Source organism: Coturnix japonica, chromosome 1, assembly GCF_001577835.2.
Source record: "Coturnix japonica isolate 7356 chromosome 1, Coturnix japonica 2.1, whole genome shotgun sequence".
NCBI lineage: Eukaryota > Metazoa > Chordata > Aves > Galliformes > Phasianidae > Coturnix > Coturnix japonica.
Genome location: NC_029516.1, coordinates 157,849,928 through 157,971,823, shown reverse-complemented (window position 1 = coordinate 157,971,823; position 121,896 = coordinate 157,849,928). Strand labels below are relative to the sequence as shown.

The 121,896-nt window shown below is 41.2% G+C and overlaps 2 protein-coding genes and 1 long non-coding RNA gene across 10 annotated transcripts; 1 reads left to right on the top strand and 2 right to left on the bottom strand.

The window, feature by feature from the left end:
* Positions 1 to 11,189: 11,189 nt before the first annotated feature.
* On the top strand, positions 11,190 to 70,953 carry WASF3 (WASP family member 3). 7 transcript variants are annotated; one of them, XM_015852125.1, is made up of 12 exons: positions 11,915 to 11,996; positions 19,917 to 20,029; positions 25,815 to 25,939; positions 27,292 to 27,384; positions 46,052 to 46,194; positions 50,509 to 50,643; positions 53,215 to 53,368; positions 54,976 to 55,093; positions 62,671 to 62,846; positions 65,385 to 65,648; positions 67,243 to 67,613; positions 68,318 to 70,953. In XM_015852125.1, exons 5-12 carry the CDS (start codon positions 46,062 to 46,064, stop codon positions 68,473 to 68,475), a joined length of 1,509 nt encoding a protein of 502 aa, XP_015707611.1. In that variant the 5' UTR covers positions 11,915 to 11,996; positions 19,917 to 20,029; positions 25,815 to 25,939; positions 27,292 to 27,384; positions 46,052 to 46,061; the 3' UTR covers positions 68,476 to 70,953. The 7 variants fall into 7 exon arrangements, with proteins under 7 accessions (XP_015707610.1, XP_015707611.1, XP_015707617.1 ...); XM_015852124.2 differs by lacking the exons at positions 11,915 to 11,996; positions 25,815 to 25,939 and adding an exon at positions 11,190 to 11,295; XM_015852131.1 differs by lacking the exons at positions 25,815 to 25,939; positions 62,671 to 62,846 and adding an exon at positions 64,519 to 64,685.
* A 3,042-nt stretch (positions 70,954 to 73,995) lies between these two features.
* On the bottom strand, positions 73,996 to 80,481 carry LOC116652773. The gene is made up of 2 exons (XR_004305971.1): positions 79,575 to 80,481; positions 73,996 to 78,228 (listed from the first exon to the last, which is right to left on the bottom strand). It is a non-coding gene; the product is annotated as an uncharacterized LOC116652773 (long non-coding RNA).
* Positions 80,482 to 88,682: 8,201 nt separating this feature from the next.
* GPR12 (G protein-coupled receptor 12) lies at positions 88,683 to 100,050 on the bottom strand. 2 transcript variants are annotated; one of them, XM_015852132.2, is made up of 2 exons: positions 99,891 to 100,050; positions 88,683 to 99,481 (listed from the first exon to the last, which is right to left on the bottom strand). In XM_015852132.2, exon 2 carries the CDS (start codon positions 99,466 to 99,468, stop codon positions 98,470 to 98,472), a length of 999 nt encoding a protein of 332 aa, XP_015707618.1. In that variant the 5' UTR covers positions 99,469 to 99,481; positions 99,891 to 100,050; the 3' UTR covers positions 88,683 to 98,469. The 2 variants fall into 2 exon arrangements, with proteins under 2 accessions (XP_015707618.1, XP_032298050.1); XM_032442159.1 differs by having other exon boundaries at positions 88,683 to 99,478; positions 99,891 to 100,049.
* Positions 100,051 to 121,896: the final 21,846 nt, after the last annotated feature.

The window sequence follows — 121,896 nt, the reverse complement described above, 5'->3', positions numbered from 1 at the left end:
AAAGTCACAAGAAAGTAATTATTATTTTAAATAAAGGAAATTACCTAAACTGTCATCAGACTGCCATGCTTCAATGCCATTTTCATTTGGATGCGGAAACTTTACTTCAGTCGAGGAGAATTGCTCTTTCTGAGGAATAAATCCTAAGTTGTAGCTATTAAAAGGGCTGCAGATCTTCAGAAACCACAGTTCAGCTGTGTTCCTCAAATATTTTCATGCACAGCTGTCTAAAGGGTCAAATCTCCCCTGCTTTACTAATTGAAATCTCCCTTCATGTATTATAAAGAAATGTGTGTTTATATGGCCTTGTGTAATAAATAATAAATAGCCAGCTGCAAATGGCATTGCTATTTTATATTCAGAACCATCCAAATTGTGTGGAGATTCTGAAAGGTGCATTAAGAGGAGATTAGGGTGTTTTCCCTCTTTCCTGTCTGCTTTTGGATTTTATGACACCGCAGAATAAAAACGATTTAGGAGCCAGTGTCTACTATTTTGGCTTTCAAAAAGGTTTCCTAAAGAGCTCAGTCGCTAAAAGTCATTAAAGCATTTTGTGTTAGAGTAGGAAAATTGTATATTTATACATAATTCAATATGAAGAAAGGGTTTTATAGAGTCCTCTGTCATCCACATAAAAAAATATAATGCAGCTCTGTATACATCTGCATTTCCATAGAATAAGGTCACCTCAATAGATAAATACATCAGCTATTTAGGGATGCAAAGTGACAAGGCACAAAGTTCAGAAGTGGAAGTGAAAACACTGTTACTGGAAGAAATTTTAGAAGGAATTCATTGTAGCATTGATCACCCAGCTGAATGGAGTTCTATGATTTATATTTATGCCTGTGTAAAATGCTTTCAGATTATTAATAACCAGCTCACTTGTTTATAATAATAACGCTTCTGGCAGAGCACAAAGCACTATAATGATCTGTCACTCCAGTTATTGTGTTATTGGCTATATAAGATCTGCTGCATTAGGCTTGCTTGGAGACTTGTGGCTAGTGAGCAGGCAGACGCAAGTCCATTACTATTTACATCATGGTATTACCAGAGATCTAATGAGGGATTGGAGCCCTGGTGAGCTAGATGCTGAACAGTACTTAAAATGGAGGACATCTTTCCCTTTCAGAGTTCATAATTTAATTTTATCATAGGGGGAAAAATTAGATGGAGCAGAAATGGAAGGCTATATTGTAAGAGTTGTGACAGTTCATATAGTAAACAACAACCAGAGTCCATCATCTGCCTATACCTTTCACAAGACCACTACTTGATGGAAATAAAATTATCTTGTGTATATATTGAAGACAAGACAAATTCTTTGCTTTTGTCCTGCTGAGATTCTACCACTCAGAGTCTGGATGCCCAATGAGTTGCAGTCAAGATAAGTAAAACATAAGAGACTCTGAAAATATAACATAGGATGCGATGGCTTTCACCATGGTTTGACTCTCTGATTTTTTGAAAGAAGTGAGGCAGTGAGGAAAGCGCAGGCATGCTTTAACATTTTTCATTCCTGATTTATTAAATTAAGAATTTCTTTACGGTGAGGGTGACGGAGCACTGGAACAGGCTGCCCAGGGAGGTGGTGGAGTCTCCTTCTCTGGAGATATTCAAGACCCGACCTGTGTAACATGGTGTAGAGAACCTGCTTTGGCAGGGGGGTTGGACTCGATAATCTCTAGAGGTCCCTTCCAACCCCTACAGTTCTGTGATTTAATGCTTGTGCACAACTACTAAGAAGAATAATGACATGAGAAAGATGATATATATAGAAGTGAGGACAGAGTAGGGGAGAATGAGGCAGAGACTGATATAAGGAGAGTAAGACCAAGATGAAGGTTTTGAAGGGACTTGTGAAAGGCCTATGAGCAAATATGGAGGGTGTCCCAAGGGAAATTAGCAATTCACTGATGCCTAATGTCTGATAGTCTTTGGAGACTGTTTCTTGCATTTGTTTAAGCCAGTTTTGTCACTGTCTTGAGCCTGAGGATGGCAGTTCCCATGCCACAAAACAGGATTTGATGTTTACATGCAGATTAGATTGTTTCTTAAAAGAGTGATACTGTATTCAGAACAGTGAAATAAACCATTATTTGCCAATTAAAGGAAAAAATGCAGTGAAAAATAAGGTGGGAAAGAAAATGTAAAACTTAAAATTTGGTTTAAAGTCAGGCTCAAACTTGACTTCTTTGGCACTGATGTAGATCTGGAAAAAAGAAGCCAGTGATGGTGAGAAAGATGCCTGGATATACAGAAGTGTAACAAAGAGAAAAAATTGACTGATCCTCTTGGAAAGACAGTCGTTTTTAGAAACTGGTTGCTTTGTATGGTCCGGAATTGGTTTTATTTTGTGCATGAGATTGGCTGAGGCTTCATATCTTGACAGGGTGTACACTCCTCTATCTGTTTCTCTTTTGATTTACTTTCACTCACGCTGAGGTCTCCTCTGTCTTCCCCCTTTGAAAACTGCCAGGCTGCAAGATATGCAGCCTTAAAGAAAAGAGAAAAAACAAAACACAACCATTTTCATACTGACCTTTTCAAAGGGCATAACAAGATATGGAAAATAAAACAGAACCTTAGCCATAAAACAAATGCATTCAATAAAGCAGTGTCATAAAACCCGCTGCCCTTCACGGCTCACTCTGACGCAGCCTGAGCGCCCTGGTTGGCAGCGGGGGGAGGTGAGGCAGCGGGGTCTACCTGGCCCAGGCCTCGACGTTATGGTTCGGAAAGCTTTCACTTAACAAATGCCCCCCATCCAACCGTGGCAGCGTCTCCCTCGGGGACTGTCGGGGCTCCGCTGTGCCTGGGCCGCTCTTCTGCCCTCCCCGTCCTGGGTGTTGTGCCCTGTCCATGGTGCTGAGCGGCGGCAGCTGTAGATCAGAGCGGGCGGGAGCGAGCTGGCAGCGCCCTTGTGGCCGGTCCCATGATGGGATTTGTCGTCAGCAGAGGAATATCGAGAGGAGTGTTTTCCTTCAGGTTGCGTACGCACAAACCCTGAATCATTGCTGTGCGCACTGCGCAACAGATGTTTGCCAGCCTGGATTTTCCTCTTTTAGCCACTCTAAGAAGCCAGGGAGATTAATTAAAGCCAGAGTTGCCGTAGGTGAATTGCTCTTCACATGTTTACAAGGGCTATATCACTGCGTCTGTTTATATCTTCATCAGTTGTTTACATGGGATGGATGATTAAATCAACACTCTGAAAATGGCTTCTGCTTTCATCTGTTTACATTTACTTTTAATTTTTAGGATAACGGCAGAAATAATGAGAAACAGCGGGGAACAGGAAACCGGTTGAGATTGATCGTTTTGTGCATTCAGCTTGTGATGACCTTTGGGGAAAGTGGGTATTTAATTTTTACTGATGTTGTAAAGGCACAGACAAAGTCCTGACCTTTCTGATCCAGGGTGACCACTATGAGCATCCCACTGAGAATTAATTACAACTGCCTGGAGCTGCTCCAGAAAGCCTTTATTAGAGTACTATAAATGCGGTAAAAGTGATCAGTATGTCTGTGAGAAGCTATTCCATGTGCCTGCTGTGATATCTAAAAGAAGCTCAGACTTGTCAGCTCGTTGTTTTGTTTTGCTGTTCATTAACAAGACTGAAACTGGAAAGACAGCATTAGAACTCCAGGGCAAGTGTTTCCTATCATTCTACTCTTCACACAGATACTTTTGTATTAGATTAAAGCACAATAGATAAAAATAGGCAGTATAAAAATCAAATATCCCCCCAAGAGACAAGACAGAGTGCAGCTCTCTATTGTACAAAGCAGAATACAGCAGCTTCTTCTACTAGCTTCCTAGCAATGAAAAGTGGAAGTGAACTGAGAGTGCCACACAAAACTCTGAACAAGGAAGTGTTTAAATTCAAGATATGCTACAACGCTATTGTATTTCAACAACCAGCAGAAAGCCGGGGCTATTAGTCACATGGGAATTTGCATTCCTTTCCCCAGAGATCAATCTAAAAATGGAAAATCAGACACTCATAGAAACTTTAGGAAGAAGTATATCATACAGGATAAAATGATTTTCTCAGATACTTTGCCAAAAGGATTGGAATTCAATAAGAAGGTTTAAACAAAAATTGTAAAACCATCTACATTTGTTTTGGAGGAGGATTTAATTGGGAATGATGATGAAAAACCCAGAAGTAGATTAACCTAAAATGGAAAGGGCAGCCAAGTTACAGCAGATGTCTTTTTATTGTACTTATAATAAGGAAAATATGCTATGTAATCACAGTTGTTTCTAAACTGCCTTTTTGGGGGGGAGAGGAAGTGGAGGGTTGGAGGGTAGAAGGAGGGAGGGATGAGGTTTCCAATGAGGTATTGGTTGAAAAAACAGAATCAAAAAGACATAGCTGCAGACAGTCTGTATTGAACTGTTTTTATTACAGAGTTCCGGAGTTTGGTTTGATGTATGGTAGGAAAGACAGCTGCCTCTGATTCCAGCTAAAATCCAATGAGCAAACAGCCTCTATTTCTCCCCTTCCGCCTTGCCTTCTCAAGCATCTACATTTCATAAGGGCTCTGTCACTCCCTCTCTCACAGAGCTTTGCAGTAACCCTTACTGTGGGTTCACTGAGATTTCTTTATTCTGACAGGTTTTTGTTCTAACTTGCTGTGATTGCTTTTCTTCCTCTCCTGTATCAGCGAAGAAATCCACCTCTAGTGCTGTTATCCATACAAAAGATTTTCCTACGGATGAAAAGCTGCTGTTAAGATTTACCTAAAATTTCCCCTTCATTCCATTAAAAATATCTTCCACCCAAAATGGGGCAGAGGGGGGAGGGAGTGAAGGATAGTAGAAGAGACAGGCTATTCTATAAGGAATATGCTCAATTTCCCAGCAAGGCTTAATTACCACTGGAAGTTTGCACTCCTGTTCTCTTTGACAAACTGAGCACTCACAGTGCAGTGCAATGCTCTTGCCTGCTACAGTTTGTGTGCACACAGATAAGATCTACTTGTGTATTAGGGCAACTGTACATTAATTGTGCATGAGAACGGAGACTGTAGATTTCTCCTCTGAAGACTGTAAGCACATATGCACATTCCAGGCAGACTGAAGAACCAAAGAAAATGCTCATTTTCACACTCTTTTAATACAGGTTTAGTCCTGCCAGTAATTAAGCTTACTGAACCAGGAGGTACAGGCAGAACTTCTAAATTTACGCATTGCTGAGCCAAAAGGCCCTAAGATAACACTAGGACAAGAGATTTTTCCTATCGGCAGTACCAGATGTATGACTGATATTTGAGGAGACTCACACCTTCTGCTCTGTGGGTACACGAGTTAAACTGACAGCGAGAGGCTTCAGATATAACATGCAAGATGGAGACTTAACACGGTGTCTTCTTTTGAGCTCTGCCTAATGGAATGTGCCATTGTGATCTGAGAATTATTTTCCTCACTTTCTAGCATAAAGAGTACCTGAAGCTACCAGTTCAACCAAAGGACAAAATAAAACCTACAGAATTTAAATGCTGAAACTATATGCGTAAGGACAATTACAGAATAAGTGTAATAAAACACATCCAAGAAATGTGACTCTTTTGAATTTCATTACAAAGAAATATTGCTGTTTTAAAGATTAAAAACATCTCTGCTTGTGAAAATAAGCCTTTCTTCCCTGTTTTCAAGCTCTACATTTTAGGCTATCTGCTGCATCTTAGCTTTAGCTAATTTCAGTAACATTCCACACCATTAGGTAAGTTTATTGAAGGAGAAGAAGCACAAACAAGTTGTTTAAATGTTGTGATAATTAAACAGTTTAGTCTTACAAAGAAAACCCCAAAAACCTCCATTGACGTATTAATTATGCATAAAGCTTTGCCTTGTAAATAAAGTTGGTTGGTTTTCAAATACCTGTCTCATCTCTATTTTTAGAAAGCTCCTCTTCCAAACTGACAGCATTTCAACTGTTTTAATACTTTGTCAGAGATCTATATCTCTCTATGATTATTTTTTCAGTATACTTAGAGCAGTCCAGCTCTTTGAGGGGAGTAGGGTAACTATCAAAACCTCCTGAAGACCGCTAATGCTGCAGTCTATCACAATAAATATAACTGGCCAGTCTTTGCAGTGACAATATCATATTCCTGATGTCGACTAATTCATTGCTCACCTTCAGGCTAACATTTTCAAGGAATGCAACATTGCCAGATTTGTTACTGAGTGATGCTAAGAAAGCCTAGGGAAGTCATATTTTGCAGTATTAGAGATAAAAGGAGGCATTTCACTTAGAGTAAAAGTGATACAGGCCTTCAGTCATGCAATCAAACACTCAAAGACAAATTTCTTACTGCATGCTCATAATCTAAGAATCTTATGATCTGACACGTGCCGCTTTTGCCTGCTGGTGTCCAGGATGACCAGCTTTCACTGACAGTTCTGAAACACCATTTTGTGTCTCTTAAACAAAAGTGTTGTACACTAGATACAAGAGATACTTTCTCAGGATACGTTCTCAGTTTGGTAATGTTTTATATTTTCATCAGTGTCCTGGATGGTGGAATAGAAAGAATGCTTACCATATTTGCAAATGTCTCAAATCTGGTGGCAATCTAAGTGATTCTGATAAATGGAACAGCTGGTCCAAAAGACAGGACGAACTTCAAAAAAGAAAATGCAAGGTCTGCATTTAATCTGGAAAAGTTGAGTGTGTTAACACAAGATGAGAAACAGCTGACTAGGTAAAAGTTTTGCTGAAAAATAAGTTGAGGTTGCAGTGACTCATAAGTTGAACATGTATCAACAGTGTCATACTATTTCAGCAAAAGCAAACATGCGGCATTGGTATTGAGTGATGCATCCCTAGTTCTGCACAGAGAACTTCAGCAAATGTGGAGGCAATCCAAAAGAAAGAAAGAGACCTGAGAACTAGAAAACGTGTCCTATGTAGCAGAGCTGAAAGGAGCTAGGGATTTAATTTATTGAATGAATGACTGGAGAGACATGAGAAGCCTTCAAATAATCAAAGGTTGTCATTTGTTGTCAGAGCCTACTGTGAATAGAACAAGAAAAGAATGTGCTATAATTATATCAGGGAAAATTCATGGTAGACATTACTAAAAACTTTCTGTCTATAAACAGCAGGCAAGAAGGCAGGAGGAAATTGTGAAATCTGCTCTTTAGTTTAAATACTTCAGTCATGTCACAGGAGGGTGGATCAAGATGTCATTTTGCTCCACTTTCTGTGCCTGTATCACCAAACTCCCTGCTTAATTTAATTGTGAACTTTATTATTTGTAGTTAATTTATACATATTTTTGAATTTCATTGTCTCAATGAAAACCCATCTCATCCTGTTAAGAACAACGCATTTGATTTTCTTCTGGTATTCCCCTATTGTTACCTCCATAACTCAACTGTTTTTATCTATCTCATCTTCTTCCACTTTGGAACCCCAGATATTAAGTTAGCTGGACAAGGGGAGCTGAAGAATGCATGCCAACTGGAAGAGCCCCTTGGGAAGGCACTGGGAGGAAAGGAGCAGGGCTAACTGCAACCTTGTTTCACTCCTCTGCAGTATAACAGAAAATAATACATACTACAGTGCACATGTCATAGGGCCCTGTTGGGCTGGGGAAACGTTTAGTAGTGTTTTGTGCTAGCTGTTGTGCAGACTTCTACACACATTTGGCCCTTGTCATGAAAAGAAGGTAATCTAAGAGTGGGTTTATAAATGGCTGTGCTTGTTTTGAATTTGATTTCTATGAGGTCAGTAATGAAAGCACTACCACAATGGTTTGCTTTTGTTTGTTTGATTTTCTGTCAAGTTAAGCATACTTGCATGGTTGAAAGACTGGCATTGTATTTAATCTTTCATCTTTTTGCATCTGTAATTACAGCTATGAAGTTTCAAGTTCTTGAACAGGGGAGACTCAGGATCTGAAGTTCTGTTGGATAAACCAAGGTATTCCTAACAGTGTAGTTCCCAACTGCACCTTTCCATGGCTCTTGTTCTGACCCACTAAACAAGGTAATGCTGTAGTTCCTGAGTCCCTTGACTGATAATTTCATTAGCACTATCAACTCCAAAGCCTTAAGCACGAAAGAGAAAAAAAAAAAAGAAATTAAGATAAATGTAAACCTTGTGATGAGATAGCTCTCTGTATGCATCAAGAGAGTTGCTATGCGTGCTGTATGGAAAATAAGGAACAAAAGAGTACTTCAAAACTTGACTATTTTGATGGGGTCAGTTTCCATGTGTCACACCTCCGCATCAGAAGCAATTCACAAAGGTTCAGATACAGGCCAAAGACAAACGATGGTCAGATAGCTTATGCTTATGCTCTGGCTGTGTCTAACTGTCCCTCTGATTTTGTCAAAGAGAAAGATGTTGGCAGAGTATAACGCTGACTGATGCCCTGACTCATTTGTGTGCTTCTGTGAACTAGAAGAGAGATTTCTAAAGGCACATAGGGGAGTTAGACGAGAAAATCTCACTGAAAGTAAGTGTAAAATGAATGATTGCAGACTCTGTTGGTAAATTTTACCCATGATACTACAAGAAAAACAAATCAGATGGAGTGAGGCTACTAACACCTATTGGACATCAGGCCGGGAGCAATCAAACATAGTTGTCATAAATCCTTCAATATCCATTTCTATTTTATGGGATCGATAGAGTGAGAAAGCAGCCACGGACTTCCCAAAACCCTGCTGCATAAATCCTCTGACACCAGGCAACACGCAGCTATTCCTTACACTTTCATTTGTTATCTGGAAGAGCTGATTTTTACCCAGTAAGAGAGGTTTTTTTTGCCTTTGATGCTATGCCTCCATTATGATTGGTGATCATAATACAACAACTTCAGGGAAAGATGGCTGGGTCTGTAAAAAGCAAACATCAATAGTGAATCCAGACAGGAAAAACAGAATTTAGTTCATACTTAGCTGTTGAAAAAGTGTTCTGTACAGCACGCTTTGAAACACCTACTTAGAGATTTGTGAACTTACTTTCCCTTCTCCCATTTCAGTTTGGATATTCACATTTTTTGTTTCTTAGTTTCACCTCATTAGTCCTAACTGCATCTTGCATAGCACAGAAGCTAAATCAACAGCCTATTACTAGTTACATCTTTTTGTATTTCATTTTTCAATCTCCAAAGAACTTGGGACCGAGTCTTTTGGGGGCTTATTTTTTAAAAGGGAGCTTATTCAACTGACAGTGCCATAAAACCATTAAGAGACTGTGTCCACTGCTGCTTCACAGGGTATCCTAATCCACTGCCATACCAAAATGTCAGAGCCAGCAAAGAAAAATAAGCATTTTGCATCGCAAACAGTTGGTAGGACTTAAAGTTAGTGGACCACGCTATTAGTTGGCAGAATTACATCTTCTGTTTGGTTGATGAAAGTAGCTGTCTTGAAAAGTTACTGGCCTCCCTTTTGTTTTCCTGTGTTTTTTCCCCCCCCCCACAAAATTGATTATACACAGTGTCTCTTTGAACTGAGGTGGAATGTTTCCTTTGAGGATCTTTGAGAATGAATGTAATAATGAGTATATGAGTAGCATAACACTCACACAGACTTATCAAGGTGAAATAGTTTTGCGTTAATGGAAAAGAAACTCCATTAAGAGAGACATAGTAACTCAGGAAGCACCTTCTGTTGCACAGTGCACATATATCCTCTGGCTGTCCTAAATCAATTGGCTCATTCACAACTTGGAGGCCCTTTCTGGAGGGTGGGACTGTGGCTGGAGGCAAAGCAATTTATTGCAAGAGCTGATTCAGCAAGAAACTCTTCAGGGGCCTATCAACGTCCCATTAATAATCAGAGATGCTGCAATGATTATTGGTGGCACCATAAATCATTTGCATAACACCATTTATTTTAACATTACTCAGCAACTCGGTGTTTCCTGAAAGACAGTAGGATTTCTCAATCACAGTCTTTGGCAGGAAGCAACAAGAAGTATAGAACTTTCTAAAGGTTGTTTCTTCACATGCTGTGCATTTTTTGAGTGAAACCAACCACACAAGAAAAGGAAGTCCTTACAAATCTGATCTAAGCCAGTGTAAGCACTGTTAGGAAAATTTCATGCCCACTTCCGCTAACCCAGCTTGATTTTGGTCTCCAGTAACTCTGCCTTTTCATTACTCCCTGAAGCCTCATTCTGCCTTCAAATGAAATTAACAGCAGAACGATCAATCCTGGACATTGCTCGATGCATCAGTCCGAACTTGAATCTATTGGCTTCACGGGGCTTTTCTGCAGCATCATTTTACCTGAAAATATTAACAGATAGACAAAAGCTGATAGAATCATTTCTTGCAGATAATTTTACCACTTTTTCCTTTTATTTTTTGGTCTCATAATGAAAACTTAGTGCAGATTAAATGCGAATAGATCCGCCTTATTTGCAGATTCCAAGGCAAGGGCAAAATTGCATTAATAAAGCTATGCCTGAGTTCTATTTTCACAAGATTTAGATATTATTAAAAATAGCTACGGGTGCTGAAACGTCATGAATACAGAGAAGGAAAATGAAAGCTGAGAAGAAATCCAAGGGGCTGGAACACGGGTGGAACAGAACAAACACTCTTTGATACCTTCCATCACACGGGACAATTGCTTGTGTTGATGGAGCAGGAAAAAACCAACCGGTAGCAACAGGTCTGTTTGAAATCAGTATTTTTTTCAACCTCAGGAGCTCATTTTCAATATGGCAAAATGTGCCACTGAATGAGCATTAATGCAGCAGCGCTTTAACAATGCAAGGTCACTTAACATAACTTTTATTCTGCGGTCTCTGAAGAGTTTAAGGGAAAACAACCTCCTTTCTAACACATCGACTTTTATCTCCTTATGACTGTGTGCAGGCGAGCCCTTACACTGAAGAATAAGACCGTAGCTCCTTTAGCATTTTGTTACTCGGTGACTCCTCTGTGTTTGCTTTGCCCGCGATCTTAACGCCGTCACCATCTGCACTACAAAGCACAAGTAAAGCCGCACGGCTTAATGCTTTTGCCATATAACCTTCTGTGATTACATCAGTGCTTCTCAAGCTGCCGCTTCTCACCACGGCTGATTGCGGCGATTTGGGATCATTTTTCCCCCCCTCCAGCGCCGCGTGCTCCCAGGAGCTGCCCGTGAGCCCGATGGACGCTCCGGAGTTGAGCAAACTTTGCTCTGCCCCTCCCGGTTGACTCGGGGCGGCTCCGACCATCCCGCTTCCAGCCGGGGTCATTCATCGGCTCGCCCGGAGCCGTTTGAAGTCCGGAGGCGATTGTTCCGCGCCCCCTGAAGCTCATTCACATGGTAACGTCGGGCTTTTTTTTTTTTTTCTCTTTTCTGAAAGCTTCGAGGCGACCGACAAAAGCCCCGCTCCTGGGATCGCCACAAAGGACGGAGCGGGGACATTGTCTGCGCCGCGTCGCAGCTGCGGCTCGCACGGCCCCGGCCCCCAGCGCAGGCCCCAGGCCTCGGAGCGGGTGGGCGCAGGCCCGGCTGGGGCCCGCACTTGGGATTCGCTGGGAAGTGGGTCAGCAGGGCGGGCGGAGGGCGAGGGCACGGCCACGGGGTGCCCGCAGCCAGCGGGAGGGGAGGAAGGGGCTGAGGGACAGCCGGGATCACAGCCGGGATCACAGCCGGGATCGCCGAGGCCGGGCTGTGGGGCGCGGGTCCCGCTCCGCCTCCCCGTGCGTGTGAGGAGCCGACCGACAGCCAGCAACCCACCGACAGCTCTCCTGCCAGCCCCAGGTAGGGGCCGCTGATTGACAGCTCGGCTCTCCCTCCCGGCGTTCCCATTGGATGCTTTTGACGCCAATCAACAATGTGCGCGGCGAGAGAATGGCCGTTAAGCGTCGCCCTCGTCCCGCCCCTCTTGGCACGGGCCAAAGGGGGAGGCGAGGGGGCGGGGCTTTGAGCCGAGGGGCGGGGCGGAGCGGGGGCTCAGCCCGGGAAGGGTCCGCGCGGCGGCGGCGGTGGCGGCGGCTAGAGGGGACGGAGCGCGGCGGCAGGTGGGTCCCGATGGGCCGCAGTGAGACGGACGGGAACTTGGGGGCACTCGGGGGGCTGCGCTTCGTTGTCGTGCCGGGCTGTGCTGGTCATTTTGCCTTTAAAGCTTAACGTGGGGGATCCCAAAGCTTTGTGTTGGCGTGGGGTAGAGGTGCTGTTGTGACTTGGCCTGAGCCGGTGCTTCCCCTGGTAGTGCAGTGCTGCCTGGAGGAGCGGATGGAGGCATGGAGTAACGATACGGCTGTAGTTGTTCATCCCGCTGCCCGCATGTCGGGAGCGGAGCCACCCGGCTGCTGGTACATGGAGCAGTGTGAGGTAGGGCTGGTAGTTAGACCCATAGCCGGAGTTGTATCCGTTAAGCATGAAGTGACAAGTTGCAGCGCATACAAACTTAAGTTTCCAAAGGATTAAACCCTGGGATTAAACCCTGTATTTGAGCTGTGGAAATGCGCTTTGTTAGGTGTTGTGCTCAGTCAGTGCTAACTTAGTTTAAAGAGCATTTAAAGAGACAACAGACAAACGTGGAAGGACCGTCACTTGGCTGCACTGAAATAAAGGCCCCAAGTCGTTCTTGCTCTGTGAATGTGGCTTTATCCTGCCAGAAGGATGCTTTATCAGCAGCTGTTCAGCCTGTCACCGGGACTGGGTTATATTCCTGCTGAGCATCATAGAAGTGAGATCTGTTTCCAGGAGCATCCCGAGGTTGTGTTGTGCTAAGCAAACTCTTCTTCCTGCTGGCTGAAGGGTGACTTCAGTGGGGTTCATTGCTGTTTGTACCTCTTGTGGAAGTGGGAACGTAGTTACTGGGCAGTGAATGGGGAGGTTTTGTTGTACGTGAAAGAATCGAGTCGGTCCTTTATCTTCTCCTTTTCCACAGCTATTTTCTTCATATAAAGCAGATTAGAAAACACTTCTTAATCGGATGCTGAAACAATAGTCTTGATTATACACAATAGTTACGGAAGTTGTGTGGTCTTTGCTAATCTTTTTGTTTGTGGAAGTCATTAAAAATGACTTGATTTCAGAATTAGAATTGCTCGTGTTTTAAAAAGAGACTTTCATAGCAGGAGTAAGTTAACCAGGCTTCAGGTTTCAGTTTAAATTCTACATCTCATACTGTTCTCTATAGTTAATGGCAGCATAGACCTGCTCTGTTTTAAGAACATGCCCTGTCTGTACGATGTACCTTAAGTAAACAGTGATAATGATTTTAGGAGAGCTAACAAGAACTTCTTATGCTTCTGGTTGCTCTTTGTTGACTAGATTAGCTCATATGTATATGGTTTGTTCTTCAGTGAGAGGAAATGTACCGTGTATTTATATGAAACAATAAGTGTCTGCAGGCAATATTCCTCTGCAGAGGAAAGTGAAAGAAAAGCCACGGGTGTGACAGATGATAGTAATGTTAGCTCAAAGCTCCTTGTATGTAGTGATTAGTAGGGCACTATTGGTTAAAAAAAGACAAACCCCAGAAGATAGTGCAGAGAATTACAGAAGAGCTAATAGCAGATGAGCATGTAAGTCTCTGTGTCGGTGTCACCTGGACAGTGGATTAGCTCTTGTGCTTGTGCAGGTATTCCCATGTTGTCTGAACTTCCTGTGTAGACAGTTCAGTCTTGGTAGAAAGAAGGGCGAATGGAGTAGTGAGGACTGCTGGAGGGAACTGCTTATTTTGTACAATGTAGATGTGGCTCTTAGGGATGTGGTTTGGTTGATGTGGTGATGGGTTGACAGCTGGACTACATGATCTTAAATTTCTTTTCCAGTCTTAAATGTTCTGTGATTCTGAAATAAATGTATGCAATTAAATCTTAGTTCTTTTGAACCCTCCCACAGCACCATCTTCCAAAGCACTTGACAGCAAGAAATGGATGAAAAAGAATTGTACCAGTGAAGTCTGTTCTTATGGATTTGTATTTAGTTGTTGTGTGCTTGCAGTACAGTCTCATAACTGAGTTTGAAATAGGTTTTGTAACACAGCACTTCCTGATCTCTTTCATTCAAAGTTCTATCGGTATCTCTCCTAATCCATGGGTGGCAACAGTTAAGTTTTGGACTTCTTGTGGTTGATACTATGAACTTGCTGACAGTGTGGATGGGGAGATGGTGTTTTCACCTGGCTAATGTTGTAGGATCATAGAATTGCTCAGGCTGGAAATGACCTTCATCAAGTCCAACCACAACCCAAACACAGTACAATAACTAACAACTCACTGATAAATCATGTCCCTGAGCACCACATCCAAACAGTTTTTAAACACAGCCAGGGATGGTGACTCAACCACCTCCCTGGGCAGCCTATTCCAGTGCTTAACAACCCTTTCTGTAAAGAAGTTTTTCCTGATATCCAACATAAAGATGTTAACTAGAAGCAGCTCCAGTTCTGAGCCTTGGGGGACACCACTCATGACCGGCCACCAACTGGATTTAACTACATTGACTGCAACTCTTTTTGCCTGGCCATCCAACCAGTTCTTCACCCAGCAGAGCGTACACCCATCCAAACCATGGGCAGCCAGCTTCTTCACGAGGATGTTGTGGGGGACGTTGTCAAAGGCCTTACTGAAGTCCAGGTAGACCACATCGACATCCTTACCTTCATCCACAAAGCGGATCACCTTGTCATAGAATTAAATCAGGTTTGTCAGGCAGGATCTACCATACGTAAACCCATGCTGACTGGGCTTGATCCCCCGGTTGACCTTTAAGTGGTCCACGATGGCTCCCGTGATTATCCTTTCTATAACCTTCCCAGACACTGAGGTGAGACTGATAGGTCTGTAGCTACCAGGATCGTCTTTCCAGCCCTTTCTGAAGATGGTGCTACTGATTTCTTCCCCTGAAAGGAGAAACAAAATGTTTGGGAAGAAATAGAGAAATATGTGAGTAGGAGCAGCTGAAGTTCAGAAGGGTAGTCGTTGTGGTCGCTTAAAGCAGTGAAATCGGAGTTTATCTTGTTCAACTTCTTTATTTGTTGTCAGATGAAACGACTGGAGAATTTTGGTGAAGGCTTATTAGTATGGTAAGCATGTATTAGGTTTGTTTGTGCTTTGGAAGACAAATCCAATTTCATTTGTGGCAGGGATTTACAGGGATTCTTAAACACTTGGCAAATCAGTTTTCCACTGAAATGTTCAACCATTAAACTAATGGAGTTTTCCGGGTCTATGGTCAAACACATTTATTTATTTATTTATTCATAGTAGAGTTCTCTATTGAGCAGCATTCTGATCACTCACTTTCAAGATCTTGGAGCAGCTTCCTACCTGTTGAGTACAGGTGTGATGTGACCTGCTTGTTCTCTTACAGGTTTGACAGCCCAGTGTGTTTGTAGGGATCAAGACTTGGGGACAACATGCGATTCTTGAAGGTGTGGATTATCTGCCCTATGAGGAGAGGCTAAGGAAGCTGGGGCTGTTTAGTCTGGGGAAAAGGAGGCTGAAGGCAGACCTTATTGCCCTCTTCCAGTACCTGAAAGGTGCTTACAGTGAGAGTGAGGCAGGTCTCTTCTCATTAGTGACAAGTGACAGGATGAGGGGAAATGGCCTCAAGTTGTGCCAGGGCAAGTTTAGGTTGGATATTAGGAAGAACTTCCTTATAGAAAGGGTAGTTAAGTACTGGAATAGGCTGCCCAGGGAGGTGGTTGAATCGCCATCCCTGGATGTGTTTAAGAGCCGTTTGGATGTGGTGCTCAGGGATATGAGTTAGCAGAGGGTTGTTAGAGTTAAGGTACTGGTTAGGCTGTGGTTGGACTTGATGATCTTCAAGGTCTTTTCCAACCTGGGTAATTCTATGATTCTATGATCTTTATGCCATATTAATTTTATTTTTGAGTTATCCCTACTGGTGCTAGTCTGAATTAATTATCTCTTGTTTTAAAAGCAGAAAAGTTACTCAGATAGAACTTGATTAATGCTGTTTTAAACACGGAAGTCAGCCAAAAGCAAAAATCATTTCCACAGCATTTGCATACTATCAAGCAGACTATATTTTAAATATGTTGGTTCTCTCCTAATCATTCATAATCTCAAGTTGTCTGGCAAGAGGTGGCTGTTTTGTTGCTTTTTTAATTGTTTATTTGAAGTTCTGGAAAGAACTGGCATGAAAACTTGAGTGTGGAGTAACAGAATTGACTAAGGATTAGTGAACATAGTAACGTAACTGAAGTAAACATCTTGGATATGTGGTCAGCATACAAGTATTTTGGCTTTAGCTATTGAATTAATTCTGCATTCTGTAAATAGTTAGATTTTTGTAATAGTCTTCACAATGTGATGCAACCTTTAAAGGCCTGGTGAGTTACATAAACTGCATACAGATATTGATAGTAATTTGAATCTGCCCTGGGTTCATATTTTCTGGTCATTATAATTGATGTAAATAGGAGTAATCTGTCTGATGCAGTCCTAACTTCCAATGAATCTGTCAGAAACAGCATTTTAGGTTGACTTAAATTCATTTTATTTCTTGTCCTGGAATAAAAATATTCTGGTGCACAGAGTTATGGCCTGACTTGTTTTCTTCCTAGTTCCATAAATCAGAACTGCTTTCCTGTTTCTTTGGCATGGCATTTTACTGCACATCCCTGTTGTTGAAGTTGGCCCTACACAGAAACAATAAAATGATTTCTTGTGGTAAGACTCTATCGAGCATCATTTATTTGCACAGCAGTATGCACAGATAAACTGACATTAATTGAATATATTTATCACCATTAAGTTCAAGTGTCAGAGGTTTTCTTGGAGGCTCATGCAGTAATCGCTTCCTCCTGTGCAGCTGTAAAAGTATAGTTTGACAGTTGTAAACAGCATGACTACGTTCTGGGGGTGCTTTTTGGTCTCTGAATATGCACTTTGTTTAGAATGATGTATGTATCATGTTTTTTGTGTCCTCTCAGTCTTACATTGCTTGACAGAACTTCGAAACTGAAAAGGAAAGTTCATATTGTCAATAGTGGAAATGCTATTTCATGCATCATCTAAATGCAGTTGATAGATATGTTTCTTCAACTTCATGGCAGCTGCTACTAATAGTTATAATTGATTAGGTATTTAAAATTTTACACAAGCTTGTTACTTGGTATTCTCAGGTAGGCAAAAGGATACATGTTTTTTTTTCCCTATCTAACACAATACTGCCCTGCTGTTAACGTGCCAGAGATTCTTGGTTCTGGGAACACTTTTGTCTGCTTGTTGGGAATTGAGCGATGTTGGATTTTTTTAGGACGCTCAACTTTGTTACTTCTCATATTTTTCAATGTTCTCCTTCAGTAGCTTGTTCTTTAGGCTGCCAAGTAAACGGATAACAGCGTGCAGTGATATTATGGATTAAATGTGCATGCTTACTTCCTGGTTTATGAAACCTATCAGGCCATCTTATTGTTCTGGTAGGTTATGTAGGCAGAGGTCATCGATGGCACAAACATACCAGCAGCGGAAATGCAACGTGACAGTGTAATAGTGTTTTGGAGGCCGGACTTCCACAGACTACTTACAAGACAGCACATGCAATGTGTGTGTTGATATGAGAGCCTGGAAGTCGGACATTTCTAAGCTATGACATGTTAGAAATATTTCCTTCGCATTAACAATCTCAGTGGAGTTTTTCTCTATGGCAGGAGGCCCTGCTTGCTTGTTGCCTGAGCTAAGAGTTGAAGCTCAGTGTTCTGGGTTGATAGCACCTCACCAAAGAGTGATTTGCAGGGCACGAGCTGTACGGACATAATGTACTGGACAGAAGATGATACGGTTTTCTTAAACACTGTAGTTCCAGCTGTCCTTTATGTGCTGCGTATGAGGAGACTCATTTATTTAAAGACCGAGTATAGATAGTCAAATAATTTGCTGTCTGCTATGGCTGGTAGATGCTTGTGGCTCTGTATCCTTGGGTAGATTAGATCATCAAAGCAGAACTGCGTGCTAATGTAACAAAACTTAATCTGTCTGTATTCTGAAAGGACAAAAATATTTCCTTTTATTGTCAGGAATTCATAGAAACTGAAGCTGAACAAAGAACCACATCAGTGAAGACTGAGAAGCTTGTATAATCTCATCAAAAATGTTTTATGCAAGTCTGGCTGCTAATGCAAAAAGGACCTAATGTTAATTAAGACTGCGTGTGAAGGACAATGAGCATAAGTTGGGAATTACTGGAACTCTGCCATATTTATAGTAGAGAACATAAGATAAACTGTAACCATCGGGACTGTCTTCCTTGGACACATTAACCCTTCGCCTGCTCCTCGCTTGCTGCAGGGGGGCTCTTTGTAGCAACTGGAATCTGAGGGTGAAGTTTATTCTGATCCTGGTTATTGTAATGGCCTGCTGGAGTTTGACTGTCCCTTTATTTACACATATGGTTATAGTTTTTGTCCGCAGCTGTTGCTCATACATCCTTCTCCAGTAGCTTTTTTCTTGCTGTTTGAAACTGTGTTGCAATGCCTTCATTTGAAGGCTGAGAAAGGCTAAACTGTCTTTTGTCTTGTGTTTGTAACCTCCTGTAAGGTAAGGAGGTAAGGACCTTGCCTTTGTGTTACTGTTGTGCAGCTGAATGGAGAGTCCTGGTAAAGCAAGTGAACAGCATAGAGCCCTTCTATCCAGAACTCCCTTCATTTAAAAAGGAAAAACAAGCAAGCAAACAAAAAAACCCATAAAAAAAATAAAGGCTGGTAAAGGTGCGGATTTTCATCTGCATTCACATGACTTGGAAAATTAATTATCATTATTATATGTAGTTTGCTCTTAGCCTGAGCCTTAAAGGGTAGTTAGGTACCAGGGAGGTGGTTGAATCGCCATCCTTGGATGTGTTTAAGAGCTGTTTGGATGTGGTGCTCAGGGATATGATTTAGCAGAGGGTTTTTAGAGTTAGAGTACTATGGTTAGGCTGTGGTTGGGCTTGATGATCTTCAAGGTCTTTTCCAACCTGGGTAATTCTATGATTCTATGATGATTCAGTTCTTTAGTAACCCGGAGTTCTTGTACATCTCTATAGTGACAGTCATTTTCTTAGTAATAAGCAGTAGTTGGAGAACTTGTATTAGTGATGGGTGCCAAACATACAATGCTCACATATGTTAACTATATTCCAGCAAATATTGGATTTGTTGGAATCTTTGCATTGGAATCCTATGGTGGGAAAGGTCATTATTCCATAAAAAAAGCTCGATCGAATAAAAAAAGCTCATAGAGCAAAGCTGCTTGATGTTTTCCTATCAGGGCAGCAAGCAGCTCTAGGGACTCTTGGGCTACAAGACGAAGCCTGGGAGCTTGTTTTATTTAGAACCTTTAAGCGGTTCTAAATACTTTGGAAACACTTTGAGAAGCTTTCCTACATATCATCACATGTGAATGAAGAAAGGAAGAGTTTGAGCCTCTGAATTAGAACTCCCATCAGCATAGGTTCATTGCAGAATTATTTCCTGGGAAAGTACTGTTTTTCTTCTAAAGGCTGACTGCTGCTCTGAATGCTTAAACAGATGTAAACACGGAGGAGATAGCACATCACTTCAAATAAAGCCTGCATTTGATTATTTCAACTTCTGTGCTGGATTTCAAGATGCTCACATGTATTACTGTTTTTTTGCACATGGCTTGAATATTGAAATTCCTTCTAGCCTTCACGTGCCAACTTAAAGCTGGAAGGGGGCTGCAGTTAACCCTAAAATAGATTTTAAGCAGGTTGTCTTGGTTCAGTAGTAAAAATGGCTTACTGTTAGTTCTAGGTTATCTGTATAGTAGGAGGGTGCTTATCAGGCTGTGCTGAACAAACAGACCTGCAGGTATACAGAAAGCATCTTGCTTTGCCCACTGTCCTTTTTACAGGGAGAAGCAGGCACAAGAGTTTCTTTCAGCATTCAACACCTGTCTTTATTTTCTACATGCTGGAATCGTCTCCTTTGGCTCAACCACTTTGTTTCATTGCAGGCTCTCCATTCTGCAGACCCATCTTGCTCATCTCCACTGAAGCAATTGCTTTTCATTTATAGCAAGTAAAGAGTTGGAGACTTTATCGCCTTCATATTGTGAAATGTACAGAAGTAAGTCTTTAAGAAGTTTTTAGTATTTCTACTGCTTTCTCCGTCTCTTAATCTGAAATGACTTCAGCAGCAGTGAAATAACCGCCTTTGAAGGGCAAGTTCTGGTGGTTTGGTTTGTCCTTCTGCCCATGGCAGCAGTAGCTGAAAACCTCCCATTTTAATCTTTTCTTCTCTGTCCTATATTTTAAGATGAATCTGCCAACGCTTTTGTTGCGTGCCACTTCCTCATGTGAATTTTCTGTTCCCCTTCCTCATGCTGCAGATTCTCTCCTAAGCATTTCTTCTGATTTCTTCTGAATTCTTCTTTTACTTCCCTCTGTCATTCTTTTATAACCTAGTATTCCCCTTAAGAGAGAACTGCTTTGTGGTAAACTTCTGCTTCATGCCATTTCTGGTTAAAAAAAATCCCCACAGCCCACAGATGCTTTTTCTTTCTTCTGAGCCAACTGCCTACTATCAAATATCTTTAAACCACAGAATGTTGTTTTTGGCGGGGACATCAGAAAGAGTGTTCTCTCTTCTAAACAGTTGTTGTTTGGAAAACAAGCATATGTCTGGCATCATCATGGATCTTTAAATGAGGAAAAAGTGATTTTATTTTCAAAACGTGGTATAACAGTGTTTTCAGTGGAATCAAATGTTAAATGGTTTTTGGAAGCTTAAACGTAATGGTGTGTCATTACAGTTGATTGTTGAGGTTGAAACAACAAGGGCAGCTAGCCCTTGAACTGCTAAGTGTTAATCATAGCCTGGCAAGGTTTTTGCTCAGCGCAGTTACTGGGCTCCAGAGGAACATACAGCCGAAAACAAGGCATCTTTTTGGAACTTTGAAGCTGAAATTAAATGTTGAGGCTCAGCTTATTGACAGCTTATCTATTTGTGACTATAAAGTTAACTTAACCTGTGGCTATAAATGTGCCACTTGAGCATCTCTCTTCTTATTTGTCTTTGGCTAGAGCTATTGCTGTTAATGAAGCAATAGAAAATACAATGAAGTAAGCTTTATGTACTTAAGGGATGACAGCCTACAGGGTGAAAAGCTTTCATTTGTTGGTAAAAGATAACTTTATGCTGTGCTACATGTGAATTAATACAATGTATAGCAGTCCCAGATACCCAAAGAGGTTACTTTAGGCACATTAAATTACAGGGAGAAGGTAAGAATGGAGAAAAATAATATGCTGTGGCACTGAGTGGGGAACACTGGGAGATTTAATTGTGAGGGCTGGAAAAATGGGTGTTGAACATGGAGGAGGAAAACCAGGCAGTGTAAAATTGATGCTTATTTTAAGTGGTCATATTCCCTTTGAGATGTTCAAACTCCCTGTAAAATGTATGTGGGAAGCCTTGAAACTAAAACTTGATTGAAATACAGACCCCGAAGGACCAGAGTTCCTTTGTTAGAAGTGTGTTTTTGAGTCTTCTAAATCAACTTTGAACAAAACATGAATGTTACTGCAGGAAAGACAAGATTTGTAGAAGTAATTTCAATCTATTATGGATTAATTTGCATGATATTACTAGTATTTCATCAAAAAATCTTGGTTTAGGTTTATGATATGGTGTTGATTTTCTGTTTTGTAAGCATGCAGGACTTGCTGATTTAAATGCAATTCTTAAAGAGCATTGAAAGAAGAAAAGAATTGATCAAAGTGGGGAAATTGCATGTTATGGTTTTTCTGGAGGCATGAAACAACTTCTAGTGAGTTTTTGAATGTAAGAAAGTGTGACCTATTGAATTGCTGGTCCTTAAGGGTGAAGTAGTTGAGGGGAAAGCAGAGGCAGACATATATTTTTGCAGCAGCAGGGTTGTATCTGGAAGGTTATAGTGATCCACATTGTGAAGTCTTAAACCTCAGTCTTCAGTGAACCACATTAAGGCAAGGGTTGTTGTATACCCTGCAACTGTATTTGTCTCCCCCCCCCCAAAAAAAAAAAAAAAAAAACAACCCAAAAAAAAAGCAACAACTCAAACCAACAGGGTGTGTTAGTTAACCATTTTGTGTAAGATAGAGATGTGTAGCGATTTTATCCAAGAACGGTTACTGATACAGGCTAAGAAGAAAGTGAAGAGTGGTTCCTTATTAATTCATAGGGTCTGCCAAAGAGATTATTTGTAGTCAGAAGGAGACTTCATGTATCAGTCATCTGGTCTAGTAATAGTATTCACCCACTCTTTACTTATTTTGAATAGCTTTTGTTGCTAATGCATGAGTAAATCTCTCCAGAGCTGTTTGTGCTTGGGGTTGATAGTGCATTATCTCTTCCAGCCGTTAAATCAATGTTCTCATCTCAGAAAGCGGTGGCAAAGTTGTGAACGGGTGTGAAATCTGGAAATGTTTTTAGTGTAGTCTTGCATACTTTTGCTTGAAGTCTGACTAATCCCTCTTATTTTACTTCCTGTTTTTTTTCACAAGTGCATCTCCTATGAGATTACCAGTGGTGTATCACTGCTAGTTGATGCTGGGCTCTTTGTTCTACTTGCTTTTCTGCTTAGGGAAGGACATGTATTTCTGTAGCAGCAAGGTTGTATCTGGAAGGTTATAGTGATCCAAGCTGTAAAGTCTTAAACCTCAGACTTCAGTGAACCACATCAAGGCAAGGATTGTTGTATTGATGCTGGTTGTTATTCTGGCTCTCTACTGGGAAGATTCCCTCCCTCCATGACTGTTTAATTGGTTTCAGTTCTTATACATGAAGCTCACGGCTGTCCTAACAACAACTTATCTACTTTGAAGCTGCAAGAGAACCTTTTAAAGTAGTGGTTTAAGTCCAGATCTCTTAAATATTTGCATGCTAATCTGATAATACACCACTCTTAAACAGAAGCCTTTCTGGCATTCCTGCAGTGTTCTTGAAAAACTGTAGCCTATGGGATCAGGTGATACTTTAAAGTGGTTCTTCATAAAAGAGCTTTTAACGAAAAGATTCCGTATCTTCTCAGACTGCTTTAATTCATTGTGCTTGATGCAGAATTTTCGGGAATTCTGTGATATGTGATAATGTATATGGTCAGCTCAGGTGAATACGGTGCTAATACCACCATCACAATGAATTTTAGTCGCAAACTTGACCTATGTAAATGCTACTTGAGCAGTTCAGTCACTTACAATGGAAGAACAAAGATTTGATCAAGCATCGAATTCTCAGTCTGGTGTGCCTTTGCTTGCTGGCTTTCCTAAAGCCGTAACACACATGCTTGTGTTTTTGAGCAAACACATAATGCACTTAACACCAGCAGTTCTCAGACTTTTAACAGAACCTCCCTTCTCTGTAACAGCTTGTTTATATGCTGCTCCTCCGCTAACCCCAAGCAGCTGTGAGGAAAGAAGGGGGAAGCGCTGTCACAGCTGTGCTGCTCAGTCTCTGTCCTTTGGGATATGGAGCTGGAGCCCCAAAGCACTGTGTGTTCCTGTGTGGCGATGGGGAAGATTTGGATCTGAACCTTTGCCAGATTCTCTGCTGTCCTTTCTCTTCTTCCTGTTCTTCAATAGAATGGTCAGTAATAACCAAAAGACCCGATTGCTTCCACTGTCAAGCATAAGCCACACTCTTATTTTGGACTTTCCTCAGCAGACATGACATCATGTTAGACATGTGGCCTGCTTTCTTTCCCTTTCTGCTCTTAGAATGAAAAAAATTAATACAAACTTATTGATGGCTTCTGCCTTCAGCAAACAGTTATCTCTTCTTCAAGACTTCTAAGATTTTTATTTTTATTTTTTCCCCAAGGTTAAGGTATTTTGCATCTAACTTAAATTCCACTTGCAGTTAAACCTTACAAGGAAGGTCAAGGGCAAGAAAGGCTTCCTTGAGTATGTCAGTAGCAAATGGAAGACTAGGGAAAATGTGAGTTTGCTGCTGAGTGAAGTGGGTGCCTTGGTAATGTAGGAAGCTTGAGAAGGTGGACTTACTGAACTCTTTCTTTGCTTCAGTCTAAACTGCTAGAACTGCCCCTCAGGAAAGCCAGATCTTGGAGATAAGAAAGAATCTGAAAAGAAAAACTCTCCCTTGGTCAAGGAGAATCTGGTCAGAGTAGCCAACATGGATTCACCAAGAGGAAATTATGCTTGACTGGTCTGGTAGCCTTCTGTGGTGTTGTGGTTGGCTGGGTAGATGAGGAGAGAGCAGCACAGCTAAGTATCTTGACTTCAGCAAGGCTTTTGAGGCTGGCTCCCATAATATCTTCATGGGTAAGTTTTGGAGATGTGGGATAGATGAGGTGGATTGTGAACTGATTGTCTGGAGGTAATCAAAATCCATCTGGATGCTTTCCTGAGTAGCCCTTTTCTGTATAACCTGCTCTAGGGAATCTGCTTTAGCTGAGGAGTTGGACTGGGTGATTTCCAGAGGTCCCTTTCAACAATTACAATTCCATAGTTCTCTGTAACTTGTGAAATGACATACATTATTTGTGACTTTCAGACTCTTCAGTAGAGGTGTGCTATGGAGTCAGTGGAAGTGTGGTTGGATTGGATATTATTATGGTTTTTGGAAGACTGAAGGAAGATCATAAGCAAGAAACTGAGTGAGAAAATGTTGGCATACTTGCAGTCATCTTAATGTGAATTGCGCCCAATGGCATGTAGAAGTATTTCATTCAAACCACTTGTTGATGTGTGGTTCTGCTCCTCAGAGACCCCAGAAACTCTTTGGGTTTTCCAGGTGACTTCTACAGAGCTTCAGTATTTTGCAAGATTTTAGTTGTGTGCTTTTGAGTACAGGAAATCATAAAGGCAAATCGATACTGAAAATTTTAAACACTGCCTTTTCTGTGTATAACAGCTGCTGCTTTAATTCAAGCTACAGTAGTAAGTCTTGGATGTTCATGTATGAAACCATGCTTTAAAAACCCTTCCCCCCATCCTTCACCGTAAAATCCTTTTTTTTCCACCATTTTGATGATGACCTACTGTTCGAATACTTTTAATCCTCAATCTGTATAAAAGTTATGTTTTGCATTAAATCCTTTTCCTCTGTGGATTTTTGAGGTAATCCCTTGTATGCCATATAGCTTGTTCTTTAAATTGCTTGCATACTAAGAGTTCTGTTTAGAAAGTTTTAAAACAGTGATTTTAAACACAAGTCAGCTGTGTATATATTTCCATCCAGAACTCAGTGTTATACATTTTGTATCTCTAACGTTGTATCCTATTGAAACTGTTGAGTTCTTTCCTGTAATTTGATCAGTCATTGTAAATCAAATGTGGTGCTTGGCAGGGGGGTCACTGATGTGCTAGATGATGTGTGCATTGTTTTTTATTTAAATGACTTCTGTTGGGATTTCTTTCCTCTCTGAGATCTTATGGAAAAGAGACTCCATTCAAAAGGAAGCTGTATTGTGCTAGGAGATGGAGATTTGGACTATTAAGGGTGTATTGAAAGGTATCTTCCTTTATCTCATACTGCATGCATCTGCAGTATATTTTTCATCATAGTTATCTGTTTTAAATACATAAGGAGAAGTTATGGACTTTCTCATTGTGTTCCATTCCATTCCTGTGTTCTCTGTTGGTTTTTGTTAAATATTTTAGTTAAAAATAAATCAGAAAAATGTCAGTCAAAGAGTAGAGACACAAAACATCCCGGTGTAGGCCGTGTCCCAGTGTAGGCCTTGTCCCGGTGTAGGCCATGTCCCGGTGTTTTTGTTTAATGGTGTAAGGATTTATACTGTCTGCTGGAATAAATGCCCAGATATTTGGTATCATTTGACCATGAAAAATCTGCAAGATTCTCATCCTCACCATCCATGCGGTAATTCTTGGCATTCTTCCCTTCACTGTAGGTCGTAGATGTTGCTGACCTGAGCAGAGAGTTCATTCATCAGAGGGTGGACTTAGTGATTCTCTTTATATAGTGCAGCCTTACAGACTGTTGCATTGAAGAAACTGATGGGAGCAGTGGTCTGCAGTAAGTAGCTAGTGTGGGGAGGCTACTACAGATTCATAAGGCTACTTTTCCTGCAAAGATTAATGTGATGTAAATATATCCTCAGCCATCCTAATAATATGGTACTAGAGGGTTTAAGTTCTTTATGAAGTTCCAGTCACCTTGAACTAGGCTAATTCTCTAAAGACACATGTTTTGTAGTTTTTTTTCAGTTTAGCTCTAAAGCAGTTCTGCTGTTTCTCAAGCTATGAGCGTAACTGAATAAATAATTGTAACTTGTGTGCTCAGGAAATCACTGGGGTGATTTTTCAGCTTCAGTTGCAGGAGAGGTTGCCAGGTTTCTGTGTTTCCCTTGCTCAGTCAGATACAGGAGTTGATAGAAAGGGAGGTAAGCTTGTGAAAGACTGCAAAAACTAAACTACGCTATAGGTGTAGTTTAGTTGGCATGGTGCTGCTGGTTGGACTAGGTGTTCTTAGTGGTCTCTTCCAACATTTATGATACTATTATTCAGTTCAAATGATTGGTGTTAACAGGGTACTTTGTGACATAATTTTAGTCACGTATGCAGCTCACAGTTTGAAGGCTTCTCTTCCCCATGTAGTGCACAAATCCTTGTGATAAGATGGTAAGGCCTGTGGGTAAGAATGAATTAATACATATGAGCATTTTATTATGTGTAAGTAGCTTCAGAACAGTTCCTTCTGAAAGCATACGAACACTTCAGTGAGGATCTAGATCTTGGTCAACTAGCAGGTGTTGGTAGTGAACTAACTGGAGGAGGAACATTGTTTGCAATAGGTGTCCACTGCATCATTGCTTATTGGAATTGAGAAGGGCAGCATACTGTTAAAGCTCTGATACTTTGAGGGAGGATAAAGGAAATTTAGGGGGAGTGGTGGACTATTCTCTTGGAGCTAAAATCCGTAATTCTTTTGTGGAGACAATACTTCATTTTTGCAAGAGCTGCTCATTACATTTTTAGTTGGTTTGTTTTAGCAAGTATGTATGTAAGTAATATTTAATCTACTTAGAATTGTCTCAGTGGGACTCAAACCTGTGTTTTATTATGCTTGACAATAAGCCATTATCTTCCATTTTCCCATCCCTGTCTTTAAGTGGGTCAGTCTTACTTCCTCTTTAGATATTCCTTGTTAGAAACAGTGGCCTTAATTATGAAATAGCCGAGCATTTTTCTGACCGTTAAGAATATAATTAAGCTCCAGCATGATGTTAGTGTTTAGCTCAGTAGTGTCTCTAGAAACTCACATTTTTAGTATTTTAATTGATCAGTGAGCCTGGTTTTTAATGTATATATTCAGTTTGTCATTGTGATACTGAGAAATTACTGACAAATGTGTCTTTCTGATTGCAGATAAAGCCACCTGAGAGTGCTAGCAAGTTACAGAACAACCATCTTTTCAAACGAGTAAATAGAAAAGATATTCTCTGCTCCCCTTTTTAAATGGTGAGTTGGTCAATGGAGCTCTTATTGAACACACCTTGTCATGTATGACTCTATTATGTAAAGTTGTTTAAAGTTATTTAAAGTTCTTATACTGAGGACCAATGCTGAAGTTTGGAAACTGTCTGGGAGGTTTTGAATTACGATTGTGAATCAGGCTTATAGTTCTCTCAAGTTAAAGACTGGGCTGTAGTAGGCAATGAAACAAATGGCAAAACACACTGATTGCCCAGGGGACTGTTATTATTTAAATACTAATCTCGTGTAGAAAACAGAAATAAATTTATTGTATTTGTGGATGCTCAGGAAATACCGGGTTTTAAATTTGCATCCATTAATTATTTTTACTCTCTGTAATCTGTACTTTGCTGATGTGCTGTCATAGAGATTTAAACCAAATCTGCTGGGGTTATATATTCGACTACTTTCCTCAAAAAGTGCAATGGATAGTAAAAGATTTCTATTTATTGATGTTAAACTAGCTTCCCGTGGAAGAGACCCCTTTACCCAGTTAGTCTTGGTTGGGATGCTCACATACACCCAACACTTCTGGATGCAGAACATCTTTTCTGATTGTGGGAAAGCAAGAAAAAGCTGTGTAGCATCTGCTTGACTGTGTGATGGGAGATATGGGCTGTGCTGCTTGATGCTAAATTTAGGCAGTTTTGTTAGTGTGAGTAAAGATGTACTGATTTGAAGAGACTGCAGCTTTTCTACATCTGTAATGGGAAGCAGAGAAACCTAAAACCTGGGGGACAGGTTTAGTGTTCTTCCTTCTGAGAAGATGAAGAGGTTGAAAGTAGTATTTAGCTGTTTGTGGGAGAGACCCCTTTCTTCCAGAGTTTATGAAATAAGCCTGTTTCGCATGTATAGCGAGGTGTTTTTGAGTCATTCTTATCCTTGCTTGGATAATCGTTGTACCTTGTCTCTTCTTGCTTCTCTGGGTTTCCTAGTGTGTTTTGCTAATACAAACAGCCCAATAGTTGTAAGCTGCTCAAAATAAAATACAACTGTTAAGTATTTGTGGAAGGTACTGATTCCTTAACATGCCATCTTTTTGCTGTCTGAGTAGTCCAAACTTCTGCTGTTCTCCTGAAGCCTATTTCTTTCTGCCCAACTGTAGTAAACTAATGAAAAACACTGACTCAGTCAGCAAAAAGCTGAAGTTCATTAATTATATAGCAGTTTTGGGAGAGAGATGCAGGGACAGTGATTCTCAATTGAGTGCCCTGTGGAGGTGGGGGAATGCCCTTTGACAGGAGACAGTGTCCTGAAATCTTTGCATTACAAGTGGGTAAAGTCAAGTTGTCGTGGATCTATTTTTGAGTAGATCCGACTTAAAAATCAAAGAAATGTGATCACAGATTCTGATCTTAATTGAGAGATGCGTGCACTGTTCATGAGCTTCTGATGTTTTCTGATCTTGATTTTAAAGGAGACTTAGTATTTGGGCTTAACTCTTGCGTGTACTGGCTTTGGATTCTATGCAGTGTGCTTTTATTTATCATTGGGACTTATAGAATCATTGAATCCTTAGAGTTGGAAGAGACTTCTGAAGGCCATCCAGTCCAACTCCCTTGCAATGAATAGGGGCACTACAGCTAGATCAGGTTGTCCATGACTTTATTCAGCCTCGCCTTGAAAGTCTCCAGGGATGGGGCATCAACCACATCTCTGGGTAACCTGTTCCAGGGCCTCACTACCCTCACTAAAAGATCTTTTCCTTACATCTAAACTAAATCTGCCCTCTTTGAGCTTGAAACTGTTTGTTTTGTCACCTCTGCTAAAGGGTCTGTCTCCTTTTCTGTAGCTCTCCTTTAGATACTTGACTGATGCTTGGAGTAGAAGTGCTTTATTTTTGAATTGTAGCCTGGCAAAATGGATTTGATGGTCATGTGCAAAGTGAAGTAATTTGATAAAAGCAGCATCTGTGCAGTGAGAGACCTAAGTATGCCCATCCTGTTCAGGGCAGTGGTTTGAACACATTCTTTATGATGACTGTCTATATGAGCAGTTCAATGCCATATCTGTACTACAAATGGGTGCAGTTTCTGGATTCTTCCTTGAACTGTTTTTGTGATAGGCATCACAGTAACTCCCCTTCAGAATTATACAGCTAGTATGTGGGAATCTGCTTGAAGATGAGGTTCAAATCTCAGTTGTCTGTGCACTGATTTAACTGAATCAGTTTCTAAATTTAAACTGATGTGGTTAAATTGCTTTTTGAACTGTGTGTCGATTAGTCTCTGATGGCTTGATTTTTTCCATATATGCAGCTTGTCTCTGTAGATTACATTGACTATTTAAAGTGTAGTTGAAAGCAATGTAAGAATTGATTAGTTACATAACTTGGTGTGTGAAAGGACGATGTAATCTTCAGGAGACCGTATTGCTCTCTACAGCCTGAAAGGAGGTTGTGATGAGATGGGGGTTGGCCTCTTCTCTTAGGGAACTCTGGTAGGACAAGAGGGAATAGCCTTAAGACATACCAGGGGTGATTCGGGTTGGTTATTAGGAAGAATTTTTTCTCAGGAAGAGTGGTGAGGCATTGGAACAGGCTGTCCAGGGAAGTGGCAGACTCATCATCCCTGGAGCTGTTTAAGGAAAAGGTAGATGCAGTACCTGAGGACATGGTTTAGGTGAGCAATATTGGTGATAGGTGAATGGTTGGACTAGGTGATCCTACATCTTTTCCAGCCTTTATGATTCTTAGATGACTTGAATGATACTTCTTGAGAATTGGCATCAGTGTCTTTGTACCTAATGTTAACTTGGTCATCTACAGAACCTCTGGTCTCCGATGCAGTTGTACAAATTTTGCTCATTTTGTTGTGATTCTCAAACAGCCTTAGGCAGGGTGCTGACAACCGCCTCAACGCAGAGCTGGTGAGAGCAGTTCTCATGCACAGTGGCCAGCTGCTTGCAGCCATGGTCAAAAAGCCCTCTCCTTTTGGATTGTGAGGTCTTACCAGCTCAGTGGGATTTAAACTAATAATTGCATTTCCCAAGATAGTGTTGTACTCACAAGGATAACAGCAGCACCGGTGCTGGGATGGTGACATACTTCCTAGCTTGTTGAGGCTGTGAAGCTGAGAATGTAGTGTTTGAGGGGAAGGAGGAGGACCTGATCCCACTGTCTGATGAGTGGAGAGGGGGTCCTGGCTTCTGACTTTCCTCATAGAACTGTTCACATTTCCTTTTTAAAACAGCGGTATGTTCAGATAGAAGTACAGAAATAGCCCTGAAAAATGGAGATCCTATTTAGAGGTTTGCAACACGGACATGATGGTTTTAGATGAGAGAACACTGGGGGAAGTGAGCACTGATGCATGATGCAGTTGGGAACTGATGATTATCATCTCTGACTTGGTGTACAAAACAAAAGATGATAATTATTATGTTACGTCATCTTTGCAAAACTTCTTGTTTCTGAAAGGCATGCATTTCACTTAAGGGAAAACTCTCAGCACCTTCATTACAAATCTTCTGTGACAGGCTATATGTAGAGACCAAAGGCATAAGGAGAGTCTTTGAGTATTCTTTGCATCCCCTGGATGATTTCTGTCTAGGTCAGCTGAGAAAAGGAGGGGATGAGAGACAGCGGGCACAGACCAGAACACAGGAAGTTCCCACTGAATGCGATGAAAAGCTTCTTTACTTTGAGGGAGACAAAGCACTGGAACAAACTACCCCAAGAGGTTGTGGAGTCTCCTTCCACCTTTCAGAGTACTGTATCTTTGTTGAAACAAGTATAAAAACCTTTAAATACTTCATGCCTTTTAAATTAGGATTTGTAGTGTATGCAGGAGAAATGTCATGTAGCACAGTCCTTACAACGCTTCAGATGCTTCTGTGAGTCTTGGGAATAAATATATAAGAAATGCCTATTTTCTTCTGTTCAGTAAGATTTTGTTGGTCTGGGAACAGAATCTCTTACTGGGCCTCCAAAGTGACTTTTGGGAGATGGGGCAACTGAGGGTGACAGAAAATTGCAACAACTCTGAGCTGTTTACCGTAATTTTATATTCCTAGCAACAAGAATGACAAGATTTAAGTCTTCCTCCAGTGATAGTATTGATGCTGGTTGTTGAAAAAGCTGGTATTAATCACCCAGGCCAATATATCTTTCAGGTCTAGTTTTGACATGAAGTAATCACTTCTGTTTAGCTTGCTATTCACCTGCACAACTAGACATAGCTGATCTTTTCAATGTCTCTGTTCTGTTTCTGTATGAGAGATTAACTTGAATCACTAGCTGTCTGTCTTTCTGTCTGTCTTTCTGTCTGTCTTTCTGTCTGTCTTTCTGTCTGTCTTTCTGTCTGTCTNCTTTCTTTCTTTCTGTCTGTCTTTCTGTCTGTCTTTCTGTCTGTCTTTCTGTCTGTCTTTCTGTCTGTCTCTCTTTGTACCAAAGCAGATTGAGTGCTCTCACTATCACTTACGTAGTCTTGGCTATAAGGGCAGTAATTCCATAAACTGATTTGGCTTCTTTCCTTTGGATTATGTTTCTGTTTGCTTACGTCTCATTCCAGCCTGCAAGTAGCTCAGCCAGGAGCAGCAACTACGATAGCAGAGAGGTTGAAACAGGGAATGGGGAAAATAATCCGTTTAATTAAATCGTGGAGTAGTTGGTTCACAGCTGTCTTAAAAAGCACAAGTTTAAGTGGAGTGGGTCCTAAGGCAATAGCTGGGTTTTGCTTCTGAGGAAACATAACTCACCTTGTAGTTGAAGCATTTATTGCACAGTACTGGTGTGATCTATGCCCAGTTTCCAGTCCTTCTACAGTCCCTGAGAGCCCGTAAGCATAATCAAATAGCTTTGTCTTTCTCAACTTTTTAGCTGAGATGCTGCTTGCTTTTCTCAGCTTTGGAGAGTAAATACAATGTCTAAGTATCCAGATACTGTAGTAACACAGGTACCACACAACCTTACTGTAACAGGCTTTCTGGTGCTCTTTTGCAGTAGTAACCATGCCAAACTCAGGCAGTCCTTTTCTTTAGTGTTTTTTTTTCATTGGCCTTACTGCCAAGGCTTTGGTATGTTGTTTGCTGCCAGCAGGATGGCTGCCAGCTAGTGGGAAGATGAGGTCCTTCCCCAGGCGTTTGGTGGCTGAGTGTGTTGGAGGGAAAGAGGTAGATAAAGCCGTGAATTTTGCTCATAAAGTGTCTTCATTCCCTTATTTCCCATGAAACCTTCCTTCACTGAAACTGGGGTGAGACATAATTCAGAGCTACTATGTGGTAGGTTTTCAGCCTTGGGTTGATAGTTTTTGGTTTTGTTTTTTTTCCCCCAAGTGTTTTCCCTTCCCTATTCACCTTGTCCCCAAAAAAGCAAAATAAATTTAGTTCTTTTTTGACCTTTACGTAGTGAATAGGCTTCTTAGCCTATAGCAATATGCTGTCGTTTTGGTTTGGATCCTCTTGGACATCTGAGGACACCTGGTGTACAGTAACACAAGTAGAATTCAGTTTGGGTGTTTGATCATAGTGAGAGAACACTGGGGCAGCATCTCCCCATCTGCTCTCCTGCTGTCTCCCAAGTGATTGTAGAGTCCTGGGGGAATAAAGCCTGACCTCTAAAATCTTAAGTATTAGTAATTCTAGCACCACAATCAGGCATACCTTTATGATGCAAATCGCCCCAGCTGTGGGGTGTATGAGTGATTTTCTTTTTTGAGTATTATAAAACTGTAAGGTGCTCCCTAGGAGCATATGTAGTGGTGATCAGAATCTAATGGGTTGTGATGCTGGGAGAGCTTGTTTGGAACAAAAATCCCACTTCTTTTTCCAAAAAATGAGTATAATGCAGGCACAGGATCATCAGCACCCCCCAGTCAGCCCCTGTTGTACCACACAACTTGCTAATGTCATCTCTGGCTGTAGTTTCCTGTGGCATATTTCCTAATTCCTTTTGAAGTCTTTGAACACCCTTGGAGGTCTGCAAGTGGAAAACCACTAGTGGGTGGTGCCACTCTTCCATGTGAACTCCATTCATTTAGTTCAGGTCTGCTTTTACTCTACTACTGTATTATGCTATTCTATAATATGCACAGTATAATAGTGCAGTATTATACTGCTTTATTTTCCTCCCAACTCTTCAACACTTGATATTGACTAAAAGCAGAACTGGAGATAGATGGAGTCAGCACGATGCTCCCAAATGCTCAATATTAGGTTCTGAAATTTAGTACTCTTAAAAAACAGTATTAACATTTTCCAAACTGATACATATGTAAATTTATATATCTATATAATGTATATAAATATATATGGCATGTGAATATACAAAGAAAAGAAAATAGATTCTACCTATGTAGTTAAAATAGGTTCCGCAAAGCATGTTTATGTGCACTGATTTGAAACACTGGGAGAAAGCAGACTTTAAAAACAATTTAGCGTTATCACTGGGATTATCTGTAACCCCAGCAGTCTTAGCTAAGATTTGATGACTGTAACTGGAAAAAGTTGCTTAAGCCTCTAAGTGATTGATTATATATAGTGAGAATGTTCTTTTTTTTTCCTTGAAGCTGGTTTCTGAGCACTCCTGCCCTGCCAGCTCCATGGAGATCTGTTGATGCAATGCCAGATTTCATGGAACACAGCTTTTCAGCCTCCCAGGTCTTGAAAGAGGATTTTTAGAGAAGGTTAACTGCTGTATTTGGTCTGAGACTCATGATGGTTTAATAGTAGCTTATTTATCTCACAGTGGGTGTTACTGTAAGCGTAGTGAGGAAATCTCTTAAGTGCTGCAAATAAGGTTGTGTATTACTGCGTGTTACATTTAGTAATGCTTGACACTCAGGTTAGGCTTCATTTAAAAAGAAAACAAAACAAACGAAACAAGGATAATAGATTGAATTATTAGGGAGCTAATACAGGGCAGAACTTGGACATACAAGTTTGGGATGCTGGTAGAAGGGAGAATATATTACAAAAGGGCCAGCTTGAGAAAATGTTTTGTGTTTGGGGAGATCTTTGTATATTATGTGCTTCATGCATTAATGAGATAGTAGATGTATTACATATATTCAGATATTTGGTTTTTTTTATTATATTGCTTTTTTCCCCCCCTGCATTATTCTGTTCTTGGTGAAGGACGTAAGTTGGTACCTGTCCAGGTAACTTCATTTTCTGAAAGATGTTTTCAGCACTGATGAGGTAGGAAAGGGATATGGTCCATTTTTATTTCTGCAAGACCCTGTTTGCTATTTGATTGTAACGCAACTGTAGGTGTATACGGAGCTTCTGTGCCTTTAATAGCTGAATGTTCTGCTGTGCTGTCTGTAACCATTACTATTTTATGTTATGATCTGGAAAATTACAAATTGCTAACTTCTTGTTTCAAAGATGAATGATTTTTGTGGTGATTTGAAGACGGTAATGACATGGAAGGCAGAGAGGAGGAAGGTTACTTGATAGGGAGGAACTGCATAATTAGTGCTCAAGTTTATGAACACTGGCAGATAACTTGTAGGAAAGCTATGAAGAGTATTCCTGCTCTGGGAAACCTCTAACCAGAGCTCAGCCCTCTTTAGGAAAAACAGCCACATAGAGCTGCAGAATCACAGAATGGCTGGGTTGGGAGGGACCTTTAAGATCATTCAGTTTCAACCTCCCTGCTATAGGCAGGGACACCTCCCTCTAGACCAGGTTGCTCACAGCCCCATCCAGCCTGGCCTTCAATGTTTCCAGGGAGGGGACATTCACAGCCTCACTGGGCATCCTGTTCCAGTCTCTCACTAGCCTCACAGTAAAGAATTTCTTCCTTGTATCGAGTCTAAATTTACCCTTTTCCAATTTATACCTGGCTGTGTTAGTCCTGGTGCTTAGTAAGACTGTGTGTAGTTTGTGGTGAATGTGGGTTTGGGGGATTTTTTTTGCCACTGTTGTGATGCCCTTTTGTCACTTATAGCATCTCTCTTGATCACACGACACCCTTTGATATTCTCTGGTCCATCTTGTGGTGACTGGCATGCTTTGTTGGAGCAGATGGCATGCTTGGCTCAGGATGAAAATAGTTGGGAATTCTTATGTTGCTTTCTTTAGACTCAGCTGTTAATAACAGAATCTAAATACAATATTTTGTTAAGTTTTTCCTTAAAATGAGCCCAAATAAATGTGTTTTCCCCACATAGCCGTAACTGTTCTTTCTAGATTTCTGATACATAGGGAAAGTAAAATACTGATTGCTTCACAATCAGAAGGATTGGGAAAATCTGGAGTTTAGAGCTGAAATCATACAATCATGGGATGACTTGGGTTGTAAAGGACCTTAAAGATCATTGAGCTTCAACTCCCTGCCACAGGCTGAGTTGCTGAGCACTAGACCTGTCTGCCCAGGGCCCCATCCATCCCGACCTTGAGCACCTGCAGGGATGGGGCAGCCACAGCTTCCCTGGGCAATGGGTGCCTGTGCCTCACTGCTCTGTGAGTAAAGAATGTTTTCTTTGGTAGGAGTGGATGGGAAGCTCTGCCTTGGGGAATTGTAGCTTAAATTTTCATGATCTCTCTGTGCACTGGAGGCGTATTCTGGGAAACTTGTGCTCACAGACCTTGGTTGTTCAAGTGGACATTGAAGTTACCTGCAAGACATTTCAGGTATTGTGATATATACTGTGGTGGCCTGGTCAAACATCACTGCAGCTGCTTTCCAGTGGAAAAGTCTGTCCTGCATGGTGAGAACTGGGGTTCCAGGAGGCGCATCAGGAGCTGAGGTAGACTAAGACTGATGCTTAACTGTCAGGAAACAAAGTGTTCTTTCTCATGCAGTTTGACCTGTGTAATTGCTCTCAACCATCATCCTAGAGTTCCATGTGCATAACAGCTGTGTATATGTGCATATATATCAAATACATGTATGCACACTGTATGCATATACATACAACAAAAAACATGTGTATGCGTGCATGATTTTTTAAAGGAAGAACAACCATGGAAACTTAACACATCCCCCTGACCTTTTAGATTAACTGCTGAGGGGAAGAAGTTGAAGAACAGCATATTTTTTCTGAAAAATGCTGTTCTGGAAGTATTCTCTTGGTAATAATTATTAGACCTGTCAGGGAGGTAGGGAACACAATGTATTGCCATATAAATGGGTATTATTGGGTACAAAGTGGATTCTTCGTCGCTTCTGTACTTTCCCCTGTAATTTAAGGTTAATTGGAATCCCGAGAAGCAAATTACTGAATTTGCTTCTGGTTTAGCTTAAGGTGATTTGAGGATTTGAACTGCATGTTCTCACCACATGCTGGATCCTGGAGGTCTTAACGTTCAGCCTTCATCACGTGGGCTGTGACCCAGACAGGTATTTCGAGCACTTTAAATCCAGCAAGGCTCTGCTAAATGGCGTCAGGCTAATCCAGCAAGGCCTAACTGCCATCTACATTTTCTTCAGATAATCATGGAATTAGCTTCTGATAACACTTGCTGCTTGTGAAGGAGGAAGGCTGGTACAAGTGTGTTCTAAATGGGCTCTGAGAACTGTTTGTGCATTATTGTGGTTTAAATGTGTGAGGAAAAAACACATTTTTAGTGCAATTTTTTAATATTTCGTTACAGAATTTGTTCCAGTGTCAAATTGTCTGAAGTAGCATAACATACCATGCAGTCATGTAGTCATAGTGCTGCTGGTGTTCATATGTGACAAAATTATTGCATTTCTGTAACCTAGATGAAATGTAACTTTCCATAATTTAAACTACAGTGAGAATATGTATTAGGGTGATTGCTTTGACTGGTTTGGATGCTTGATAGTCATTCATCCAGGAGGCCCTACTGGAAAAATCCCAGTTACTGTTGTCAACATATAGCAGCCACTCTGTGCTCTCAGTTTCACGAGAGGGAATTGGTGTTTATAATGCTTTTTGGACTGCAGTCCTATCAGATCCTCCAATGGGCAGATGCTGAGCAAAGCAAACTTCCTCCAGATGGGTAGGAAACATCTTAGTATGCTTGACTTAGCTAAATAATAGTATTTGTTGAATAGCAGTTTTTTTGTCAGGTCTTGATTTTTATTACCCCATTGTCCTAAGAGAAACAGTATGTGCTAGAAAAATGTAGTGGTACTGGATAGGTGGGTATCATTAGTATTTTAAGTGTACTGTGAAGTATTTGAACCCTGATGTGCTTTGAGGCTAGGAATGCTTCTGCTGTATAAGAATGACCTGAGAATGACACATAGGCACTTTTCTAGCTAGCTGGGCTATTGACTTTGGTTAAAGAGTGTGAACTGTGTGGCTCTCTCTCCATAATTAACTCCATAGTCAAACTTGATGAGATCCATGGAGATGACATCTGGAAAGAATTTTGAACCGGTATTGGAGGACTGTGCCGCACTGAATGAGCTTGGTGTTATAACTAGCTCTCTGCTGCTCTATGACTTTGCTCCTTTTGACCTCATACAGCTTATACTCCTCATTAAATGTTATCATTTAGGTCACAAAGGTGAAAACAAAATGAGATTTGGCAAGATGCTGTTTTTCCGATCAGCCTTGTTGTCAGTTCTTGCATGTTTTCATTTGTGTAACCATTGTTTTTCCCATGTAGAAAGAGCAGAATAAATTTAGCAGCCCTATGGTTTACACGTGCAGAGGCAGGACCTGAGGATTATCAGTCTGAAGTCTCCTTTCTGTGCTGTAGGACAAAGTGCTGCTTCCGCTTTCTTAACATAGTGCGGAGTTCCTTCTTCTGGCTGAGTGCTTCTTTTCAAGCAGTGGTATTTTTAAAGCATCAACATTACTTGAGAGGTGGACTGTGGTAGGTACAATAAAGTAGCTCTGCATTCATTTCTTTCACCTCTGCTTGAAGAAAAGAGCTGCCACATTTTTTTGTATACGCCCAAGGAAAATATTTTCGAGTTGATGTGCAGAACTATTGAGACAGAACTTAAACTCCGACAAATGCATTCTGTGTATCTTTCCAGTGAAGTCAAACAGAAATAAAACTAGAAATAAAGGGAAACAAATGGTGACTCAGTTCAGTTCTGTTTGTTTGAATAGGAGAAGAGACGATAATAAATTCCTGGAGCATGATACAGATTTCAAGAAAGGTCATATGAAAGAAAAATGTTTTCAGTGCAGTATAAGTAGTTATTGGGACAAGTCCATTCTTAAGATAGCAAATAACAATCAAATACTCTTGCATGATTTGAAAAGCTGTGTACACTTGTAACATTTACAGTGCATTTGGTGCTAACATGGTATTTGGTTGGAACAGTAAAATTAATGGTGGCAGTAAGTTTTTCTCTTGTTTTTTAATGCGTGAAGGCAGCTGAACAGATGTTCAGAATGGTATGGAATATTCCGTCTTCCCCATCCCACCATCACATGGAGCCATCTGGAGGGGGCTTGTGCAGGACGAGCAGCCGTCACACTAATAGCAAGATTAATGTCTCAGCATCTTTTGTTGATACTTTAAACTGGGCACTGTTTGTTTAAGGGGAAGGCAAGAATGTGAGTTGTCGTCATTGTGTGTGTGGTTAATTATCCACGTGCATATGGAGAGAAGATGAGTAATTGTGCTTTCTGCTGAACAATAAAATACATTTATGGTGGCCATTCCAGGCTTGGACCCATACAGGCACAGTTCAACTTTTTTTCCATGGCGGTGATGTGACTGACCACCTTTTACCCTTAAGCACAGTGTGAGGTGTTACATTAGATTTAAATTTACCTGTTTTGGTTCAGCAAAGGCTTCTGTCTTTGTTTTCCCAGAGTGTTCCAGTCCACGCTCTTGGTATGGTATTTTTTTCAGCCCAGTGTTGTTAGTGGTGTGCATTTTGTTTTTTCTTTAGCAACAAGTATAGCTGGTAGATGCCTCCCAGTTTAATTAGCTTGATTTCTTGAGTGCCATTACTTTATCTGGGAGACAGAGATCAGTGTTTTGATGTAATGAACAGGGTTTCGGTTAGGAAAAGAACAGCTGATGAGAGGCTCTAGTCAAGTGTGAAGGTGTCCTGGATCATCTGTTTTCTGATAATACAGGATGAGTACAAAGGAGTGAATGGAACTGATACTGGCAGGGTGATTGAATTCAGGTCAGCAATCTATTGTATTGTGCAATCTGTGAACCTCTATTGAATTTCAGATATGCAGTTTTTTTCCCTCTAAATAGTTATCTTAGTAGCACTGATACATTTTTATCTTCCTTACTAAGCTCAATGAATGAGAATCTTATTTCAAAACTTACAAAATGGTTTCAGTGGGACTGCCTTGGTTTTCTTTCATTGCTTTGTGTTCCATTTTGTGAAAAGAATTTCAAAGAATGGGAACCCAATATCATACTGAAGAATGCAACTTGGATTGAGGTGTTTAAAGCCTGAAACTCCTCCTGCCCCAATGTAGTAAGCTGCTGTAACTGAGAATGTGAATCGTAAGGAGGATACAGCCAAAAATTATTTCAGATGGCTTTTGGGGAAAGATGACCATAGGGAGAAGAGGAAAGGTTAAATCTACCTGAGAAATATTTTATAGTCAATTAATTTGGATGATAAGAAATTAGTACAAGAAAAAAATATATTCTTTAGATAATTTCCTAAAGCTGTAGTGGAATTCTGCAGAAACGAAGATAAAAATGCAGCAACCTTGGTTATGCTGATGATTGTCTGTATGCTTGCTTAATTTATAGGGAGCATGAAATATAGAATCATAGAATCCTAGAATCACCAAGGTTGGAAAAGACCTAAAAGATCATCCAGTCCAACCGTTTAGCTATTACCAATAGCTCCCACTAAATATCTTTATTTCTTTAATAGTGGTTAGGCTACTTAAAGGATCATATACATCTCATACTTACTTTGGAGTAGAAGATGAAACTTTATCACAATCTATCAAAATGACACAGCTTTTTTTCTCCTGGAAATTGATGGGGAAGAGCACTGTGATGGAGATAAGTTAGTGTTGGGTTTGTAGTTTTCAAATGTTTTCTTTCCATTCAAAAGGAAGAATTTAAAGTAGTAACATCTCTCAGTCTTGTTCTTTGTGCCATGCTTCCTAGATAGTGGACTGTAGAGCTTTATTAAAGAAACAAAATTGTTTGGGGAATCTCAGTGCTAATTTCATCAACACTACCAGGTTGGTGTGACAAGAAGATCAGAAGTGGTGGTCTGGTGCTGTGAAGACAAGAAATTCTTGTTCCAGCCTTGGATGCCAATGACTTTTTCAGGTAGATTTGGCAGCCAGAAGGAAGATTTCTGGAAATGATGTTGGCAGACAGTTGCTTGTATAATAAATTTCACTTATTCTTTTTGAGGTGGGTATTTTCTAGGCATTTGGCTTTATCTGTAATGTCTTGTCAAAAGATCTAGTTTACTAAGGGTAAGAGGAATTGTTCTTGCTCTTTAGTTACCTTGAGGAGGAAGATCCTATCAGACATTCTGTGTACTTCTGACAAATGCCTGCCAGTATCAAAATCAAGGATTTTATTAAGAATAAAGAAAACAAGAAAAAAAAATCTGCTTTTACTAATAAGAAAATAATATACTTGGTCTCTTAAGTAAAAGTATAGAAGTAAAGCGCTTATAGCACTTATGACTTACAATCATGGTGTTTAGTCAAAATACTTCATTTGGATTCTTTGAGACAGTAATTGCGTGCTTGATGGATTTTCTACTTATTCACAGTTCTTTTACAAACTTGGCAATTGCAGGTAATCTTATTATTCTGGGCCATTTAAACAATGGCACACAGTAATGGATGGCCATGTATTTTACGTACTTTTGCAGCATACAAAATGCTGACTAAAAGCTTGGTTGGAATGAACTTAGTTTTATTAATAATAAAGAAAACAACACAACAAAAACCCACATTGCTTTGTTTTTTTATTAGAAAGAATAGATTAATGACATCCAGATTGTGAACTTAAAATGATGATTTCCACGCTATCTGCTAGTTCTCATTTTCTTGTCATTACAGAGAAGTAAATGAAATTCACAAGTGAGCAGGAAAAATTCCCAAAGCTTGATTTCCCAGTTGTTGTCATCTTTTTTTTTGGATAAAGAAAAACACAATGGAATGTATGTAAAGGGATGTATGTTCCTTTCTTTCCCTTGAGATAAGAGAACTGGAGTATATTATCCATCTAGCTCCTTCTCTGCATCTTCGGTGAAGGATGAAGTGTTTTTGGTGAGGTGATATTCAGTTCTAGGGTTTAGGTGCTTAAATTTAGGTGGCTGCATAGCAGAGCTGATGGATGAGTTATTTCATCTCTCCTCATTTTGCTTGTACCTGCCTATTGATAGATGCAACAAATAAGTTGTCCTCTTGGCTTCTGTGGACCTCTCATGAGGAATGTGGACACTGAATACATTCATGTAATATCAAACTCCATTGCTTTCAACAAGCTGCTTATTCAGTCCATCTCTTTCTTCTCTATGGAAGGAGAATTATGGTAGTTCCTCTTTGTAGTTTTTTTTAAGGGGGTAGTGAGATTCGTCAGTTCTAAAACCTAGAAGTTATATACTCAGAGAGAATTAGGGTGAATGTATGGAAGGTATGTTTTGAGTGTAAATGACAGTGCCTTTTTGGGGGTGTGGAAGGGTCAAGGCAGATTGTAGGAGCAGCTGTTGGTTTGTGTTTTTGCCAGTTGGTCAAATGCTTGAAAACTCAGCTTGCTGTTTATAATAGCCACGCTCTGCTGTTGTTTAGAAAGATTGTAAGTTGTGTTTGTCTTCTTTCATCTTTGTTACTGTACATCTGCTTTCTACTTGGTTTTTAAATCTGACTTGCCAAGGCGATGTCAAGCTCCCTGCATGCAGTTCAACAGCTGCTGGGTGCAGGAAGGTGGTCAGAAGTGACCTGGGGGGGAGGGGGTGCTTTGCAAGAGCAGGAAAAGCCTAATAAGAGAAGCACCAATTCCTTAGTTATCTCTGTCTGTAGGTAGATCTTTACCTGCTTACTTCTAAGGCAGCAGCTGTTGCTAAGTGCCTTCTAATTTTAAAACGCAAGGCAGTTAAGCACATTATTATGAGCAAGGGGAAAAAAAAGGAAGTGAGAGAACTGAGGGAATGTATCTAATGCTAATTTTTAATGGACTGATCTAAGCGAACTCAAGTTTCTTTTGTGCTGTTCTTTTCAAATATGCATGGAAATAAAGTTAACTGTGCTTGCTGTTGTCTGTAGGGTTTGAGCAGTATCTGTGCTTGGGTCAGTTTGGCCCTGTGAGATGTTATTTCTGATCAGCATCAAACAGAAGGATTTAGGGAGATGTTCAGTGACATCCAACCTTATGTTTCCTTTCTCACCTATTGACTTCTGTTCCTGTTCTTCATGTCTGGCGTTTGTGTCTCATACTTCCTGGTGCAACCTCAGAATTGCTTTCTGAGCCCTTCATCTCTGGTGCCAGATGCAGAGGGTGGGCTCATGCCATGGCTCAACGTGGAAGCTGATCCCTATTTTGCTTGAAGCAGAGGAGTGCATCTGTGTTCAGTGTGGCTAATGGTGTGAGCACTATGCAGACAGGCTTCTGGATCAGGAGCTGTGTGATGCCCAGCTAAGGCTTGGTCCCATTCATCCTAGGTGCAAGTCTCTGATTGTGGTATCTACTTAGCTAAAGTAAAACAATCTTCTGTGATTGGTCCCAACCTTCTGAACTGGTGTAAGTCTTGAAATTAATAACAACTCTTTGTTTTGTTTTCTGTTTATCTGTGTGGTGGATGGGAAGAGAAGCTATATTAAAACTATATTAAAATCCAAATATGGTCTATCACATATCTGATTCAATATGTTTAATGTAGTGGCAGATAATCAGGATGAGTTTCTCTGCTAGAAATAAACTGGGGCTGAAGAATAACCTGAGATAACAGAGGAACATGGAGCTCAGTGGAACACCGTTGCAGTAACACTGTGCTCAACACAAACCTGGGAATCATAGACTGATATCATAGAATCATACAATGGCTTAGGCTGGAAAGGACCTTAAAGCCCATGTAGTTTCAACCCCACTCCTGTGGACCAAGTTGTCAACCACTGGATCAGGCTGTCCAAGGTCCCATCCAACCCAGCCTTGAACTCTTCCAAGGGGCATCCACAACTTTTCTGGGCAACCTGTGCCAGCACCTCAGCACTCAGAGTATAGATTTTTTTCCTAACATCTAACCTAAATCTCCCCTTTTTAATTTAAAGCTATTCCCCTTGTCCTATTGCTATCAGAATGTGTAAGAAGTCACTCTCCCTCCTGTTTAAAAGCTCCCTTCCAGTACTGGGAGGTCACAGTGTGGCCTCCTCATAGCCTTCTCTTTTCCAAGCTAAACAAGCCCAGCTCCCTCAGCCTTTCTTCATAAGAGAGTTGCTCTCAGCCCTCTGATCATTTCTGTGGCCTTCCTCTGGACCATCTCCCAGTTACACATCTTTCTTGTACTTAGAGCCCCAGGCCTGAGCTAAATGCATTATCTTTGCCCTTGGTCTTGTGAAACCTCTTTAGATTCACATGGGCCCACTTTTCAGGCCTGTTCAGGTCACTTTGGATGGCATTCCTTCATTTTATTGTGCCAACTGCACCAGTCAGCTCAGTGCCCTCTGCAAACTTGCTGAGGATGCACTCAATCCCGCTGTCCAGGTCATTAATAAAGGTGTTGAAGAGCACCAGTCCAATGCCTATAGCCATTGACTATAACCATCCTACCAATTATTTATCTGTAGGATAGTCAGGCCTTCAAATCTATATTTCTCTAATTCAGAGATAAGGGTGTGGTGTGGGACCATGTCAAAGGCTTTGCACAAATCCAAGTAGATGGTTTCAGTTGTCCTTCCCTTGTTCACTGATGCCATCACCCATCATAGCAGGCCACCAGATTGGTCAGGCACAATCTGCCTTTGGTGAAGCTGTGCTGGTTGTCTTGGATCACTTCCTCATCTTGCGTGTGTCTGAACATAACTTCTGAGAGGTTTTTATGATCTTTCCAGGTACAGAGGTGAGGCTCACCAGCCTGTTGCTTCCATGATCTTCCTTTCTTGTAAATGGGAGTGATGTTTCCCTTTTCCCAGTTGCCAGTGATTTTGCTTGACAGTAGTAACTTCTTGAATATGTTGGAGAATGAGTTGGCAACCATACTAACACGTTCCTTCAGGACCTTGGGATGCATGTTGTCTGCCTCCAGTCTTAGTCTCTTTCATGGTCTTCTCCTTATTGGTGAGTGCCAGGTCCAGTAACACTCTACCTCTGGTTGGTCTGTTAAATAATTAGATCTGGAAGTTATACTGGATGGACTCCAGGAATCTCCTGGATTGCTTTAGGCTTCCATGTTATTTTCTTGGCAGAAATCCAGGTGTTTGTAATCCCCTGTCAGGATGAGAGCCTGGGAGCATGGTGCTCCTTTTAGCTGAAGTAAGAAGACCTTGTCAGCAGTCTGTCATTGATCAGAAATCCTGTGGTAAACCCCAACCATCAGATGTCCTGTATTGCCCTAATTTTAACCCATGAGCTCTCAATTTTATTGTTGCTGTTTCTCAGAGGCAACTTTCAAGGAACCTTTATTTAATTCCTTGATGTTTTTTTATAATGAGTGGTTTCAGTTTCTTTGGAAAATACAGCATCGTAGCCTACATAATTACTCTTAATGCATAAATTAATCAGAATGGAATAAACTTGCTGCTGTTTCTTTCAGGCACAGAGACAAGTTCAGTTCCTTGTAACAAGCAGTCCTTGTTCTGGAAGGCTGGAAACAGCAATAGAAAATACAATTAAAGAAAATGTCTTACATCTGAAAGTCCATCTCTGCATGGTTTTCATCTGGGAATGGTTCTGTAGAACTTAGGCAAAAAAAGTGCTCATTAAAGAATTGAGCATTTTGCATTCACTAATTGGTCAGCTGATTCCTTAAATGCATCTTAACTCTTTTTCTGTTTCCCTCCATGCTGGCTAAGCCTAATGAAGTATTCAGTTCCACTAGTTTTCCCTAGTCTATACTACGTCTATGTATGTTTGTTTTTTGTCCCCTAGATGAACAATTCTAATAGCTTTTGTTCTCTCAGAAAAAAATGTCTTCTCTTATCTGGCACGTGTCCAGACTGTGGTAAATACATTTTATTGCCTCATTCAGAATGACATCCAACAATACTAATGGAAAACAATCTTTCTCATCACATAGAACTTCTATTCTCACCCAGCCTGTTTCTGTTCAGGTGTTGTGCCCTTATCTGTCAGATGAGTTCATTGTTTTGATAGAAAACCTGTTGGGATGAGGGTTGGTCAGCATCTGACGCAGTTATGGGGCTGCAGTGCGTGGATGACCAGTCTGTGGCCTGCTGGGCAAATGCTCTGTGCCAAGGCAGTGGGCCTGCTCACTGCAGACAGCATTCATTCCTGTGAGTCCAGGGGGAACTGCCAGTTTTTAAAATGCAAATGCCTGCTGAAGTCCAATGATTCCGCGAAGCACTGGCACACTGTAGCACTGGTCTGCATAGCAGTAAATAGCGTACTTCTTGCCTTGGAATTGGTGCGTGTTGTCTATGTCAGCTGTGTGCTCTGTGTTCTTGTCACATTCTGACTTGAGCACGTGACTCCTTTGCCTTTATAGAAGTGGTACAGCATCTTACAAGGGGAAGACTGAAGCAAGTGCTTTAAAAGAAGGAAGGTAAAGTATGTTTTTCGGAAGAAGCTGAATGTGTGCTGAATAAATTCATAGCTCTTATTTCCACTGTTGTAAACACAATCTCTGTTTTTCTGTAAATTCCAGGTTGTAAGCCATGCCTTTGGTGAAAAGAAACATTGAACCGAGGCATCTCTGCCGAGGAGCTCTACCAGAGGGAATTACTAGTGAGCTGGAATGTGTGACAAATAGTACCCTTGCTGCTATCATACGCCAGCTAAGCAGCTTGAGTAAGTATCTGCAGCTTCTTTTATGTTTCAGCTTCCTGATGAAAAACTGAACAAATGGAAGGCTCTAAAATAGCTTTTTGTAATAGTAAAACTGATTTGGGTCATTGCCACCTATGTAATACAATGGTATTATGCTACTTCATTGCTTTTATGCTCTTCTGTATTTTAAATTTTTATGTAGGAAGAGCCTCACTGATGTTTTTAACTATGAGGAAGAAACAGCTACGTCATAGTCAAGTAGGAACTTTTTCTTAGATGTGAGAAATTGGTGCTAGGTATGGAACTAGCACTTGAGTAGTTCTTGGCTTGCAATTGTCCCAGATGAAGACAGCAAACTTCTACCTCCTGGCATTAAATAACAGATCTGACTGACATTTCAGTTTATTTAAGGTCTTATTATTTCTTAGGCCTTTTTTTTGTTGTTGTTGTTGTTTTTAATGTGTTTTATCAAATTATATGAATGAAATTAAACATTCTGAAAGAATGGAATTTGCCATAAACGAATCTACAGGCTGCTCCACAGTGAACATCCTGCACGCTACACCTCTCAGCTGACACCACATCTAGCAGTTCTAGCATGTCTGGAGTGGAGTACTTGCAAGATGAATAAGGCTTCTTAATAATGAGAAATCTGCCTTCTTCAGAAAGCATCTAACAGCCGGCAGCTGTTGTTTGTGCTGATAATTCTGGTCCTAGGAAAGAAACAATCAGTTCATCAGTTTTTTTTCACTTTGCAGATGTAAATGGTTTGGTAAAGCCTGCGTGGTTTGGTTGTGGATTCCATTAGATGGATGTTCAGTTTGTGATGATATTAAATAGCCTCTGCTTAGGGAGAGAGTACCATATACACGTTGCGTTCTCCTTTCCAGCGGTCAGTGATTTAGAGATTTTCTGAGCTGGAGGTTTATCTGAATCATCCTATGTAGCAAGCTTTTGTAAACCTATCTATCATCTCTGGAATTGTTTAGATGTGCTCAAAAAGAATTGTGCATTTTTCATGCACAATGACCTGTGGCAAAACGTCCCACGATAGAAATTGTTCCCTTTCTTCCTTTTGATACTTGTGAAACATAATGGAAAATGGTTATCTTCCATGTTTTTCTGTTATTAGCTGTGATTTTTAAGTCATTATTATCTTCCTGGTGATATGTTGTGAGTTGGCATGCCCTGTTAACATTTTTTTTTTTTTTGGAGTGAGATCATTTTGTAATTCAGTAGGTATTTATTTCTGTCTGGGAGATTGAAGTTAGAGGGGTTTTTTAAATGTAGAGTTGCACTGTAATCCAAACAGTGTCACAGTGACTTTCTGCCATTAATTCCCTGAAAGTTCAAGGATTGCTGGTTTTTAACTGCTGCTGGACTTTTGAGTTGACATTTTCAGGGGAGTATCTAAGTGGTTGTCAAATATTTGTTTGTTTTTGAGCAGTAGCTGCTAATTTGCAGCTTGAAGTTATTTACAGTTAATGTGCATTTGCGTTTACTATTACCTTCAATTGCTGTTTCGTTTGGCCGTTGCTCTGTATCGAGTTTCAGAAAGTGGAGAAGAACATTTGATGTTTCCTGATGACATTCAGGGGTATCTGACCTCATTTTGGAGTTATACAGTGATTGCCAGAATGTGGGTAATAGTTCCTTAACATCTCTGCCTTATTGAATCTTGCTCGGAATGTCTAGCTTCCAATTCTCCATGTAAAGTATTTGGTCTAATTCATCTGCTGCCATGTGTATTCACATCCTCTTAGGACAGCTGCTGAGGAACTAGCTGAGAAACAATTTATATCCGCTGCTTAGCAGGTTTCTCAGGTCATTTGAAGTCCGTTCAGACAGCCCTGATGTACTTTATTAGGGTCCAGTTAAAGATCTATGTGGATAAGTGATGCGTCATTTGTTTGAACAGATGAATGTGATTTTTAATGAGTGAGGTCTTACAACCAGGTTTATCCACAGTATAACAGGAAAATCCATCATGTTTGCAGAGCGTTTTTTTTCAGACAACATTGGGTTTGTGGGGGTTTTTTTTTGGCTTGTTTCAAGCCAACTGGGAGCAAGGAAATGATCATAGAAAAATATTGTGCGGTGCTAATGCAGTATGTCTTGCTGACAGTATCAGAGCTTTTGGCTATTCCCACAGCATGAAGCATGGAGAGAGCAAGTGCAAGTCCATCTTGCAGTCATACTGTGTTTTAATGTTTCACTGTAAGCCCGCTATAGATTCTAAAAACTGGCAGATTTGAGCTGTTGCTTACAAATTTGGCTTGCTTCTGCTCTTTTCAGGAGACATGAACAAGCTCTTATCCAAAGGGAATGTGATCTCAATGGAGCTTTTTTTTTCTATTATGACTTCAGATTTGGGTTTGTTTGCAGCCAGCTGGCTTGGAGAACAGGCAGAATAAGCAGAGTTTTATGTGAAACTGCACTTCTTACATAAGGCAAAAGCTTGACTGGGGGATTCACCTCCACTTGGAGGAAGAGAATCTACTGTGTAGGACTTGTGAGGACCTGCAGCCTGTCTTTAAGAGTATGATGCTTGCTTCATAGGGTAAAACACAAAGGAAAGACCTTGAAGAAACACCATCCACAAATACTCTGTAACTTTTGGCTCTGGAGTTTGGACTGATGGCAGTAGGGCTCTTGCCAATTAAAAAAATTGGTCTCTGCAACAGGATCTGTTGCACTGTTGTTTTGTTACTGACTTAAGGTTACGTGTAAGAAATAATGGCACCTGATTACTTTTGAAGACTAAGTATTAAAGCCATAAATATACTTCTGTATCGAACACTTCCTAATTAGATCTTATCCTGTACATTAACTTACTTGCTATTTCAAATTGGCATTGATCACAAGGCCATTCTCTGTAATGTTTGGAGTCGTGGCAACTAGGAGATGTGTGCATCTGGAGGAAAGCAAGTATCTGGCCTGTTTTCAGCTAGGCAAGAAGGAGGAGCCATAAACCTACAAACTGCTAAGAGGGTCGATGGTGTTTTAGCTGCATTAGGCAAAGCATGTCCAGCAGCTTGAGGGAGGTGATCCTTCCCCTCATCTCAGCCCTGGTGAGGATGTACCTGGTGTTCTGGGTCCAGTTCTGAATACTCCCAGTACAAGAGAGCCATGGACACATTGGAGAGAGCCCAACATAAGGTCATGAAGGCACAGAAGTGACTGGAGCTCCACTGCTATGTGAGGGACTAACAGAGCATAGAAGTCTTGAGATACTGGATACGTAAATAGTTGGTGGAATTATAATTTAATATCAACAATGTCTTTGTAGAGTAGTAATGGTAATAGTCTCGTGCGGGTTGGAAGGGACCTTAGAGATAGAAGGGGGGGGAGAGGTAGAAGGGGGGACTGAGACGTAAGTAGGTGCAGTACTGTCAGTTTAGTGGGCAGGTGGAATCTGAAATTTGTAGAGGAATTTCTGGTGCAGAGGGGATATTAAAAATGGAGCTGAGAGAATGACTGGGGCAGGAGGTGAATGAAATGGATGCGGGTGTCTGGTACTTTGGGAGAAGAAAGGTCTAGGGATGGGATGGGCAAACACAATGTTGGTTTTGTCATGTGGCACTTGTATCCACTGTAGCACATTTAATTAAAATGGGATTTATGGCTACAGATCTAGACTGCTATATGATCTATGCTGTTATAGTGGTTAAGAAAACATGACAGCTGAAAGGGAGGCTGAAAAGACGGTAGATTCCTCTTTTGTACTCTGTCCAGTTCAGACAAACCATGCTCAATGTGGGCACTGTCATCTCAGTCTCACAGAAGGCTTCAGTGACAGAGCGACATAGAGGGTAAGCATAAAGCTGAGCAAACCACATTGTTTGAGGAACCTGCTTCAGTTTGCTTCACTTTGCCTTTGTTTTAACATTGTGCTTGTGTCTGTAATTAAATAAATGTTAATGATTATAGGTTACTAGATCCTAGTATTCCAGATGTACTTCAGCAGCTTTTAGAGCAATAATTTTAAGTCATCTTTTACACTGTGGAGGCAGATTTAATGAGCAGCCTTATGATGCTTGGCAGTCTGCGTGCATTTCTTTGTGTGTGTACGTGGGATTTGTTGGTTGGGTTTTCTTTTTTTTCTGTTATTTTAAGCAGATGGCCAAGCTGGATGTCCAGAATAGACTTCTCACAGCATTTAGTGTGTTTGGAGACTTTGTCCAATTCTATTGCCCAGAACTTTGCTAAATGAAAAACTATGTTGTTACAATCTTGCAGATAGTGTTGTATTATAACTGCAAGATATCAAAGCCATTTGTCTTGTATTTTGTGTCTCTCTAGCAAAGAGATTTCCTTGCCTGTTTTCTTATACAGGTAAACATGCTGAAGACATATTTGGTGAATTGTTTAATGAGGCTAACAGCTTCTACATCAGAGCAAATTCCCTTCAAGACAGAATCGATCGCCTTGCTGTCAAAGTCACCCAGCTGGATTCAACGGTAGAAGAAGGTAAGTAATTGTGTGAAGGCGTTGAGCCAGGAGTGATGTTGACAAGGCCACTGTATTTAATTACATAACAGTCTCTCTCTTTTCAAAGTAATCTTGAACCAATATTTCATCTTGATTTTTCCCAGCTTGCACTACTAAGAAAACTTGTTAGAAGAGCAAGGGGAAAAATAATCTCAGGTCATATAACTGTCTTCATTTTTGACTTAGTATTACTTGATGAAACGCCTGAAGTAATGGAACTATTAAGCTGCATTTGTCATGGGGAGAACTTTAGTCCATGAATTAAAAAAAAAAAATTGTAAGTGAGTAAGTCTGAGCCTTACTGGAAATAAATGAGTGCATTTGGAAAAGTTCAGGGCTGTAGATCTGTTCATTTCAGGATGGAGTGGTAACAGACTGTTCTACTGAAGTGGGTTCAGGATCACTGGCTACAGTTACCAAAGATCTTAAAGCACTTCTTTAGGAATCCCGGATGTCTGCTTTGCCTAGCTCTCTAGGAGGTCCTAGTCATTTAAAACAGCAGTTTCTGCTGCTGTGTCCTCACTTGCTGAAACATTTGGTTATTAACATCATAAATTATGGGATCATGGAATCTTCAGAGTTGTAAGGGACCTTTAAAGGTCATCTAGTCCAACTCCCTGCCAGGGAAGAGGGGCACCACAGCTCGATCAGACTATTCAGAGCCTCGTTCAACCTCCTCTGAAATGTCTGCAAAGAACGGGGCAGCTACCACCTCTCTGGGCAATGTGTTCCAAAAGTTATGAAATATTAAAACATATATACACAGTAATATCATAAATAAACAGTGAAGATGAAGAATTTGAGCCATCTCATTACATTGTTTGAAAGCACTTCCTTCATCAAAGTGAGCAGAACATGCTTCTATCTGGGCCTGAAAGCTCTAATATGTGTGTTTGCTTTCGTGTTCAGTTACCTGTCTGAGCCAGCCACTGCATGTATGTCTTGCTTGAATCACTTCTGTTTTCCAGAAAATTAGAATTTCTGACATATAGTAAAATGTGAAATCCTATTACATCAGGACAACAATGTAAGTAGTATCCATTTATCAATGGATACTACTTTAAATACATTTAATAGTACTCTTTATAAAGCTTGTATGTTATATTGAACGTTACTGCTAATGTTAAATGGTGCCATTAATATTGAATAGTATAATATTTAGCTTTCCACTGCCAGCTGGCTGGCGATTGGAAATTATTGCATGATGCATATTTTTTGTGCTTTGAAAAACGTTAACTGGAAGTGAGGTTATGAGCTACATTGGAACATAAGCTCCGCTCCTATTGAGCCATTAGTCAGCTTAGATTTTGAGGCATGTCGTAGCGGTAATACGAGCAAACTAGAAGAGCAAAATATATGAGCAAAGTATTTGTAGAGTGTACTAATTCCATGGGTTATGGGTTATGCCAAACTTCATGACTTTCAAGTACATTATTTTTGGAAATGCTGTTTTTGTGTATGTGTGTGGTTTTGTTTCCTTTTTCTAAGGTCTCATTTGTATTGCAGGATACCTTCCCATTAGTTTCAAGAGTTCTGAGAGTTACTGAAAAGAGTGCTGAAAAGGAAAACTAGTGAATGGACTGAGATTATAATCAGATCTTATTTTAAACTGCCTTCAGTTTATACTTTTGCTGTCACCTTCATGGTAATAAGCTGAATGCATATGAATATGCATTTTGTTACATACAATAAGTTCCAGAAATAATATCATTGTAAATAAGCCAGTGAAGACTTCAGTTCTATGTCTGACAGTCAAACACAGCACTCTCCCCTTCCCACCAAACATCAGGTTGCCTAAGAATAGAAGATAACGTAGCTTACTGTCAGGTTTAAATTGTGATTGGCATTATCTGGAGCTTTTCAGCAAAGGACACTCCATCTCAGGGAAATATATATTAAGCACAAAAGAAAGCCTAGCTAGACTGACAGGTCTGTGTACCAGCAAAGATGCAATAAAAGTATGTTATTGGAATGTGCAAACCTATTTCTCTCTGTAGAGAGATGATGAAGACTTAAGATTGAAAGACATTATTGGTTGTATGGGAACACTGGGAATTGAAAGATAGTAGAAGTCGTGGAATGCTCTCACAGGAATTCCAGGGGCTGTAATTGAATCATTAGAGTGGGATTGAATGCTGATGGATAGCAGATGTAATTATAAACCATGCTGTGACAGAGGAATATCAAACTTTGTGTTCCATGGCTGAAGCCAGACTTTCTGCTATTAGAAATCCAGGCTGAACCCTGCATAAAAGGGGGAATCATTGCGCATCTACATATGACAGGATTACATCATCAACTACCAAGACATATGGTTCGTGTTCCTGTTATTTCAAGTGAACTTCTGGACCAAGTGGGATGTAAATTTGATTTGCTACATCAGTTTTTATGTGCCTGTATACATATATATCGTGATTGCTCCTGAAAAGTACAGACAAATCTTTCTGTTTTCCATGTTTTTCTACAGATATTTTAGTTTAATTTAATTTAATTTTAAATTCACTTAAGTTAATTTCAGATATATGTTAAATGTGTTTTTGTTTTTAACAGTATCACTACAGGACATCAACATGAAAAAAGCGTTCAAGAGTTCAACAATTCAAGATCAGCAGGTAGTTTCAAAGAACAGCATTCCTAACCCAGTGGCTGATATTTATAATCAGAGTGATAAACCACCTCCTCTGAATATTCTTTCACCTTACAGGTATGGAAACACTGAGTGCTTGCATTCTTATGTTTATATATAGAGAGTGATTACAGTGGATGGGGAAACCTTTGTTGGTTATTGAGGTTTGTTTTTGTTGAAGACTTCTCTGTTCATGAAAACAAAAATAGCTGTTACCACACTGAAAATCATAGGTTGTATCTGACACAAAAATCATTGTATTTCAGCGTAACAGTGTTACGTGGCAGCATGGCATCAGGGGGCAAGTGCCATTCATCATGTAAAAAGTGAAAAGAAAATTAATGATGCAGGGAACAATGCTTTCTTTGGTTTATTTATCTAGAAATTTGGTTTTGTTGCTTTTGCTTTCCCTGCCGTCTCCTGATATGTATGTATGTGTGCGCTCTCACACTGTATTTTTTTCTCCTGATTTCACGTGTTAACGAAATTAGCATCACCTGAAGGGTTGTGGGCAAACACATTTTTACTTACTTCATCCTTTAACTTTTGATAGGTACTGGATTACAAGATTTGTGAGGTCTACCTAAGGCAGGAACTCAAGCTCTGTGGTAGCTTATTTGAATATATATTTTTGTTTAGGAACGACATAAAACATTTACATTGTTGGGTTAGTTTCATTTTTTTTTTTTTTTTTTTTGTAGTTTTTACTTGGAAGATAAAATTATTCAATTTATAGCTGGTGTACAGTGTTTTGCTCACTGCTACAGACATCTGTGTTCCATATTTATGGGCATCCAGTGAGTGTTATATCAAACAAGTGTACTGCAAAGCTGTGGTCCAGTTTGTATCAGGATAGTACTACCAGTGAGCTTTATTGCATTCTTCCTTTTGTATTAGGAATGCATTAGTGAAATTTACTTTTTTAGAGTCTTTTACTGCCCCTGGTTTTAAATTATTTTTATTTGCTTTGGATAAGGTTTATACTAACTTCAGTTTGTAGTCTGATCAAAGATGAAGGGATGGAAGAATGGCCCCACTACTCCCTTTAATAAGTTAGATCTTAGTAATGAGGAGATTTAGCACACAGAAAGTAAGGATTTAGCCACTGTAGGACCAGATAGTGTGTAAGATCTTCTCTCTATACCCTGATCCAACAGTCTCAGTGATCGTGGGTGCTGCTGCCAATTCATACTACCAAGCCCCTGTCAGCTCTGTCTCAAACCCTCCTAGAAGAGTTTGGCAGAACTCAACCCTCAGTTGGTACCACCTTCCTAGTTCTTCTGCCCTTCAGAGTACTGATGTGCTTCCTTGTCTGGATTGGACCAAATATTCCCTTTCCAGTTATTTTGAGTCAGCTGTTTTCCATGCATAACTTAGGCTTCTTTGTCCCCTACACATCCTATTTTGGCACTGATCATCTTGTAGGACCAGGGAATTTCACACTAGCTGTCAGTTAGGAGCGAGCCTCCAGAAGGGCTGTGGATTTCACCCCATTTCCCCGAGATTCTTGGCATGAGTCAAGCCAACTGCAAGTTGCAATTGCCAGGAGTGGCACTTCACACACTTGACTTCCTGTCATGTCATGATGCAGAGAAAATTAATTTGGAAGACCTTGGAAGGTAAGGTTTGTTAGTTCAAAAATGCTGCTTCATATTTTCTTAGCTTCTCTTCTACTGTGTTTGCAGGGATGATAAGAAAGATGGATTGAAGTTCTATACTGATCCTTCGTACTTCTTTGACCTTTGGAAGGAAAAAATGTTACAGGATACTGAGGACAAACGAAAAGAAAAGAGGAGACAAAAGGTAAAACTGAAACATAATAAGATATAAATATATTAAAATTTTGTGTACACTCGTCTAGACGTAAGAATTGCAGAATTACTTCGTTTGTGTGCGTGGAAGGATTTTTCCACTTAATGAGTAACCACTCCTGAAGACTCTGAGTCATTTCTGTTTTTATAGTTCACAATGCCTGTTTTAAGTTGGCAAATTGAATGTTAGGAGAACTGTAGTTGTCTTCCAGCATGCTTTCTTTAATCGTTTGCCAGTACTGGATATTAATACTCAGTGAAATAGACCTGTTGTGCTTTATGGAAAAAAAAAGACCCTGTGATTTAGGGGGGGAAAATGAATTAGAAATTGTGGTGCTATTTTCTTAGTTCTTTATCCAGCTGCATCATCTCCTGTAGCAAAACATGGGCTTATTCAGAAGTATATACTCTGTTTTTCAGTTCCTTGGTAGTAACCCTTCAATTTTCTACACATAACAAGATAGTAAAATGACGATACATGGCCTAATGATGAGTTTTAGTACCAAGAGTAGGCCTGTTTTAGGCACAATATTCCTTTCTTCCTCAAAGTTCAAAAACAACAACAAAATAGCTTTTTCTTAGAGAATTATCTTCAGTCCTGGATTCCTTTCAGCAGTTTGATTGAGGTGTATTTGAAGTAATCAAAATTTCTTCTTTTCATGGTTTTTAGCTTTGAATGATGAGTTACGCTGCTTTGAGCGCCATAACATTACTGAGGACAGTTTCTTTTTCCTTTAAGTGTTAAGTATTGACTGCCCATCTGACAGCAGGTGCTCTTCTAGATAAGTTCAATGAGAGAGAGGTAAAGGATTTGAATTAAGATGTGACAGGTGCACAGGCTTCAGAGGAAATAGAAGGAAATTTCTTAGTTTTCAGTACACAGTTATATACAAACATCATAGATATTGATGTCTGTATAGGAATGTAAGTATAAGTAGGTACTGTATATCAGACAGCTGGATACGTGCTAGTGTGTATGATACTAGCATACATACACCTGGATGTTTGCTAGTGTGTATGATACCTGCTTAGAAATATGTGTATAGGACACAACTACAGGGGAGTTTTACTATTGTGATTTTATAATATGGCATTTATTCCTTGTTCCTGTGGCTGGACAAAGAATCATAGAATTACTCAGGTTGGAAAAGACCTTAATGATCATCAAGTCCAGCCTCAGCCTAACCATAGTACCCTAACTCTAACAACCCTCTGCTAAATCATATCCTCGAGCACCACATCCAAACGGCTCTTAAACACATCCAGGGATGGTGACTCAACCACCTCCCTGGGCAGCCTATTCCAGTACTTAACAACCCTTTCTGTAAAGAAGTGTTTCCTAATGTCCATCCCAAACTTACCTTGGTGCAACTTGAGGCCATCTCCCTTCGTCCTGTCACCTCTCCACTTCCAACCCCACTCTCGCTGTGAGCACCTTTCAGATACTGGAATAGAGCAATAAGGTCTGCCCTCAGCCTCTTCCCCAGACTAAACAGCCTCAGTTCCTTCTGCCTCTCCTCATAGGGTTGATTCTCCAAGCCCTTCACAAGCCTTGTTGCCCTTCTCTGGACCTGCTCCAGCACCTCCATGTACTTTATGTACTGAGCTGCTCAAAATTGAACACAGTACTTGAGGTGAGGCCTCACCAATGCCGAGTTCAGGGGCAGGATGACTTCCCTAGTCCTGCTCACAACACCATTCCTGATACAAGCCAGGATGCCGTTGGCCTTCTTGGCCACCTGGGCACACTGCTGGCTCATATTCAGCCACCTGTCCATCCACCAAGGTCGCATCCACCAAGGTCGCTTTCCATCAGGCAGCTTTCCAGCCACTGCTGCCCAAGCCTGTAGGATTGACTGGGGTTTTTGTGAACAAAATGCAGGACCTGTTACTTGGCCCTATTGAAACTCATACCGTTAACCTTGGCCCATCAATCCAGTCTATCCACGTCCCTCTGTAGTGCCCTTCTTCCCTCTGGCAGATCAACACTCCCTGCCAGTGTGGTGTCATCTGCAAACTTACTAAGGATGCCCTCAATCCCCTCATCAAGATCATCAATGAAGATGTTAACTAGAAGCAGCCCCAGCACCAAGCCCTGGGGGACACCACTCATGACCAGCTGCCAACTGGATTTAACTCCATTGACTACAACTCTCTGGGTCTGTCCATTTAGCTGGTGCTTCACGCAGTGTATACCCATCCAAACCATAGGCAGCCAGCTTATCCACAAGAATATTGTGGGGGACAGTGTCAAAGGCTTTACTGAAGTCCAGGTAGATCACAATGACAGCCTTACCCTCATTTACTAAGCGGGTCACCTTGTCATAGAATTAAATCAGGTTTGTCAGACAGATCTATCATTCATAAACCCATGCTAACTGGGTCTGATCCCCTCGTTGATCTTTAATTTGTCCATGATGGTTCCTGAGATTATCTGTTCCATGACCTTCCCAGACACCGAGGTGAGACCGATAGGTCTGTAGCTACCAGAATCATCTTTCCAGCCCTTTTTGAAGATGGGCGTCACATTTACCAGCCTCCAGACTGCTGGGACATCCCTGGTTAGCCAGGACTGCCAAAAAATGATGGAGAGTGGTTTGGCAACCACATCCGCCAACTCCCTCAGCACTCTAGGGTGCAATCCATCTGGCCCCATGGACTTGTAAGCATTCAGCTTTCAGAGCAGGACCAAAACTATCTCATCATGGATCATCATGTAGCTTTCTGACTACAACATTTTAAAACAGAACATGAAAACATAGTTAACTACTTGAATTCAGCGGCTGTTTTAATTTATGATTCTAATTTTGGAAACAAATAATCAGATCTTCCTGTTAGGAGTACCAGTCAAAAGTGTTTTGTTTTGAAAGGTAGCACAATATAAAATAGCAGTGAAAAAAAGCTAAGTAAATGTTTTCAGAACAAGATAGCATCCAGTGTAACATACTTGAAAATATTCATTTGTTTATGTGTCTAATTGCATAAAAACTTATATGCAGTGTTGTAATTCTACTGTGTCCTCCTTATGATAAATGATAGAATTGACTGAGAGATGGGAAACAATTATAGCAGCTTTTGTTTTCCAATATTTTTTGTGGAAAAATAATATATAGGGTTAATTAGAACCTCTGAGGTTCTTTCCTTCCAGCCCTCTTTTCCCCCTTCAAATTTAGGGTTTTTCATTAGAGAAAGGGATAAAATATCAACTGTTAAATTTTCTGTTCTGATTTGTTATTAAAAAAGGGAAAATACAGAGGCCTTTTTCAAGTTTATAACATGATACCACTTGAAAATGTTTTGATACCTTCAGAGATTTTTACAGAACCTTTTATATCAAGATCTTGCTGTCAGACTATTTTAGGCAACACGTCTCACTTATTTCCACCCAGGGTATGTTTTTTGTGGATTTTAATTGCCGTATTACAGTCTACAAACAAGATGCAAAATACACTCTGTTCCAATCATGGAAAAGTATAGCCGTGCATCTCAGAAACATGAATTCTATCTGGAGTGCTATTTGATTTGATTGCACATACAACGAGATCAGCTAAGAAGAAAGCAACACAGGTGGAAATTTGCATAGAAAGATGTGACTTTGACAAGTAAAAGTCAGGGTTTTCTAGCATTCCAGAAGTCAATGTGCAAATCAGCATAGCATCTTCTGGAATCTGTGGAGGGCTGCATGGTTGGGTTGAGATGTTCATTCCACAGGTTGCTTGAGACTACCATTTCTTTTTCTTTGTTCCTAAATGGCTGAGGATGAATCCAGGGCATCTTCTAACAATCTCATGGTTGAAGTTACACTTTGGATCACTTAACTGAGAATTTTGCCAGCAATTTATACTTTACAGAAGCATAAAGTATTTAACCTGTTGAGAGACTGTGAGACAAGAAATAGATTTACTGCTTAACATATTAATAACACTATGCAGTCCTACTACACTGACCAAATGTAGCTAGTTTTTAGCCTCAACATTTCAGATGGTCAACAAAGATTAAGAACTCTGCACCAAAGGGTGTATTTTCCAATACTGTGTTGGTAATGTGCCTTAAATGTATGAACAGCAGAAATTTGGTGGTGTTTCATTTTCCCACCTTCAAATATCTCAGTTCTTCTTTCAGCTTAACTGCGGAGAATTGTAGCACAGAATTCCGTTGATCTTCTCTTTCAGCTCCATATGAAGCTGTCGTAGAATCATATAATTATAAAATCACCAAGGTTGCAAAAGACCTAAAAGATCATCTAGTCCAACTGTTCACCTATTGCTGTTACTGACCAGGGTCATCTCCTTTACAGGTTTAAAATCCACTGCATGCTCCCTATTTGTTTGGGGTTTTTTGTTTGTTTGCTTGTGATTTGTATTTTTATTTGTGGATTGTTTTTTTAAAACTCTTGAGCTTTCAGTAGATTAGTGCATAAGAGTACAGTAAGTTTGGCTTTCATATAGCAGTAATCTGAATGTGCAACTGTATGCCAGTTATTAATCATTTGGTTTGCCAGAGGAAGTTTGTTCTACTTTACTTTTTATTGTTCCCCAGCTTTTCGTTAGGAATAATTTGTGTCAACAAAGTACAGTTGGAAAGAGTACTGTAGTGAGATAACAAAGGAACAGAGAAGGAATGCTCACCCATATCCAGAGATTTAGGCTCACAATGAGAAGCTCCACAAAGGAGTGATTTCCGTAAAGAGATCCTACCCCAGTGGCAGTCAGCCCTTACATGGGGTCTAAGTGAGGTGCAGCCAGGCTCCACTCCTTCCAGTCACACAGCTGAATTGCCTTCACCTGTGCTCCCAGGGCTGACCCAGTGCTTGCCTCAGGTGATTAATCAGTGGTTCAGTCCATGATTCAGCAGTTCCCATACAATCAGTTATACAGATAATTATAAAACTCTAAATTTGGGGAGGTTTGTCTGCTTGCATTTTAGAAATCACTGATGATTTGTGATGGATGTGATCCTGTAAGTTTTATGAAGTCAGGAAAATACGCCAGGCTCAACAATTTGTTTTTTTCTTTTCAGTATTTTCAGTTACAGGCTGTTATTCCTTACGTAGATGCTTCAAATATCATTTGCTAACTCTTGATGCAAATATCAAACTTGAAATTAATTTAACTCTGAAAGCTGTAATGCACTTTGCTGTATGACTAAAATCACTTCCTGCCAACAGATGAATGATGTAATTGCTTGCCAGCTTAACCTACAGCGTTCCTTTGTCTATCACAGCTTCAATTACACTTAACTAAGAGGAAGTAACTCTTCTTAATAATGCTTAATTTTCATTAAAAAAATGTTTCTAACTGTAGCTATTTTTTAAGCCTTCATGTCCCCTAAAACTGTTTCATGCATTAATCCCAGAACTATCGTTCACCTTTCAGGACGTGAAAGTATTTCCACGGTGTGTAAGAGCTAATAAAATCATCCTCTGCTCCTGGGACAGCATAGAGCTGCTCTACCAGAGTTATATGAGGTTTTGTCTGCTTCTGCTATTTGTCTGCCCCACTGTTATCGAAAAAATTAAATGTTTTAGAGATGCCTCTAGATGATAATTGAGAAATCAGTACAAGTAGTGCTTAGTACAGCTTGAGTATTTATTGCTTTAGCATACTTACAGATGGTGGTCTGGAACAACCTATCCAAGTCAAAATCAAACGAAGGCTTGGGTGTACGTTGTTGTTTATTAACACACACACCTGTTTGCCATTTTTCATTAAAACATGGTGACTTCCTAAAATTAAAGAAAATAAAAAAAGCTATTAAATAGGTGATGATGTGTAAGCAGTCGTGTAAGCTCCCTTGTTCATGCAGGAACTGTATTGGAATGATTATCTTCCAGGGAGTGTTGTGCATGGTTCAGGAGGCTGACATTTACTTTAGAAACTTAAAGGAAATGGATGGTAGTGACCCTCATAGGATGGAATTACTTTTCTGTGAGGAGAAAACACGAAAGCAGGTTTTCAGTTAACCTGGAGGCCTGCTTGTACTTCTCAAATACGTGATGAGTCGGAAACGAAAGTTAAGGAAATGGATCAGGATGGAAGATCAAAATTAAACCCAATGAAATTTTGCAGTGATCAGATGAAAAAGACAGGCGTGAAACATTCAACAAGTGTGGGGAACAGCAGAACTTTATATCTTTAAAATAAAGCACGATTGAACCTGTCACCTCCAATTCCCACATTAGAAAATGTTGACGTAAGGAAATGGCATTAAAAGAGAAGGTAAAGTGTTGCATAATCTGAATACATAAGGGAGTGGTGCTAAAAAGATTGGGGGGAAAAAACTAAAAAGAATTCATAGGCAGGAAAAAAAAAAAAAGAACCGAAGTGGTAATCTTTGCTTAACATGAATCAAAGTAAAAAAGTTACACACTGCAGGGGCCAGGAATGAGCAAGTGTTGTCAAGAACATTTGATAAAGGATTTTCTGTCGTTGTTAATGCTAGGAAATGTGGCTCAGCAGCTCTGTGATACAGACATGCATGAGCAAGCCAGTGATCCGAAACAAGGGCAAGCAAATATTTGTTATTTTTCAGTTGCATGATGCCAAGTAAATTGTTTCAGAATTATTTAGTTTTTGCTGTTTGACAGCCTTGGGAATTTCTGCTCATCTGTGAGATAACCTTTTTTCTTTTCCTTTTTGGTGGGACTCTGACTTTCCAGCTATCCCCTGTACTTCAGAGGTAGATCCTCAAGAATAGAATGCTTGCCCATCAGCATTTTACATCACTCCTGTCTAAATACTGTTGATTACGCTTGTATTAGTGAGAATTTTTCTAACAGCCAAAAGATTAATACCAAATTATAAATAAATAGGTTAAAGAGGTTCCCTGTCTATGCATTAGTATTGTAAAATGTGGATTCTTGAGCTTATTAAAAATAATAATAATCCAGTGCCCTTGTAAATATTGAGGAAAAGAGTAGCACGTATGTACTTCTTTCAGTTTGGATTGTTCAGTCTTCCTTATTTTCATAACAAAGCACCAGTATGATTTTGTATTCAAAAGGTGGCAGATGGAGAAGTGCCAGATTTGGGAAAGCATGGAGTCCCACTGCTGGGAGATCTGATAGATAACTATCACTGACATTGACTGGGCCTGAAGTGATGCTGAAAGATTTCAAAAGCTAAACCAACTGAAGTAATCAAGCTGTAATGTATCACTGGCCTGAGTATTACTGGCACACTGCAGAGAGCATTAGTGTCATTTGATCATTTTTATACAGAATAATCAGAAGCAAGGATGGAGCACAACTAGGAGGAATTCTGGTGACTTACCAGATGTATGAAGGGAGGGCATGTTAAACGATAAAAACAGTAGATAAAAAAAGTAGGTCCATATCGCACTGGGATGTGCATCCTACACAAGGAAGGGCAGAATGACATTTTTCTGCTAATGGGGTTCATAGCTTAAAGAATTCTTGGCATTTTCAGTGCAGAGAAATTTTATGAAGACTTGGCTTCATCTGTAAATCTGGTCTTATTTTCATGCACTCTAACTGCATTTTAACCTGCTTTTTTCCTTTCCCTTTTTTTTCTCTCTTTGCGTGCTTTATTTCTTTTGTTTGAACATCAGGAGCAAAAGCGTATAGATGGCACCACCCGTGAGGTGAAAAAGGTTAGAAAAGCCAGGAACAGACGCCAGGAGTGGAATATGATGGCATATGACAAAGAGCTTAGACCTGACAACAGGTTGTCTCAGAGTGTGTACCATGGAGCATCTTCCGAGGGATCACTGTCCCCAGATACTAGGTCTGTTTACAACCAAGCTGTTTTTTATGCCATAGTTGTATGTTCCCAAACACTGAGTAGAATTAGATGTTTGTACAGGCTGGGGGTAGTTAGAATAGACAAAATGTACCGTGTGTGCTTTAAAGCTCTTATAGATAATAACATTAATTCTGTAATTAATTATATTTTTCTTCCTTAGCGTCGGATGATCATTTTGTCATCATAATTAATTTTGTATTGGAATGAAATAAGCGTTTGCTTTATGCTTTGTATTTGATCTTAAGTGGTTGTAGTTGCAAAAGCAGTTCAATTGCATTCTACCAGGTCACGGCGGTACTTCTTTCTTCATGTCTAGCTTGTTTACAAAACCAACTGCAATACCAAATGTAACAGTATTGCTTGAAATAGATCTCTCTGAAGAAAAATCTCTGCTTTAGGATACACAGCAGAGCTCATTTTCATTGTGCGAGATTCCCTTTGAGCTCAGTGGGAGTCACCTTCTCCTGTTGTGCACAGAAGTCTGAGTTTGTTCACTAAGCTGGTTTCACAAAAAAGATTTTCTCCCATTTTGTTTCTGTCACGGTTAATTGGTAGCGGTAGTGCTGGGGATGAATGGAACGCATTTGTTGAGTAGCCAGGATGGGGAAACAACCAGCACTGCAGAAGTGTGCACTGTGATACCTTCAGTTTGCCATCCAGCTGAAATAAACATCCACACATCCACACTGCTCAGCACTTCATACTTTCAACCTTAGTGAGCATCAATAATAACAAAACAATAACAAAAATAATAAAATTAAGTAACAGGATACGTAAAGAAAATTGCTACTTGCTACTTCAATAGTATGTTCAGAGAATCTCTGAAATCTTTTAGTCACAGTTGTTTTTTTATAGTTCCTACTGCAAAACGTTATCTCCTGGTTGCCATTCTGCTACATGTCACAAAGATCATTCTTGCCATAGGTTTCTGTGATAAGATGACATTGATTTTTACCTGCCAAGTGCAAGAAGTGGGATTTTTTATTGTCTTTGAGCTCTGTCTTTCACATATTTCAAGTCCTTTTTCTGGCCTTAGCACCTTGCTTCCAGGTTTCTCAAATTTAATTACTAGCATAGACATTGTCTCTAATCTCCCAGCAGTGCTGAAATGTATTCAGCTATTTGCAGATATCAGTAGTGGTCGCAATCTGCAAGGCACTGTAAGCAGAAATTGTAAAGATGGGTATAGATTTTTTGGGACAACTTATCTTGTGCTTATTATAAAACTTCAAGTACTTACGAAGTGAAGAACGTGAAATTTCAGTGAAGCAAATATTAGTGATTAAATCCTGAAATCTATTTTACGTACATGAAAACTTAATTTAGTGACCAGTAGTGAGGTGGAGGGAAGATCACTTTATCCTGGGGGCTGTTTCACTTGTGGGAACTACATTATAAAGGCATGATGCATTCAGAAATAAGTTCTGCCTTCAGAGAGGTTCTTATGCTGACTGCTACTGCATGAGCAGTGTGTTTCACTTCTTTAGGATCTTATTCGTATTCATCCCTGTATTTATTTTAATTACGAGATTAAATTAACGAGTTCGTATTTGACTTAGCTTGCTAATTGTAAAACTTGCACATTGAAGGTTGATATCCAAGTGTCCAAACTGCAGCAATTTACAATTAATTTGTTATACTTATTATACTTCAGAGAGAGAAACACAAGCTGAATCCAAACAGAAACCAGCAAGTTAATGTGAGAAAAGTAAGAACAAGAAAAGAAGAGTGGGAGAGAAGGAAAATGGGCATTGAGTTCATGAGTGACGCAAAGAAAATGGAGCAGGCAGGAAGCATGAAAGAGGACAAAATGCCCAAAGGGTTTGTCATTTTGCTTTACTCAAAGCCCTGGCTTTTTGTTGCTTGCCTTGCTTCCAGTCTTACAGATAAGTGCATCGGTTTACTACGTTCACTAAAAGCCAGGCTGCACCATTGTTCATTACTAATACAATACAGCTCTGTGCAGTAATGGGATGAAGGGATTCTTCTGCTCCCTCTCTTGGGCTTGTTTGAAAGAGCACCCTGGACTTTGTATCTTTATGAACTCTCTGCTCAACTAATATTTATATTTCCCAGCTTCTCTAAGCCTTTTCAACAAAACTATTTGTGCAAAGAAAAAGCATTTCCTAACTTTAGGAATTCATTTTCTCTGCTTTGGTAAAGCATGATCTTCTGCATATTGGAGTGCTTGCAGTATTGCTTTCCTTTTTCTGCTGCCGTTGTTAACGTAAGGCCAAAGTGATAAGTAACATTGCTACAAACAGTGGACTGTCAAAATCATTGACATTAACAGTGTGATTCCTCGCTGTTACTAAAGATTAGTAGAAACTGAAGGCCATTCCTTTTCTTTTTTGAATTCTCTGTTACTTAATGGTCTTAGATGAGAATGATAGTTAGTGAGTCCCACTACAGGAAAATTAATCCCGATTGCATTCTTTTTAGGCTTTCTTGTGAGCTGTTTAGATAATACTGTTAAACTTGCGTCATCTGTTCTTCTGCATCCATTTACTTTAATTTCAGGTCCCATGCATCTGATGTCACAGATTATTCTTATCCTGCCACTCCGAATCATTCCCTCCATCAGCAGATAGCAATGCCTTCCTATGGAACAGGAGATGGTGCACAGTACGTGGGCGTATCCCAAAGCCATGAACACGAATACAGACCACCTTCTACCACAGCGCGACACGCTACTTTAAACAGACCTCAGCAGCCACCACCACCTCCTCCCCAGCCAGCAGATGGCCAGCATAGCTCAGTACCTGTGGTACCAGCAGAATATGGGTAAAACTCCTGACTTTCTCCATTGAATTCTTGACAAAGCTAGAGGGTCACGTGTTTCTCATAACCATCAGCATAACGTTGGGTACAGAGGGTCCCAAGTGCCTTCATTATCTCACTGTGGAGAGCAGAACAAGTTTGATGTTATTCTTATATACGAGCTGAATTTGAGTGAAGAAATAAGCAGTGAAAGCAGAAATAATGAATTCTGTACAGAATGTGATGAAGTCAATGCATTTGTAAGACTAGAGGTCCCTAACATAATATTAAGACGGGGACAATTTTCCTCTATAACAGAAGGTAGTTCGGACAGGTAGAACATAATTTGTATGATGTGTTCAAACCCAGGAAAGGTGAAGAAAAGGTATTGGTGAATGTGATAGACGTGAGTCTTTGTGTTGCATCACTGAAATGATTTATAGAGAAGCCGGTGACTGAACTAGAAGGAATCTCATCAGACTCAGAATTGAGTTCCCTGCTGCCACAGACATCTCCATTATTTAATTATGAATTTATCTATGTAATTTACCTATGTAAATATTTTGCCTGAACACCTTGTAAAGAAAGGTTCCTTCTCACTTACTGGCTCTCTGATAGAAAGAGATCACCTACTTTCTAATGAGTCTTTGCCTATTTTTTTTTCTTTTGCCAACACCTTTTTGCTTTAGTAGCCTAAAACTTCCAATTACAAACTCAGTTAGTTTGTGTTTGCTCTTCTCTGGGTCATTTTAAGCTAAGCCAGCCAAGCCTTTTCAGCTTTGGTTGGTGCGTCCTGGGATAGCATTTGCCCAATTAATGGTGCTATCATGGTGTAGATTTTTGCTTTGATTGATTGCTCCAACCAGCTTTTTCTGTTATTTCCAGTCCATGGCAGAAATTCTTGTAGTTAGTCCACAGATTGGTGACAGCTGGCAGTGTATTAGAATTGTCATTCATTGATATGTATCACTGAATGTCATTTACTCCTGTCTTCTGTATCTAGATCTTCACCATAACACATATATGAATTTCCCATTTTTTTCTGTTATAACGTTTCCATTAATTACATTTCAGCCAAGTACCTTTTCCCTGTTCTTCTTTAAAGTGTGCATCAGATTTATCAATCTAATTGGATGATATTTATGTTGATAAACTTGACTAAAGAAGTGCATGAGATGCGTGATAGACCATTGGACAAAGCTGCCCAGTCCTATTTTCCATTGTCCTCCATGCCTTATCTCTTACCCCTTAGTATTTGTTCTAACACTACCTTCTGTGGAAGTAATATTTGTAGTCTGCAGTTTTCTTGATCCATTCTGATTTACAGCAGCGCTGTACAGATGTTTAGGAACACATGGAGGTGTGCAGTTAACTAGGCAGGAGTAATAACATAAACTCCCATTTGTGTGTGTGTGGATTTCTGGAAGGATGTGCCTTTCTGCTTTAACAGAGTATTCTCAATATGTGGCAATTTACATTTTTATCATTGTTTGCTTATTTAACTCACAATTTTACATTTCTTTCAATTCTTTGTTTTAAGGTGAGGTTGGGTGAGGGGTGATGGTTCTGTAAGCCTTAACTTCTGATGTATTTCATGTTTTTATTTTGTTTTATATAGGATGATTCCAGCTCAGATGATGGATTATTACAATCCTGCAGGCCCTCCCCCTCCTCCCCCTCCCCCTGTGATTCCATCAGCACAAACAGCATTTGTTAGTCCCCTTCAGCTTCCTGGGCCACCTTCCCATTCTGGACTGGTGACGGGCTCTGTATACGTATCCGCTCATCCTCCTCCTCCCAGTGGGCTTGTTGTCACCGCTCCTCCTCCTCCTGGCCCCCCTCCGCCCCCGCCAGGCCCCCCTGTTGCAGCTTCCTCCCTCTCTTCCTCCCCCATGCACGCTCCCCCAGCTGCTGAGGCAAAGCGCCATGAACTTGCCCAGCCACCAGTGAGTGATGCGCGAAGTGATCTGCTGGCTGCCATTCGGATGGGTAAGTGGGCACTTTCCATTTTAACCATTCCTTTGTTTCTCCCCCTCTTTTCCTTCAATGAGAGCACTGTATTTTCCAGTGATCCAAGTTCACAGCTTCTGTTCCCCACTTGGCAGAATTTCTTTGAGAAGACTGGTTTGCTACAGGTACCACACACATACTCTAACCTTATCACAACTTTGGAGCATTACTTTGTAGAGACAGATTCAAGATCTTGAAGCTTTGCGTAATGCATGCTAGTCTGTGTGTGCACATAATAAATAAAATGGGCAGATATTGATCGGACAAGGGGGGGTGGTTTTAAACTAGAAGAAGGGATATTTAGGTTAGATGTTGGGAAGAAATTATTTACTCAGAGGATGGTGAGGCACTGGCACAGCTGCTCAGGGAAGGTGCGGATGCCCCATCCCTGCAGGTGTTCAGGGCCAGGTTGGATTGGGCCCTGGACAGCCTGATTTTGTGGTTGTGGCTGTGGCAGGGAGGTTGGAATTAGATAATCTTTAAGATCTCTTCCAACCCAAGCCATTCTATGGTAAGTCTAGAAGAACTCAAGTCTTGAGAATGAAATCCAGTCTGCCTATTTTTTCTGGACTTTGTCTCTTCCTTGCTCAGGAAGGTGCTCTAATTCAGTGGTTACTTTGAATATGTGAAGTGAGAAATGAAAGAAATTTGCCAACTTAATTTGGAAAACTTAATCTCTACAGGAATACAGCTGAAAAAGGTGCAAGAGCAACGTGAGCAAGAAGCAAAGCGAGAACCTGTTGGGAATGATGTGGCAACCATCCTTTCTAGACGCATTGCTGTGGAGTACAGTGATTCTGATGATGATTCAGAATTTGATGAGAATGATTGGTCAGATTGAACCTGGTCTGAACACGGTGGCTAGTTCACGAAATACTTGGCTTCAGTGATTGCTTTGGTAGCAAGGTGTAAAGCAGGATGTTGACGTGTATTAAGGCTAGTGATTGAAATGCTAAAATTGAATTGATATTATTCAGAATGCTGTAGCTTAGCAACTCTGGTAATAATGTGATTATGCTTATGCAGATCAGAAACTTGTCTTACTTTCAGTATTTACTGCATAATACTTAAGTGCCACTAAATGTAGCAAATCATGTGCTGCGTGCAAAACATGCTGCAGTTGCTGCACTGTTACAGAACCAGCATTTTGTTTTACTTTCCTGATCTTTTGAAGGATAAAATATATTTTTTGACTTTGCATCTTATTCCTTTAGTTCTGTAAGTGATGTAGGTACTTGTGAATTGGTCTGCTTGTTAGTCTTCGGGGTTGGTTGACTACAAAGCTGGATGAAGCATTGTTCCACAAACATACAACTTTTAGCTTTTTATCAGATGCTGATTATGCCCATGTTAAAATGCAGTAGACGGTAACTAAATACCTACTTAGTCTATTTTTAAGCACTTCTGGGCTTAGATTTTTGCATAGAGACATGATTTTATACAACCTCTTTTTTTTTAATCCTTAGCAGATAATGAAATGAGTATTTTGAAGAATGAATCCCCTTGATCCAAAATTAGCACGTTGGTGAGCAGACTGGATAAGTTTGTAACAGTGGTAGCTGTAGGGCGCTGGCAGCATGTTGGGTAGGGTGCTGGGAAGTCTTAGGTAGGTTGTGAATGCGTGCCCATGTTACAAAATAAAATCAGAACACCTGTACAGCTTTTCATCTCCTCCATCCAGGCCAACCAGACACAAAAGTTTCAGGGTAGGCCTGATTGAAACAATAGGGTTACTCCAGTGTAGAGTAAAGGTAACAGTATTAGGACTAAAGAATGGAACTGTGTCAGTCTAGATCTAGCAGTCAGATGCATTTCACAAGTATTAAACATGGTCCTTTCGCCTGTAGGTACAAATGCCTGTAAATAAGTTTTTTCTTGGTTGATTCCTATATGTACAGTCACGAGAGATTGCTTTCCGTTTCCCGTAGCACACTTACCCAAAGCTACCATTATTCTGAATGTATTTCCTGCCTCATACATTGCATTTCTGTAACGTTTGGCAGTTAAAACAGTTCCAGTGGCTGTTTAGGTACTATGCCATCTATATTCATTCTTTTTCTCTTCCCTTTGGTAGAGCTTCTGACATACAGTCTACTTTGGCTGTTTCTGTTTTCTCTTAAAATGATCCATGGGCCTTTTTTCAGTACAGTATTATAGTGTTTTTTTTCTTCTGGACTGAGAGTCGGGCCGCTGCTTCACCTGGCGAGGCTCTTAAAAGCGTTTTAGGAAGAGGAAGAAGAATTCTTTAACAGGCTGCAGTTTTAATGTTTGTAACAGAAGTCTGTAATTCCAGGTCTAAACATTTATTCAAGCTCTTTTGTTCTGTGAGACACCCCTCCCCCAGTCTTAAAAATAACAGAGAGTGGGGAAAAAGATGTGTGACATGGAAACAATAAAAATGAAAAGACAAAATAAAGGATATCTCACCCGTGTTTACACAGTTAACAGTTTTATTCTCAAGAATGTAACAGTCTAACATGATGTTTGCATACAAGCTACTGGCTGTTTCACTGCTGTTCCATCTGCCTGTGACTTTTTGATCTGGGTCGGTTGTTTTTATGGTAGGGTGGCAAAGTGCTGCCTCTGTATCAATACTGGAAGTTAATCATACCAAGTGTAACCAATCTCTGCCTAATGGTGAGCAGCTGCTGTTTTAGTGGTGGCAGCTGAGGGTACTCATCTCAGTTTGCTGGATCTGATTCCCTTAAATACGGACCTCAGCTTTGCTTTATTTTGTGCTTTGAGGTCAGTGTGCCCACAGGGCAGAGTTTAGGCCACAGCTTGATGATGGCGCTGACCATGGCATGAGTGAAGGTTTGTTCTGACCATAGTGATGCACTTGCAGAGCAGCTTGCAAAATGATTCTTCACATGAGTTGGACAGAAATGCAACTTGGATGCAGTGCAGCACTGCTGTACAAGTGGGGGGGGGGTCACTCAGTATTCTTGTACTACATATTGAAATGAAATATCTCAGCAGTTCATTCTTCCCATTCTACTGCAATTTGATAAGACAGAAGATATATTTTATGAGTACGGAGGACTTGGGGCTATCAGGAATTTTGTAATCGGTGTTGTTTATAAACAATAAATGTGAAACAAGCGATCGCTCGTGACTGGTGTAGATTTCCAGTCATAGTAGCCACCCTGTTTTCCTGAACCTGCAGTGTTGTCATTTTCCTTTCAGTATTTTATTAATACAAATGTGAATTGAATTTAGTGATGTGAACTAACATTCTAGGCTGTTTTTATCAGTTTTATCATACTTTGGGTTGTGAATAAGTAACAAATATGAATAAAATCTCACTTTTGAGCCTGTCTTTCTTTCCTTAGATTATTAAGATATTGCTATTAACCTTTTGTCCCTTACTGTTAAATAACTGAAATGAAAATGTTACATTTCCAAGTGCTACCCATGCTCTCAGGAGCCACCGATTTCCTGCAACATAGGCTGGAGTCTGCAAAACCCGACTTCCTTTAGTCCATTGTTTTGGGAAGAGCTCGCATAAGCCAGTTCTTCAATGCAGAGCAGCCTATTGCACATTAAACAAATCTACGCATCTTAGACATGATTGTTTTGTAGGAGAAGGAGCTCATCTTTACTCTTCAACTGAAAATACCATTCCTCCTGGCTCACAGTTCTTTTTTGGCTGATTTATATGGAGTCTGAGTTGGAGTCCTTTCTGATTCTGGTACGTATGTGGGTTACGCACGCAGGATTTTCAGCAGGATCTTGGTGTGGCTTTGTATTCATGTCCTGAAGCCTTGTCAGTGTGCTCAGCATTATGTGGGGAATGGAAATAAAGGATGATCCCTGCTGGAAACCATCAGGCCCTGCATCAGCCGCAAAGTAGTCAGGAGTGATCGTGAAGGTTGTTTAGTGATGAGCTCGGATCTCTGGGACTTGAAGTGTTGGGTACTTCGGAAGGACTGGCTGTAGGTTTCCAACCAACCATCCCATTTCTTTGTACAGGGGAATAGAAAGAGTTGGACCACTGGAGAAAATATTTGGTATGCAGTAGGAGAAGGATTTTGTATTTTGTATCTGCCTTCTCCAGTAATAGCTGGAGGCAAGGAGTGATTTTTCACGTGCTGTCAGATATCTTTAGTTTTCTCTGGAGCAGTGTGTTCTTGTCTGCGGGTGACAAGAGTGTGTGCTCATACATATGGAAAACAACCTCATATGTTTGTGCTGGATCAGGCATTTTTTCATCTGTGTAGGAAAACAAGTAGCCTTTAAGAGATTCTTAGCTAAATATAGTAGTCTATATCTGGAGATTAATTCTTAACATTGCAGATAAATAAGGAAGTTCTTATCTGATTAGCTGTACTTTGCTCACAGTGAGAGGCCGCATGCAAAGTACTTGGGAGATTTGAGCTGAGGGCAACTGTATCTTAGGCATCTTAACAGCTTGTCTTCTTATGTGGTACAACAGCATGTTACTGGTGGAAAAGGCTGAGCAACTTGGTGAGGTGATGCATCTTAATGGTTGGACTAGATGATCTTCTAGGTCTTTTCCAACCTTGATAATTCTGTGATTGATAATTCTGTGATCTATTTACCCTGCTCAGCAATCACTCATGCTGTGTAATGAAGGGCAGGCGAAGGAAAAGAGGGCCAGACATCTGGCAGAGTTACCCCCAAACCAGTTAATAGTGGGCAGTTTGCTCCAGCTGCTGGCTGGTCTCCACCAAGTTCTCAGTACTGGTGGCAGCCATGGGTGTCAGGTCTGCCCTGGGATTGCCCCCAGCAGGTTGTGGTGGTGAGATATCTGCTGAACCCCTTGGCAGTGTGGCCATGTATGTTACATGTCTAACAGTGGGACACAATAAAGCACTGTGTATCAATCAGCATATCCCTCTGCATTCTTCTCTGTTTTCCTTGCCATTTCCAGCTATGGAGGCTTTTCCACTGAGGATGATGCTGACAGCAGCACGATTCTTTATCCTAGATTTAACTTAGTGGTCCAAACCTATTGCTCATTCCATCAAGGAAGGCATCGCCTTGGCTTCACATGGGGCATTCTTCCAAGTTTGTTTATACTTGGTCTGCTCTTGTGCTGTTTTCAGCTACACCTGTATCTGTTCATTCTTCTGCTCTGCTTTTGTGCTTGTTTTTAACTCCAGATTTTACATACTTCCCGAGATGTTTTCTTATGTTGTTTTCAAGCAGCTGGCTAAACTGATTATCAGTATGTTGTGAATGCTATTTCCGTATTTAAGCAAGAAGAATTTCCTTCTGTGTTTTATATTCTCACAGTGACTACTGAAGTAACATTGTCCAGACTTTCCATAGAAGCTTCCTCATAAATGCATTTCTGTGTGATCTCTTTATGGCATATCCTGAATAGCAAATGTTTGGAGGTTTTCTTTACAGCAGCCAGGGGAGACTAGGGAGAGACTAGAGAGCTTCTATATGCTAAGGCATGTGATGTGTAAAGTGCTTTACTTCGGTGTTTAAATGTACTCCCGTCTCTCAGTTATTTGTAAGAGGGTTGATCCTGGAAGCATTTGGAGTTTCACTTAACATGTGTGGATCCTCCCTAAATGGCTCATTGCTTCTCATAGTGATGGGCCACTGATTCACCTTTACAGCTGGAAATCACCTTTATAGAGTCATAGAATTACTTGGGTTGGGAGGGACCTCAAAGACCATCCAGTTCCACCCCCCCCCCCCCGCCACTTTTCAAGCTTTTATTTTCTGAAGATACACAACATTGCCTTCTTCATATCCAGCTGACTTACCTCAGACAAATCGGTATCTGAAAAAGAAGTTATAGTTTCTTTCATCCTCTGTCTTCTCTTCAGACTCCCCCAGTGACTGTCAAGTCACCCTTTGCTTTGTAAATGATTTAAGAGCCATTTCATTCTTTCAGTTTCAGTCTGTCTCAGGAAACAGAATTTAGATCTGCCTCACGCTCCAAGTGAAGGACATTCTGTCCCTCTCCTGTGATGCTCCTCCTGACCTATATTCCTTGCTACGTTTCTGGAATTTATATGAATTATTTATACGGCGTGATAGATTTACTTCATTCTTGGCTGAAAGAGATAACAAATCCTCACTTCAGGGATTTTCAAATCTTGTTAAAATATACCAAAGTGCAAAGCAGCCGTGATCAGCTAGAGTTATTTCACATAAGAGACATGGGGGTTGTCTAACTGTAATGTTGCTTTTTTCTTATGGCTGTACCTAAGGAAAAGCAGTAACTACACAGTGCCTCCCTTAAATGGGGAGAATTACAGTGCAGATCTGTGGGATTCTTTTCTCTCTTAAAGGGAGGTAGTAGAATAGACATTTTAGGAGAGAGATGGGGGAGGAAGGTCCTTACTATGCTGAAGAATAAGAGATGTTTCAGTGAATAATTGATGATACTTCTTTGTTTTATTCCATCTCCATACAGAACTCCCCTGTGAGGCTAAGTTTTAACCTTCTCCCTGGAGATTACCTTATGTATTTCATTTTCTTCACCTTATCAATTCCAATATGTAATGACCTTTATTTTCAATCCATCCTTTTGTCCGCTTCAGCTTTTATTTCCTTCACTGATCAGATGAGACATGGGAGCACAAACAGTGCTGGCAGTGCCTTGCTACTGGATTAGGATGAATAGAGTTAACATGACATTTAAATGATAAATAGATCCCTTTCAAAATTCATGAATGCAAGAGCTATTAAAAGGAGTCCAGTGAACCAGGAATGTCTTCTGTGCAGAAAGTAAGCCACGGGTTCAAGGTGGTAGGATATTTAAGGAATTTGTGGGTAAAACATAGAATGATAAAACCATTAACACTGGAAAAAACCTCTAAGATCATCCAGTTCTGCCCCAACCCTTCTCCCCAGTGCCCACTGACCGCGTCCCTCAGTGCCACATCTCCATGTTTATTAAACACCTCCTGGGACAGTGACTGACCCCTTACAACATGTTTTCTTGACAGAACAGAACTAAAGATATCAGGGCACCATCAGTGTGTTAGAATAGAAGTTAATGTAAAGTTTGAAAGTTACAGCTCTTCAGATACAGCTCTTCAGGGACTGTTGCATCGGCTCAGACTTTATGCCTCGTGTTTTCCACTTGGTGTTTCAATAGACAGACAGTGGGGTCCTTCAAAGCATTACTTTCTCTCTACTCAAACTACCTTCAGATCTACAGATGACAAGCACACTACTGCAGACAGGCGAAACTGCTGCTTAGGCAGCCATGAGGCCAACTAGCACGTCAGCTGTCTCTGTGTTAAGTGAACTTCAGAGAGAGCGAGTCCATAAGTTGGAGCAGGCGGTGCTGGTCAGTCCTATCCCCGTTTCAAGAATTCACCTTATTCTATCTCTAGTCTTGATCTGTGGACAAAAAACCCGCTTCAGTGAGAACATTCAGCGGGAAGGAACTGAATCCATGCACTGCTCCATCATGTGAATTAAAGCATGGCAAGTAAGAATGAGCAGGAGATTTTCCTCAGAATGTAATCCAGTGCTGATATGGACAGTGCCTGAAAGGTGGCTGTGATACTGCACTGCCAAACAGCTGTTTGCACATCCATTTATGTTTCCAGGACACACTTTAATCTACTATTGTGATTCTTCAGCATTATGTGTCGCTAGGCTGTGGAGAGGCAAAAGGCCACCTCTTTGATGTGCCAAGCAAGGTGCTGCTGATCGATGATGGAGCATTGCAGATGGGTTTTGAAAGCAGCGTGGTGCAGCGTTGCGTTCCTACACAGTTTGTGCAGCAGCCCAAACAGCCGGCGGCTCTGGAGCTAATCCTGCAAAATGAGCCAAGTAAGATTAAATAGGTAGCAAAAAAAATCTATCATCAAGCAGTTATGCTTTGGCATCTGTCTAAAATACAAGGCCAGGTGTGCACCTCGGAAATGAGTAAGTCTGAAGTTTGCTGAATTCTTCATGTGATAGTCGGAAAATGCCAGGTTGATTGAGAAGGGAGATCTTCCCTTGGCAGTGCAGGACTCAGAACAGGCTTCTGTTTTCATCTCATTGTACCAGAAACCTTAAAATCCTATGACAGAAAAATCGGATGCTGCTACGAGATTGTTATCCTCTGCAAACCCTTACACCAGGAAAGAGGAGTTGTATTTCTGTAGGATACTGACCTCCAGCGGACAAAAGAGGCAATCAAAGAGTTTGTTCTAATTAAGGCTAATCTGTGTGATGATAACCCACAAGAGAGATGAAGATACAGAGATTCGTGCATTTTGCTGTTCCCCAAACTCTTAATGCCATCATTTAGTTCTACTATGGAGTCACTACTGTGCAACCACAGAGTAAGCATTTCTACATCACCTGGTGAGATTTCCGTGTCTTTAAAACTGTTGATTGTCTCACAAAACCCACATACCTTTCACCTCATCCCCACGAGGAAACTTTCCTTGGCTGCCGAGGTTCTGAAGCAAAGAGAAACTCGGCTACTAGCACAAGCTCTAATGTGAGCTCTGCTGTGCTGATCTGATAGCTCTAAGGGGATAAGGGTGCTGGGAATGGTCCTATGCAGATGCTGATTTTAACTGCTGCTCTGCCAGTAGCTGGGTGATACCATGCAGTGTTCCTCTGGGGAGCCAGGAGTCAGTTATATTGAGGGTCCCTTCCAGCTCGGGGTGCTCCATGATTCTATGGCTGCACACACATGTAGAAAAGGCCTCCATGGAAGCTGGGTGCTGATTGCAGAAGCTTTGTGTTGATGCTGCAAGCATTTCTTCTTGATACATGCTCGGGCTCTGGGGAAGATGAGCATTTATGCTTGGTCTGTAAATGGAACCACTGAGTTAAAAATGGTGGAATTTCCTCTTTCTGCAGGGGAGATTGTGCATGGCTGGCAGTGTGCGTGCTGCTCTTCTTCTGTTATGCAGCAATGTAAGTCACTAAGATAATTAGCTGTACATACTGCATTCACACAGTAGAGTTTCAATGGCTGTAGCTGAGGGGAATATACCCAAACCAGAAAACCTTGTTGGTTTCTCTCTAGCCTTGCCTGGGAGAAGTGCAGTGAATTTGGTATGCTCAGAGATTTCACAGACCATCTAGTCCACCTCCCTGCTAAAGGAGGTCCCCTGTAAATTCCTACCTCAGCAGCCTAATGAGCAATAACCCGAGGGCACCATTTGGCTTGAAAAGGCTGGTAATCAAGGGGGAGGGGAGAGCTGTGTGTCTGCCCATTAGAGAAGGACTGAAGAGGCAAAGTGCTCCTCTTTCATAGGATCCCAGCTTGGAAGGGACTTTAGTTGTGTGGGTTGCACCAGAACTGCTCAGGGCTGCATCCAGTATTTGGTGTCACTGCTAAGGTTGTTCTCCAGCATGTGGCAAGGGCCTCTGAGATGGGTCTAAGGTCCCACTCCTGAAATACAGTGACTGATCAGCTGTGAATCCTGTCATGCTATGAGAAAGCAAATGGTTCCTGATCTCCAAGGGAAGAGCCCCTAGGAAACTCCCTCACTGAGGTACAGTTAGAGCTCTCTTGCAGTGCCCGTGTTCCCTACTCCCAAATAATGTGGTTAAGGGAGAAGCCAGCTGAGGTGTTGGATTAATACTATGTCCTAGCACATTCATATGGCTTCTTTTTTTCCTCTCTCATGTCTGGAATTTCTCTGGACGCACAAAGGACTTGCATAGTTAGTAGATGGAAGATGTTGGCATCTTCAGCTGTGCCTTTCCAGTGGAAAAAAAATAGTGATAATTCATCCCCTGAAATGATGAAGGCAATTGATGGTTTCTGAAGCATCATTTAAGTGCAGCACTCCTTCTTTCATTGTCTGGAACTTGCCAATATGTCACCCTGCTGGTGAAAGAATAGATCAACGCTGGAATGACAACTAATCTTTAATGTGAAATACACTGTAGAATCTTTAATTTACATAGAGATGAAGCCTGCTTACAGGGAATAGAAATCAATAGTGGCTTTTATATCATCCTCTGGGCAGAATACAAAATCAGAAACCCTGTGATGTCTAAACTGCATCAAGGGATTACAAGCCAGTAGTACTAATAGCACAAAAAGGGTCCATTTTGCCTTTCTTAATAAACTTGATATATTTGCAGTTTCCAGATGGTTTTTGTGTTCTTTCAGAGCAATAAATGCGTTGCAGACGTTGCCATTTTATTAGCGTTTGCGGTTATGGCAAGAAGCTTGAGATTCCAGATGCCATATAAACACATGAAAAAGAAATGATGATCCCTGCAGTCTATCCCAGATTGGAGGGATAGCTGGCAGCAGCAGTGCTACCAGAACAGAAGCCTTGGCCATTGTTTATTGAAAAGCCCTCCCGTGAGCTGAGCGATCTGCCATAGACCGAAGTGCACAAAGTGCTACGCTGTGATGATACAAAGCAGTGATTGGGTTTAGATTAAAAGAAGTCATTTCAGCAAAGACTGTGTTGTCAGTGCATACACAAAGTGTGTGGTGCCACTCCCAGCACCCGCTGGCCTGGATCTGTCCATAGTGCAGCCTCAGCATTGGTTTGGGCTGTGTCTGGGAAGGGAATTGCTCTCCCTTCATTCAGTTGTTCTTCCCTCTGAGCTGGCAGGAGCCGGGTAACAATCTGCTTCCACAACTCTGTTCTTCAAGCTCCGTTTTTCTACAATTTGCTTTGATCTTGAACAGAAGAGAAAGGTGACAATGAAAGAAAACATTTCCATCAGAACAATGCCTCTTTCCAAGAGCTTGTCACAACATGAGATACAATTAAGACTGACTGAACACCCACAGTGGGTACATAAAATCATATGCTGTGCAGTTCCTGATGAGTCACAGGAGCAGAGTGCAATGAGTGCAGTGAGCCAGGATGTCTGCACTCCTGGCTGTGTCTCTGCATGCTGTTCTGCAAGTCTGAGTTGTGCTTGGGAAAGGTCCTGGGAACCAGGGATGGAGCCCATTCCTGCAGGTGTTAGTCTGAGCAGAGGGCAGCCACAGGCTGCTGTGCCTTGTCCACAGGCAATGTTTCTTCAGCAAAGCTACTCTCCAATGCAGCATTTAAAGGCTTATATCTTCATAGAATGGCCTGGATTGGAAAGGACCACAAAGATCATCCGGTTTCAAGCCCCTGCTATGTGCAGGGTCACCAACCATCAGACCAGCCTGCCCAGAGCCACATCCAGCCTGGCCTTGAATGCCTCCAGGGATGGGGCATCCACAACCTCCTTGGGCAACCTGTTCCAGTGTCACCACCCTCTGTGTGGAAAAACAGCAGTAGTGCAGCCAGCAGCACCAGGGAGGTGATCACCTCGCTGTACTCAGCTCTGGTGAAGCCACACCTTGAGTACTGTGTTCAGTTTTGGGCCCTGGAGCTCCCTGACCTTGGCTGCACTACTGGCAACCAAAACCCCATCAGACATCAAGGCTCTGGGGCATGTCCAGAGAAGGGCAACAGAGCTGTGAGGGGTCTGGAGCACAAGTCTGATGGGGAGCAGCTGAGGGAGCTGGGACTGTTCAGTCTGCAGGAGGATCAGGGGAGACCTTATCACACTGTACAGCTGTCTGAAAGGAGTGTGGTGAGGTGGAGGTCAGCCTCTTATTCTATGTAGCTGCAATAGGATGAGAAGGGACTGGCCTCAAATTGTGTGAGGTGAGGTTCAGGTTGAGTGTTAGGAAAAATTACCTCTCCAAAAGAGTGGTCAGGTGCTGGAAAGGGCTGCTCAGGGAGGTGGTGGAGTCACTGTCCCTGGAGGTGCTCAAGAAATGTGGAGATGTTGTACTGAGGGATATGGTTTAGTAGGGAAATACTGGTGGTAGGTGGATGGTTGGACTGGATGGTCTTGGAGGTCTTTTCCAACCTCGGTGATTCTGAGATTCTTGAAGTGATCAAAACCTAAAAAGCTCACATGAATGAATGGCAAGAAATGCAGCAGACTGTTCATCATTCTGTCCTACAGTTTCTTTTTAGGATCTTTTTAGGATCTGATGTCATCAGGAGTGCACACATAATAGGAATTTCCACCTACCTTCATTTCCAAGTGCGTTCAGAGAGCAATGTAAGAACACAGGTGTGACTTTCTGCCTCCTCCCAGTGAGTGCCCTCTACCAAACTGATGGGGTTTTGGCAGCCAGTAGAGCAGCTGAGGTCAGAGAGCCTTGGGCTCAGGCTTTTATTCTCTGGAGCTGATGTAGGCAACCCGACACAAGTCACATAATTCCCTTCAGCACCACTTTTAAAGAAGGACGAGTGAACAAAAGCATAAAACCAGATTAAAAAGCAGTTTGTGAACAGGTTTCCTAGCAAGTGTCTTGTGCAGTTACCTGGGACACTAAGGCATGCTGCTGTTTCAGTTACCAGGGCATTTGGATGCACTGTCAAATGGATAAGGAGGAATATCTGTAAAGTGTGGGCTCCCTCTATTTCATTCTAATATTGCAGCAAAATTATTTTTAAAGATACTATGCCTGAGATGCTGGAGATGACGTAGAAAATAGTATCAGGGAATATATAATAGTTCAGCAAAACACTGGGTGCTATAGAAATTTTATCTCATAAGCATGAATAGCTGTTCAACAATGCTAGCGGTGTATGGGATTTGTTCTGTTTTTCTTGTCCTTCCCTGTGTATTCAGTCTTATGAAGTTGCCATTTTGGTAGTCCTGGAGATGGTTGGACTGGGTGGTCCTTATAGGTCCAACCTTACTGATTTGGTGACTGTGAAAGTCTTGCTTCGTCTGGGCACTGTGCCTTCTGCCTGTGCCTCAGTTACATCACTTACACGCACTCAGCTCTTTTCCAGTCTGGCGCTGTGAACAGAAGATCCAAATGTTAGAGCAATTGCAGGTCAGTCCCTAACAACAGGCTGACACCACTAAGTGATTTTCAATGGATTGGGAATTCATGGTTAATTGATAGCTTTAAAATTTGCATTAAATATAGGTTACCCACATTAGATTATAAGGTGAGGACCAGGGTATATCACACCAAATTCCCTGCAGAGACAGCATCCTGCCTTGACTGCTTTAGGTGATCTGATCTGGAGGCCATCAAGTACACCTGCAGCTTGGACTGGAGCTGCATGACTGTGAGCCATGTGCTTTCTTAAAGGACAGACTTATAATGCTGTCTTTCTACCTGATCTGGTCTATCTGGTGCAGACACAGAGACCTAAGTGTTTTTGTATTTGAAAGGCTATTTCTGCCTCTTGTAGGACATAAACACATTGTGACCCAAGGAAGACCTTGGTCTAATTTAAGATAACCTTATTTCCAAAGCTTGTGCTCCATGGTAAATTTTGTTGTAATTTTTAAGATTACAAAGAGCATCATATGTAAGCGGAAAAAATAAAAGGCTGGGGGCCCATTGTATTTAGCCTGTGGAGGCACTGATGTTACTGTGGGTCATTGGTTCATAGTAAGAAGCCATTAAACCATGAAGTCAGGCCATCAGTATTTTAAAGGCTCTTCTATTTTACACTAATTTATTTCTCTATGCAGTCCAATGGCCCAAACCATCTCATCATCAGTTATGAGAGCCCATGTTTCTGGGACTGTCACCCAGTGCTTACATATCTGGGTGCTGAAGGAGACTGAACTTGTTTCAGCTTCCATCCATTAGCTCATCTTACATCATCTTTTTTTTTATTCACGGGCTCCTCAGATCTCCTGTTCATTCCAGATGGTATTCCTACCATGCTATACTCATGTCACTTTTTAGCTTTCATTGAATAAGTGAAATAGCTTGTGTCCTTAATCCTCCCCCTGCCCATAAATGTTCATTATCAGACTCCTTCTGATGAGAAAAACACTTTTACAAGCATGAGAACAGATTGGGTGGGACTACTCTCATCTCAGTGTACAGAGGAAAAAAAAAGGCAAAATCATCCCATTCAAGGACTGAAGAAAAACTGGTTTGAGATAACCAGCCCTGGGTCCCCAAAGTGTGTCTGTCATTGAGCACTGTTGCACAGACCCAAATGGAGGTGTTGTTTGTGGCTGCTTCTAGTTGGGGAAAGTAAAAGTTTTATGCCCGTTTTCAAAAGCTTCTCCTCAGCTCCTCTCTGTTACTAAATTTTTATTACATGCTGTGGGTGTTGTCTCAGGCTACCAGCACACAGGGGACTGTATCCCCTTCTCACCATTTGTCTGCCCTCTCTACAGCTCAAAACACATGCATCAACATAAAATCCTTCCTCTAGGCTGGTCCAAGCTGGCTCCTTCCCAACTACTCCCCTGGCTTCCCATTGCCTGCCCTCACAGGCATCTCATGTGTCATCTCCATACCTCACAGGCTGCTCCTGATGGAGAACAAGAGGGAAAGCAGAGCCAGAGGTTGTTTCCTAATGTCTTTTATAATGTTCACTGTCGAGAGGACAGGCTCTCACAAAATACACACACTGGCTCATTACTCTGTCTCTGTTTATTTCTGAAAGGGCACGTCCTAGAAGTCTGTGATGATGTGCATGCCTGGTACAGTCGTACTCTTCCACTTGCACACTTGCTCTCTTAACAACAGTGGAATTTCTCTGAGCCAAAACCTACCTGAGGTCAAGCACGGGGCTTCTGGTTTCTCCATCAGCAACAAACCCATATGCTCTCCTGAGCAGGATTTTGTTTCTAGTTCTGTTTCTCATCGTTAGCTGCTGCAACCCAGCGGTAATCACAGGGCTCTACACAGCTGCTAGGTGGTTGTTAGATGGAGATTTAAGGAATCTTTTTGACTTGGAAAGCTGCAAATGTCCCTTGACCATTCTGAAGGAAATATTCTCTTTGCTGCAGTTGAATCAATTGATGCTGGTTGCAAAAAAAAAAAAAACAACAACAAAAAAAAACAAACAAAACAAAACTTCTTGGGCTCTGTCTCTACTAGGAACAAAATAAAGCCATTCTTCACTGGTGTTAGTAAAGCTCTACTGAGCATGAGGGTTTGTATATCTTTCATATTAATTAGGAGGTCAAGCAAACCATATACTTCTCACAGCCTTTAAGCTCCCAGCTGCTGCACCTCCAGTTGGATTTCTGCTAGCTGGGCATGAAGGCACGTCTGCAGCATGCAATCATAGGATCATAGAATCATTGAAATACCCAGGTTCGAAAAGACCTTGAAGATCAACTGCAGCCTAACCATAGTACCCTAATTCTAAAAACCCTCTGCTAAATCATATCCCTGAGCAATGGAAGAGAGTGCCCAGACCCCAAAGCCCCCCAGAACCTGCAAAGCATCAATTTCTTTCCCACAGCCTATTACTGGAAGTCTTTCACATTACTGGCATTTGCCTCTGCATCACCAAAAGGTTGATACTGCCCTGAAGGGCAGACATGGTAATTTAAGTTGTTAAGCTTCAAAACTAATGTTTGACAGTGTGCTCTTCTAGGTGATAGAAGGTACAGACAGGGAGACATAAAAGCAATGTGGTGGAACCTATCTTTTGCAGGAATGGAAATAGTTCAAAATGGAAATTGTTCTTTAAAAAAGAAAGAAGTTAAATGGGCTGTATTAATTTCTGTCAGGTGTTCATCCTACAAACGAACAGAGTAAGCCATTCTTACCTGCCACTTTCTCACAGCAAGCACAGGGGCAGGGAAGCAGGAAGGACGAGCAGCAGACACTTGTGTTTCCTGTGTGCTTGGACCTCTTTCTGCACGTTGCCACCTGCTGTGAAGTGCTTTACACGCGCTTGCCAAGGATTCCTCATCTCTGAAAAAAATATCACTACTTTGTCACAAATGGCCTGAACTGTTCTGCATATGGCCTCGCCTTTCCATGGGCACTGACATCCTTCAAGGTACGTGGCTGCTGCTATGGATTTTTCCTGCTGGTTTCCGCTGTGAGGATCAGTGTCCTGCTGACTTTTATCTCAGAACAGCTTTCCAGAAGGAAGTGCTCTCCACAGTGATATAATAATCAGGGAAGCTTTGCCTACTGCTGCAGCACAATTCTGTCTGATGTTAAATATGGAATCCACAGATATTTTGACACATGGAAAAGACTCGCGCTTGGGGAAGCCCTTTATCGTATGATTAAGCTGTCATTTAAATGGTGTAAAAAATAACTTCTGCATGAAGGAAAAAAGCAACAGTCTTCTTGCAAATCACTGCTGAAGGTGAGATGACTGAAAGGGAAACAGCAGCATTTTGTTCCGTTTTTAACTTGACTAAAACAAAGTGTCGCTTCACTTTGTGAAGCAATGGAAAAGACAGAGATTCCACTGCTTAGATCTCTGGAGAGAAATGTTTAATGTGTGCTCATTAAAGGAGCCTTTAATAGAATCAAGTAGCAGCAGAAAGATGCTGAGCAGAGTAGAGCGAACTACCAGGCTCTGACAAATGCTTTGTCTCATCTCTGGAGAAGAATACATTCCTGGTAAGACAAATTAAGTGTAAATGTGAAGAAAACACTGAGTCAGTGTGAGCTGAAAATCAAATAGCTGCTGTGGCTCTGCTGTGTATGTGCTTCCACCACCACTGGCAAGCTGCACATCCATGGGACAAGTCTGGCTTATGACACGTCCACTGAGCCTGGTGACTTTTTCCCACAGGTGATCCACTACAGGGGTTTGAGCAGCGAACACCATCTTGGACATATGTCTGTTTCTGCACCAGCTCAATAGCTGGTGTCACAAGCAAGAGATCAGCCTCTCCACATCAGCAGCAACCAGCACCCTCGGGCCCCTCTCTGGGCTCCCCTTCTGCTAGCAGAGAAGACCAAGTATAACAAATGCATGGTGGGATGCTGCCATCTGAAGAGGGCTGCTGCTGCTCCTGGTGAAAACTGGGCCAGCCTGAGCAAACTTGTAAAACTGTGGCAGCAGATGCAGGGAGTTGCAGTAATCTAAGGCTAAGTGCTGCCATTGGTGCCTGTTTTGGCAAAGCTGTGGCCAGTCGAAGGCAGACTGGCCCTAGAATGAACCTGATGACTGAAATGGACTGAGCACTAAGGGGTCATAATATTTTTCTGTGACTTCTTCCTAGAAGGAGAAAAACAAACAAACAAACAAACACAAAACCAGCCTCAGCACAGAAAATATATGGAACTGATAATATGCTGCTTAATTAAAAATAAAAAAGCAATCATCAACCACACCAACAAAACCATCTGCTTTATTAGTTCTCCCATAAGGCTGTCTGAAGGGATTGGGAATCCAGCACTGACAATAAATCCTAGAGTCCACTTCGACAACCAGACTGCAGTGGCAGCCAAAACATAAAGGGAGAGGTGAGCTGCTGCTGCTGCATGGCCCTGGCTGCATGGCCCACACACTACCTTGCCAAGCAATGAACTCAGCCATATCTGGATAGGAACAGAGCCAGGGATGAGCCCAAGGGGCATGCAGGACCTTGGAGAGGGTCAATTGGAGTAGAGCGGTGCCTGCCCTTGTTTCCCCCTCAAGAGCCCGGCATCTTAAGCACTGATGTCAGGGAGGAAATATTTCTCTACTGGGTTGAACTGGACAATCTAGTGCCTGAGACTTTGGGGGTTGTGAGGACAGGCTCTCTTAGGCTAGATGTCAGGGGAAAGTCCTTTACTATGAGAGTGGTGAGGTGCTGGCACAGGCTGCCCAGTGAGGCTGTGGATGCCCCATCCCTGGGGTGTTCAAGGCCAGGTTGGATGGGGCCCTGGGCAGCCTGGTGAATGCCTCCTATTGAATGGGAGGTTGGTGGCCCTGCCTGTGGCAGTGGGGCTGGAGATTCATGATCCTTGAGGTCCCTTCCAACCCAGGCCATTCTATGATTCTCTTATCCTAACTTGCTGCATTCTCTGTGTCTTTCTGCACCCCTTGCCCTGTAAGAGGAATGATCTGGAGTGTGATGATTCTTGTCCTGAAAATCCTAAGAGGATGCACTTGAGCTTGATGGATCAAAATGATGATGATGATGGCAAACTCATTGCATCTTAAAAACATGTTTATTTAGGCTCTCTATCAAGTGAGATTTAGACCTCATATGTCATGATAAAAAATAAAGATTAAACCTGTTCTGGTAGGCCGCAAGCAGGAAGAGATTGTCCTGGTATAGCAAAATATCTTTTATTGTCAGATAAAGAACCCCCTGAGTTGAAAGGCAGTCTTTACAATTAGCACAATTAAATGCAAAGGAAAGGGATATAACATTTTGGCAGATATATATATGTATATATTTTGGCTGTGGGGTAATGGTGTTGAGCTGCTAGCTTTAAAAGCAGTTCTACAAAGATTTACTTAGGGCCATTTAAAAATAACTTTAAAAGCTGGCTATGATTTGGAAGCCTTTAAAAAGACTGAGTATCTGCAAATGGACTTGTCTTTGACGTACATAACAGATCAATGGTATTTCTTATATAGTTTTCAAGTGATGAGGGTAAAATATCCCTTAACTGCACAGGCCTCACACTTTGAATAGATACTGAAGTTCTGGCTGTGGGACGCTGATGAGGTGCTCTCTTGTTTCCTGCTATAAATAGAGCCATTCATAATAATTTAGTACAAAAAGATATGCTCTACTTAGTCCAAATGTCCACCAAGCCAGCAGCCTGTCTCCGACGTGACCTACAGACACATAAGAAGGCAGGAACAGCCACATGCATCTGCAACACTGCAGCTGAGTCTCCTTGAAAAAAAAGGGCAATGCTGAACTATAGCTTTAATTTCAGCTAGTGAGCCTCACACAACTACCTTTTCTCTTGTTTACTACAGCACAGCAATTATTTGATGTTCTTGATGGATAAACAGCTTTCAATTACTTTATCCTTATAAGCAGGTTTACTATTATCGGCCATGAAAGTTTTCTGTTGTATATCCATAATAAAAAATTCAGCCATTTCCCTCTGTTTAGCTCCAGTCACAGTTGATAATAATATCTGATATCCAACCACAGGGCACAGAATGCTATACATTCAGAAATGAGGCAGTTTGGGATTCCTGGGTGAACCAGGCATTGCCAACACCTTCAGATCTCTGTCAGTTTTAACCGCCCCTACAAGCAGTGCTGTTTTCTGAGCTTGTGACACTGCTGCATCGCTTTGCAAGGAGAAGGATGTTACCTGCACCACACAAAGATGCAGCCAGGATTTCCTCCAGTTCCTTAACACCATTAATGCTTCCGTTATTTTAAAAGGAATCTCTTTACAATTCTGGCTGAGCACCATTAAGATTTGGCAGGTTTTTACTATTATTTGATGTATTGATCTTGCCAGCCACTCTGCCCTCCTTATGAGATTTTCCTTTGAGATTGCTGCTTTAGACTTGTGGTCATGCACAGGGTTGCCTAAGAAGACTTTCAGACAGCCCTGGCAATGTGATGCGAATGGTTTTGCCCATTTTCACTCTTCTTCACCATCTTTTTCAGTGCTAACCCCAGCCTCACACCAAACAACTTGACCCTAATTACCTTTCCACTACTGGTTCCCATTTTGGTATGCGCATACACCAATTATTGTTTCATTACTGCTAAACAGATAATTTTAGCCTTACCCACCACCAAATTCCAGCCACCCTTTGTGGCATTTCCTAACTTTCTTACACCATTATCTGTCACATAGACCGATTTCTCCCATTTCAGCCAGTTTCTCCCACCCTGCTCAGAAAGCTTAACTTTGAGCCATCTTCCTTGCTGTAGAGTCAACTCTTCAGACTATTCTCTCTGCAAATAAAATATCCAACATGAGAAGATTTTTAAGTCTCTTTTAATATGTATCAGTGCAAATAATTAATTTTACTTTCCTCCACAATGTTTTTGTGACCGCTTATTTTTTGTACTTACTGTATCCACAGACCGTCTGGGCAAGCTTCCTGCCTGTCATAGTTTTTTTATTAGAGGTTTCTTTGTGCTTTGACATGTTGCGCTCTTCACAGTCTTCTACGTTTTGCCTTAATATGACTACACATTTAACTGGTCGGAGGTCTTTTCATTTTGGGTGTTTTGTTTCTAACAGCCTTCTTAACCCCTTGCTTAATCTCACACTTTTTGACATCCTCTCAGCCTTTTTTGAGAGAAAGAATACATTTATTTTAGATGCTTTACTGTGGGTCTTAGAAGAATCTGTGAGCTGCCTGCCAGCCATTCACCATTTTAGCCGCTCCTTTTATTAGAAGCAGAATTCATCCTTACATCATTACCTCACTGAAATGGATTTGTGGCTTCTCTTCTAAGGTTGCTGGATTTTAATAAATAGCTGTTGTTACAGAACATTTATTTGATAATTATATGTTGAATCTCAGCCTTTTTCTTCTTCCTGTTGTATCTATCAGCAAAGACAGAGAAAAATGTGCCTCCACCTTTACAGAATACATTTGTTATCAATGTGTTACATATTTTTTCATATTTATTGTAATGTGGTTTATGACATGTTGCACCTTCTCTGTTAGATGAACTATCTATTTCCCCTCCCTCCTTACTGTTTCTTCCCATTACTTTTTATTCAATTTCCAGTTTAGCAGATTAATTGATTGGTAGAGCCCAGGGATCTAATTGGTGTAGCTGCAGTTAAAGTTTAGTTAAATAAAGACCATGTATCCGGTACATCCTTATCACTACTGCGCTGCAGTACTGGCTATAGCTTAACTGCAGAAAGAGAAACTGGTATGCTCCAGCTTGTCCCTGCTCCTCCCCATTACATCAGTTCTTCTTCTCTAGAGTAAACAACTCGTGTCCACGTCTGGTGTGAGAGCAGGAGAGAAGAGCTGTGTCTGGTATGGCAAACATCACTGAGATATTCTCCATCCGGGAGGCAGAAGATACAGCTGAGCTGTAGGACTGCAGACCTATGCAGTACAGCCTCACTCTCCATTACTTACCTGACCATCTGTCAATAGATAAGTTCAGAAGTCAAGTTTTCATTGACTACAATATGGAATAGTCAGCTTTAAAGTTAGAGATGTAGCTCTTTCCAGCAATGTGCGTGCCTGAAAAATAAGATGGGTACTCAAGAAAATAATTCAAAACACAAACACGCAAGTGAATTCTCTCCCTCTTTCTCTGAAAATGAGACGGGGGATCAACAGAAGTTCAGCTGAAGTTTGCACATCTGAATTTACCCCCTCACCCAATTCAGTTAGTATCTTCTGCCATCTCTTAGCATAAGGACACACTAAACTGCGTGTTTTTGGAAGAATACGGTTATGCTGCTTGAAATGTGAAATGCAATTCAATGGACAATCATTCTGTTTTGTGGTTTTTTTTTAGAAAGGAAAATTTATTTATAGTTACATATACCACATATAAAATTAACATTGAACTGAAACATGTCATCGTTTCAATCGTTTATGACTAAACACTTACAATGTTGACTACAAAACTGTACAGTTCATATTTTGTAACTGATGCTTACAGCATAGTGCAATTGTAACCATTTATTAACAAAATAATTTGTGCCTTTTTTTAAATAAAGTGCATTAAATGACTATCTTGTATACAACAAGAAGCTCTGTAGGTTGCAATCCAAAGCTTTAATCTTAAGGGAAACTGAGGCAAAGATGTTTTGCTTCCCTTTAAAATGATTTTATACACTGGCAAGCTATGGTTCAAACTTCAACCACAGTTAAAGCAAAAAACCTACCTAGTATAAGAAATAACCACCACACGCCGCTACGTACTAAACCAGTAACTGGTTCTTGTATAAAAACACAACACACAGAATTCCAGTTTTTGTTTAAAGCCATTTGTCTCCTAATGGGATGTGTAGACTGAAAACAATCTGCTTTTAAGGAAGCTTTTAGAATTCCAAATGGAACAACACTGCGATCAGGAGAACCAGGAGTTTGTTTGAACTGTGCAGTATCTCCTAGGAAAAGCTCTCTCTGAAAAACTCACACGTGGGCACGGTAAACCATAAGTTATTATTCATTGTATTTGGCAATAGAAAGAATGTCGGGGTCTTGGTAGTAGGTCTAGAAGACTAAGAGTGACTCTATCAGCCCAGAGTATTCTAAATTCTATGGCCTGCAGTGAAATACAGAGTTTTATAGCTTTATTCCAGAGGCACAGTTATAACATTCTATGAAATTTCTTTGTAAACACATTTACAATCAATGTCTGTAGGTACTGACTGTGACAATAAAGCCGGGACCAAAAAAGGACAACGTTAACAGTAGATTTTTAGACTAAAAGGTTGCAGGCATGAAAAATGCATATAGAAGTCTAATGTGGCTACTTCTAGACAAAAAGTAGGAAGCCCATTTTCTAGAAGAGTCCATATTGTCGTCCTCTATACACACATGGGACTGCTATCAGCTGCACTGGAAAATGCATTTAAGCACAGGCAAGTAGCCCTAGAGACTGCCTGAGTCTTTTGCTGTGTACATAATCCATTTACCTGTCTTTTCAGCTGCAATACCCATTCCACACTATTGGCACAAGTTACAAGCTCTGTTTCCAAACTTTGGAAAACTACATCCTGTTTCTGTACAGGTTAATCTGTGGGGCCAGCCCGAGTCCAACAGCAGACTACCATGACTTCAGTGTGCTCTGTGGTCAGCTGTGCAAAAAGCTGCATGCTTAGGGCATGCTAACTCCCTAAATAGTGTGTTATTCCCTTCCTCCCAGACTAAAGGCAGACTCTGCTTACAATGAATGGGAAATGCAGAAGAAAAGGGATGAAGTTAGGTTTAAACGTCATTGCAGAAGGCTATTTCATATCATGCAATCAGAAAGATCTCTTCTACACAGTTTGCTTCCAAAACCAGAACACTTTGACCCTGGGATTAACACTGAAAGCAAAGCCCTACCTGTGCACCATTCTGTTGTGAGCTCTGTGGGGCAGGAGCACCACAAGAAGAACTTGAGCATGACTCATGTACTGAGGGAGTATTCTGTCAGAGTGGAGCAAAAGAGCAGCAGAGCAAAAACCCATGGATGAAGCACAGCTCTCTGAGCTCCACAGGGCCGTAAAAGGGATGTGGCTACCTCTGTTTCCAGAGGAATAGTTCACACTGCTTTCATTTGTGTTCTATAAAATAACAACTCAACAGCTGAATTCCCTATTATTGTGATGGGTTTCATCTTAGCACATGCTGCAGTAAGAGGAAACTTCAGAAGGGAACAAAATTAATCAAGGCATAAATAGCTCCACACTTGGGTCCCAAATTTTACAGATCCTACAAGGAAAAGCCAAGAAGAACGGTTCAGCCTGGAGAAGGTGCCTGTCAGTACCTGAAGGGAGGGTGCCAAGAGCTCAGAGCCAGGCTTTGTTAGTGGTGCCCAGTTCCAGGACTGGAGGCTATGAGCACATGCTGACACACAGGTGGTTCCTCTGAACACCAGGAGCACCGTGGATGACAGAGCATTGGCACAGGCTGCCCAGAGGCTGTGAAGTCTCCTCCTTGGGGACCTTTCAAAATCACATGGGCCCAGGCCTGGGTGTCCTTGCTGGAGCAGGGACGTGAGCAAATGGATTCCAGAGGCTCCTTTCGACCTCATTTTTCCCTTTGGTTCTGCAGTGTCTTTATCCAGAACGCTTCTAAAGCACATATGTATTCGGTGTGCTCTTTAAAAATAAATGCAGAGGAATTTTTAGACACTGCAGTACCCTGCAGGTTAGCATCAGTAGTGCAAAATGTGCACCTGTGTCAAATGACTCAGCAGTCTGCTGTTCAGACCCGTGATCCATGCAGTCCTGTTCCCAGAGCATTTATGAAAGGCAAAGGGAGAGAGAACAGGGAAAGGAATTCACAGACAATCACACAGAAGGATGGAGGTTAACAGGGATCTCTGGAGGTCACCTTGCCCAACCCCAGCTCAAGCAGGGACACCAGAGAAGGGCACCTATGCCCAGGTTGATGTGGACATCTCCAAGGAGGATATTCCACAGCCTCTGGACAGTGCGCACCAGTGCTCCATCACCTGTGCACTGAACAACTGCTTCCTGATGTTATTTTTTTTTTACAACCAAATCTATTTTGTGGGAGCCTATTATATAGTATAGGCTCATATTATATAGTATAGGGGCATTTCATTTTCTAAGGCAAATCTTTGAAGGACAGAGTCTTCACCGCTTGCACTTAGACTTGCTTTGTTTGTGAGAAACCAGGAGCGGGATCAAATGATTTAAAGGATTATCACCAATATAAAGAAAACACGAGCAGTTCACTCATTCTTTTCCTCTGAAAGTAAATCAAGTACATTTTCAGTGGGGAGCAAATGCTCAAAGTTGCTCAATTTAAAAGTGCAGCTGATATATCTGAAAGAGGTAAACTATAAAATCACAGGGTTAAACACTGATTCTGTAACTCTTCTCAATTAAGAAACCTATTTATGAAGCTCATACAGAGCTATGAATTGATTAGTGTATTGTTTTTCAAAAGGTTCCACTGCGGAGAAATCTATAGAAACCTTTGTATATAATGTATGTATAATAAATGTATGCTTTTATGTAAAAATGTAGCACTATACTTACACATAAGAATAGGGCATGTTTTTGAAATAAAAAGAACTGCTGGTTTAATACGAGAGAAACCCTATTGCCACCAGCTGAATTACTCTTCACTACTGGTTTGATGAAGTACTTGATTGTGCAACAAATGTTTCTAAGTATTCCAGCGTTTTAAAAAAGGTCTGTTTTATTTAGAAGTAATCATAGAATCCTTAGAGTTGAAGGGATCTTTAAAGGTCATCTAGTCCAACTCCCATGCAATGAACAGGGACATCACAGCTCGGTCAGGTTGCCCAGGGCCTGATCCAGACGCACCTTAAAAATCTCCAGGGATGGGGGCATCCACCACATCTCTGGGCAACCTGTGCCAGTGCCTCACTGTAAAAGACTTTTGCCTTATATCCAACCTAAACCTCCCCTCTTTGAGCTTGAAGCCATTTCCCCTTGTTCTGTCATCACAGACCTTGCTGAAGAGTCTGTCCCCTTCTTTCTTACATCCCCCCTTTAGATACTGAAAGGCCACTCTCAGGTCTACCTGGACACTGAAGTGCTACCTAACTGTAACACATCTAACCTACCTTCATTATCATTTCCTTCTCTTCCAGAACAAGTCTGTATCTCTCTGTATAACAGTGATATACACAACAGTGAGATATGCAACAGTTTCTTCTTGTAGTCTGCCTTAGAAGACCCAGAACAGCTTTGTGAACAAACTCAAGCATGGGGATTTTTAGCACAAAGGCAAGTTGTTCTTGAAGATACGGCTCCTGTAAAGTTATTGGCCCAGATGCTCCTCAGAAATAAAGGAACAGACAAAGATTTACTGTAAAATAGCCTCCTTAGTAGTTCCAATATTTATTCACCAAAATCTTCTCATTTGCAGTGGAGCCATTTCAGACTGTAATAATCTGAATAAACTCATGAGTTCATGTTTGAGGGAGGAGCACTTCACTTCTGATTGTGCTTCCTCCTTTCTGTTCTTGGGACACCATTCAGCAATAACAACAGTAAAGCTGGCCTCAAGGGCACAGGGACTGCTGCACTACACCCCATGCCAGCAGCTCTATGGCATCCTTCAGGTGCTCCGTGTACATCATGGAAGGCTCAAGATGCAGAGTTCAAAATGACTTTTCCTTCCCAGGGGATGCTTTCATTCAAGCATTCTTCCTATCCAAGTTCAAGCACCAAGGACTTGGCTGATTCCCCAGGCCTTAAGAACTTGAATCTCCTCATTTTTCATCACCTCCTTAACACGAAAGCACCTATCATTGAGATTTTTCATCCATTAATGGGATCCGCAAGTTCTCGATCCCAAGAAGTCTTTCCAGTTTACTGGGAGCCCTATCATTTTACTGAGAGACAGGGAGGTAAGCACACCTAATTCACCATCCCTGCATTATTTTTTACCTCTTACATATAAAGCACAATTCTTCCTTTTAGTTTCTTCTTTATAAGCAGAGATTCTAAGGTCTCATTTCTTCCTCATCTCTGGACTACCGCTAAGCCAAACTAAGTGTGACATCAGAAGAGAACCCACCACTTTACAAATCAGCATTCAAAGAGCTAAAGAAAAATAATCAGAAAATTCAGATTTTTAATATTTCCTAATTATAGTAATGCACCCTTACCTGAAAGCTCCTTCATTTTATAAGCACCACGTGCCCTTGAGTAACACTATCGCCTAATTTCAATTGAGTTACAGAGGGATTCTTCCTAAATTGCAGTGTCTTGCTCTATTAGGACTCAGTTTATTGCACACTATAAATTATTTGAGAAGTCTGAATGTCATGAAAACACATGTAGATATTTAATGTTATCCATTATTTCTTCCACAGGTCCTGCTGCACCCTTCATCAGGACAGGATGCCTGATGTTGTCTTCTGACAGTAACACAACCCAATGAAGTGCTGGCCACCAGCTCCTGGCACTGTTCTCACACACACAGGACTTCAGCTGCCTACAGCTAATGTTCATATAGAACAGAACTGTTCTGTCAGGGTTTGTACTGGTAACCACTCTGATCCCTCTCCTCATGCTGCAAAGCTTTGAAACTGTCTTGTGGGCACTCAGGTTTATAAGGACAGTTACCAGGTAGCAGTCAGCTTCTGCTTGAAGGACAGAGAACCACTCAGAATCTCAGAAATAACAGAAGAGTTGGTGTTTTTTAAACTGTGACCACTCTGTCCAACTGTTTTTCTTTCTTAATTGTACATACAAAAGGCAGATCAACACCTACTTTCTCTGCATGAAAGTCAGGGCTAGCATTTTGAAAATAGGGTTCTGAATGCTACAGAACACCAATTCTTAAAGTAATGAGTTAATATTTAAGGGGTCTGAATTTTAGTGATGCAATTTCATCCCAACATTCAATCACAGTGCAGGTTGCCCAGTGCTTTGGAGAAATGAATACAGGTCTCTTATATTCAGAAGCTACGTTTGCCCTAAGAAAATGAGGCAATAGAAGAATAACTCTTTGGGGACAGAGCAGTGGCTGGCCCAAGCCAAAGCTTACTACTGTTTGTGGAGGGATTTCAGTCACTCCAAGACATATCAAGGCTGTCCCTTGAAAGCAAAGGATGGATGCAACTACTCCTATCAGTGGCTGTCCATGGCAGGAAGATATAGCAGCTACAACAGGCCTTTCAGCCAGCTCCTAAACGCCCCATGTAGTGGCAGAAGGTTTCTGTAATGGCACCTTTATCTTGTACTTTTAAAAACCAAGCTGCCTTCAGAACAGACTAGCACCAGTCATCATATTCATCTTAATACACTCACCTCGATGAGCACCACAAATTCAAGGATTTCCAGAATTAAGTAACAATCAGAAATGCTGAACACAAGTAATTTATCCAAAGACCAATGTACACCTAAATGCCCAGCACAGAAAGGAACAAAATCTCCTTTGCAGCATGTAGCTCTCTCTTGCAAACAGCATGAATTCAGCATCCAAAAACTAAGGTAAGCAGCTATTGCTGAGTAATCCTATTCAGTAACTCAAGGACTGTAACACAAACCAGAAATAATGTCCCACATCAGTCCTACAGCACCTGCTTAATGAAGGAAGACTTCTCCTTACACAGATCATTTTCTGTCTGAAGAATATATTGCTTCCTCCCTATTGCTCTGAGGTTACTCAGCAGTTTATAGTACCTGCAACATGGAGGATTTTATTGCTGTTATACTAAAACCCTTTTTCCCTTATTGCTGGAATTCTCACTGTTAGGAGAAATGGTTAAAATAATACAATGAAAATAAAGGCCTTGAGGTTGAACAGATGACAAAAACGACTACAGCAAATTTAACTTCAGGTCAGATACGTTAATAAACAAAAATGAACTTCAAATCTTAAAACTAAATGACACATTATTAAAAGAATCTGTTGACATTATGATGAAAATACTTCGCTGTACACAGTGAATTTTGATGCACAGGTGTGCTTCAATGGGACAACACCAACAGCATTCCTGCAAGCTGTCTAGATTTCTGCCAGTTTCAGAGGTATTTCAGATGGATATTGGCACCTGACCCTAAGGATCTGGGTCCTACACTGTAACTGCCTACACACTCTAACGTCAAAGCAGTAAGTTACTTAATTTCACAGTCTGAAAAGCATCTGTCTTTCATGCATTTCTTCTTATGGAAGTGAGGTAGGAGGCACCGTACCCACAGCTCAGCCCCTGCTCTCAAGAACTCATTCAAAGGTGCATTTAATAGCATCTCACTACTACTGTAAACCACGCTAGAGCTCCATCTGACAGCTATGGACAAACCAAGGTCACTGACTTCCAGAAGGATTTTCTGGCCTATGCTGCACAGTCCCAATTTAAGACCACTTCTTAACGAGCCAGCATCCTCACTGGATGTCACAGCAGTAACTCAGGAGGCAAAATCATCTTTCTCACCTGTCTGTGGTGAAAGGTAAATGAGTTACTCATCAAATGAGGGCAAATCATGCCCTTGTGAGCCTTTCTTTTTTTTTTTGGTAACTTCTATAATTAATCTTTCTCTCCTCTTTTTGTCTCGAACCGTTCCTGAGGAGCTTCCAATCACAAATCTCTCTGCTCTGGCACAAGGAAAAGGTCTGCTCTCCTGACACTGTTAAAAGCCATGGAGGTTTTAAGCAGCCTGTGGAGTGAGGAAGACAACAAGGAGCAGCATGAAGGAGGGGAAGACATTATTTCCCTCTGTGCTGTTTTTTGTTGTGGTTTTTTTTTCTAGCTTCTCTGCCACCCAGGTGTTGCAGGGAGAAAACCACTTGTGCCTGCCAGGCAATGAGAGGAGATGAGAACAGGTCTGCTTTAGCAGCAGAACAGCTGCCCTAGGGACTGAATTACAGTCACAGTTGTGGCTGCTCATCCTCATCACACTTCCTCAGCAATCTGATTCAGAGGAACAAAAAGAAAAAGGAAACAACAAAAAGAGGGGCTAGACTTTGTATCACTTCAGTTCATGCCTTCTACCGCCATTTAATCTCAATACTTTGCGTACTTGCAAAACTGCATGCGTACATAGTGTGGGTATTTATGACCTGATAATTTCTTATACAAAAATCTGTAACAAAATAGGAACCTCACAATGTCTAGTGTCATGAGCGTTCCTAAGTAGACAAAGAACACCAACACCCTACACAGAGTAGGGGCCACATTCTAACGGTGCTGAGAATCTGTAAATCGAAGTGAAGCCATGGGAGCTACAAGCTCACAGCTCTACCAGACCATGCCATGCAATTACCAAACTAATCAGCTTACAGAGAGCCAAACATCATCAAGGTTGAAGCAGGTAGATAATGGAATTTGAACCCAGCATTGCAACTTAATTATTGCTTGTAAAACCTCTACAGAGCCTTGTTTGTAGACAATTCATTCACATTTGAGATTCAGCACTGCGTATAGCATATGATTCTTAACGTCACAGGAACTCTGCCACAAAAAGCCACAGTCATCCAAACATCCATGTGAAAAGGACAGGTTCTGTTTGGAAAAATCCAAACCAGCAACACGGTTCTCTCTACTATTTATACTACACAGGTATATTATTTCATTGAACTGTAAATATTGCTGATTTACACTTGAGAGTTTTTGTTTTAACTGCAATTGAAGATACTGAAGCAACAATACAGTATGCACTGTGACATTCAAGGGAATATAACCTCCTGCTGATGTCAGGGCATTAACACATGGAGCTCCCAGCAACGCCAGTGCAAGGGGTGCTGTGAATTCCCATATACTGACATTAGAATAGACACAGAATATCAGAAATCTTCCATAAGATTTCCTCTCTGACAATTAATTCTTGAAATTAGAAAGCGATGTTTTTTTTCTATTGCATTCTAACGTGGCTCCAGTAAAAGGTAAGAAATAGTTTTTAAACTTAACCATTCATGAGAGGAAGCTCTGCTTTGTAGACCAGAGCTATCACATTATAATTAAGAGAACTGACATGCATACAGTGAGAAGAACCCCAATATGTAATGGGCAAAACTGCCAGAAAGGGAGAGAAGTTTGATTCATGTTGCAGTTCTGGTTGCATATAATTATAAACCAGACTCACTCTGAGAATTTATAAATGTCTACATTTCCAATTACAGCAGAATAGTGAAAACATGTGGCAATCATTTTGACTTGGTAGCAAACTGAACTGGAAGCATTTCATGTAGATCTGAAATATTAGGTTATTCCATTTGATATTTCACTATGGAAAGACAAATCTTGTCTAAGACACATCAAAGTGTTGCGTCTGTTACAAATGCAGTCAGAAGAGACTGTGTTGATTCATCAACTTTGAAACTCCCCAGTGAGTTCTTGTAAAATTAACAATACAGTGAGGCCTGATGTCCCACATCTAAGAGAAAACATCAGCCTGACTTCTGAGCAGGAAGGCAAAGCTCATCTGCTTCAATATCTAGCCAGAACCTGGTAGAGAACAGGAACTCTATGAAAATAATAATCAACCTAATTCATGTCGAGATGTACAATAAAAGCTGTGCAAGTACTTCCTCACTTACAGCAAATTCATTGCACTGAGATGAGCACAATAAATACTAGATAAATCAGTACAATTGGCCATTATTTTGAAGAGCATTTTGATGATGGAAAAATCAGCTTGTGGGAACAGGACAGTGTTTTTTTTCCTTCCTCTATTTTTCCCCCTTACTGTTTTAATATGAATTAAGAGGGGAAACACATCCTGACGACAGACTGTAACATGCAGTATGGCTGAACTCAATCACATAAACAATTTCAAATGAGGTATGCTATTTAAATCCATTTTTAATTAGCAAACTTAAGGTAAAATCGTGGCAAGCATGGCAAAGTCTGGGTTATATATTTATAACAAAAAGACCCTGAGCAACGTTATAAATCTGTAAGAACACCGATTCTTTTGATTTGGGAAATCTCCCTTTGAAACCACTTGCTTCATTTTGGTCACTGGGGTTTGCTGTTCACAGAAGGTCAGCACGTCCTGTGGCTCCGATCATGAACCCACCGCACAGCGCTTGATGAATGCACCTAAACCAAAGACATGGTCACAAGGATGGCTGGGAAGGAAGGTGTTAAGGAGCGTCCTGCCGGCTGCCAGTCAGACATCGCTGGGTGATCTGGCTCTCTGAGACAGGTTAGAAGGAATGCAGCCACAGCAGACGAGCCACAGCGCTTTCTGTATCTCCTGGTTTCTAAAAGCATATATTACAGGGTTGATGATGGAATTGTAGGTAGCTGGCAGGAGGGTGGCATAGGTGTATATAGAAGGGTAGGTGTAATCTGCTATTAAGGAATAGAGAGTAAAAGGCATCCAGCAAGCAGCAAAAGTCCCCAAAATAATGGCCAAAGTAGACACTCCTTTTCGGGTGGTCACGTAGTGGGAAGTGGCCAGGAAATGGTGCTGCAAGGCAATCTGATGGGCATGGCGCATCACGATTTTACAGATCTGAATGTAGAGCTGCAGCATGAGGGCAAACATAAGCAAGAAGGAGACCGAGAGGACGGCCGCGTTATTTTTAGTCAGCGGTCTGATAACACTGCAGGTGGATTCATCTCTCAGGCAGTTCCAGCCCATCACAGGCAGCAGTCCGATACAGATCGCCGCTCCCCACAGCAATACAAGCATGACATAGGTAAAAGTGACAGTCCTCTCCGAATTGTAAGTCAAAGCGTAATAGAGGGAGAGGTACCGATCGACAGTGATAGCCAGCAAGCTGCCAACGGAGGCGGAGAAAGAGGCGACTATCAGTCCCACCGTCACCAGTTTGGTGGCTTCCGAGCGCAGCAGGTACGCAAACACGAAATTGACGATCAGTCCGATCCCAGCCAGGAGGTCCGCCAGCGCCAGGCTGCCTATCAGCAGGAACATGGGCGCCCGCAGGCTGGGGTTATGGAAAATGATAAGCACCACCACGGCATTCTCGCAGGAGATAAGGGTCCCCGAGGTGCACAGGACAATGTCCCAGGGGTTCACCCACAGCTCTGGCTCCGGCTCTAGCACAGGAACCAGGGAGGAGCCCGAGGCATTCTCGGTAGAGCTGGCTTCTACGCGGTCCTGAGGCAGCCAGCTCGCATTGACCGTCGGCTCTTCATTCATTTTAACCCCGCTTCTTCAACGGAAAGACACGGTTTTACCGCCCGCCCGCAGCACTGCAGGCAGCGCCCCGACAGCGCAGCGCCCCGGGCGGCACCGCCTGCCGGGAGGGCACTTGTTACATAAACGGCACCACAGATAGATGGGGAGTGGGGGGGGACACATACACACTCAGAACCACCCGAACACCGAGGGAAAGGCACCACAACACAACACGACCCCCGGCCTCGCAGCGCCGCAGAGCCGCTATGCCGCAGCCGCGGTGAGGATTACGGGTGAAGGAGGATTACGGGGGAGGGGGCGGCGGTCCTTCCCCGACCCCGCCCGGGCTGGTGGGGGGGGGAGGAGGGCGAGGTCTTCCGAGGAGCTCACAAACTCCGCGCGGGCACCGCAACCCGCAGCATCCCCCCCGGTACGGCACACACCTGGGCTCTGCCGGAGGACGGCGGACGAGGCTCACACGGTCCCTCCGAGGCGGCCGCCCTCCACCGCTCGGCGCAAGGGGCCGAGGGCGCAGCGCAGGTGCGCGCTCTCGACCCCCCCCTTCCCCTTCCCCTGCGCGCGCAGCGGCTCGGGTGAGAAGAGGAGAGGAGAGAGGGAGGCGGGCTCTGAATAGAGGGAGGGACGTGAGCAGGAACGATGTGATGTTGGGGCTGTGGGGTAGGCAGTGAGGGGTCTGAGTGCTGGTTGAGTGTTGTGGTCAGCAGTACTTAGTCTAGCTGGGGACCTGTAGCTGGTGGTGTTACCCTGAGGTCGGTGCTGGGTCTGGTCTTGTTTGACATAATCATCAGTGACATGGACCAAGGGATAGGGTTCACCCACAGCAGGTTACAAAGCTTGAAGGCTGTGCTGCCGTTCAGCATGATGTTGACGTACTGGAGTTGGGTAGAGAACAAGAGAGGGCAAGTGTAGAGTCCTGCACATTGGGAGGAATAACCACATGCACCAGTACAGGTTGGTGGCTGACCTGCTGAACAGGAGCTCTGCAGAGAAAGACCTGCGTGTTCTGGTGGACAGCAGGTTTGACATGAGCCAGCAGTGTGCCCCTGTGGCCAAGAAGACCAATGGGTTCCTGGGGTGCATTACAAAGAGTGTGGCCAGCAGGTTCAGGGAGGTGATCCTCCCCCTCTACTCTGGCCCTATAAGGCCTCATCTGGATGACTGTGTCCAGTTCTGAGTTACCCAGTGCAAGACAGGGAACTACCGGAGAAAGTCAAGCTGAGGTCCACAAAGGTGACTGGGGCCTGGAGCATCTCCATTATGGGAAAAGGCTGAGAGAGCTGGGGCTGTTCAGTCAGGAGGAGAGAAGACAAGGGCCACTTCATTGTTTAGAAATACTTGAGGTGTGAGAGGCAAATGGTTGAAGCCAGGCTCCTTTCAGTGGTATGCAGTGACAGAACAAGGGTCAGTGTGTAAAAACTGGGACACAAGGAGTTACATACAAACAGGCAAGAGAACTTCTCTACTGTGAGGGTGATAGAGCACTGGAACAGGTTGCCCAGAGAGGTGGTGGAGCCTTCTTCTCTGGCAATATTCAGGACCTGTGTGTATGCTTTCCTGCTCAACCTGTGTGGTTTATTTACTAAAGTACTGAGAAGGAAGAGAGAAAAGTCACAGATATGGCACTGAAGACCTGAGAAATTGCCTCATAGCGAAGGATTTATAGAAATTACTCTTTTCAGTTTATCTAGAAGAAAATTGAGATGACTGGATTAGAACATTCTTTCACCAGGATTTTTTGTGTCTCTAAAAGGATATAATGCCTGGAAGCCCAAGTTAGAGAAGTTCAGATTCAAAATCAAGTACATTCAATAGCATGATAATTAAGTACTGGAACAGCACATCCAGCACAAATGATTTCCTCTTAATACCTTTTGGGAAGATGTCTTTAGGAAATAGAAGTTCTATGTGGGCAAAAGCCAGAAGAAAAAATGTACCCCATATTAGTAGCAATTGATTTTTATTTCTTTATAGAAATGAAAGCTGGGAAATTTTCTCATAACTCACAATTTATTCTCTTCAGGTAAAAGAACATGATGATCTAAGATGTGTGTAAGCCATCCCTTCTCACTTGGATGCCAGCTGCTCTCAATAGCCATGGCGAGTACGAGGCATCCTCTGTCAGAGGATGCTATTTTGTCTGATAATTGGTTCAGTGTTTGCTTGTTTGCTTCCAACCACTGTTTCCTGCTTCCTTTAACTCAGCATAGTGATTTATTTCTTCTGCATGTGTACATTAAATAACTATTCTGCTCCTTTAAAAAAAAATAAATAAAATTATTATTATTTTTTTGAATTTGTCATGGCTGGATTATTCTGGAACTGGGTACAGTGCACATTGTTCATGCTTCTGTGCATCTTTCATCTATTTTTTGTTACAAGTGCTTTTGTGCTGGTCTTGGATTACTAACTCTGAATAAAGCTTGAGATAAATGTGATATGCAGTGAGCTTCAGGCCACCACTGAGTATGTGAAGTACCTCAAAGGACCACAGAGGGCATTGGTTCTGTGCTCACTTCTCAGGCTTTTTAAACCAGAAAACAAGACATACCTAATAAAAATACTAAGGGGTGTATGTTATCATGGCAAAAGTTTGTACTGTGAATCATTATCTTGAACATGCTCAGGTGGAAAGGCTGGTTTCCAGCTGTATTTGGTTGTTCTGTTTGCTGGCAGAGTAATATCTGGAAAGTCGTGTTGATAATTCTTGGTATTTATAATGAGATAATGGGCATCCTGAGTCTAAAAAGCATGGGGGATATTTCTGAGAACTTTTCTGAAAGGTGTGTTCAGTTATAATAGTTGAGATGACCAACTTCTTTATGCAGAAACATTGGATTTACTGTTAATTGACTGCTTTCTGTGACGTAGCATTCAGTGAAAGAGCTTTAGCTGCGAGGTTGCTTGGTGGCCAAATAAACTGAATAGAAAGATTTGACTTCCTCGTCTGTGTCAGGGGAAACTGTCTCAGCAGTTCTTGACAGATCCACCTTTCCATATTGGTGCCTCTCAAGCTTCAAATATGAAATGCTCTTTTTCTCTTCCAAAGCTCCTCAGGAAATATTTGATACTGAGAAGTATTCATCATTCGTGATTGACTCATGGAGCCAGCCTCCACTGCCTGCATGCTGTCAAGCAACTCACTTTGCACTTTATCCTGTGCTCCCTGATTCAAGTATGGATGTTGATGGATTTATGCAAATCGAAGGAGTATTAGATGAAATCTCACAGAGGTCAGACTTGTTGGTCCAAAGATTTCTCTTGGCCTTAAGTGCTAAGAATCTCCATGATTTCTAAGTTTTATTTGATGTTTGTTCTGAGTGCTACTTTTATCCTCATCCTCTTGGTAAGTAGCTGAATATGCTCTTTAGGCTTTACTTTAGTATACCATGCTTCCAGAAGTGTTCTTATTTCCTATAGAAAAGAGGATTGCATATAAATGTGACACCAGATGAAACGTCATCTTCAGAACCCTCCCTGCTCCTCTGACTGCTTTTACAATATTTGGCTCTAATACACAACCAAAACTGTTACTGATGGCACCGGACATTAAGCAGAGCTTGAACTCAGTGACAAAGAGCCAAGCATCATCACGTGAACTTTTAATTTGTAATTACTTCCATAGTCTCTCTCAAAGGTAAAGGTGTGATGACAAGAGCTGTGTTTCCTACTGGTTCATTTCTAATCTGACGTGAAACAAAAAGTAATAGAATAAAGATGCTAAAGTACTTTTCATTGATGTTCTGACCACAATGCCCTCCTGTTTGAATCTCTTGCTAAATGCACTTATTTTCCCCCTTAGAATACACTGAATTCCACTTACCCCATGAAACTCTAAATCCACTCATTTCTGCGATCCTCTTTTATACATTAATTCTTGGCCTTCCCACACTATCCAAATGCCCACTGGTGTTTGCTGAAGAGCTATGTATGCATGAAATACATTGCTAAGCTCAAGTATTTTACTGTAATACTACTGTTACAGTCATATTTGATAATGAATAACTTATGCTGAATTTCCATGTGACTGAAGAACTACTGAAACTTACAAAGGATATGTTTGTTGATGCATTTTCTTTTGGAATGTCCACCTCAAATAATAAGCACTTTACTGAAGTATTTTCTAACTTACAGGCATATAGTAATCAAATGATTGAACATGGCATTTAAACTATAAGCTGCAGAAGTCTCTAGAGTAATTACTGTTTCAAAAAGAGCAAGAAAATGACCTTAATAACTCTAGAGCCAACTATAGCCTATGATGAATTATAAAGTAGATCATAGGCTTCTAGTATTTTACTATCTAGACAGTGACCCAGAACAACCTCATTCTGTGACCATAAAAGTGATTAATTTTCATGGCTCGTTCATCCATGGAAATATTTTCAACTAAGATGACCAGTCTCTGTAATGAGAGTGATTTTAAGTAAACCATTTCTGGAGTTCACAGAGAATCTACTCAGAAATCAATTATTGGTAACCAGTGCCCATTCATACAGTGGAATTTATATGCACATGTGCTAATGGTGCATTTACTCATATTTCTGGTTTAGCAATCGTGCTGATATATCATTTTCTTTATACTAGCAACAGATCTCATTTAAATTTTAAAATGCTTTGAATTGGAGATTTGAAATTATGTATTTTAGAGCTGAAATGAAAGCTTGAAAATTACGTGCTTATTAGCAGCTGTTGTCTAGAAATTAGTGCATGGTCAAAACTCTGGGGAGCTGCTATAATGCTGTTGTTTCCCCAAATGTCAAATGTTTTACACATCTGACATTTAGATGGTGGAAAGAGGAACAGTGAAATATGCATCCTCAGAGCTGGTAATTGAAAGCTGGCCTTAATAAGTCAGGTCTACAGGGCCGCTTGGCTGCTTATAGTCGCATTAGGTGTGTGATTAAGTCGCTGAACCTGTGAAGATTTATAAGAGCAATCATTATTCACAGCAGTCATATGAATAAAGAATAATACTGTAAAGAAGATTTTAAGATCAGTGGGAAAGGGGTGATGAGCAGCACTGGTAGCTCATCATGATTTCATTTACAGGGCTATAAATTTATCGCCTCGCGGTGTCACTTATGCATGTTTGGGATCAGTGTCTGATATTTAATGATCCCACTGATCTGGTAGGGAATTTGGTGCTGATGCAGTGACAGTGTAAACAGTGCAATCGTATGGCTGCTGTGCACATGTACAGCTATATATAACATAGCTGAGAACATTGGGCTGCACTGGCTTACCCTAATGGAGCAATAAATACATGCCCAGTAAATACAACCAGTGTTTCTATCGCAGTGAAGCATAGGCAGAGTTCTTCCATGTGTATTTAAAATATGTTAGTGATCTCTGTCCTTTGCTATTAAGAATAAATATTCAGGAAATTCCTGAGATGAAACAGTTGTGAGAGTGATGCTTGATTATGATGATGGCTCAATCCTTCAACCTGATGGCTTGTGGTGTAATTTTATCTGCTTGTTCTGTTAAAAATCGCTCACTGGGGAAATCACAACCACTACAAGCAGTTGGGAACTTCAAGCCCGGTAGAAGGATTTTTCTCTCATTTGTCTCTCTCTGGCAAAAGCTGAAATATAGCACTTCTTCCCTGGGTTGAGTAGGGGGGGATGAGTGGAACAAAAGCAATTGGAAGTGGTTCTCCTGGGAGCCTTCCCAGGGGAGAGCACCACTTCTGAATCTGCAGTAATGTTGTTCCACTGCCTTTGTATAAAATTAGTCCATACTGATAGCTTAACTCTCTGTAACAAACTCATTTGTGGCACTGAAGAATCTAGCCTCATTTTTTATATCTTGTTGTTTCCTTTGATGTGGGCTTGGTATCTATCTCTTCTGGCAAGTCCTGGTCTCTGTTTTTAACAATCTTGCTATATAGGCTGCTATAACCCATTAGGCTTCAGCTGATCCCAGGAGAACTGCTGTACGTGCCGATAACCACCCCAGCAATGGCCTGAAAAGAAGCTGTAATAATCCTCCATCCTCATTTATGGATGCAGTGACTGATACATTTCTTCTTTCCATCTTTTTCTTTCTAAACCTCAGTGGCACAGCAATGATTTATAGCACATGAAACATGGCAGGAGATAGCAAAGCGGTCAGATGAAGTAGTACAGGGCTGACTATCTGCAACAAGAGAAATTTCTGAATTCCCACATGGTAGCTATTGTATGGAAAAAGTAAATACACTTTTGCTTATGTCCTCACAGCTAAAGCAGTAGAAATGCCCCAAGACATGAGCTGTAGAAATTCTAGCAAAAGTGTTTCTTACTTTTAGGTGCTTTGGGTTAATTCTGTGGATATTTCTCATCAGCTTGAGACCAGCCTTGTTTTCCAACTTATGTGCTAAGCAAGACAGGCTGTGATTAGAGAAGCCTGGAAAGCTCTGAGTGACAGATACAGCTTAGGTCTGTATCCATTCTGAGTGGCGAATCCAATGGAAGGGCCTTGGTATTGTTATTGGAGCTGTTTGTAGCACTGGCTTTCTCTGTTTGCTGAGTACACAACAGGACAGGGAGTTCTGGGTACACCAACTGGTGGTCCCGTGGTGGCCTGAAAGGCACCCCATTTATGACCGTAAGTAACTACTTGAACTGAGTGCTTGGAAATATGACAGATATTATAACTGAGACAGGAAGATACATGAAGTGCGTTGTTAAGCAAAGCAATGAGTTGGAATGCACATGGTGATCTATGACTGTGGGTGGCTGATAATAAATACGAAAATACATGGTTTGATGTGTAATAGAACAGTAAATATGCATACAATAGGAGCTGGAATGCACAGTCAATGAACTCAGGCTGCTGGACAGTTCAACAGTGCTGTGCACATTTTGATTCCTAACTTGCCATGTTTTATCTCAAGATCAGTTCAGTCTGTTTCCAGGTGAATTCAGATCCGTGGCTAGTGGAAGAGGAGAATTCTGGACCACTCAGTAGAACTTGGTAAGAGCCTTACTAAATAGTCAGAAGCTGACCTACTATATATTCATTTATGCCTGGAGTGTGCTTCTCTGGCTCCTTCTTTTTTTCTCTAGATACATATATATATAAGTTTGTATGGAAAACAAAAACAAAAACAAAAACACAGCAACATAATGTAAATCTTCAGTACTGTTGCTATAAATGGCTAAAACTCACTTGCATCTATTTTTAGGTAACAAATGTTGCCCACCAAAGAGAAGCCTCCAAGGACTAGCCCACTCCCACTGACTGGTACTCTTTATGAGATATATATTATTTATTTGACCTAAATATCCTTGTATGGCTTCCCAACTTGTAAAAACAAGCACAAGGGATTGTGAAGCCAGTGTGTGGACAAGTTGCCTGAAACCACTCATCTGAGCCGTAGGAGGACTCAGACAATCCTTTTTTTGGGGGAGGGAGGGGGAGGGATTTGAGAATGAATAGAAACTTTGAAAAACGCTGAGGTTTATAAAAGGGAAGAATCTTCCTCATAGATTTCTCAGCTGTATGCTTTCATGCATACAAAGATAAGCCTGGTTGAAACTAGATCTTTATCTGAATTTCTTGATTGATTTACTTGTATGCTGTCAAACTGTTACAAAAGTGAAATAAGTAAAATTGCTATGTTAAATCCAGACCGCTTTGGCTGCAACTTGGTTTCCAAAACGTGGAATACATTTTAATACTAGTTTGAACAGGCCTAGAGTTTGGCCACCCTGCTTTTGTCTGTTCTGAACACCTGTTTTCACTTAACTGTATGAGATGAACTAAACTTCTGCTCTAACTTTACACTCAGACAACTCCACTGAAATCAGCGATACCATTTGATTTTGAACACAGCCCATAGCATCACACTTCATTTCTTCTGGAAAAAATGATTATGGAAAAAATACATTGTAACAAGCCAAACTGATGGGAATTTTACAATATGACCATAACACTTAAAAACTAACTGTGATTTTGTGGATTCGTTCCCTCCATTCTCTTTAGACGTTAGATCACTTTCTCCTGCCCTTGTGCTACTTGGAAATTACCACGTTTCATGCTGAAGCTCCGGGACAGATTTGTGATAGAGGATCATTTGAAGGAAATAGGAGGAATGTGAAGTAAAACCAAGTAAAATTATTTTTTACAAACCTTAAATGTGCAAAATTACTCAACTGGTACATTTTAGTCCAAAAATCCAGACTGCTTTTTGACCTTACGTTTTCATTTGTATTACAGTAGGTTCAAAAGAATAAACCAGCAGCAACATGGCCCATCTGTGTGATTCATTACTCACTGCACGCATTTTTGAAGACGCTTAGCTGCATGTTTTCTTTATAATCTAAGCAAGTCTACATGTGAGAGAATTATGTAAACAAATTTACCTCATCTTCTCAAGCAAACACATTTCTTTCTGTAGCAAGTTTAGGTGTAGCTGAGATGCAGGAGTAATTTCAACAAATTTATCTTAGGAAGGACTAATCAGCATTTGGAAGAGCTTGCTTCTCTTTTTGTTCGAAACAGAGAATTGCCTTACTGTACCTTGAAACAAGTCAGCAATCCATCTCACCACCATCTCTGTGAAAAGTGCCCATATGTTGGGTATCCACAAGGAGGATTTTGAGACTTGTTGAATACAATATGGAAGTTTTCTTCTTGGCCATGATCTTCCATGGGCATTGGCGTTCTGTTGTGCCATTTGGTTGAATTTGATTCATTTGATTCATCATGGTTGAATTGCCATCCCTGGATGTGTTTAAGAGCCGTTTGGATGTGGTACTCAAGGATATGATTTAGCAGAGGGTTTTAGAATTAGGGTACTATGGTTAGGCTGCAGTTGGACTTGATGATCTTCAAGGTCTTTTCCAACCTTAGTAATTCTATGATTCTATGATTTGCAACAGCGAGCAAATGTATTAAACTGCAGTGGATGGTCCATGATGACCTCATATCACCTTGCAATAAAGTTAGGACACTGCATAATCCAACTGAGCACTAAGCTGGAGAAAAGCATCTCAGAAGACTTTCATATGTTTGCCTGATCTCTTCTTCTCCTTTATCTACCTAACTGTCTATCTATCTATCTATCTATCTATCTATCTATCTATCTATCTATCTATCTATCTATTTTTATATGAGAGACTGCATGGAAGGTGACTCAATCAAATGTCTCAGTGTGAATCATCATAGCCACAGAAAATAATGCCTGTAGTGGCAGAACTGATAGCAGCCTCAAAAACACCACTGGGCTTTGTTGATGTTCCATATAACTTTATCTAAATGTGTGTGGGAGTGGATCTGAGTTAATTTGGGCTGTCTAATGCTGATCCTTGCTCAAAGTGAGTAGTAAAGGCTGTGAATATGTTTATAAACAGAAGGTGGTTATTGGTATAGAATGCCTAATGGGTGTGTGCACTCCTGCATATGGAATGGCATTCACAGTTCTATGTCACTTAGCTTTATATCAGTCCTCGCTTATTTAGTATTACTGCAACTCAACAACTGGTACTTTTAGCATAAATGTGCAGCAGTATATCCCTATGGAGAAGGTGTTTAAGGCCAGTGTTTAAATATCAGAATCCCATAGGCACAAATTAAAAGCAACTTCTCCTTGCAATATGTACAGCTCGTTTTCCCCATTAGCAAGAGCCAGGCATTGTTTCCTGGAATGTCAGTATTGCTGCAGCTCAGTAGAGGATGTGACACTAATTAAGGAGAGCAGGGGAGACAAAAGTACTCCTGTTGGAACTTTAGCAAAGCCACAGTCAAATATGGATTTGACCCTACCATTGGATTTTGGACACCTGTTTCGAGCAGTATTTGTCCCTGTGCCATCAGATTGTAACCCAGGTTACTTCTCTTTTGTTTATCTACTTCTGTATCAGTTACCTATTGGAAATGCTGCGTTTCTTTTTCTATGGAGCATCCTGCATTAGTCAGGGAAAACACAGTTTATTTAATATGCTTTTTTTAAAGAAGCAATCTGCTCTTTTGTCTCCACAGCAAGAATGAAAGAAGTTCTGAAAAATGGTTCATGTGGAAACTAATGGGAATCTGCAGTACACACAGAATGTATTAAATGAGAAAGTACTGAAAGACTCTCACTAATCAAAATGAAACAGTCTGCAATAGTCTCATGAAGGGAGCATCCTATTTCTTTATCATTATCTACAAAAAACTTCTTGAAACAACCCACCTACCGTCTTTTGTTGTATAGCATTGACCTGAGGCTGTCAAGGTATAAACTGAACTTCAGAAAGTGCCACGAGTTCTGTATGAAGAATGTGGATATGTATCACAGCATTACTCTAAAGGGAAATTCACCTAGTCTTTGGGGTCTGGATGTGCTGTGTTTCATCCCTTCTTTATGCTCTTTTAAGCAGGATACTCCCCTGTGTAGTGCTGCCCTAGAAACTGATCCCAGCAATCAATAAGTGTTATTTATATTTAAGGTTGTTGACATTCAGTATCTTGGATGGGCTTGCACAAAACGGGGAGATTAAGCATAGCAGTCATTGTTATTTTCCTGATTATACAGCTTTTGTTGGATGCATTACAGAGCTGGTAAGGGAATAAGTAATTGGGATTTGTCTGGCTGTGCCAACAGCCAGCACTGAGTGGAACAGTCAGATGGGCACAGGTTCTAGGCAGCTGCTGTGTTATCCTCAAGAGCTTTCGGTCTCTGTCCAAACAGTCAGGTCTATTTAGAGCTGAGGTCAAAGTGAAGAAAACTTCCCCAGACACAGGAAAGGAGAAATCCTTTCCAGTAAATGTTACATAGAAGTACAAAAGAAAGAACATCCTAATGGCTTTAGCTCCTTTTTCCCAAAGGAGAGGGTTATGAATATTCAGCTTGCTTACTTGGCACCATGGCTGTATGATTAGGTACTGGAATAGGCTCCCCAGGGAGGTGGTTGAATTGCCATCCCTGGATGTGTTTAAGAGCTGTTTGGATGTGGTGCTCAGGGATATGATTTAGCAGAGGGTTGTTAGAGTTAGGGTACTGGTTAGGCTGTGGTTGGACTTGATGATCTTCAAAGTCTTTTCCAACCTGGGTAATTCTATGATTCTATGATGCAGATTTGACTGGGACAGATGGAGCAATTGCAGATGGTTACCCAATTGCTTTATACTTGAGGTCATTACCTGTTTGAATGCACTATCTGCTGAGGTGTACAAGGGTCACTCCTCTGCTCTGAATGGAAGGAACCAGAATCTCCAGATTTCACATAGTTCCCTTCCTGGCTTATTTTGCTTGCAGAGAGTGACTGGACATGGGATTGCTGTTGCATTCTCCATGGAGAGATTACAGGGTTAAATGTTTTGCTCACTTCAGCACTACTCTTATGTTTTTCAGATTGTCATCTGTCTGGTCTTATTACTGACTGTCACAGCATGCTCCTTACAGCATTGCAGGAAGTTATCACCACTACAGAGCACAAGCAGGATTGCCTGTTGTCACTGACCAAGAGGTCAATGCTTTACTGATTAGTGCTGGAAAGATGTGCCGCTGTGCAGATAAAAAGGTTCAGTGCTGTCTGTGATGGTTGAAATGGTTAATTGAGACAAGAATGAAAATGCTGAACAAATAAAAGGCTGGAACATCAAGTTTGTTTCCTTCTGGTGACTGAATTCAGCTGATTCTGGTGAAAATCGTACTGTTCCAGGGTCTTCTTATTATCATTCTACTGCTAACTTTGTTCATGCCTCAGTGCTGACACGTATCATTTTGTGCTAGTTGCTATAAAAACATGTAGCACATCTTACAGTGAAGGCAGTGGAAAGCACAGCAGATGGATGGGGAAAGAAACAGAAACTGATGAGTCAGCAAACAGGTGGTGAGTGCAAGGAGGGATGAGATGTCACTGCAGCAGGTTTTTCTGTACCTGCTGATTAGTTGGGCACGTGTTGCTCTATACTAGATATACTCAGCTAAATCTCATAACTGAGCTCAAACTCAAGGAGTTCAAAGCTGTAGTGGCTTGATGAGGGAGGTCTTAGGCTGCATACGAAGGGCAGAATCAGAGAAAGTGATGACAGGAAGGAGAATTTGGCTTTCAGGCAGATTTTACCCTGTGAGGTTGTATAAGGATAGCGAGGAGGCAGTGCAGGAATCTGTGGTTTGGGTGATCAGGAAAGTCACCCTCACTTGCTAGAGGCCTCATGGGTCTTTTATTATATTAGGACACAGGTGGCAGCTTTTAGTCTTCTGTTTCAGTGCTTAATTAATCTGTCGAGGTATATGATGTGACAAATGACTGTATAACTGACTCTGTGATCAGATTTTTTTTAGTTTTCCTATAAAGCTGGTGCTTATGTTTCTTATTCTGGCAATGCAGTGCTCAGAAGCAAAGAGCACATATATGCTGTTGTCTAAACAGCAGCCATAGTGTTTGAGATGTAGCGTTACATACTAAAAAGAGAAAGTGAACAAGAGGATTTTGAAGAAAATGCTTTAGAATTCTTTTCTACATCCAAGTTCTAAAGTGAAGAAATGTTCCTTTTCCATTCAGCCAAGTAAGCAGAAATTCCTGAGGTAAGAAGCAAACAATTCCTATCATAAATGAACTGTGAATTATATTTGCAAATAACATTTGTAATTATGCTTAGCACATCTGAGCCTCCAGCTGGTGGGAGCCCAGTGTAAGAACTGATAAACCAGAAACCAACCAGTTTAGTGTTCACTGAACGCTGCTTGTATTTTTTCTGTTTAAATTGGTAGGTTGTTTAGTCATTCTCTAACAAAAATAAAGAAGAAAAAGAAACAGGTAAGAGTTTTGCTGACTTGTATTTTTAAACGTGCAGATTTTAATGATAGCAGCTCTTTATGTGCTGCAAAATCACATAGAAGGCTGTCAGTGATGTAGCTGCTGCCCCACTCAGAGACATCAGTAACAGAACACAAGGGCAAAATCTGGAGTTTGACATGTTCAAAATCCTGGCTTGCAATTCTAAAACTGATGAGAATGGCCTTTGTGCTACAAGGTTGTTTTTTTGTGTGTGTGTGTGTGTTTGTGTGTATTTGTTCATTTCACTTACTGATAAATTGGAGTTTCCTTATTTGCCCTCTGTGTCCTTAATCCATTTGGAGTCTCAGGAGCAAACGTCCCACATTTATAAGATACTTCTTGGTAGTGAAATTCTCTCTGAAGAAGTCTAAAAAATCTCTATCTGTTAAAGGTAGCTCTCACTATTTTCTGTGCTAGGTACTAGCCTACGTACTTTTAGCCTGCAGAGTCATCATTTCAAAGGTGATGAACTGAGGTGAAACCAAGAGCGTCCTCCCCTCCCTTTTTCCTAGAGGCTGTAGTTATTACTGTAAGCTGTACATTGCAGAGAGGATTCTCTTCATCTATATTGCACTGTGTGTAAGACAATGCCAGTGGGATATAAATAGTAAATACTGATGATATACAAGTTCAGATAACTAAGTAGCTGTCTCTGCCTTTGTTGCTTTGAGAATTTGAGACTTCTCTTTTGCAAGGGAATAGGTCAGATGTGTAAGAATTGAAGCTTTCTTTTCAAAAGGAAGCTTTGTACCTGATGCCTGAAAGATACTGTGATTATTAAGAATCCCAGAGAAATTCAAGTGTCTATGCCTCAATCTGAAATATTGCTTCTTCAGGCATCCGGAGTGGCAGTGCCATTCCCAGGGATTTGGCTGGTGTTGGGGGGGGAAGAAAGTAAATGAACAGAGAACTCCAACTTACATTTAGAGAAACCCAGGAGACAGAAAACAAAACATAGAAACCCACCAACTTAAATCTCAGAAATACAGAAGGTTTTGCGAGCAGCCATAGAAACAACCTGTTTACAGTGATCACATTTCATAAATAATTGACCAAATTCTGGTGTGTGTATGTTTTCTCATCTATTGTTCCCATGGGGCTTTGCTTGGTTTAATTTCTGCTGTTGTATGCAGCCAACTTGAATTTCTGTTGAAATGCGTGTGACCTGCCAGCCAGCGAGGTCCAGGAACAGCATTTTAAAGAAAACAGCACTATTTATTCTGTGAAAGGCGTGTCTGAATCGCTTAAAACATTAAAGTGAAAACAAAATCCAACTCTTTCATCCAAAGAGCTCAATAATAAATGCAAAATGCTGAACCCTGAGCTGGATGTCATTCAGAGCAGAGTTGATGAACTCTTGAGCTGGTTATGAAGATAAATATGGTTGTAATGCATGTTTGTTTGGTTTTGTTTGAACCTATTTTTCCTCATAGGAATGCTTGTCCTTAACTCAAGGATTTTCATAGTGTATGAAAATGCCTGCAGTATTAATTTACTTGCGAAGCATTTTTTTCCTTTGCAGTGAGTCAGTGCCCTCAGAAATACCATTGCTGTCAGCTGTTGTCTTCCAGCCTCTGTGAATCCTCAGGTTCCCCACTGCACTGAAAAATACCTGAGTACTTTTTCTTTCTCTACACCCACTCCATCCCACACCCCCCAACTGCTACATCACAGCCAGCACTGCCTTCTCACTCCATGGGTGCTTCCCCTGCGAGCCTTTTGTCTGCAGAAAGAATGCCAGGCTGTCCTAAAGACAGGAGGTAAGTGGAAAATCATAGAAACACGCTTCCAGTCATCCACAGGCTCGGTCTGCACAAGGGCTGTCAAATCAACCAACAACGAAATGATGGGCCCTGGCAGGATGTAAGTGGAGATGACCTCCTCTCAGCTGAAGTACAGTGAGAGGATACATCTTCTCAGTGGCAAGAGCAAATTACAGAATCACAAGTCTGCCATTGCCCACGTTTAACAATGTGGGTACAGGCAGCTGTGGCAGGTTGGTCAACACATGACAGCTTGTCATCTTACTGTGACTTGTCTGGGTTCCTTTGGCTTTTCAGTTTTGACTGTGTTGCTAAGCTACATCCAAGGCTGCTGATGGTCAGAGTGTTGTCTGAATCAGAAAGCATCCTTAAAACACAATCTCTTAGAGAACGGCAGCTAAAAGATTGTATAAATTCACTGTTTTGTACCCTCCATTAATGTATTAGAAAGGGAGGAAATGCAGGGGAAATCTGTCCTAGTGCAGCAAACTGGGGGCTGAGTAGATGGGCAGAGATGTAAAGCCATTTCAGGATGTGCAGCTCTGCAGCAGCAGGTGTGCTCATCATGGCTCTGCAGGGAGCTGGGCATGCCCAGCTGGGAATGAGGGAGCAGTAGAGTACAGCAGGCTACAGTGAAATCCTTGCTCTTCAACTCCTTTAAGTTCGGTGTAAGAGGACTGCAGGAGCAGCACCATCACTAGCTGAGAGGAACGGAATGTTCCTGGCAGTGTATTTTTGGTGAGATGTTCTATCAGGAGTGATAGTGGTATGTCTGGAGTCCCCAGACTGCACTGAGCACACAGCACATGTGTAATTTGCTGCATCTGTCTTTTTTTACTCTCTGTGTACCATCACTTTGGCTGTGGATTAGTTCTTCCCATGCCAGACGAAAACTCCCTTAAAAGCAAAATGGCAAAAACCCTGATTCTTCATCACATTTCTGTGATAGTAAATTCTCTCTGAAGTTCTCGTTAATCTTATTTTTTAGGACCAGCTAGCAACTTATCTAGAGGGTAAAAAAGAAAACACGTCAAAAATGGTAGTTTCAATTTTTTTCCATTCCCCTCTCTCAAGCCTAAAATTTATAACCCCTCTTGTGTCCAGGTCATGGATGTGTAAAACAATTGCTTACAGTTGGGGTGTTTTGGTGCTGAAATAGAAACTTACAGCATGAGAACATGAAATAGTTGTGGGAAGGGGTGAATGAGGTCTTCCATGGGCAGAGCCTAAACCACTAGGGAGATTATCTTCTGTGGTAGTGATCAGTTTTGGGGAGGACTCCCAAAGGAGGTTGTTCACACCTCTAGTTCTCATTGTGTTTCCATCCTTCAGCCAAATATTTCAGTTCTTCAGGTTCTACTGAGTGCTATGAGGAAACTGTATGGTGAACAAGTGAGTACTTGCAATGATTTTCTCAGTTTTCCTAAGTTTTGGTGCACCTGTGTGCACCTGTCTTTCCATCTCAAGCTCCATCCCAGTTTTCAAGGGAGTTTTCCAACACAGATCATTTATGAAACTTTCAGCCTCTGTGTGAAGCTTGAAGGGAACTCATTTCTCTTTCCAGTTCCATTTCAGGGTGCTGAAGTTTTCCTTCTGTGACTGTCTTAGTATTCAGAACACAACAGCAGCTCACCCAGTCACTTTCTTCCAATATCTGAAAGGCATTTACAGTGAGAGAGGAGCTGGTCTCTTATCGCTGTAGACAGGATGAGAGGAAATGGCCTCAAGTTGCACCAGGGTAAGTTTAGGTTGGAAAAACTTCTTTTTAGAAAGGGTTGTTAAGCACTGGAATAGGCTGCCCAGGGAGGTGGTTGAGTCACCATCCCTGGCTGCATTTAAAAACCGTTTGGATGTGGTGCTCAGGGACATGATTTAGCAGAGGGCTGTTAGTTAGGGTACTATGGTTAGGCTGTGGTTGGACTTGATGATCTTTAAGGTCTTTTCCAACCTGAGCAATTCTATGATTTAGCCATGCTCATTTTGTTTAGGTTCCTAGCTCAAACCTAACTTGCTGATGAGCTAACGTGTTCTTCTTTTTCCAAAGTATTTCCTAGTTACCTGGACACTGCAGCTGTTTTCAAAAGCTGGCAATGTTTGTCACATTTAATCATTCATCTTCTTATTTGTCTGTTTCGATACTATCTTCTAATTTTCTTGACATGTAACTTACTTTTCTTTGATATACTTTCACAAAATTATGTATTTTCCTGAAAAAATTCGGGTGTTCCCAATAGATCCCATTTAATGTTTTGAGGTTGAATTTATGTCAAGAAACAGCTGTTATGACAATGCTATCATCTTAAAGAGGGCATGGATGAACCTGGCATGAGCTGAGCAAACATCTTCAGCTTCTGCAGCCACCACTTAAAAGTCAGTCTTTGCTCAACATACTCTTCCAGCACCAACTATTTCTTGTTCCATGCTGAAGAAATGAGCATCAGTGTGCGGATACTGATAGCAAAAATGAAGCTTTTCAAGTAGGAGTGTTAAGTACCGAAGCTGTTTTTAGCTGGGTGATTGTCATACTCAGAATCAAGCTGAAATCAACTTGGTGTTACAAATAGACACTGTAATGTTTCCAGACTTGCCTTGAAACCATTTTGCTGCAATCTAGTTATTATTGGAGTCTTGGCTCACTCCAGAGCTCATCTAAAGCTGTTTTACAAATGTCTTCAGTTTGCTTTTGCGATGGTTAAGCAAGCAGAGAAGTTAAATGCAGGCTCTGCTGGAAGTGAGGAGTAGTCCCAAGGAAACCAGACAGTTCCCAAGTTTAGAGATAACCACTCTTAAATGCCTTTGTGGAGTGAAGCTCAAAGTCACCTTGATAACATCTATCATTTAGTATAAAGGGCACTTCTCTTTAGCTTCTGGTGACTTATGAACTTATAAAATCTCCCTTTAAATGTCATTTTTAAGGGCAAAAGATTCTTCATTTCATTCCTAGTGATCACCCCAAAGATCTCTCACTGCGACAAGTTAGGAAGAATCATTTCTTCTTCATCAGAAATTGCTGGATAAAATTCTACTGCTTCTATATGCCATAGTTATGCAAGAGGTAATACAGGCCAGATGATGCCAGAAGTCCCTTCAGGCTCTAAAATCTATTAACCTACTGGATAATTTACAAATGGAACCATTTATGGGGTGACTGTCTATCTATTGTGAATGGGGAATGAGAAGCTATATTCTGCCTCTCTCATTCTGATGGAGACCCTGTTTACACAGCGTGTGTGTGCTTGTTGCAAAGGAGCAAGCATAAATTAGTAAAGAGTGTTTGTTGAATGCTGATTCTGAATGCTGAATGTTATTCAGGCTATCCAGAAGCAACAGTCTTCTTTAAATTTTGCATTGCTGTGTAACAAATGTGTTCTGCAACAAATGCAGCAGTGTGGAATATTCAGAAACAAAAGGCAGTGGTAATGAAATATCATGGGTGGGCAGGATGGGGACATTGACAGATGAAAGTAATTTGCAACAGTGCTAAAGGTTTAGGCAACTGCAGTAGCCTACAGCACTGCAGGCTGGATTCTTCAAAGCAAGTCATTCTTGTAGCTGCTCTCATGAATCTGCTTACAGCAACAGACTTTTAAATTTTTAGAAAAGGAGGGCAATAGAGATTATAAATAAGTATGAGACTATCCCATTAGTTTTAATGAAATCTGATAAGCTGGAGTGCCTGAATATTTACAAGTAAGCTACTGTCAAGGCCCTGAGAGCACTAATAGCATCTGTTGCCCCTGCCAGGCTTCCTCAATGTTCCCCTCACCTGCCTAGTGTCCAGGACCTCTTGTCAACCCCAGCCATCAGCAGCCATCAGCCTCCACCTCAGTAATGCTGCATCTGGGCTCCAGCTACCGCAGCCCTGCTCTGCCAGTCTTGAGCCCTGACAGCTGCTGTCCCAGACTGTTCTTGGTCCACTCGTATCCCCACAGCCCCACAAGGACATCCTGGGGCTGTGTCTGACACAGGGTACCTCTGCTGGGTCTGACCCTGACCAGAGGATTGATTTCCCGGCTTCACCTTGGATCTCTCTGGATCTCTCTCATCATCACTCACCTGCTGTCTCCAGGTCCGTCCTGCTTGCCAGCACGAGCAAGTCCCTATATGATCTACTATTGAACTAGGTGATAAAAAGGAAAAATGATCCCAGTGATTTCATCTGCTCAGTCTTGTGTTACCTGGATGGTCAGACTATCTCCAAGCCTGTTTCCAGGTCTGCTCTGAACAGATCTGTGTTAGGCAAAATTAGGCTTCCGCTGAGAGCTGGATGTGAGACAGGTACCTTCAGAGAGGTAAGCCTAAGACATAAGGGTTTCTTTCCTTCTCAGGGAATCACAGAATGGTTTGGGTTGGAGTGGACCTTAAAGCACACCCAGCTCCAATACCCTGCTGTGGTCAGGGTTGCTGCCTACCAGCACAGGCTGCCCAGGGCCCCATCCAGCCTGGTCTTGAGTGCCTTCAGGGATGGGACACCCACAGCTCTATGAACAGCTGTGCCTCTGCCTCACCAGCCTCACCCTGTGAATAAAGAACTTCTTACCGACATCTAACCTAAATCTCCCCTCTTTTCTTTTTCCATGAACTATCAGTTGCTATCTTCCTCCTTGAAGTACCTTCAGTTTAGTCTGGTTAGTGTTAGTTTTCTAGTAGGTCTAGCAGTATTTTCCATGCACTTATATGCTGTAAATTGCAAAGGCCATTCTGGCGCTTCCTGCCTAGTGTTTTGGTTACCTTCCTAAATAATAGCTATTTTTAATAAGTAAACAGCATTCAATACTTTCCTAAACATGAGTTTTCATGGTGAAAAACTGCTATAGATCTACAGAGATAGCTTTTGTCAGTCCAAGGCGGTAGAAGGATCTGGAAAAACATGAAACAGGAGGGAATGAGAATGGGAAGCAGTCTCTGTTAGTGCTGTGTTGTGAAACATGCTTGCTGTATGAAGCCAAATCTAGCCAAATAAAGCCAAAACTGGAAACAACATAGGTGCCAATGTAAACTATGTGTGAATGAAAGAATAAGATCTGCAAGAGTGAGGTTACCGAAAGCTGACTATAGGAAGATGCCCATCTGTCATCCTGTATGAATCTGGTTTATTCTATTTTACATCTTAGTGTTCCTGCCACTGGATGAAGCCTTTAGCCCCATCCAGAGCCTTACATATAGCAAAGCATGGGGAGAAATGAGGTTCCCCAGAGGTGCTGCAGTCCTTGCTTAGCTCTGGGCAGCCTGTGAGTTGATGGTCAGTGAGCTGCTGATCCAAAAGATTCAGTTAAAAGAGAAGAAGAGGAAACCACTCTGGTGCAAGGGGAAAAGCCTCTGTAGTTCAGTGAAGGAAAGTGGTGAGAAGAGAGATGAATGAGGACAAAGAGGAGCAATGAGTAGAACATTAGATCCATTCAAAACCATCTCATGCCATCATTTTAATTACATATAGTAAATGCTGGTTACTCAGCATCATGCTAGACTGTTAATTCTCTTGTCTCTCTGTGCTCCCTTGCTGCTGCTCTTGGGCTGTCACTGCATCTTCATCAAAGTCAATGACAAGTAGCTTTAGGCAGCACCTGAAACGCTGCAGGAGGTGGCTGACTGGAACTAGTCCGATGCTGGAGGCTTTCTGTTGCTGTGAATGCCAGTGCCAAACCACAGCTCAGAGCTCTCTGTACGCAGGCCCTTATTGCACTCTGGAGAGCTTTTTGGAGTATATTTTTTCTTTAGTGAATTAAATATCTTCCACTCTGATTTCCTTGGATTGTGCTCAAAAGATTTTGGCATCACCCAAACTGAATCTGGAAAGTTGACAATTTCTGCTTAGCATTCAGCCTAGAAATAAAAACACGTGGGGAAGTCTGAGGAAATGTGGTCAACACAAGAGCTGGAAGATATGTATGTGTTATTGTCACTTGCACCAGGAGGTATAGGAGAGATGGGGGGAGGAGTTTATCCTGTAGGAACTGTTTGTGTTACTCTCTACGTGACGGTCCTGTTGGAGGTGTGCTTACTTTGATGAGTTCATAAAACATTTGCGTTTTTTGGTACTGCAGTTCTGTTATTGGGAAGATAATTATCCTGTGTCCCAGAGAAAGCTATTGAGGACAGAATCAGCCACAAGAACAAGCTCCTGCTATAGGATCCCTGCTATCCCCGTGGGCTGCTGCCAGCATAGTAACAAAGCTGTGTGTTTAAATTATACGGAGGCGGTTAATGAGTTTTCACCTTGTCAGGAGAGCAGCCCAAGGTTAAAGAATGATGTGTCCCAGAAACCAGAGTGAGAAAAGCTGAGTTTTGAAAATATGCAACCTGCTGGGTGAGCCAGTATCTCAAAACAAAACTGTTATAGGATTTCCCTTTTTATGGAAGCAAAGCGTAGCATTACAAAAGGCAAGGAAGATGTGCTCTGATTCTGAGTGTAGTGTGGCAGCTGAACAATATTTAGCACATTATTATGTTATCAGTGGAAGTGTTTTTCGAGGTTTGGTAGATGTTCCCAAAGCTGCCCTGTAATGTCTTTGCATTCAGATAGTACAAAGTGGCCTGTAATTTATTTGGTTGGCCAGACAGGACAGAGGGGTATTTTAGTATTTCAAGTTGTGTAGAATTAAACAAATCTGAACTGTTTTTGTTTTAGTTTTTTGCTGAGTCTATGCATATTACAAATAAAGAGACCGAAGCTGATGATTCCTCTTGTTATTTTGACAGACAGGTTAGACCTGCACAATAAGAAGAGTACGCATATGAAATAGATTGGTAGCCAGTTACTTGGTGGAGGTGAGAAAGAATCATATTTACTCAACAACGAGCTGGAGCAAGAGAAAGATTTTCATCTATTTGTGAGAAAACACTTTTGGCTTTACTATAAGGATGTCCCACTTGTGCTGTGGCACATCCTTACAGCTGCGGCTCCCACATCATCCATCCTTTGTGCATTTGGATCAGAAGCCCCACTCTCTTCTCTTTTCCCAGACCCCTCAGATCAGAATCCAAGTCAATGTCCCCACCCCCTCACTGCCTCTTTTCCCTGTTCCTGATAGTTTCAAGTATTCCCTGTCTCCACGAACCTGATTTTGACTCTTTTTTTTTTTTGTGGAGGTTATGGTGGGCAGTGGGCTGGGAATGTGTGCCTCACACTGGCTCAAACTGCTGCTCTTCATTGATTGATACTCTACTTGTGTAAAAGGTTTTTCTCCATCCCTATTGCACTCCCCCTCACTTTATTTCTATACATATTACTCTGTGGCCCATTTTAGTTTACCACAGTTAGACCTGAGGCCGGGTTCACCAACCAACTTCTCTCAATTGCTCATTGAAAGCAAGATGTAAGTAGAGGATAAGATATACTTTTAGAGCAGTTTTCCTAGAAAAACACTGAATTTACTTGAGTTTGAGTAAATCTTGAAGCTTTTCCTGGGGAATCATCATCTGATTAAGATGTGTCTCATGAGAGCCTTCAAGGCTTTGTGCAAGGCTCAGTACTACTCAATATATTTAGCATTCAACTGGAAGCCAGGATAAAATTTGCATATCTCACAAAAACTGTAGAAAAACCCCATAGAGATTAGGAACCAGACCTACAGAGCAGTCTGTATTGCTGGATGAGTTGGGCTTGCTGCACAAAATATACTCAAGTGTAATCAAATGGATGCTATGCATCAGGAAAACAATGATGCAGATAAAATTTTAAGTATCATAGTGAGAATGTGGTTGAATATGAAATCCTAGCTTTGTGCTACAGTTAAAATGACCGTGAGATGGTGCACAGAAGACTTCTGAGTCAAAAGGAAATTCTGTGCAACTCTACTTAGCACCCAACATATATATATATATATTGGAAAAAAAAGGAGTAAACAAACTCAGAGGCTGCAAAAAACTTGCATAATTTCTCTGAAGAATATGCTTTATAGTGAGAAATATAA

What these genes read in the sequence shown, in the direction of transcription:
- GPR12 (XM_015852132.2), bottom strand. Translation starts at nt 99,468, where the DNA reads ATGAATGAAGAGCCGACGGTCAATGCGAGCTGGCTGCCTCAGGACCGC.
- WASF3 (XM_015852124.2), top strand. Translation starts at nt 46,062, where the DNA reads ATGCCTTTGGTGAAAAGAAACATTGAACCGAGGCATCTCTGCCGAGGA. An exon ending in AATATTCTTTCACCTTACAG is followed by an intron (nt 53,369 to 54,975) that starts GTATGGAAACAC and finishes CTGTGTTTGCAG; the next exon opens with GGATGATAAGAAAGATGGAT. An exon ending in AAGAAAAGAGGAGACAAAAG is followed by an intron (nt 55,094 to 62,670) that starts GTAAAACTGAAA and finishes TTTGAACATCAG; the next exon opens with GAGCAAAAGCGTATAGATGG.